Source organism: Brachycentrus maculatus, unplaced genomic scaffold, assembly GCF_059751285.1.
Source record: "Brachycentrus maculatus isolate JH-2025_06_01 unplaced genomic scaffold, ASM5975128v1 h1tg000057l, whole genome shotgun sequence".
Classification (NCBI taxonomy): domain Eukaryota; kingdom Metazoa; phylum Arthropoda; class Insecta; order Trichoptera; family Brachycentridae; genus Brachycentrus; species Brachycentrus maculatus.
In genome coordinates this window covers 746,792-868,687 of record NW_028280811.1, presented here as the reverse complement: position 1 = coordinate 868,687, position 121,896 = coordinate 746,792, and the positions used below count along the sequence as shown (strand labels likewise).

General features: G+C 31.2%; 2 protein-coding genes across 5 annotated transcripts; one reads left to right on the top strand and one right to left on the bottom strand.

Annotated features, from left to right (window-relative positions):
* Positions 1-368: 368 nt before the first annotated feature.
* Positions 369-69,588, bottom strand: LOC148311742 (A disintegrin and metalloproteinase with thrombospondin motifs adt-1-like). The gene is made up of 17 exons (XM_088278390.1): positions 69,180-69,588; positions 23,364-23,436; positions 12,226-12,476; positions 10,442-11,234; positions 10,248-10,353; positions 9,895-10,029; positions 9,702-9,808; positions 8,891-9,033; positions 6,563-6,759; positions 5,996-6,062; positions 5,802-5,916; positions 5,547-5,683; positions 3,603-3,857; positions 3,065-3,176; positions 2,818-2,966; positions 1,623-1,821; positions 369-663 (listed from the first exon to the last, which is right to left on the bottom strand). Exons 1-17 carry the CDS (start codon positions 69,261-69,263, stop codon positions 518-520), a joined length of 3,069 nt encoding a protein of 1,022 aa, XP_088134516.1. The 5' UTR covers positions 69,264-69,588; the 3' UTR covers positions 369-517.
* Positions 69,589-72,152: 2,564 nt separating this feature from the next.
* spag (RNA polymerase II-associated protein spaghetti) lies at positions 72,153-79,780 on the top strand. 4 transcript variants are annotated; one of them, XM_088278386.1, is made up of 9 exons: positions 72,153-72,337; positions 72,623-72,736; positions 73,414-73,533; positions 74,645-74,772; positions 75,213-75,423; positions 77,090-77,239; positions 77,693-78,022; positions 79,235-79,433; positions 79,519-79,780. In XM_088278386.1, exons 1-9 carry the CDS (start codon positions 72,200-72,202, stop codon positions 79,605-79,607), a joined length of 1,479 nt encoding a protein of 492 aa, XP_088134512.1. In that variant the 5' UTR covers positions 72,153-72,199; the 3' UTR covers positions 79,608-79,780. The 4 variants fall into 4 exon arrangements, with proteins under 4 accessions (XP_088134512.1, XP_088134513.1, XP_088134514.1 ...); XM_088278388.1 differs by having other exon boundaries at positions 72,310-72,488; XM_088278389.1 differs by lacking the exon at positions 72,153-72,337 and adding an exon at positions 72,480-72,514.
* The last annotated feature ends 42,116 nt before the right edge of the window (positions 79,781-121,896 follow it).

Here is a 121,896-nt window from a genome sequence, read left to right as displayed (position 1 = left end):
AGTGCGGGTATAAAAGTTACAATAAATAAAAACAAAAAACTTTTCAACATTGTATATTTTATTTGTTATAACTATAATAAAATATGTAAATGAAAATTTGTGAACTTTATAAGAATTATCACGATATAATTCATTTAAAAAAGTTTTTTTTAGTAATGATAGCACATAAACAATAACATTATAATAAAATAAAAACTATTCAATAACACAGATAGCTCTCATATTCAGTAAGTGTATCGGTATTTCACATATTTTTGAGAAGCAGAGAAAAACTAACAATGTATGTAACTATTTATTGTACAATGTATATTTTTACTACAAATAGGCATAAAATATTCATATCAATTAAATAAATAAAATAAATCTTATTTGTTAAAATCATAATGGTGTATTTTTTTTCTACAAATAAAATAAAATATCACTAGCATTTTATTCATAAAATTCAATAAAGAATTTACAAAATAAGAGAATACAAAATAATTTATCACATTTAAAGGCAACAATATTCTTATTACTATTAATAATCCCAGAGCATGTAATTTCTGCTAACCCGAGCCATGATTGATTCCTCCGGGGCCACAAATATTGGGTTGCCAAAGTCAACAATCAAATAATCAGGTTTGTCATTATTCACCATACCGTAATTTTGGGGTTCATATACTCCTGAAAAAAGTTATAATTACACTTATGATAAAGAAAACAGCTCTAATTTATATCACATAATATGAGGGGTGCAGAACGAAGAAGGCAAACTCCATCATGTTGCAGTGTTAGTGACCAATGCCTTTCATTATATTGTAATCAGTTACGGCATTAATTTGAAATATTTTAAGTCATTTTAAGAATTGTTTTATTTATTTATATTAATATAAAAGAATTCAATTCAATCCAATTCAATTTATTTATTTATAATTAACATACACATTACAAACTTAAAATTTAAAGCGTATTCATTAAAATTGAAAATATGCAAGAATACTACGTATTGCTAAAGCTGTAGAAGAATCTCGCTTCGGAAAACTCCTTCAGACACATGGAACAGATCAATATTCAATGAGATATTGTTCAACATAGCGCTAGCTCTTCCTACAGGATATACCATTGGCAGGTTGGTCCTGTGTATAGGAATGTGAAACAATCTATGCTGACGCTGTCTTAGGTAACTATCGGGAACATATAGACCAATGTTCCGGATAATTTCAGGATTATCGATCATACCGCACAACAATCGATAAAAATGCATAACCCGCAAAGCCTCTATTAGAGGCTTGTCTGTAGGTAGGATAGTAAGGATAGGGAAGGTGAATGTGAAAAATACACCACAAATACCCAGACCAATTGAAAATAAATCTTTCTTGAATTTATTTTGTATTTGGCGGGAATCGAACCTGCGTTGCCAGTTTCACAGTCGAGCGTCTACCCAACTACGGCACGGCGCTTTTCATCAAAAGACTTATTCCATTGTATGGCTATTAAAATATGCATTAAATTACATTAAATAACAAAGGTCATTCTATTATTTAAAAAAAATAGTTCGTGGTGTATGTTTGGTTAATTGAGGTTATTTCACTAAGGAAAATTATTATAGAATATAAAATAATATGTAATAGTAATGAATTTACCTGACAAATTCAGTGAGGATATAATTTCATCTAAATGTTCTTGGTCTAAAGAAACTTTAATTGTAACAGGGTTATCACGTTTATCCATACTCCTTTTAGTTCTTGTTCTATTTCTTAAATAAGCAGTTTTGTTATTCCGGGGTAACAATGGCAGAGTAAATTCTGACTCCGATAGAGGAGTGTTGTCAGAACCAAATTCCTAAAAATCATAAAAACAGTTTCATTTTCAGAGTTCACAAGATAATAATTATAATTCCCAGATATTTAAGTGCATAAAATTCACTTATTTGCATATGTCATTGATGAAAGAATGATGAGGGCATATGAAATATTAGATAAATGTGTGGAAAAAACAATTGACATATCACAGGGTTGTGAATTAGGGAGTAAATAAATCATAAGGTACATAAGGTTGAGATAGATATTATAGCTCTTAATGATGGTTCTGACTTCATTTTCAGACTGAAAGGTGCCCGAAAACATTGATCGGTCAAATAAACAAGTGAAGGCGAGTACAAAAATACAAATTAAAATTGGAACAAAATATCAAAGATATGTTTATCTATAATTTATATTTAAAGCAATAACTTTGAGATTTTCCACATTGTTTTAAAATCACAAACAAAGCTTAAATCAAAGTTATATTGTAATTATAAACTTTTATCTGTTTTTTCAAAAGATAAAATAGAGAAACATAAAATGATTGGAATACATTTACATTTTTTTACTACTTTATTTCAAATCAGATATTATTTCAAATTGTCCGCCTCCGTAGTGTAATGGTCAGCACGCTCGGCTACCGTATTGGACGTCCCAGGTTCGATTCCCAGGGGGAGGGGTCAAAATATTTTATAAGTTTTATAATAAGTGATTTGTTCACTCTAATGTTTATTCAATATGAGAGTGAATTTTACCCTGGACTGGTACCTGAAGCGGAGGGCTGATCACCTTTCCTTCATGTGTTAACAATTTAGATAACACTGCATTTATATGATGCAGTGCTTTGTGCACCATCGGATGCGGATGACGGTTATTTCAAATTATACTCATATTTGGCACGTGTTAAATAATCCCTCTAATGAACCAGAAATAAATACGTTTAAATGTACATATTTCGGAAAAAGGTCATGGGAAAATTGTTGGAAGAAGTCAAGATATTTTGTGTTTTTGTTAAAATTACTGTAAATAAATTTACCAAACATTTTCCGCTAATGCAGTAAGCAATTTTGGTTTTACTGCAAGATGTACCGAATGGAAACCATCCTTCTTGGCCATTCACTAAATAAAACCTGTGAGACACACTGTCGTCTTGGCAAGCTATTCGACACGGTCTATCAGGATCCTCTGTAATAAAAAATAAATACACAAGTAAATATTTCATTGCCCTATTTGTATAAAATCATGTTAAATACGACATGTGTAGATTTGTAAGTTAATCATACCAACTGCTGGTGATATTTGCATTCCGACACCTGATAATCTTCTTACACGCTCTTTGTACTTGGTACAGATATAGGTTGCATGCTCGTGAGGTGTTTTCAGCCGTCCACAGCCCTAAACATAATGATAATCTATTTTAATAATTCCTCCAATAAGTAATGTATGTGAAAGGAAGAATTAAAGGCACATATATTAGATAGGAAGATAAGTGTTAATAAGTTTGTTGTGAAATGAAATGAAATTTAGTGAATAATTCTACATAATTTATAGATAAGTATAAACAATAAGTATTTTAATACAACATTTTAAGCAAACAATACTTTTTTGTGAGCCAGACCCATGGTATTTCCAATGAGTTTGTAATTGGTGGAGAAAAATATGAAAGTTCACATTAAATGTTCAGTACATTTATTGAAAATGTCTTTCCCACTTTGTGAAAAGATCCAATTGATTTGATATGGATGAATTAACTATAAAGGTTACAGAACTAAAATGGTATTTTGTTACATTAGCTGTTTAATTCATTTTTAAAAGTCGTACAATTTCATCGGGCTTGCAAAGCTGGATACTATTTTTGGGTGCAGTTCCTTTCTGTTTGACTAGCCGTATCCCGGATCCCGGGGAGACACAGTGGTAATGGCATCCACTGGAAGGAAGCCACTGTGGCCCACTGGATCTTCTCCATGGACCGCTACTGACTGACGATGTGGAAGATGACGACTCCTCAATGTCCCGAGCACACTGACCCAGGCTGCTGGAGAACTCCAGATCTTCTGAATTGGAGCATTTGAATTCCTGTAATTGAATTTAACTGATTAAGTGTTGAGAGAGGATTCTTTGTCTTCATGATTGGAAACTCATCATATAATTTTTATAAAGTAAAAAATAAAATTTTGAAAAAAGTAACTCAGAATTTAATATTTTACATATGAGATTAAATATTTTAGATTATCTGTCCGTCGGATGATCTGTCTTTTAGCAACTTAGTATATGAAGACCAATATTATATTTATTGATTTGGCGTTTAATTTGTAAAACTCCATTTTGATTTATGTATTAATTTTAAATCAAACACAGATTTTTTGAGTCTACTTAGTTGTATTTTATTAACAAAAACACATAAAAAAATAATATTGTGACAATTGTTTCACCTTGTTAGGGCATTATCAAACGAATGGATAATGCCCTTACAAAGCGAAACAATTATAACAATATAAATTTTTTATGTGTTTTTGTTAATAAAATACAACTAAGCAGACTCAAAAAATTTGTGTTTGATTTAAAATTAATACATAAACCAATATTATATGTCATCCAGAGTTGTGAAAAATTCAGGTTTGTTTTTTACTACGGGACAAAATTATAAAATGATTATAACCAGAAGGTTGTAAAGACATTATCTGAAAATGCACCGAACTCTAATATAAAAATAAGGAATAAGGCTCTGTCTAGAAAGCAGAAGTATTGAATCTCTCTAGCTATAAATATAAAGACACAAATGATCCGCACACAGATTTCTCCATTTTACAAGAGCTGAGTAATACCTGAAGAACATTATCTTGATGGGATGTATCGAGGGTACAAGGACCGTTCCAGATGGAGGGAGAAAATCCTTAGGGGAGTTGTGACTAAGGTCATGATTACTATTTATTAATAAGAGATTGATAGAATCATTAGATATACCGTAATCATCGCTCGAAAGAGCATAGTGCACTGAAAACATAGTATTAATTTGATATTATTTATTGATTTGGCGTTTAAATTGTAGAACTCCATTTTAATTTATGTATTAATTTAAAATCAAACAGATTTTTTTTAGTCTACTAAGTTGTATTTTTTTAACAAAAACACATTAAAAATTAATATTGTGACAATTGTTTCGCCTTGTTAGGGCATTATCAAACAAATGTCACTCTTTTGATAATGCCCTAACAAGGCGAATCAAATGTCACATTATTAATTTTTTATGTGTTTTTGTTAATAAAATACAGCTTAGTAGACTCAAAAAAATCTGTGTTTGATTTTAAATTAATACATAATAAAGTTTTTCTTAGTAAATACCACTATTTCTTAAAAACTTCTGTGATACGTGTTTCGATACATTCCGCATATTTTCAAACACCGTACGGTATTTGAAAATGATGCGGAATGCATTGAAACACGTATGACAGTAGATTGAAAGAAATAGTGGTATTTACTAAGTAAAACTTTAATTGAAAATCGATACATTTTACCACAAAGTGACTGCAGAATCAATTAATGAAGTTAATTTGATAGTTTGAATAAATAAAAGCAAGGCGATCAGCCCTAAAGTAATGTAATGTAAAGTAAAAGTGGTAAAGGGCATTACTGCTATATGCGAAAGGAAACGGAATAAGTAAAAAAAAAGAAAACCGCAGCTACACATTGGGCACTCGGCATCGCTAAATTTGTATACAAGAAAAGATGACAGGTGTATAAATGAAGAAAACTGTTTATACTTACAACACACAAGCCACTTATACAGTGCATTGGTTTTTTTCCTTGTTTAGTCAGACACGTAGTACCATCAGGAAAGGTCCACCCTCGGCTCTTGAGACCTCCTCCTCTGGTATGACACCATACCGAGCAGGCATCGGCAGCTATATTTAATAATTCAATAGAATATCAAACATTCCATGTTTCTATTTAAATCTGGCGCTTTGGAATTTATTATGTTGCCAATTAACACACCGATAAAGTAATGTAGGTTTTTCTTACCATCTGAATTATATCGTTGGAAGCCAGTTCCAATCAAATCTGCATCCACTTCTCTGGCTCTTAAACAAATCTGATCGGAGAATTCGCTTATCGTCATTCGAGGAACATTCAAACACTAAAAAAAGGATTTATTGATTATATGTTTCTTGATGTGGATAAAAGTTGAATTATTAATAAGTTTTTTATTTATTTACTTGAGATGCAATGCAGGTTCTGTATTTTTTTGAGTAACCTTCGCAATATTCGCCTCCATTTTCTGGCCTGAAAGATAAATACAAGATAGAATAAGAAAGAGAAAGGTTAAAAAAATAAAAAAGTGAAATAACTAGAAATTCCCAATAACAGGCTTTTATAATATTTTATATTAAATTTAAAAGGATGTCTCTTTTACTATTTCAGATAGAGAAACCATCTTTATCTATGTCTAGTTTTCAAGTAATTTTTAATTAAAGTTACGATATGTGTCCATAGTTCCATTCTATTGGATGTTCCCTTATTGTAACAATTTGTAATATTAGGACCGACTGTTGATATGACATGTTGAAAGACAGAGCCCCACAAGGCGGACCGCTAAAATTTTAAGATGGAGACCTTAGGACAGTAAAAGAGGCGTCGTAAGACCTCAAAAAGATGGCCCATTGATACGGAAGAGGCCTATATCCAGTAGTGGAGTAGAGAAGGCCAAATAGGAAAGAAAGAAGAAAGTTGATATGCACAATATTATGAATAAGAGTAAGCAAGTCAGTACACAGTTACCCTACCTAGGTTGGTCACATCTTCTGCTGGCGACAGTGATACCGCTACTACCCTGCGCGAGGCGGCCCCCGTCTGAGTGCAGGCATCCCGAGGCGCAGTCCAGCCAGGGGCTCCATGGTGCCCATCCCCCCGCCAAGGGAGGCGCGGGCACTGCGCTTGATTCCCGTCCCCCGCGACCTACACATCTCCCGCCTCTGCACCACTGAAAACAAAACCGATTGTCAATTATTTGCATATTCTTGAAGGAAAAATGGCCGTAAAATTTAATTTCACACGCTCTGCACCCAACAGGACCTGGAACACTGCATTGCATTGATTTAGCGAATTGATGCATTCGGAATTCCGAAAGAGGGAAATGTCACCTGAAAACGCCGGCGGAAAACACTTGTTTGCTGTTACCCTATAAACTCACGTGCATCTACCTGCTTTAAAAGTTTTCTTCGATTTTGTAACTTATCCCGGTATATCGTTCCGTTGCGATTGGTTGTGATAGCGGACCTGTCAGTTGTCACGTTGGATCGGTAACAATAAATTCGGCTTCGAATTTTCTATCAACGAATGGTTAAAAATCTTCGTCCTGTAATACTTTCGTGCGGTAATACAAAAGAAAATTGGCCGAACAAAATATTTTTCCGTATTCCACGGAATCTCAAAATATTAAGTAAATAGTGCCGGGTATAAGTTCAAAATTGTATTAATTTAGAAGTAATATTTACTGCCGTGAGGATCATTTCAACGTATGTTGTAATTTTGTATATATCGTGTATTTACTCTATTATGGTATAAGAAATGTATTGTTTAAAAATCACTATTGTTTAGTGTCCCATTAAATAAAACAAGGCTATTTTTCATTATGTTTACATATTTGTTTTCGGTATGTTATTTTTTGCTTTACAACAAACGTAGGTAGGTAGTGATTTGTTTGTTGTTGAGTGAATAATATTAATCAAATTGAATGTACATTTATTTTACAGATTAAAGAAGACCTACAAAATTAGTTTACTTATTCTGTGATGGGTGGTTTACTTGTTTCGAAAAAATGTATTTTTAACAAAAACATTGAAAAATTAAAGTCGCATAATGACGCCTATGGAGGTAGGTAAATATATATTTATTTTGTTTTCCTCCAGTTTAATTTGCGCACTCTATAATCTCAGCGATATAGATATTGAAACAATAAATATGATTTGTTTTGTAAGTAAATAAGCGAGACATCACGGATGAAAAGAGGGATATTTTAAAATTTCACGACGTCAACTCGTTCGTTATCCCAGTGCTGGCCTTTGCCACCGTTTTTTGCGGGCGCCCACTAAACCTACCCGTACACGCAAGTTTTCCGCAGGCGTTTTCCTCATTCCGAATTCCGAATGGATGAATCCCATACAGAATTTTGTAAATATTGTATATTATCATATACAGAGTGGTACAAAATTAATCACCCTATCGGAAGATATTATAATTTTTGCAAATGGCATCGTACGTCAATCACTTTTTGTGAATTAAATAGCTGCAGTATACAAACAAATTTAGGCTGACGGAAAATTAATAATCAAATTTTGTTTTTAAATAACTTTTTTCCTAAATAAAAAAAGATTTTGAGTGATGGAAATCTTTATTTGGACCTTAATTTTTGTTTGTTTAGTGGAAAAGGTGATATCTGTCAAGTGGCTGCCACCAGTGTTACTACACATTAATGCCCGTTTTATCAATCTGTTTGTGTACTGCAGCTGTCTAGTTTACAAAAGTCAAATATGATTAACGTGCAACGTCATTTGCAAAAATTATAGCATCTTTCGATAGGGCGATTTATTTTGTGCCACCTGTATGTATATACGTATTAAAATTCTCATATTCATCGTTGATATACAATATTATTCATTTTTATTCAACTTTGTTGTGAGTTCGTTTGACTTGAAAAAGTACTATATCTCAGCAAAAGCGGCATGTTTTTAACTCAATATTTTCCCGTTACTGGGCAGAAAGTGTTGTTTTTGCATTTTGATGAAAAGGTATTGATTAATTATTTTTTTAAATATACTAAACATTTTTCAAATGGGAAAAAAACCTTCAGGTTTCACTTAAAAAGATCTGTTACACAGCAAAAAGTTTATTTTTAATACATTGTATTATATTTTTAAACATTAAAAACGATCTCCTGAAAAATCAAGTTTTTGATTTATGACGTTGTTGAAAGATGTGATCGATATTTTATATTTTTAATTCCTCTCTTGATTATTTTTTGTCAGCTGTTTTGTTTTCGCGTTTTGTCTTCTTTCTTTTGATTGTTGGGATTTCGGGTTGAAATTTAACATAAAAAATATCTTCTAAAATACCTTATGATCTCCACATCTGGTGCCTTCCAAGGCAGGGTGTGAAGTCCAGGTGTAGCGTTCCCTTCTGCAATGCAGGTCTCTGCACACTTCAGACAGTGGCTGTTGAGAAGCGTGACGGCTCTCTTTGCCATATTTCAGCATACCTGGAAAATATTGGCGAACTCATTGTAAGTTTTTCTGTGATCCTGAGTTATATCTCGGTATACGAGTATAAGTATTTTAACCCTAGATTACGGAAATTCGTATTATTTACGACGGACATTCAATATGTGTAGAGCACCGAGCCAACCCATGTAAAAAATGTAGTAAAAAATAGCGCGTACCTTAATTTTTTTACCGATATTTTATGTTCGTATTTTATATAAACTTCTCAAAAAACATGTTGCACTTATTTTTTTTAAATGTCTTAAGTAAACGTTTTTGTTAAATGTGGCTTTCTTATCGTCGTACATTTTACGATAGTCCTATTTTAAGGCACATTGAAACAAGTCCCGCAGTTTATGGAAGTTTTTTTTATTTTTTTTACGTAATGCTGTAATTGATTCGATTGAATTTTACGAGTAAAGTGAAAACAATTAACCATATTCAAATTGATAATCAAAATTCTCGGCAAGATACTTAACGTTAAGTTCTGTGGGTGGATATTTATTTTAAAGTATTATGATAAATCGGTGATTGTTTTGCTTTTTGATTTAGATAGTTTAATTTAATTTAGTTACGTACAGATTTATTACACTTTCACGATTGGTCATTAAAACTAATTAATACCATTGTAAAACTAGCGAAAATAATTATTTTAGAAAATGATTACATTGCTGGTCGGCACCAAATCGTTCTCCTGGCAAAAGGCCTTCGGCGCTGTGATCCAATTTTCCCGCCGAACTGCCGTGATCCAAGAGACATCTTGACTGTTGTGTGCTGAAATTGGAATAAAATAAAAATTCTAAATTAGAAAATTACAAATCTCAAATTGTCAGGGTAGGCGTAAATAGTTAGGTACTTACTCTAAGAAGTTTTGAAGATAACGTCTACTACAGGGTGACCAGGTAATCTTACCACTTCCAAGAGTTGGGGACATGATATAACTGCTGGGGTCACATTCGTTTTCTGCCAAGGGACCATCGTGTCGCATACCCAAGCTATAAAGAAATCGTCGTATTCACATTACAAAACCACAAGTATTTGGTACATTTCCATTGTGGACTTTATTCCAACATATTGTTAGTTAGGTTTTTAAAATATTTCAATTTTGATTTATTATTTTTGGTAAACGAATTAATTGAAGTAATAAGGAATAAATAAATCACTCGCACAAAAAACGACTCGGAAATAGAATATAATTATTTTGAAGGCTTACTTGTGTCCAATTTCATGCGCCACTACATATACGCTCTCGAAATGTCTTCCTTCATTCACAGTACAGCTACTGGTCACTGTACACATGCCTGCTACGGGTGCCAAGCCTGAGGAACAATGTTATTGTATTAAATAATCTACATAAGGATTAATGAAGGCTATGAGTTATAAAATAAGGACTGCTGACGAACTTACCAACAACTTGACTGCTTACTTTTCCATGTTTGCTGACGACGTATAGATCTAGACCAGTCAGAATAAGAGCATGATCCCAGTGCAATGGATCTGTGTCTCCCGTAGGATTTTCTAGTCTTTGCCAAGCGCAAAAATTACTCAGGAACCTGTCGATATCGTGCGGCCTCTTCAGACCAGCCGGGTCTTCGTGCAGAATTTCCAGTCTTTTCAATACGAAGTTTACAGTCTGCCCGAGCGTCGGATCGTGGTATAGAAGCTGAACGGCGTTGATCATTGCCAACACGAATCTCACAAGCTCTCGTTCAGTGTCCTTAGGGTAATTAAGCACCATGTGTTTGTGTAAATCTCTATCGACAAATACGGCAGTTTCTACAAAAATTGCTGGAACCAACGACCTCTTGCTTCTTTTGAGGAATGGAGGTTTCCGAGATCTTTTGATATTCGAATTACTTAAAAATAAATCATTTCTTATATTAGTTGTATTTGCTACTCTGTCTTCTAGTATTTGGTCAGCAGCGCTGTTGGTTTCTACAGGATCTGCTTGCGATTTCCGTCTATATTTACTCCATTTGTGAATCTTTCTTACATTTTCCTGCAGCAATTTGTTATTTTCTACTATGCGCAGTGAAGATTTACTATTGTTCCCGGAATTTGCATTATGCAAATCGGCATCATTATTTGTGTTTCTAGTTGACCTGCGAATGATGACGTGATGATGATCGCTTTGTGCGGAAAATCTTTTTGGCATTGGATGGACAGTATAAAAACTATTGTTATATGAAATGATTCCTCTCTGAAACAAAACGGTACGATCAGACACAAGCATAAAACAGATTTATTTGATTCAAATTGAGTCTGAAAGTAATGGTTATGTAACCAACTGAGATTCGACTAATTTATTTCACTTCCTCTTATAATATAAGACAATGAGTGTTTCTAGAATGCACGGCATAGATTTCAGTGTCTAAAATAATGAAAGATATCCAATTTTGCAATCTGGCAAAAATTAAATAGAAAAAAGTGAATGAACAAAGCAACATTTAAAAAAAAATTGCGTATTAAAATAAATTATCATAAACCAAAAGCCAACTGATTACATAAGAATAAAACAACAACCACTTAAATAGTTTTTTTTTTTACAGTTTAGTCCCTTACTTAATCACTTTACACACGTGCAACATTCACCATTCTACCCATGATTGACAACCACACTACTCAATTTTTGTGATCACTCAACAACCATCCTCTGACAGGTATATTCTTCTTCATCTATGCTGAGATGTCAAAAAAAGTAAAAATAACTCACTAATAAATTGAACGAAAAATAAAACCCATTTTGTGAATAAGTATGGACGAGGCCCCATTAGTACGATGCGCTGCGTTGCGTCGTCGCAGCGTCGACCCTATAACCTTTACGCCTTCTTAATTCCATTCCTAAATCCGAGAATCTGGAAATTTTGAGCTCCAGATTCTGATCACCTTGCAATTACATGATAATTAACCCTTCACTGCATAGTGTATCAAATTTGTTACATACCCAAAAGTTACTGTTAAAACGTCCATTATATCCCATTGAACGCCAAAATAATAACTTCACTTGTCTCTCGAAGACGAACTGTCAATGCAGTCATGCAAAAAAAAGTCATGCAGCGAAGGGTCAATCAAATTAACACCGCGTCGACCGTATGCGGTGGACGCTGCGACGAAGCAAGGCAGCGTCAACGCAGCGTCGACACACTCAAAATATGACTGAATCAATGGATGAAATGATGAAGAATGTTTACCACGCCCCCGCAGAAGGAGAGCGCCGCCGAGTCGCCCCGGTAGAGGCAGGCGCGCTCGGGCCGCGGGCCGCGCGCCGGTTCCGTGCGGTTGGCCCAGCGGCGCACGAGTAGGAAGTGCGGGTCCAGCGGGCTGCGCGCGCGCCGCAGCCGCAGGCCGAGCGGCGCGTGCAGGCCTGACCGCACCGTGGCTGTGTCGCGCCGCGCGCGCCCGCCGCCGTGCAGCCGGACCGTGCCGAGGGCGACGTGAGCGTCTGGAAAAGGTAGGACTATTTTATTTTACACATTGTAGCCGGTTGAGTCAGCGCGCAACCGGCTGCGCGAGAGGCCGGACGTGTTGTCTGTGCACAATTTTTTTTAGAATATATATTGGAATGTGACGAATAAATTATAAGTTTGCTATTTGTATAACTGTATAGATTTTTTTTAAAATTGTATTAAAAATGATGGTACATATAATATTTCTAAAAAAAAAAGATTTTTCAAATCATTTTCTTCATAAGTCTTTCTTTTCAAAGCCATATATTTATTTCGGAGAAAAACTTTTTACATATTTCAATAAAAAACGGCGTATTGATCCAAAATTGCAAAAACACTAAATTTTACCTGGGTAATTTAGTTGCGGGCTATTGACTATCGATAATTTTCTCTTAACTCGGGTAACATTTGACGTAGGTAATTGAATTTCATACTTAAAACACCGTTTTTTATTGAAATAATAAGTTATTCTTCGAAATAAATACGAGTATATAGTTTTGAAAAAAAAAATAGTTATTGAAAGGTAAGAAGGTAAGAAAGGCGATAAAAATATTTTTAAATATATATTCTATTCCTGTATCAAAAAAATCGGATAATCGGAAGCGCAATACTGATCACCTTGCCTTCATGTAATTAACGATAAGGTTGACACTGTGTCAATTCGGCGGTTTCTTATACTCCATTAGGTGCGGGTATGAGCTCACAAAATAAAGGATAAATTGATCGTTAACGCCCTTTTCTGTCCGCCTAGATCCTTAGGGAATCACTGATGCAGAGTACATATAGCTCACTCCTTTCAAGAACGTCATAAATCAAAAATCGTCAATTTTCAGCTGTGCATGTTTTCGGAATGCCCAGAAAATGTACTATATCCCAGCAAAAGAGGCATATTATTAACATAATATTTACCCGCTACAGGGCAGAAAGTGTCGTTTTTGCATTATGAAGAAAAGGTATTGTTTAATTATTTTTTTAAATATACTAAATATTTTTCAAATGGTGCAAAAACCTTCAGGTTTTACCTTATAAGATCTGTTGCACAGTAAAAAGTTCAGTAAGTAGCTTGATATTAATTTTTAATACATTGTATTATATTTTTAAACTTTAAAAACGTTCTCCTGAAAAATCAAGTTTTTTAATTTATGACGTTCTTGAAAGGAGTGATCGATATATTAACATCTATAATATTCGGCAGTGTTTTATTCCTATTCTCTTATACGGCTGTGAAACATGGCACCTTACAAGGGCCCAGAGCAGCCGTGTACTTAGCTTTGAGAATACGTATCTGCGAATAATTTTAGGCGTGCGGTGGTTTGACTTTGTGAGGAATGAAGAGATAAGGCGTAGGACACAGCAAATCTTGGTTTCAACTGTTGTCAAGAAAAAGCGATTCAGTTGGCTTGGCCATGCACTCCGCATGCCTCCCGAGAGCCGCCATCAAGCTTACCTCTTTTACAGGGTGACTTGGGAGGATGCCAGGGAGCTGGCAGCCGACAGAAATGCCTGGAGACAGTTTGTGAACTCCATATCCTTCACATAGGGGGCGGATATGGTTTAATAATAAGTGCTCAATTCAATTTATTTTAATGTGTTTTACTATTTAACGAACTCAGCAGAAAAAAACTGTTCAATATTGTGTCATTTCACGCGTTGAGATAAACGGTTTGGTACGGTGTAGTCCATTGTTTAAGAAAAAAATAGGATTGTCAACGTTAATCGCTTATCGTGATTTAAATGTTTTATTCTTAAAACAAAACTAGACATTGTGACATAATATAATAAATTACTCAACGATACATAACAAGATACCAAGTGTGTTACATGATTGTCATCTGTTATGAATTACATCTACTGTATCTACTTTAGATAAAATGTAACGTTATGTAACTTGAGAGTTCAGAGATGCGTCACGGATTGGGACTCCCTCTTTTGACATATTTTTAAAAAAAGAGTATCATTTGTATTCTCATTAAAAACATAATTATTTCATATAATTTATATTTGCACTAACTTTGTGATTTTCCATTTTATAATTAAAATGTAACTTTGTTTTAAAATCACTATAAATGTTTATAGTGATTTTAAAACAAAGTTACATTTTAATTATACAATTATTTCAATTTAATACTATTTATGTAAGCCTAAGCGGTCCGTTATTAAAAATAAGTATCACGGTGTGGTAAAGTGGGTTTGAACACAGAAATTCTGTCACAGAGTCGTGACACTAACCACAGGACTACTATAATGTATTTTGACAAGTAATTTGGCAAGCGACTTTATATTTTTGTTCCTAGTTAAACTCCAAACGAAGTCGTCATTTGACAGCTGTTAAAGAAAATTAAAGAAACGGGTTTACATTAAGTAAAAAGGTTTACCAAATTTGTTACGATTCTACAGTCTAAGTAAGAATTTTGCTTATAAATAGGGTATTTTCAAAAAAATATTATTTTATTTTTTATATATATATATTTTTATTGTTATTAGTTTCTTTGCCAAATATGTCATTATTATACAGATAATGTTTTGGTTAAAAAGGAAAAATTTTAGGAAAATGTGTTATTTTGTTAAAATTTGGTGAAATCAAATAAACAGCGAAAATATTGCTCGCGTTAAACATACGTAGAATAAGGTTATGCAAGTCCCTGCGATGTTAAAGTTCGCGTAAACGGAGGACAGTTTCGTCTCGATTGTTCCGTTATCTGTAGTTGGAATGATTACCCATTGCAGACGCGGAAGCGAGCATTGTGCCATCATGACACCCGTCAACCAGAAAGCTTTCACGCCGACTTGCTCTAGACTCTATGGAGCATTATAGGCCAGAGTCTAGAGACTGGAGATCAATCCAGGGTAACACGATTCAGCGAACTGCTACGAAAAGCCATGTCTGCGTGACCCATTGAAATAGCTCAAGTAACGGAATGGAGCAAATAATAATAATAATAAAAACTTAATTGTATGTTATATCAATTTGTACGATTCCTCGTTATATCGTTAAAACTATAACTGCTGTAGAACGGGGCTACTTGAACTTTGATGCCCAGTACAAAAAAATTACTTGAGCCTAGTACAAAAAAAATTAAATCTGTATTTGGTCGACAATAATGAACCTAGGTATAAGTGTCACCTGTCAGGGAAACAATGAATCATGTCGATACGTTCATTATTGTAGACCAAATAAAGATATAAATATTTTTTTGTATTGTGCTCAAGTAACACATCTAAGTAGCCCCGTTCTACGGTACGTAACTAAATAATTGTATTAGAAATTTCGATCTCCCCGATTGAATATAAGAATTTATACAAGTTACCGCTTTTTTCGTTTTATTTATATATACCATTAGAAGAGGATGTCCTAACTAAGTAACTAATTAGCAAATGCTGAGAAGTTCATGAGTGGTCCATACAAGATCATACCTCCGGTTTGGGAACAGGAGGGATGTAATTTGTGTTGGGACACAAATTTAAATACAACATATTTTTTTAGTAAGACGAAACAAAAGTGATTTATACGTAATAAGCAAGGTAAATAATAAATACAACTCCCATTTTAACAAAAACTAGAGAATAGAACGCCACACCAATCTGTTATATCGTTGATAAATAATCCGATTGGAAATTTCAATATACTCCATTAAATATAAGAATTTATACCAGTTACCGCTTTTTTCGTCTTATTTATACCTACCACTATAAGAGATGGTCCTAAATAACTAACCATAACGCCGCTATACGGCAGGGGCAGGGAGAGTGAATAGAAAGCCATACCAATCAGTCTTTGCAGATAATCTTCGCCTATTCCACATTCATGCATCTCCTAATACATTCCCGCCGATTATTCCGACTCCTAATCAAACCACTTTTGAGCATTTGAAATACTTGATCGTGACAAGTTTTCCTCGGTTTTCCTCTGCTTCTATTACCAACCACATTCGCCTTATAAGTTTGTTATACTATTCTTCATATTTTTAGATTGTCTTAATGAAGTTGAAAATTATTTTATAATATGCATAGTTATTATGTAGTTCTTCTAGTCATTATTACAGTAACCATACATTTCTCGAATTCTTAAGAGGTTAATGATATCATTATTATGTTCGTGTGGTCGTATCTTATTTTTCCATCAGTTTTTGCTTTTATTAATATTTTTTTACGCTTTGGGTGTTTCAGTTGAATTTGAGTACAGTAAAGCTTCGATATAACGAACTTATGGGAGGAGGGGTTGTCCTTTAACCACCCCCTACCTTCGGGTTATTTTCAGAAATATTTTTTATTAACAAGCGAAAAAATCCCAACGTTTGTTGTCACAAAATATTGTCAGGTATGAAACCTGACAAGAATTAATCAGTGTATCTGGTACGCATTAAATATTTTTGGAGCATATATCTTTTCTCGTGCGCGTAGGACATACGGGTTATGCGGAATGATGAAGAAAAACCGCGCTATCACGTACGTTCGTATGTCGTTTAAAGTCGGAAGTCCGTTATATAAAATATGTTTAAGTAAATACATTTTTATTTGTTGTAAATATAAACACTGTATTTAGATAAACTCCTAAATAAACAATACAAAACACAAACAAAATTATTTTTATTATCTTCGGACAATCATCGGGAAGTGAAATTACTGGTTGATATTGACGCGCTTGCTTTCGGGAACCCTGCTTTGAAAAAAACATAATAAATTTTCGTTTGCGCTTTTGATGTTTAGAGACATAAAATGAAATTAATACAAAAAAAAGATCTCACAAAGGCATTGCCTGAGTGTGGGTATACTTTTTTTTAGGTTTTAATAAACGGCACTGGAAAGAATACAATAGATAAATAAATACCGTAAAGTGGGTATACTTTGCACCATGGGTGATACTTTGCACCACCTTCTGTAAAGAAATTGTAGAGCTGGTCATCTCTGATTCATGTCATTTTTCATTCTACTTTCTATTGTTTCTGAAAGATGGCACTTCAATCTACTTTTTAGTTTACAGAAGTAACAGTCGGTCGCTATTGCTTCAATGCGTTTTTCCTGTCCGAACGTAAAGAAAGTTTTCTGTCTGAAAATTGTGTCCGAAAAAATCCAGTGGAATCAGTATACTGAAACTAGTTACAACAAGTGAGTGGTCTCTAAATCGTAGGTAGATAGGCCCTGCTTTTCTCAAATGCTGTATTTTTTAGTTACGTTGTAAAGTTTATGTAAAAATAATATTTTTTTAAGAACTGACTTGTATTGACCACATTTGGGGTAACATTGCACCAAGTGCAAAGTATCCACAAAAGGCCATAGTTAATTAATTTGATAAAAAGTCTTAAAACGGCTAATACAACTTGACATGTTTGCTAAATATCTATAGGTTTTGTGTACTTACTTAATTCCTGATGGTATATTTTTTTCAAAAATGTCAAGAACACACAAACAGCGGCCTTATGCCAGACGATACTGCGATTTTACACCGAAGAGAGTGAAGCAGTGTTTGGAGGCCATTCGAAATGGTACAATCAGTCAAAGAAAGGCTGAAGAAATTTTCAAAATCCCCAGAAGGACGATTAACTATAAGCTCAAAGGTCAGCACACAAAACCTGTGGGAAAACCTCCGATATGTGACAAGGGCGAAGAGCAATCCTTCGTAAACTGCATAGTAGACATGAGTGAGTACGGTTTCCCAGTGAGTGTTTTTAACATTCGCTACATTCTAATAGCCTATTTGGATAGATTTGGTAGAAGAGTACGAATATTAAAGAACAACGTACCAGGCTCTGAATGGATAAGATCATTTTTGCAAAGACATAAAACCTTGACTGTTGCTAAAACTAGTCAGTTGCTTAATCGATTGCCATTAAAAGCGTATGACGATGACGTGCGCCAGAGTTTTCAACAGTTTTTGGAAGAAAACAGATTCAACCCAAAGAATTCAGTCTTAAAACGCAGGAAAACGATACCGATAGAACCAGGTAAGAGCATTGCTCACGATCCAAATGTCGAAATGAACGTTGACGAGACAAAAATGCTACCTGAACCAACTACATCAATGATCCCACCTTCCGCATCGAAACTTCCAGCATATCTAGCATTAACTGATTATAGTTCACACGGAAGCTTTGAGGAAGAGGGAGAAGAACAAAAACGATGACTGAAACCAGTTATCGTATTTGTTCTTCCGTTTCATTAGGACCAGTAAAAAAGAAGGTGGGAGAATATGTCGTATTTCATTATGAAGGAGAAAAATTTCCGGGACAGATTTTGGAAATAAAGAATGACAGAGCTGTTAAATCCATGCAGGAGAGTCTCAAATCGTGGAAGTGGCAGATGAAGGATGACTTTCTTCAATATTCTTGGAAGAATGTAGCGGGTTCCATAAAAGAACCGAAAATGCAATCCAAAAGAGGTTTCTTTACCGTCCCGGAACTTGACCATATTTAGACCTAATTTAATTTTAATTCCTATTACCTATATAGTACGATATGTTTTAATATCCACCTTTTATTTTATAAAATTTTAAACCTTCAGTATTGAAAAAAAAAACATTTTTGTTAGATTTTTCAATATTTAAAAAAAAAAAATTCTATCAAGTGTCTTATTTTTCCATAATAATACAATATTGTAATCTGCATTTAGTGAACTGTGAGCCAAAACCCTTCATAAGGTGCAACAAAACTTGTAGGATAGCCTTTACTTTGCATAAATTTGGATTCAAGTACGAAAAGTGTAGAGAAAATATCATGGTGCAAAGTTGTACTTTACTCCGGGATACTTTGCACCAAAATATAAATATAAAAAAAAAATACAGGCAAAATAGATAAAAATTTAAAAACGTATCAGACATGTTACAGGTATATGTGTTATTACATTGCAATAGTTGAAACCTCAGAAAAAGTAAAAAACCTGATCTGAATAGACAATTTTTTGAAAAAATGTAGTATTTTGGTGCAATGTATACCCACTTTACGGTACATTAAAGTGCTTATATGAAATACAATTATTTTATACCATATATTTACTTCATATCCCAAATTAAAATCGTTCGTTGAATAGAAGTCCATTATATCGAGGCTTTACTGTACCTCATTTATTACGTGGTATTGCACTAAATATACCAGAAGCCCAATCCGGTTCGTTTGTAATCTGTAAAATGTACAAACTTGAACATCACTCGCAATGGTGATTTAGAATGTGAATTACCATGGATGGATAAGCATTGAGGATGAAGCGAAACTTGTAATTTGTAATTGGATGAAAAATCTTTCGGCAAGACACTAACGATGCTAGTGAAAAAACACATATATACCTACAACTTAAAAAAATTAATGCAATATGGATGTTCAGTAATAGGCAGAATGGTGAACGTGTCACAAGTGGGTGAAGTGATCACTTAAGCCAGCAAAATGCCAGGTCGTAATCCCTCAGACTTCCATCTTCTTTTCTATTAAAACGATAGGTGTTTCGTCTCGAGTTGAGACACCTGTAATATTGATATTGTTTATCATTCGTAGGATTATTAATTCATTGTCTGATAATAAAAGAATTAAAAGTAATAAATTGTTAAAAAAACTTTATAAAATAAAACTAAAAAACATTATTTTCAACTGGTTTTATTTTTGTTACTACTTTCCAACTGGTTTCGACAAGCACCTTCAAGAATGGATATGTACGTATCAATCCCTAAAGATAACAATGTATTTGTTAAAACCGGTTGAAAAAAGTACCAAAAATGAATACGGTTAAATACATTTTTTTTAAAAACAATGTGGTTAAAAACAATGTTTTTAACCACATTAATTTTTGGTACTTATTTTTTTTTAAATCGGTCAAAACAGTGCTGAGACAATTCGCGATGTTTTTGTTTTAGAGATTTAACCTTTAGATCTTTAAACGGTAAATTACATTGTAAAAAAATAGGTAGCCACATTTATTTGACGTTATCGTAATTAACAAGAGTTGGTGATTATTTGCAAATCACGTTATGTTGAAAAAAAAAACAAGTTTTTTAGCTAATGGTAGAAGATTTGATACATTAACGTCAAATTAATTTTAACATTCTTTGAGTTTGAGAGATTAAAGAGATCTCAAGATATATTAGGGGTAGACACTGTGAAGCAGGGGATGCTGGAACGACGCTTGGATTATTTTTTTTCCAGAAATCGACATTTTGCCGTCGTAATTTTTACGATATTTTAGTATTCTAGGGTTAATCTTCTTTCGATTGGCGTCATTGGCTAAAAAAACTTAACTTTTAACATAACGTGGTTTGCAAGTGGACTGCTCATTTGTTCCCTGGTGCCGCGAATAAAGTTGATTTTCTTGCAGTGACCTTTGAACATTCCCATACAACGGAGATACTGACTGGACTTCACAAGGGCAATACTCTGCACTCTATTGGTTTTGAAAATAGGAAACGGCGATCCGTTTTGCAACTTTAGCCATTCTATAATATCAATTCCAAAAATATTACGTTGACAATGGCTATTGTATTCAAATAATGTATTATTACATTGCGAAACAGTTCGCACGGTGGCGGTGTAACGCGAAAATTAAATACCAACATATGCGACGTCCGATTTGATTTTTTTGTCGGATGAATGACACCGGGTACGCTGTTTTGATTGAAATATGATGCGGATTTGGTACGGAACGACGCATGACGACGCTTTGACCACGAGGCGCTGAGTTTATTGTACACCGTGTGACAACACCGAGTCTGCAAGCTTGTGTGTTTATATTTTAAACTCTTTAAATATTTCAACGGTGTATAGAAAGTATTAGATAAAATAAATAAAAAATCATCGCACCTCATGATAATGATCGCTGTTAGCACCAAGACAGCTTTTAACTTTCATTAAGAACCAATATGCGATAAATCGCAACTTAATTTTCTCTGAATCCAGGTAACATTTTACGTAATTGATTTTTCATAAAACACCGTTTTTGCATTGAAAAAAAGAGTATTTCTTCGAAACAAATATATGGTTTTGAAAATAAAAGAGTTATCGAAAGGTAAAGAGTTAAAAAATATCATAAAAATATTATCAATATTATGTATGTATCTCAATAAAAGTCTAATTGAAATGTACATATTTTTTAAATTATGCGCAGAGATGACGACCGGTTTCTAGCGCTGCCTATCGCATACAGATTGAGAGCTGCCCCTTTGTAGTAATATCTATCCATTTTCAATTTTAAGTTTTACTTGGTTAATACCATTATTTCTAGTAATTGTAGAAATAGTGGTATTTAACAAGTAAAAATAAAAATAACTTTTTACTTATTTGACACACTGAACATCGATCTAACTCTATCAGAGTTGACAAGAAAACTTTCTCCATACTAAATTAGTGTATTATATTATCGTATTTTATTCGTCATATGTGTACGAGTATGTATATTAACGCTGAGTTATGTACCTAAATTCGTATATTATATGGAATTTATCTTTACAAGCTTGAAGAAAAATGTATTTTCACTACACTAGCGGTTCTCAAAGTGTGCTCCGCGGAGCCCTGGGACACCTCAAGCCCTTTGCGAAGGCCCGAAGTTAGAGAACCGCTGCACTATATTAATTCGATCGAACTTGGACTCCAGGTTTTGTGTATTGTTAGTCTGAACATCTTGTCTTCCCGTTATTTACAACCAAAATAACACTGCACCAATTGTACACATTTTGTTATAAATACGTGAATATATAAATAACTGCGAATAATGAGATTTTGTAGTCAGTTAAATAAAATGTAAATACATTTTTTGTCTTAAACTTTCTCTATGTATAATACTGTCAAATTGACCGCAAACTAAACATATTTATAGCTATTTGATCATTATTATCATTAGTTAATAAATCCATTAGGCAAAATTATATTGCAATAGATAGCATGAATTGGGGCAACATTTATAATGAAATTGGCTCGTATAGGCTCGTGGAGAAATCTGAGTGAAGGTCACAACAAATTTACGTTCCATATCCGCGAATTTAGCTCCGTAATACCGGCGTCACCAAATCACTGTAATTGCAGGTATTTTGACGGTTTTAACCACCGATGTGAAATTTGAAGTCATTCACTTGTAGGTATTTATAAAAATATAATTGAGTTAACCCATAAACATGTATTTTTAATACTTTTAACGAAAAAAATTGACGTTCATAACTATTTTTACCGCGAGGGAAAATATTTTTCAGCAAAAATGCACTACGCAATATCTATATTTGAGAACCATTAATTAATATTAAATGAATTGTTCCCTGTAAATGTCATCAATGAAATCTCGTTCATTTGCATAAAGTTGCCAAGTCTCTCATAATCAGATGATAATAATGAATCGTGAGGTTTAAATTGTCGTATCTTGTTCTCCATGAAAAATTGTATTTTCATAATTTTGTTTACGAGTATGCGATAAGGAATCCGAATATTCAGCTAGATGCATGTAACGTCAGCAATCATTTAAGAAATATATATGCGACAAAAACCTACCATTATGTACCTACCTAATAATATCTCAACTTCGTTAACCTCCCCTAACAACCGTGTATATAAATTAATATGTAAAATTCATAAAATTAATTATAATTTTAAATAACTAAAATAAGCTACTAATAAAACTAACAAAACTAACAAGTATATAAATATTATGATTTAAGTGTAATAAAGTGAAAATAAAAAAAAAACACTTATAAAAAGACACTGGCTAGAACACTCTTGAAGGGTATTGAAAAGAAATTTTTATTATTGTTAAAAAAATATAACACTTCAATTTATTTAGTAGACAATTCTACTTTCTTAAAAAATGTCTTATATTAGTTACGCTGTACCTCTCCAAAAAGAGATTAAGCTCTTGTGCTTGGAGGTATATGGAAAATATAAAAAAATAAAAACAAATACGTAAGATAAATAAATGTAAATTACCGTCACTGTCATCTCCGACGAAGTAGGACCATTCTGCTTCTGAAAGATGTTCTTTCAGGGAGGCTCGATCCAACTGAAAATGCAAACAAAAATAGTTTTAAATTACTGAAAATGATATTATCTAAGGGCATTTTAATGTTTGATGATAGGTTCTAATTTCTATGACATTTTGCAAAAAAAAGTATTTCATTTATTTATTTATTTTATTTGCCACCTTATGGATACAATCCACAAATTATCAAAGAGATCCTTGGAATAAATTAAGTAGACGCATTGAAAATATGACTTTTGATTTTTGTAAAACATAATCCGAAATATATTTTCACCAGTTATCTTGTCCACAATATTTTGAGTGTGTCCAAATCTGTGTTCACCTATTTACCTATCTTGCATGTAATTAAGTATCAAGTTAGTCCCTTGTGCATTGTTGGGGAGAAAAAAGTAAGAATAATGTTTTGAGATGTGGTAACTGTCAGATTTCTGCGTAGATATGAACAAACAATTTATGATTTGCGTAGCAAAAACACAACGAATAATTACCCACCAGATAATAATTAAAATTCTATGTGTTGTATGTTTTCAATGTTTAATTAGCGTGAAAACGGTAATGTTTTTTCACTATTTGAAGCGAAGTTAGTATTATGACACGCCTCTTTGCTGCTGCGACGTGATCTCTTCTTATCACTTATATATTTGTTTTATATTCAGTATTAGCATTACATAACTGAATTTACGTAATCTTCGTATGTAAGGTGTCATTTCATGTCTAAGGAAATCAGGAAATTTCAAGGATTTCAGGTACTAAAATGTGAAATTTTTGATGGATAGTGCATAGATCTTAAGTATTTGTTATTTTTATTCTTTGTTTGTTATGTCAAATCCCTCCTAGTCGACTATCACTTGAAAGTATGTGACCCTGTCTTGCATGGGCAGCTCTAAACAGCGCCCAACTGTTCTGATGTGTTTGTTGTACATATATTTAAATTAAAGTTTAACAAAATATAATTATTTTTTTCATTTAACTTGGTAAATATCTTGTCGTGCAGAAAAAAGACATTGAAGTCACAATACTATAGTAAAAACGTTAGTTTATTCATCAATATATACTAACATGTATATTTATACAAATGTGCTTTATCTTCCTTGAAAAAAAACGTAATTTTAGATTTTTGTACGGTGTTTGTGTTTTTACGGAAAAAAAACTTTATTTATATACTAGCTATGTACTAGCAAATATACTATACGCGTTGCTGTAGCTCAGTCTGGTTAAATGGAAAACAAATATAATAAAAAAGCACACAATTTTAATGTTTTATTTAACAATACTAGTGAAGAAATGAAAATATTGAAAATCCGTGTAACAACCATATCCAATGCAATAAAAAGATTTAAAATGCTGTCAAGAAGCATGCTTTGTTTACCATTCTACTGACTTATGTGAACACAAAATGCAGAATGGACAGACTTATGAACGTTACACAAGTGTATAAAGTGTTAAAAAAACATATTTTTTGGGGTTCAAATTAAATTGGATTGACGTTATTATCACATATTGAACATAAAGCGACTATATTATTTCACTTTCTAATAATGAAAAATGCATAATATTGCACAATGTAGGAAATAAATTGATACCTTGTTTTGTAAGCAGTACAATGATACAAGAAATCGGAGCAATAGGAATACTAACAAAGTATGGCGTTTAACAACATTACACATTTGGTATTACCTTGCACTTAGTAAAGTGGTTATCTAACAACGTGTTTGTATTTGCAACAACTTATCATTACAATGAATTGATTACAATTCATTCAATGATACAATTCATTGAATATTTAAATACATTTAATTTTAATACGATATTTTATATACGGTGCTTTATTTCATTTAGACTTTTAATACGTGATTTGTAATTAGAAAGCCTTAAGAATCAAACAACTTTTTCAGAGATTTTTTTTAAATCTTCGTTTTGATATCACATTTAATTCTAAACCCTTATCCGCATCCAATGGTGCATAGAGCGCCGCATCGTATTAACGCAATGTTATCTTGATCGTTACTTACATGAAGGCAAAGTGATCACTCCTGCACATCAGGGACCAGTCTAGGGTAGGGATGTTTAAATAAAAATAATGTGTAAAATTACTAATATTTATTTTCACCCCACCCCTGGGAATATAACCCGAGACCTCCAGCATGTTAGTTAAACACGCTAACCATTACACCACGGAGGCAGACAAAACATATTTTTACTCAACGAATAATTTATTTTCTTTTTTCATCGTTAATTTATAATAGGGTTTTTTGCATATTAAGTACTTTTTTTCTTAAATATAGAATGGCGTTGCATAAAGAATTTAATGCTTTTGCCAATATCATGTTAAATAATATTATTTTTATTATCAATCATGTTTAACTTATCATTTTACTATATATGTAAATTGATTCCGTCATTTAAAAAAAAAGTAAGTAAAACGTTGTATATAATTGGGTTCCTGCTCGCTAGGATAAGTTGAATATTTGTAGGGAGGGGCTAAAGTCTTGAAAAATGTTGACATTTTGTCAATTTTTGAGCAAACAATGTTAAGTACCAACTCATAGTAAAATATGTGTAGGTACTAAACGAGACTCCTAAATGTGCCTACCATTTTTTTCTCTAAAAAAATTTCTTTAATTTTGTAATAAAAATGTTGATATATGGGTGCTTAAAATCTTGTGATCGATTATGGATACAAGATACAAAGATAGTGTGATACTTAATAAAAAAAATGCTCTTGATTTTTTATCTAATGTTATGTAACTTAGTATGTGGATACAATAATGACATGTCAATGAATGGTGCACACCGCAATGACATGTAAAAGCATAGTAATCAGACGGCTAACAATAGTATCATTTGTTGGACGTGTGAAAATTAGTTCCAGTAGGGAGATTCTGTGCCACTATTCAGGGCTCCTCAAACTTCATTATTGGAGGTCCACATAAGGTCATTGAACGTACAATGCAGGCCAAAACGGATAAAAAATTATTGTAAATTTCTTGAATTATTGTATTTTCATATGGTGTACCGGAGTGCGTGGAAGTTTTTGGTAAGGGAAAGGTAATTAACTATGAGTATTTTAATGTTTTAAAATTTAGTACATAAATCCTGATGATGACAAGGTTCTTGTCGAAACCGGTTAGATAAAGTGTACCAATAAAAAGTGGTTAAAACAAAGTTGTTTTATTTTATTAAGTTCATTGCAAATTTGTTCTTCCTCACTGAGTGAAAAGTCGAAAGTATAAATATGGTGGCTTTAAGTTTTGTACTGACTTTTCGTGAAACTGTATTTTATGAAATAAAAATAATCATATAGATTTTTAATTTTTTTGAATTGAAACTTCTCTGTAGGCGGAGTAGGGCAAATTGACCTGGATAAGGCGAAAAAATTAAACGCCCTCTATTCTCATATATAACGCGCATGCGCCGCGTGTACTGTGATACGTAGTTAATACATGGCATAAGGAACTAATAGATGTTTACATATTATACTTAGGTATTAACAATTTCCAATGTATGACAAGTGCACCAATAGCCACTTATGGGATTGAGGCAAGAGCAGATACTTCTAGAGCAAAATCTCGACATCGAACCTTCGAGATGAAGACTGCGATCCATAACCGGAAACACATTGCGAGACCGAGTAAGAAATACCGACATCCGGAGCAAGTGTGAGACGGAGGATATCGTGAGGAGGGAACGACAACGAAGGCGATACTGGAATGATCATGTAAACAGAATGTCAGATAACAGACTTCCACGTATCACTCTTCAAGGAATCACTGAAGTACGCAGACCCCCAGACAGGAAAGACAGCTGGGAGTCAACATCCCAAGAGCTACAAGCGGAGGCACAAACAGATCCTTAGGATCTAGAAAAAGAAGAAGAAGAAGAAGACAAGTGAAATGGGAAAAAATACAAGTCCAGAAGGAATGCTAGCTTTTGGAGAGCAAAAAAAAACAAATTAACTACAAAACATTTGCAGTCTAAATTATTAGTACGCAATTACAGCTATCATATACCCATAATTTCCAAATGAATAAAATAAATATTTAATATTATTAAGGGAGATTTTCTACAATTCAATTCCACATAGCCATTTTTTAATCATGAAATAATAAAATCGCCAATTAATGCAACGAATAAAATCATCTGTTTCGACAAGTTAAAAAGTTTCACTCGTAATATATTTTTAAAAAAAGATCAGAGACTGGGTTTTGTCTTTGTCATTACCAACGTCATCAGAATGGCTATAATATCGGTAATGACGAAATTTGGACACTGGTCAAAAAAAAGCGGAAAAAGCTATTAGTACTAATTCATTTTACTATATGTACTGGCTCTTTTCTCAGCTCAAAACTCAAAAGACTAAAGCAAATGACACAGTATCTAATGTATGTATTATTATTTTTTGGTCCGCGGGCCGTAGTTTGGATATGACTTCTATGATGCACGGCGCCATGGCACTTTGAAAAAGAATTATGTTATGAATTTTAAATAACATACATTTTCAAATTCGAATAATAAAGGCTATTGATTTTTCTTCAACGTCCTACATTGATAACACATAACATGTATACATAATAGTGAAAATCAATAGAAAGACAGTGAAACTAGGGATTCCAAACCGATTTTTTTTTAAATTTAATTTTTATTTCATGAACAAAAGATATATAATTTTGACAGGCCTTTTTTCACTAAATCAAAAAAGTTTTCTTTAATATTAAAATAAAACTATTTCATTTGTTATTTTTTGACAATGAAAAATGTAGGTCTTTTGTATTCCATTTGCATTACTTAAAAAAATAAGTTAATTAAGTTTATATATATAAATAAATATATATATATATATATATATATATATATATATATATATATATATATATATATATATATATATATATATATATATATATATATATATATATATATATATATATATATATATATATATATATATATATATATATATATATATATATATATATATATATATATATATATATATATATATATATATATATATATATATATATATATATATATATATATATATATATATATATATATATATATATATATATATATATATATATATATATATATATATATATATATATATATATATTTATTTATATATATATATTTATATAAATATATATATAAATATATATATATATATATATATATATATATATATATATATATATATATATATATATATATATATATATATATATATATATATATATATATATATATATATATATATATATATATATATATATATATATATATATATATATATATATATATATATATATATATATATATATATATATATATATATATATATATATATATATATATATATATATATATATATATATATATATATATATATATATATATATATATATATATATATATATATATATATATATATATATATATATATATATATATATATATATATATATATATATATATATATATTTCTTAGTCTCGTTCTTAGCCGGAATATGATAATGTAGAAATAAATAAAAAAAGTAGATTTTAATCCAATGAACTAGATCTTCAAAAGTTTTGCCGTACAAAAAAATGCATTAAATATTCACCAACGCATTTTTAATTCTATAAATAATGATACTGGTTTGATCCGATGTATTATCGAGTTCATTAATCCCATTTTTTTTAACGAAAATGAAATTGATTCATTAAAGTAATAAAAAAAAACAGGTATTGAAACCGGTTTGTATAATATATTTATAAAATGTTTAACTATTCATTTAAAGAGTCCTATTGAAATAAACATTGAATATCCCAATATATCTAACACGTCAATGTAATACAATATGTATTTCAATGCACGTTTATAGATATTATTATTCTTCTTCATGAGCCCTCTGTCCTCCACTGCAGGATAAAGGCCTCTTCCTCTTTTTTTCCATTTCCTGTGGTTGGTTGCTGCTTGCAGCCAGTTTCTACCCCCCACAGCGACTATGTCGTCGGACCATCTCTTTTGGGGCCTCCGACACCTCTTTTGTTCTTCCAAGGTATACATCGTAAAAATTTTGGGGTCCATCTGGTCTTGCAATATGACTTGCTTATTACCATTCGAGTTTTGCCACGCGATCTATGATATCCTCTACATTGATATATTTCCTTGTATCTTCATATACAATATATTATATAGGTTTTATATGATTATCAATGAAACATAGTTATACAATGCAGACACAACAGAATTTGCTTGTTATCTCAACTCTGATGGGTATTTAGGAATTCTTAAGGCTCTAACAATATTTCAAAACGTTTCTCAACGAATTGGTGCTTACGAAGTTCTACTCAAAAGGCTTGAGTAAATCTACACTGTACAATTACATAATACGCAAACTGCGAGTATGGAATTCGATTATATTTTTTTAAGAAGGTACTTAGTCCTTAAAAAAGATTAGCCAATGTCGTATTTTTATAAACATATAATGAAATGAATCCCTCTTTACATAAACGTTTTAAAATTTTTACATCTCAAGATAGATGAAGAAAAATATGGTAGACTGAGTATAGGACATTTGACTTGTCATAGGTAAGTGTCATGGTCAAGTGATCACTTTACACGCGCGCAACATTCACCATTCTACCCATGATTGACAACCACGCTACTCAAAGTTTTGAAACTCCTACATAAGTATACCATAAATCTCATAAATTTTTATATGTGAGTCTACTGGAGCCATCTATAGTTGGTTAAAGAAAGCATTTATTTGGCAGAGACATTTTTATTTAGATATATGCAAGATACTAACCAGATTTACTGGGAGACACCTGAAAACATGGTTTAAATTTTTTTATCCAACTTATAATTTGACCACATTATTTTATTTGCAACAAGGATTTGAAAATACCCAAAAATGTAGCAAATAAATTCCTGTAAACGATTTATTAATAACTTCAATTAAGACGTTAATATTTTCACTCCGGAAAGTAGATCGGCGTTAAATTCATAATGACCTGGCCTCGTAGAGAAAATCTATCTATCACTGCAGTGATAGTATTGTGTGCGAAGAAAAGTAGGTTAAGATGAGAGAGCCAAGTTGAAGGACTAGAGCAAAAAGTGTGTAAGATGTCGGCAAACGAAAGTTAAACGGAGGAAATCAACTGTTCACATTAGAAACTTATAAACGTACAATAATCTGTGAAGTTATATTGAGTAATTTTTGTTTTATCTGATGTTTTAAATATTTTTTTTATTCACTCACTCATTCGATTCACATGCCAAAACCATCTCAATTCAATTAAATTCAATTTATTCAATAATTAATATATACATTACAAACAAACATTTAAGGCGTATACATTAAAAAAAAAAAACAAATTAAAAATTACGCAAGACGACTCTTGTTAAATGTGTAGAAGAATCTCGCTTCGGAAAACTCCTTCGGACACATGGAACAGATCAATATCCAATGTGATATTGTTCAACATAGCGGTAGCTCTTCCTACAGGCATAACCATCGGAAGGTTGGTCCTGTGTATAGGAATGTGAAACAATCTATGCCGACGCTGTCTTAGGTAACTATCGGGAACATACAGACCAATGCTCTGGATAATTTCAGGATTATCGATCATACCGCGCAACAATCGATAAAAATGCATAATCAAATACACAAAATTTATTATATTATTGATTTCATCGTCATGAATCGGACATGATCGAAGCTCGGATTGGTCATTTAATTGTATGTTAAATTAGCCTTATTTATTAAAAATCATGATCAATAGTTGCATAAATTTATATAAATATGTATTACACTGGTCAACATAAATCTAGAGATTTGAAATATTACATGAAAAAAGTTATTTTATTATATTATGAATATCTTTGTCATGAACATTGTAACATCGAATATGATCAAATATCGGATTGGTCATCTAATTGTATGTTAAATTAGTCTTATTTATTGAATTTTAATGTCAATAAATGCATAAATTGATGTAAATATGTAAAATATTGCACTGGATGACATGAATATAGACATTTGAAATATTTTATAACAAAAATATTTTGTTATATTATTGATTTCATTGTCATGAATACTGTAACATCGAACATGATCGAAAATCGGATTGGTCATCTAATTGTTTGTTAAATTAGTCTTATTTATTGAATATCAATGCCAATACTTGCATAAATTGGTGTAAATATGTATGTTTAATATTGCACTGGTTGACATGAATCTAGAGATTTGAAATATTATATCATAAAGAATATATTTCTTTATTTATTGATTTGGCGTTTAATTTGTAGAACTCCATTTTAATTTATGTATTAATTTTAAATCAAACACAGATTTTTGAGTTTACTAACTTAGTAGACTCAAAAAATCTGTGTTTGATTTAAAATTAATACACAAAAAAGAATGTTTGATTATATTACTGATTGATTCATTGCCACGAACGTTGTAGAACTAAACATGATCGAAACTCGTATTGGTCGTCAACTATAAATGTGTGTCATATTAGTCTTATTTATTGAATATCAATATCAATAGTTCCACCTAAATATATATTACACTTGTCGGCATGAATCTAGAGATTTGAAATATTATACAATATTATAAAAGTTGTTTTAATATATTAATACCTTCCAAATGGTGAAATATATAGGTATGATATTTAGTTATCATGTACATAGTACTTCCTGAAAAAGTTTGTTACCACAGTTTGTCAAGAGAGTAACTATTTGAACGCATTGGATGTGGTTCACAAATTGCATTAGTATCCAAGGTCGGTGTTGTGCGTTGTCATTTTAGACTAAAGTATGTACCTAAATGCTAACCGCACTACAGTTTGTACTGTGATGTTCCATAGATAATTTCATGACTACTAATTCGACAAATAATTTATATATATGTATATATATATATATATATATATATATATATATATATATATATATATATATATATATATATATATATATATATATATATATATATATATATATATATATATATATATATTAGTATGGTTACGCGTTGCTGTAGTTCAATCTGGTTAAATGAGAAATAAAGGAAATATAATGCATATGTTTCAAATGTGTATTATTTCACAAAGCTATTTAGCTCGCTATAAATTATTGCTTCATAAAATGAAAAAAACCTCGTCAAGGCGAAATGACATCAGATGTCTAGAAGCACGCTGTCCACCATGGCTCATATTTAGAATTGCGTGTGTTGTTATTATTTTCAATAGATGGCGGTACCATTTCGGTCAAAAAAGGTGTTGAAAAAAAGGTATCTCAGTTAAAAATACCTGGTATATGAAAACATCAAAAGGTGGGTATTCAGATGTAAACAAACATTGTCCGCCTCCGTAGTGTAATGGTCAGCACGCTCGGCTACCGTTCTGGAGGTCCCGGGTTCGATTCCCAAGGGGGGTAAAAATAAATAAAAGTGATTTCTTCACTGTAGTATTTATTCAATATTACCATGGACTGGTACCTGAAGCGGAAGGTTGATCACCTTTCCTTCATGTGTAAAACGATCATGATAACACTGCGTGTATAAGGCACAGTGCCCTATGCACCATTGGGGTGCGGATAAGGGTTTATATATATATATATATATATATATATATATATATATATATATATATATATATATATATATATATATATATATATATATATATATATATAAATATATATATTGTAAATAAATATATGTAATGTAATTAACAATTCTGTATAATTCTGTATAACAAGCAAAAGATTCATCGAAATGAACTGATTCGGTCTTAGTGAACTGAATACTTGCATTACAGATCCACAGATTTTTTGAATAACCGAATCTCACCCATGTCTTATCTAGTGTGAGTAGGATCTGAGACGTACATATTATGTTTTAAGCATACGTTTAATTATTTAATTGTAATATCAATAATAGTGAGCGATGTGCATTAAACGGCCAGTCACTATACGCTTTACTCTAGTTGAACCAATCTATTTGTTACGGATAGTCTATCCAGACCCGGGTGCATAATGAATGCAATTCATGTACTGCTTTGTTCGGTACTCGCCACTTAATTAATTATTCAACGCCACAGTTGACTGCACTGTCATTTTCACAACTATAAACCAATATGCATGTTACTACATACATACTAAATAGCCGGCAAATGCAATTATAACCTGCACTTTTATTAATAGCAAATGTTTGAACAAGAAATACCGGCTTTATGTAACCAGGTTTTGGCGTTCTATACATTTTTTTAGTTATCATTTTATGCACTGAGTAACATCCATTATTCTAACCATGCATGGCCTTCCATACGAGTGATGAAACCGTAGATGTAAGTCTTGTAAATGTCCAGACTTCCATATTCTCTTCTAAGGAAAATTGTGCATCTCTGTTGACATATCTTTAGAAAAGATTTTGACGTTTATCCTAATGAATGTATTGAAATGCTCAAAATATTGTTGGAACATGTATTTTAAAAAAGAACGAAGGAAAAATAGAAGAAAGGCAAAAATATTCGCGTTTACAAATTTCATCGTTTGCTAAATTTTCCCAATGCTGATATATATGTACGTGCTAATACGAAGTGACAATTTTTCCCATTCGGTATTTGAGTATTTTTTAAGAACAAATCATTCTCTTTTTGCATGCAAATGTTTCGCACTATTTCTATGTATTATATTTATGAATATAAATGAGACATAATAGTGTAACGTGCTTGCTTTTATAAACATATCTGACCTGAAAGTGAAAATATCTTCCAAACAAAGAAAATTATATTATTTACAAATTATTGCAAAAATTACTTTTACTTTTAAAATTGTGTTTGTCTACCTTTGAGGTGCAGTAATTAGAGCATTTGGTTATTATGTTTGAGGTATTGGGGTCGATTTAAGGCAGAATAAAAAAGTTTTACTGGTGTTTTTTTATCATATTTCAACTCCTGCCAGATATGCTTCTTAAAGTCTTCATTTCTACTTATTATTTTTTTTACAAAAATGTTAATAAAATTAGTGTTTAACCACTCACCGAGATTTTTACGTCTACCGGTTTCGAGACGTACCCATCTCTTCGTCAGGACAATCACTAACACAGCATGCAAACAAAAATCTCGGTGAGTGGTTATACACTGATTTTATTAACATTTTTGTAAAAAAATTAATAAGCAAAAATGACTAACCACAAAGCAAATGCTTTAAATATTAATAATATTGATAATGTCTTCATTTCTGACACTCTTACCACATTTTTTGTTGCTGCGGTGTTCGCTCTGCATTCGATCCCATGTGTCATGATGGGTCGCACACAGGTTTTTTTATTTTAATTTTGCTGCCGTGTCAGGGTTTTTACAAATATAATTTTTCAGGCATCTTGACATGCTTTTTTTTTATTTATGTTTGTTAGTAAAATTCTTTCTTGTGTTTTTTTAAATAAAGAATTTTAAGGGGTTAATATTAGTATGGTATAAAAAAAGTGTATCGAAAATAGGCAAATGGCAAAAATTCAATAAAATTCAGAAATGTATTTTTAATGTTTGACTTAAATTTTTGTTACACCTTTACAAAAGCTATAAATCTTTGAAAAACAATGTGCCTCGATTTCTAGAATTAATATTTTTCACAATTATCAATTATATAAATAACAAATTCAGTTCCCAGGTCAAGAAAATGTAAATTTCAATTGTATAACACGAGCGAGATTACGATCTCATATTTTTATTTATTAACAAATAATTGAATGCTTCCAAGGATCGTATTCAAATGTTGTGTAACATCGAGAATACGCAGATACAAAGATAATAAAAAATATTATGATTACTGTGGAACTTACACAGTATACAGCAAATTTCCTAACTCGTTGACCTTCAGTCGAATTTTCAATTTTGTTAGAAAATTCTTGATAGCTTCTAGATGTTATCTCCTTCCTCCGTACTGTGGTAAGCGAGCGCATTATCATTTACTTTTACATTTTCAATATTACCACTTTTCGAGGACATAATTTTCCTACTTATCCATACAACAATATGATACATTGGCATACAAATAAAATTACTGAAGAATTAAATTTTCAGATTTTGTCACTTTGTGGCAAATTAAAAAAATATTGAATAAAATATTTTAGTGTTTAATTAATAGGATAAGATATGTAATAAAATTCATAATATCACATGTTGACCTAAAAACCACTAAAATATGAAAAGTATCAGAAATAATATTTAATTTAATATTAATTTTGTGTCGGGTTGTAGTCCCGTGGTTAGTGTCGTAGACTTTTGAGTCAGAGTTTCAGGGTTCGAAACCTCTCTACCATAATTTGATACCTATTTTTAATAAGTTGCTTAGGTTCACAGAAATATTATAAAATTGAAGTATTTTTGTAAATAAGAAAAACACAAATATTTTATATAATAAAAAAATGCGTTCTCTAATATCAAATAGTATAAAAGATATGCCAGAGACCGTTGAGAAGTTAGACTAATAATTACTGACGTGACCATTGTTGTAATACATATTAATATTTCTGACGAGGACATACCACCCATCACAAAACAGAAGAATAGAAAAGAAAAACATATTTTTCCCATCTTAGTTGTTAAACACAATTAAAACACTCGCAAAATGGGTTAGCATTCATAACCTACATACGAGTATGTGATATTTTTTATCGGGCCAATCTTTTGTGTAGTTGAGACGTTGTTCTTAATGACCCTGTACTTGCTGTTTGCTGCAGAGGTCAGTCTGTGGTTAGGAAAATGAACTGACCTGACCTAGTGTAGTGTAGTGATCACCTACTACTCTATTCTCACACTTGTCAAAACAATCATAATAAACCATTCAACAGTCCATCATCTCAGTCATTATGAGAACTTAGAGAAAATTAATACTTTATTATGTTAATTGTATAATTTAATACAATGTGGCATTAACATAGCCGGATCTCAGAGGGGTATTGAAGTCCCTCGTATATGAAATTTAATTTGATAACTTTAGTATTATAAGAGCTACTTACTCCATATTTTTTGTAATCTTAAAAAAAATGTTTCTATAATTTCAAATCTTTAAATGTTTCAAAATATTGTTTTTGATAAAAAGCACAATATCGCGATATCACTCGATTTTAATTCCTTCATTTTAAATTCTTTTGCATTTCACAACAAATTACATTGTAATTACAAGTACAAAAAATATATTATTACAAAAAAAGATCCCACAAAGGCATGGCATGTGTGTGGGTATACATTTTATTTTAGGTTATAATAAAATACACTGGTAAGAATACAATAGATATAAGAAATAAAAATAGATTAAAAGTACTAATATAAACTACAAATATTTGATTTTAACAGAAAACAAAAAAAAATCAAAAAGAAGAAAATGGAAAAAGTTACCAAATATGTACTTTATGAGTTATAGGTTTAAAAGAAGAGGGTACTATGATCTGTTTTATTATTGATATTACTATAACTTATATTGATAATACTCTCCATGTTTATTTTTTGTCTGCTAGCGACATGTAAATCTTTCCTTCTAGTAAATGTGGCATTTCCATAAGGAGAGAGCGAGACAACTAGACTACTCCGCATTCGTTTGATCCGATTTCCGGTCTCTCGTTTATCGGATGGCCGCATCGAGTCGGCGATTGATGGCGCGTCGTAACGGACGTGGCACCTATGACTTAGTATAAGCTGCGAGCTGCGTACTGCGATTTCCAGACAAATATGAACTGGGGTCTTTGGGTACCCCCCGTTGGATCACGAGTAAGATTTGGATAATCAGTACGGAAAAGGTTAATATCTGCGTGCATGAAATTAGAATGCATGTACCAATAAAACATTATTGCAAATCCTAGAAAAAATTACAACGGAGTAAATGCAGTTTTAATTTTGAAGAGCTGTAATACTTTAACTTACAAAAATATACTAGTACTAATGACTGTTATCTTAACTCAACTGTACATAGGCCACTGAATAAAATGAATGCAATATAATTTTGATCGTTTATTATTTGAAAGTAAGGCGATTAGTCCTACGCTTCAGGTGCCAGTCCAGTGTAATATCATGTAAATATTATAGTAAAAAATCACTTATTTTAATTTTAAAAATCCCTTGGTACTGAACCCGGGATCTCCAGAATGTTGTCTAATTACCAAAAATTTTTATATATATTTTTTTCGACAGTTTCCGCAACCCGATGTAGAGTGTTGACCCGTGTGACAGGTGTGAAAAGCCTTTTGTATCTATCATAATGGGCAGCTTAATGCTACGTTGGGTATTGATGTCAGACGGCCATAACTCGGCGACAAGTCGGGCCATTGAAGGAGACGAGCTGTCTTCGGGTCAACAATAGCCCAGAGACGCGAGCTCCGGCCGGACCTTATTCGACCCGCTTTCAGCGACCCTGACCCATATCCGAACTTTTTAATTACTCGACCAAATCTTGGGAAAATTATGATTCGTGTTTATTTGTTAGAAACAAGGTGACCAGATCAATTAATTCTGCCAAGTAATTTGTGGAATAGGTACCTCATTGTGTTTTTTGGGGGCAAAATGTATTGAGTGAAATGAAAATATAGCACACAATGGATTGATTTAAAACTACGAGTAGTTTTTCATTCTTTAAATGTATTTATTCATTTATATATTCTTCATATTTTTTTAGACGGGATTTACAAGAATTATTTACTTTGCTTATTATGTACAAGATTTATATAGATCATTAATTGGATTTTTGGTTCTTCTAACTAAAAAATGTTTTATTTTCATCTGTGTTGGACAGGAACAGAAGGAATAATCTAGTGTGGGCCAGTCAGGAACTTCTAGGCATTTGCTCATTACTGGGAGGAAACTATGTTAAACGCCTCACAAGAAGCCGGATTGTTGACTGTCGTCAACAGACCTTCCGTTCCACTAGAAAAAGGTTCGGCATTTTGTGTCCTACCTTGGTTTATGGTACCAATGTCCTTCACTATTTTTTATCATGTATCATATATCTTCTTTATTTTTACCCTTGTTCGTATCCAAGTGCACAAGGCACTGCATTTTATCGCCACAGTTTTATCTTGATCGTTAAATGTATGATGACACCTGTCCAGAGTGATGTCAAATTAATATTTGAGTGAAAAATCACCAACATTATTTTTCACTCCCCCCAGAGAGTCAAACCCAGAAATTCCAGCCCAAAAGGCAAACACGATAATAGAGACAAATAATTTATTATAATTTTTTAAATTCACTAAAACCTGTCATTATCTATTTTTGGTAATCACTTTAAACACTGTTCAACGAATTTTGTTTATTTTTAAACATTTTCTTCTAACCTTATCCAACACTTATTTGCAACCAATGGTGCAAAGGGTGTTTTATCATATTGATGGGCTGTTATCTTGATTGTCACTTCCATGAAGACAAAGTGATCACTCCTGCGCTTTAGGTACATGGTAATCTTTAATAAATATGAACGTGAAAAATCACAAAAATTGCATTTTCATAACATTTTTTTATCTCAAAACTTGTAACTAGAATCTTTTCATGTGTGAATTCATTACAGTCAATTTATAAATGTATTAGTAAGTAAATTCATCTATTAAGTCAGATATTTATACAAATTTTCATGAAAACTCCTCTTATGAGTAAATCCAGACACATTCAAAATGTTACATTTTTTACTTATCACATCTTTTGCATGAATTATTTATGCTTTAATAATCAGTAATCAAAAAGTTATGCGATAAGACTGTGTGAGCGAGTACCCATTTAAGATTTTAAGTGCAAAAAGTAACGACTTTTTCTCAGATAATATTAATTTCATGCACTACAGTTCGTATAATGTATAATATTATCTTTAATAAGCAACTCTTATGTATTTTTATTATTAGTAGTTATTTGAATTGCAAATTATAGCCATCCGACAGCAAAATGTGGTATCCCGCAATTTGAAAAATGGTTTTGGGAAAATGAATTATTTATTTATGTTATAAATTTAAATTTTTTTTTTTCTTAAAACACTAATATTTTGTACGAGTACGTGTCCTGTTTAAACATTTGTTTTAAAATATTAATCCATATATCAGAAGTATCAATTGTGCGATGATTTCTAATACTATTTATGGAATTTAAATTTTGGAATTAAATTTTGCCCGCCTCCGTAGTGTAATGGTCAGCGTGTTTAGCTACCGTGCTGAAGATCCCAGGTTTGATTCCCAGGGGGGTGAAAATAAATATAAGTGATTTTACAAGCTAAAATTTATTTAATATTACCGTGGACGGTCCCTGAAGCGCAGGAGTCATCACCTTGCCTTCATGTAAGTAACGATCAAGAAAATAATACTTTTATATAATGCAGTGCCCTATGCACCATTGGGTTCGTATAAGGGTAAGAAGAAAAATGAAGCCTTTTTTCTTGATGTAATAAATTAGACATAATTTTACAATTTATAAACACTAAAAGTAATTTGATGATTGGATATCGGATAGATGGATCGGTGTCTTTTTGTAAATTGATCTTCGTATTGCAAATGAAGAGAACTTGATGTATTCGCATCCATATAATTTGTATTTTTTATTATCATTATTAACCATATCCTGTTTTGTCTGATGTAAATATAACTCCCGATTGAAGAAAACCCATATTTGTAAACAAGTATTTAGATATACTCAAAATGTTGTGAATAAGCACTAAATGATTCAAAAGGTTTTGAATCAACGCACCATCGCAGTTGTTTGAAGAACTGTTTATTCTCAATAAATCTTGCAGCAAAATGGAAACATAAAACTGACAGGAATATCATTGTCAGAATGAAAGAGACTTGTTACTCTCTGACCTTAGTTCTTGAACGGTAAGCAGACAAATATAATGGTGTTTTGGTGGCTGAACTCGGGATCAACCACCGTAAAGGCATTCTTTGTGATTGGGATTCAAACTATGGTAAAGTACGAACTGCAGATCAATTTTATAACTAGTTTTTGCAAAAACTAACATATGAAGATCGTTTTGTTTTATTTGCATGGATAAAAAAAGACGCCTTAGTTTTTCATTTATGTTTTTAATTTTTTTTATATTTAATTTACATAGTTACATTTTATACAATTTCTATACATTTCTACTTAATCAATCTTATAATTTGAGTAGCGCTGAGCCTCTCCAGAGAAGAGACTGAGCTCTTGTGCTTGGAGAGGGACTTTTGTTGTTGATAGTATCATATTGTACATTTAAAAAATATATATTACTGGAGAATATATATTTTTATGCGATACGAGGGTGTAATCTTGTTTAGTTTTCTATTGTATAGTCTGTATATGCTTGTAGTGTTCGTAAAGTTTACTTTTTGGATTGTTTATTGTCTTTTATATTTTTTAATTTCTAAAGTTAGGCCGTTCTGAAGGTCTTGGGTTCAATTCCCAGGGGGGGGTAAAATAAATATAAGTGATTTTTTCACTGTAATGTTTATTTAATATTACCCTGGACTGGTACCTGAAGCGGAGGGCTGATTACCTTTCCTTCATGTGTAAACGATCAAGATAACACTGCGTTTATATGAAGCAGTGCCCTATGCACCATTTGGTGCGGATAAGGGTTTTTATTATTTTTATTATTAAAGATAGGTCGTTGATTTTTTTTCCTAAGTATATGTAATTTTGTTGGTACTGTTTCGTGTTGCATTTGGGTATTTAAAATTTTTTTTTTATCAATATACCTATAAATATCATGGATCAAGTGGCAAAACTCAAATGACAGTGATGTACAAAGATGTACCCAAAGAATTCTACAATGGAGACCTTGGGAGAACAAAAGAGGTATCGGAAGACCTTAAAAGAGATGGTCTGACGATATTGTCGCTGTGGGGGGTAAAAACTGGCTGCAAGCAGCAACCAATCGGAGGAAATGAAAAGGAGAAGAGGCCTGTAACCAGCAGTGAAGTTTAGAGGGCTCATAAAGAAGAAGAAGAAGAAGAAACATACAAATGTATATGTATAAATCGGTTATTTAATCTGTGCTCTTCGGTGTGGAAAGTAGAGCTTTACTTTGTGTGTAGTTAATTTAAAATGGAGGATAAAAAACACACCATAAATAATCGTGATGATAGATAAGTACTTTGAAGTCTTAGATCCTATTCTTCGTGAAGGCAATTTAGCATTCAGTGGATTAGTAAATTATCCCATACGTGTTATGTCCTCCGAATTATCATGCGCACAACAGAATTACAGTCGTGAATAATATATTATAAATTAAAATAGTATTTTGATGCAGATTGCAAAATACAAAAAAAGAGTCATTGACCTTATTAAGTACGTTTATTTTTATTTGTTCACATTTGCGTCATAAAATTACCAGATATTTTGTCAAAACTTTTGTTTGTTTTCAACGCTTTCAATAATCCAATTTGTTAAAAAAATACCAGATTAGGGTCATTTAGCGCTGTGGTTACGTGGTTCGTTTCCCAGACTCCAATTTAGAATTTCTGAACCCACTCTGCCACAAATTCAGTCCTTTATACCGCTTTGACGATTTATTAATTACGCTGAACTTATTTCTACCATAAAATTATATTAATACTAAAAGTATAATAAATAAACACAATATACAATTCTATCAATCTGTTGATATTATTAATAATATTCTTTATTAATTATATTTGAAAACAGTATTAACAGTATATCGATGGACATCTAGAGGAAGACCAAAAAATTAATGGATGGTGCAAAGAGAAAATATGATACGAAGGCATGGCCTAGGTGGCGTTCAAGACAGAAGGCCTGAGGACGAGGAGATTTGTGCCCAACAGTCTACAAATAGAATAATTTGGGATGGAGCTAGGGAAAAGAAAAGTATTCACGAATGTGATGTATTCACACGGTTACTTTTCCACTGCTTTGATATTAAAATGAAAACTGTATTTTTCTCTAAAACGTGCTTCCCCAGACCTGGTCACTGTGCTTTGAAAAATGAGTTTAAAAATAACAATACTAGATCTCACTAAATCAGTATAATCGTTCATATAATTATGATTTATTATTTCGGCATTTACTTTGTGGATATGATATTTTGCATATGATGATATTATTAATGAAAACACTTGTTATTTTACTACTTGAGTTTATTTTATGACGACTAGTTTCAGAAGCTATGCTCAACTTTAGGTCTAAGTATAAACTTATAACAATTTATATTTAGACCTGAAGATGGAAGCTTAGCTTCCGAAACTACTCGTCATAAAATAAACTCAAGTGGTAAAAAACAAGTGGTTTATTTAATAATACGAAAGAGTTCGTTTAAGCTGTATTTACTTCATCGAAAGTCCATAATTTTAACAACTAATTCCTTTGTATTTTCTTGTATTAATTTGAGACAAACCATCTTATTTTTAAAGGAAAGAAAGTGGAGGGCGAAGCGTCTCAGTACTTATAACCTGACATTTGGCTGGCCTAAATGGTAGTATTATGTTCTTGTGTAACGTTCTCCACTCTCCTCGTTTTTTAATTTCCATTTTGCATTCGTTTTTTAATGTTATGTATGTTGTACAATACAATATTGTTGTTGGATTGTTTTTGTATGTTGATAGTAATTTTGAGAGATATCGCTCACTCCTTTCAACAACGTCAGATATCAAAAATCGTCAATTTTCAGTTGTGCATGTTTTCGAAATGCAGAGAAAATGTACTTTATCCCAGCAGCATATTTTTAACTTAATATTTACCCGCTACAGGGCAAAAGTGTTGTTTTTGCATTTTGAAGAAAAGGTATTGTTTAAATATTTAAAAAAAAAACAAATGGAGAAAAAACAATCAGGTTTTACCTAAAAAGATCTGTTGTACAGTAAAAAGTTCAATAAGTAGCTTGATATTTATTTTTAATACATAACGTAATATTTTTAAACTTTAAAAACGATCTCCTAAAAAATCAAGTTTTTGATATATGTATGTCGTTGTTGAAAGGATATGACTGACTGCGGTGCCCCTCGTTGAAAATTATTCGCAGGGTGAATAATCCAGTGTAAGTAAATAAATAATAAAACGGCTAATTAATTCATAACTTAAAAGCAATTATCACTAATTATTTTGTTCGGCTTATATACGTTTATATTTACGATATTTTTTGCAATACCATACCTTTCGTGCTTAATACTAGGAACACGAACTGACGTGTCACGTTTCGCTTTTGTATTCAATGCATACGTATTTTAAATTTAAATCAAATAATGAATGGACAGAAGTTAATAATGTATCCTTAGACTAACAATGACTAACAGAATCGAGGCTTACGAAATGTGGTACATAACGAAACCAGACTTCATAAAATGTATTGTAAATTTGATAGATATTGATATACGAGAACGGGTTTGTATTGAAGTCTTATCTTTGTATTTAAAAATTAGGGTGATAGTTTATTTTGTAATACCTGTGAAGATGTAGGTATGATAAATCTTTGTCGTTGTTTTTCAAAATGTTTCTTTATGTAGTTAAATATTTCAAAATTGATACAGATTTCTTGCAAGGTTAATCAATAAAACAAATCATGATCTTAACTGTAGAGCTTTTAATGATTTTAATCCCGTCGGAATTCTGCTTTATATTTATACTCATTCAACGTTGTAAATTATTAACTTTAATCACCTTGATGTATGTTTTAATTAATTTCGTCAAGATAAATTGTGCGTTATGGAAATTGTATAGAATTGAATAAGAAGACTGTTTTTAATGTTTTTTATTTGAATAAGGTATCGAAATTTTATAAGTTATGTATAAACCATTCTATTTTAATATATTTGATGATTTTAATTAAAAACTTAAAATTGTATGGAAATACAGGCAGAGATAAACCGAAGGAAACTTGATGTGTTCAAATAATTAAAAATTTTGAATGTGCTCGGTCAGGAGTCGGAACAATCGGCGGGTATGCATAAATGTGGAAAAGGCGAAAATTATTTGCAAAGACAGGTTGGCTTGGCGTTCTATTCTCTCTAATTACTTCGGGAAAGTGGCGAATGGTTAGTTAATTTAGTTAAATAATTTTTATAACGAAATTCTGAATTTTTCTCTCATAAAAAAAATCATTTAAAATTGAATGAATTGTAATTTTCTTTTTTTTCTATTCACGAGAAGCCTTGCTTTAAGTAGACTTGTTCCTCAAGAGAACCTAGATGGAAGAAGACCACCTGGAAGACCTCCAAGGCGATGGCGTGACAGCTAGAAGTCCACATCACAAGAGAAGAATAACGGAACAAACAGATCCTAGGATCTACATATAAGAAGGAAGAAGACGAAGAGCAAGAAGAAAATTACATCCATAATATGTAATACACTGCAGTAAATCGTTTGTAAGGGTTTTTATTAATGTATTGTTATTTTAATAATAAATATCGTAATTGATCAAAATATTTTATGAATATTTTAGCATCATCATCACATTAATCGTTTTTAAGGTATTGTGTTTTCCCAGATTATACGAGCGCAAAAAATACATAATTGCATTGCATTAAATGAAAATAGTCGATTCTTTACGAGTAATTGAAGTGTTTTTGCCAGTATAAGCAATTTATTAGCGCGTTCACTGTATTTATGTCTGTATTTGAGAAATAAGTTTTTTATTGCTCTTAAAACACGATAAATGTGACGTAGATATATTTTTATTTCTGTTATTAATATAAATATTTAATGGCTTACTTTCCTTTTCGGAATATAAACAACTATATGCATTACCATAATTTATTTGTAAATTGTATTATTTCAATTACTGATCACCATTTATTTAGAAAATACCTCGTCTTAGAGGTGGATACTATAGTTTTATAATCGAATCAATTTATACAGCGTATGCCTTGAAATCTCTAGGAAGAAGCGTGACTATAAGTCGGCTAATACCATTGATTACATTCGTTACTGATTCACTTTCGATGGGAAAATTGTATGGCTGAAGACATGAAAATATCTTGTAGTTAGGTAGGTGCTCGTTTCTGCTCTATGGAAAGTAACCATCATTTTCACTAAATAATTTTTAAATCGTTACGCATGTATCTTAATAGATTAAATAAATCAATCAAGTTTATTACAGCGAGGTCTCGCATTACGAACGCTGTGCACAACGAACTATCTGCCCGTCTATTACGTGACTCACACAACGAACTTCGCGTCACACAACGGACTATATAGTATTTCATCTTTGATATGAGATGATTTTCATATTGTTGGAAAAATAAAAGCTCGGCTTAGGTGTCGAAGAACTTCCGAGTTCCAAGTAAATACCAATATTTTAACATTTTGACATCGCAATATAGAAGAAGAGGAATATGGAAGTCTAGATATTTACAGGGCTTAAATACCTGTCATGGCTGGTTAAGTGATAACTTTTCACACGTGCAACGTTCACCATTCTACCCATGACAACACTACTTAAATTTTTCGAACTTCTATATATATATTATATTGATCAATCTCGTGACATAGTATATACCTACTCGTACATATGGGTTCACAACAGCCATATATGCTGGATTGAAAAAGCTTTTATTTAGCAGAGACGTGGTTACTTTGCATGCAAAATCTGAACCCCGGATTATTTTTACTGGGAAACGCCTATAAAACTTTTTTTGTAGCTTATAATTTCACCAATTTTTTTATTCACAACATTTTCAGTGTCTACAATACTTGTTCATGAATAAAGGTTTTCTCCGCTAAGGATTTTTTTTAAATATTGTAATTCCTATGTTGAAAAAACCTGATTTGTGAACAAGTTTACTCACTTAAAATTTTGTGAATCAATATTTTTTATTGGAAAAGTTTTCAGCAATAGTCAAAAAGAAGTAAGGAAATATGTAGGTATATTGGTATATAGATATGTGTGTACTTTACACGCATAAGGTAACCAATGACCACAAGCGCAATAAGTAATACGAACTGTAAAAATGAACCGTTTAAATTTCATAACTTTTTATTCATTACGCTTTACAAAAACTTATTGAAAATATAGAATTAACTCATTCATGTCGAAACCGTTGGAAAGTAAGTATGTTTTTGCTATAGTTTCCAACTTGAAAAGTTTCACTAGTTATCATTTCGTTGTGCAGTCATTAAGTGCGGTGGTCAGCCGTGGCAGCCTTAAATCCACTCATTGCGTATCGTGTTTAAATTAACTGTCAGTTAACGACGTATAAATTCTATACATTTACACATGGTTTACAATTAACCGTTCATTATTTTCTTGTGTATATTTTGATCGTTGAAATTGGATTAATAATAACGGTCGCGTTTTGGTGTAAGAGTTTTGTTATTTTTACGGTGGTTTGGGATTAAGCTCGACACGATAAAATGAGTTATGCTTTTTATATTTGCTATCGGTCTAATCAGTCGGCCTAGATTCAACATGTCTGTACGATCATTATGATATTATAATGGTAATTATTACACAATTTTATTGAAACTCACGTGGAGTTATATGTACTCGTATGTAGTGACCAATATTTCCTTCAGGGGTAATGAAAAAAGTAGACCGCTTTCGATGTCGTATAATCTGGCATTGAAAACGATTTCAAGATCACGGAACTTATGGAAATCAATATAAAATATCTGTAATGAATGATCCGCTTCCGCAGTGTAGTGGTTTGTGCATTTTACTACCATACGTGATGTTCCGGGCGGGATTTCTGGGTTGTCAAAACTATATGAAATCCTTGTTGGAAATTCATGTCTTATTAAGTATAATTTAACACTTTTCGCCCACACCATTTGTCTGCTAGTATTTTTTCTAACCTTTATCCGTACTCAATGGTGCATAGGGCACTAGATCGTATAGAAGCAGGGTTATCTTGATATTTTAATACACGAACGAAGGGTGATAAGCTGTGCGCTACACGTCAATTTAATTTATTTGCCCATCATACAATGACAAATCCTGGTCATTGGTCGAATAAAAAAACTTCTATCTGTAAATATCAGCTTTCATGATGTAGTGGTAAGTGCATTTGACTGCCGTACACGAGATACTGGGTTCGATTCTCACGAGAGTCTTAATATGTAAATGTTTGTGATTTTTTATGTAATATTTAAAGGGATTCGCAACGGCATATTTTCAGACAATGTTATTTTACCATTAAGTCTTTTCGAATGAATGACATATTTATAAAATAATTTTTAAACGTGATATAATACTATAGAAAAATTATTACAATAATTAGTACTGAATAAATTAGTAGAATAATTAATATTATAGAAAAATAGTCCTTGGGTGAAAATACGGGACATTAGAAAAGTTCTTGGCCTTTTTCCGCTTATATATCCATATTCTGTTTGTATAAAATTATACAACCTATTTGTAAGACAAAGGCATTTTTCGGTAGCCTTAATAATTGAGGTAGTGAAAGGGTTAATACAATACAGAAATTCATGTTGTAAGCATTTTATGCAACATTTTATAGGCCGGGTATAGAACCTAAACCTGAAATCGACCAATGGCCGAGACACTACATTAGTTGCAGATAAACGCTGGGTAGATTTGTTTTGTACATACGTTCATAACGTATAGAGTTTAATGGTTGAAAATAATATAGTTCTAAATGGTTGAATGGTGCTGTATCATACTCAAAACTAAAAAAAATGTGATAAATATGAAAAAAAATTACTGAAAAATAGTCAAATTTTGTGAAAAATTCTGCACATAGAGTTATAAAATATTCAATTTGTGACAAATTAAATTTTGTTAAAAGGACTTTGCTGATAAAAAATAATGCAATTCAGTCGAAAATCACTGTTTTCTAATTCGAACGTAGAAAAATTAGGAGTACAGTGGCACCCCAGAAATTTTAACAAGATTTTGAAGGAAAACATTAAAAAAATATACAATGACTGAAGGACAAATTTATTATTGCATAAAAATATAATATAAAACCTAATTTTTTATCAAAATTATTGAAAAGTTAATATGCAGTATACAATACTGTACCTGTATTGCTACTCAATTACTGTAATATTAGATTGAAATGTAAAAGTTGGAAATAACGTACAAACATAGTTGCCAATAATATACATAGATAGGGCGGCGCGTACAACGTAACTACTGTAGCGTAAAATACTTTGTATGTATGTACTGTATTAAAAATTTCTCGGCTAATCCGAACTTTCCCAAATCCGAACAGATCACAGCCTCAATTAGTTCGGATTTCCGGGGTTCCACTTTAATACATTTTGCAGGGATTTTAAAAGAATTGTATGTTTCAATTCCTAGTGTAAGTGTTAGCACTAAGAATGATATTTTGGCTTCAATTCTCGGCTAGGTTAACATACATAAAAACATTTTTATTATTTCTTGCCAACTTGATAAAAACATATGTTAAATTTAAATTATGACCAAGATAATACTGCATTGATCCTATGTAGTGGTTTATGCTCGATTAGGTGTGAACAAGGAGAATAAAATAGATTTTTTTGTATTTAAAACGCAGAATTTAAACTTAAAATCAAAGTTTTAATCGACATCGTCTGTATTCTTTTATGAACAGTGTACAATCGAAAATTGCATTTCCTGTGATTTCGCTGAGGTCTGCGATTAACTATTATTTTAAGGATGCCTTTATGTCTTAATTTTTTTTTATCTGAATGTATGTACTATGTACAGTATTAAAAAAAAAGTCTTATCATACAGGTAATAAATAGACAATAGAATTCAATGCCGGAAGATATTAAATGTGTATAAAATATTTATCGGTTTATGAACAAATAATCAACGTTTCAAGGTTGCCTCGATATTTCAATATAAGGCCACCAAATTTGTTGACCCTTCAAATTATTCGGTATTCGTTTCAGTCGAAACTAATTTTAATAGAGTAGAGAAATCGTTGAAGAATGAGGGCGTCGGATATTAAAACAAAAGTCTCCTATTTTATGCGTGAATGAGCTATAAACAAGTACATATTTAGATTGAGAACTTCATAATGATTAACTAATTTGAGTTTTACGGTCAAATAATGGTAACTGCAAAATTGATCATTTTGTCCTAAGCGTTGGCATGTATCGATGTTCTATTTTTTATATTATTTTTTGACATCTCATCAAAGATGAAGAAGAATATGGAAGTCTGGGCATTTACGGGGCTTACGACCGTCATAGGCTGGTTTAAGTGATCACTTTACACACGTGTAACATTCACCAATTCTACCCATTATTGACAACCACACTACTCAAATTCTTGGAAGTTCTATATATATGAACCAATTTAGAAACCTTGTTCATGAATCACTAGAACTTCACTAGAGACATCTATTGGTGAGATGTAAAGAAGCTTTTTATCAAGCAGAAACTCTTATATTAGTATGTGAGATCCGAATCCTGGATTATAATCACACACATGAGAAACGCCAGAAAATACCATTTTCATTTTTATTATTAAGCTTATAATTTGACAAAAAATAATGTGAAAATAACTCCTGTAATTGGAGATAATCCAGATTTTGTGAACAAGTATTTGGACACACTCAAAATGTTGTAAATAAATTATCTGGTCAAATTATAAGCTTAATAATAAAAATGAAAATGGTATTTTCTGGCGTTTCTCATGTGTGTGATTATAATCCAGGATTCGGATCTCACATACTAATATAAGAGTTTCTGCTTAATAAAAAGCTTCTTTACATCTCACCAATAGATGTCTCTAGTGAAGTTCTAGTGATTCATGAACAAGGTTTCTAAATTGGTTCATATATATAGAACTTCCAAGAATTTGAGTAGTGTGGTTGTCAATAATGGGTAGAATTGGTGAATGTTACACGTGTTAAACCAGCCTATGACGGTCGTAAGCCCCGTAAATGCCCAGACTTCCATATTCTTCTTCATCTTTGATGAGATGTCAAAAAATAATATGAAAATAACTCCTGTAATTGGAGATAATCCAGATTTTGTGAACAAGTATTTGGACACACTGAAAATGTTCTATTTTTTAATTTCGATTCTGACATTTCACTTAAAATATCGAAATTCAGTGAAATACGCTTTTTTTTAAATATTGCTCACTGCAAAAGGATTTGGACACACCTAAAAATGTTGTGTAATAAAAAATTGTTTTTTAAAAAAAAATCATGAACTCTTTCGGAAACAAAATAACACAAGGTCCAATAACTTAAGGAAATAAACATTTTAAACTAAAAAAAAAACAGAAAATGTAGTGAAGTTATTTTTTATATATTTACTTATAGTGTCATTAATAACATACCCGGATCGATTCATGAAGTACGTGCGTACGAATATGATTTGAAATATCACAAAATCATAATTGAGATATTTATTTTTAAGGTGATTTATATCAAAACTTTTGCTATGTAACAAATTAGATACGTATGTACATCGTGTAATAACAGATCTTTTAAATTCAAAAAAATTGTAAATTTTAGCATTTCATAGCCCTCTGTTTGCTTCCCAGGGCTTTCCTACTCCCCAAGAGCAAGATTTACCCCCTCAGCTCTCTCCAGGGCATGTTGGGGGAGACAGGGAGCCCACTTTGGGAACCTATGATTTAAGGCTTATCACGCCAATCAGTGCACGTTTTTGTTTGTGAATTAAATATTTCTTGCTGCTTTTATGGTAAATTTGACAATTGGACATCCACAAACTTAAGATGGGAAGAAATGCGAGCCGAGAAAACGAAACGAATACCATCCCAAGCGGGTAACCGAATAAGTAACAGTTACCCATTAGTCACATCTCTAATTTATTCTGTTAAATTTCAAAAAGAGGAAAAACAATTCTTATTTGTTGAGATAAGACGTTTAAACGAATAATTTCTAGTAAAATTAATTGACCGTACGTACGAACATCTTATTTTAGGTAAATTATTTATAAGCATGTACCAACCATACAATCTTTGTCATATTTATGATGCATAAACATTATTCTAATGTATTAAAGTGAATTTCTTTTATTTTCACAGCACTTTCATTGGGAACATTTGCATAGTAATTATTATAACTCTCGGAAGTAGAACAAATCACACATACACTTTTAGACAATAGAGATTTTAAAAAATTACGTTCTATATTAAAATTATTTTCATATGTATTTAATCGTTCTAAGGTAATAATGTTTTTTTTTCTTTGTACTAAATAACTAAAAAAAAACTCGTTTTCAAGTGGATATTCAAATGGAAATTCAGAAGTGTTATAAATACCCAAATGATTTAAACAAATTCTTTAAAAAGATCAACCATTTACCATCTAATAAAATTTTAAGAAATTGAAGATATTTTTCTCTTATTAAATTTAATTCTCTACAATATACCTATTATTTTTCTTATCAAGATTTTTTATAAAGTATGATAATACAATCGCTGAGTTCCTTGTACATAATAATAATAATAATAAACTTTTTTTTTAATTTCCCTTTTAAAATTTCGTGAAATTTTGTATTTATGCATTAGTACGAATTCTTCTCCGTCTTAATCCTCATTGCTGAGGGTTGTGACCCTTGCAGAAGCAATGACTCTTCTCCAGTTATCCCTTGACTGCGCTGCACGTAGCGCTCCAACCACTGAGGTGCCTGCTGCTGCCTTAATTTGATCGGTCCATCGTGTGGGGGATCTTCCTCTCCCTCTCTTTCCCTCCAGGCTACCGATCACAACTAGGCGTTCCAGGCTATCCTCGTTGCCACGCGCAACGTGTCCAAAGAACTGGAGAATCCGTCGGGTACAGATATTGGCCAGAGACAAGCCATCCAAGCGTAGTTCCTGGCGAATGGACTCATTGGTGCGTCTAGCTGTCCATGGAATTCGGAGCATGCGCCTCCAACACCACATTTCGAAGGCATCAATTTTTCTCCTTTCTGCTGCTTTTATAGTCTATGTTTCAGCAGCATAGAGAAAAATGGAGTGGACCAAGCTCCTGACAAGCTTCATCTTGGTGTTGTTACTCACACTCCGGTCTTTCCAAATTTTGTCTAGCTTAGACATGGCACTTTTGGCGATGGCGATACGACGTCTAATCTCTCCTTCACAAGTTCCTTCATTGCTGATTTGAGATCCAAGGAACTGGAACTCGTTTATTATCTCTAAACCTTCCAGTGAGTTCCCGAGATCACCAAACTTCTTAGATCGATCTATGATCATGATCTTGGTCTTGCTTTGGTTAATCTCTAGTCCCAGTGCCTTGCTCTCAATCTCTACTCGTTTAAGGAGATCTACCATCTCTTTTGGGTCTTTCGCCAGAAGTGTTGTGTCGTCCGCATATCGTATATTGGACAGCTTTACGCCACCAATGGACACTCCTCCATTCCATTCGTAGAGAGCCCTGCGCATGATGTATTCCCCATAGATGTTAAACAGGTCAGGGGAGAGTATGCATCCCTGTCTTACACCTTTCTCAGTGGGGAAGCTTGCAGTGTTTATGCCATTGATTCTTACGATTGCCTTACTTTGGGCATAAAGTCCATGGATGAGTTTTATCAAATGGGATGGGACTCCCATCTCCATGAGTACTTTCCACAGATGTTCCCACTTCACGCAGTCGAAAGCTTTTTTGTAATCGATAAAGCATAAAACTGTTGGCGTCAGGAACTCTCGGCTTTTTTCGATCACTTGGCGGATGTTGAGGATCTGCTCTCTTGTTCCTCTTCCTTTCACAAAACCAGCTTGTTCCTTTGGTATTTGCCATCCAATGTAACTGTGTAATCGTGCTTTTAGAACATATAGCATTATCTTGCTGGTGTGAGAGATAAGTGCTATTGTCCTATAGTTTTCACACTTTTTGGATGAGCCTTTTTTGTGAAGAGGAATGAAAACAGATTCAGCCCATTCCTGAGGCCATGTTCCCGTTCTCCATATGAGGTTGCAGAGATCCAGCACTGTTTTTATGCCCTTATCCCCTAGTTCTTTTAGAAGCTCGGCCTGTATGCAGTCATTGCCGGGGGACTTGTTGCATTTTAGTTTTTTCAGTGCATTTCGAATCTCTTCTTCCAAAATGTCGGGTTCCATGGTTTGATTCTCAAAGGAAGGACTTCCTGCTGTTGAGGTCTCGGCATATAGTCCGGAGCAGTAACCTCGCCATCTCTCCAAGACGCTGCCAATGTCCGTCAGAACGCTTCCATTTTGGTCCTCTATTGCCCATGTCTGAGGTTTGAAGGCACGGGTTAAGAGTTTAACCTTTTGGAAAAGATCCTTTGTAGTGACGCTATTCGCTTTATCTTCTATCTCAGCACAGATATCCGAAATTTGTTTATTTTTGTCTCGTCGGCAATGTCTTTGTATATCTTTATTGAGCCTAGAGTATTCTTGTTTTGCTTCTGCAGATGAGGTTCCTTTTACTCTCATCGCTTTTCGCTTTGATATCATATCCCATGTGGGGTCTGATATCCAAGATTTCCTCTTTTCATTTCTCGGCTCCTGATATTTCATTGCAGTCTTGACAATTTTCTCTTTGAGACTGTTCCAACGCTGTTCGACATTTTCTGAGGAGTTTACGTTGAAATCAGCGTCTTGTTTCCTGATATCTGTGCCAAAACATTTAATTGCTGGCTCATTGAGGTTTAAAGTTTTAAACTTATCCCTTTTTATAATTTTGAACTTGGCTCTGATTTGTGCAATCAGCAGATTATGATCAGAGCCGCAATCTGCCCCAGGATAAGTTTTAACATTACTTACCGATGACCTCCAGCGGCTATTTATCATGATGTAATCAATCTGGTTGCGACATCTATCACCCGGTGATATCCATGTGTATAGGCGTCTGATGTGCTGTTTAAACCAAGTATTCATGATTGTCATTTTTTCTTCAATAGCAAATTGGATCAAACGTTCACCTCTATCATTTTGGGTGCCAATTCCATAATGGCCAACTGCACCTTCGAGGTAACTGTTTGATCCAACTTTTGCATTGAGATCACCAATAACCATTGTTATTTCTTTATTGGGTATTTGAGCCAGCGTTTCTTTGAGAGCAGAATAGAAAAGATCAATAACTTCATCTGGAGCATCGGCAGTCGGTGCATACACTTGTACAATATTCATTTTGCAGGGTTGAGTGTTCAGTTTGATGTGGATCATTCTGTCATTAATGGGGTTATATCCAATGACAGACTTACTTAACTGAGATGTTAAAATTACCGCTACCCCACTAAATGTTGCATTTGCATTTAGTACGAATAAATAATGTAAAAAAACGAAAAGGTTTAAAAAGACCATTGATTTCGTACATAATAAGTTTTTGTTTTCAATAATAATTCATAATAAATTAAAACACAGTATTTTTATAAGTTTAGGTTCTACAATAGTTAGGGTGATTCGTTTTTTTAAATGTTTTAAGACATCTTTTGAGTTTAAAAAAATCCTCGCATTCATTTAATTCATCGCTTATAATATATAGCGTAATGAATTGTGTATTCCGTATTAAATGTTGCAATACAACATATATAATGCGTATTGTATTGCTACATTTTTCAATTATTTTCGTTTATAAATAAATATGTGAAAAGATGTGAAAAGAGTATTGTGAAAATATTTGTATGTGAAAAGAGTGCGTACCTCTGAAAAAAAGGGTTTAATGAATGATCATATTTACACCAGAAAGATATAATCATTTCATGAATTATGTGATAATATCTTTCTAGTGCAAAATTGCAAACAAGAAGTTTCACTACGTCATAAAATGAACCTAACGTACGACACCTTCTTTGTGCAAGTATTTCACACAAAGTTTTCACAGCCATTGAAAGTTGGCCCATTTCACTTTGAACAAATCATTCAACGCAATAATGTCACAGCGATACGTCACGAAAGTAATGACAGAGCTTGCGAGTGCACCAGATTACACGTGGGAAGCGGTGCAACCATTCCACGGGACAATTCATTATGAAAACGAAGAAATAATTATCATTGAGGTATACACAATCATAATTGTTAACTTTCAGTTTAAGATTATCGCATATTTGGCTGCTGGAAGATATTGCTTCTTATGCCGGCACCAGAGTTAGCATTGAATACTCAAAAACAGTAGAACCTCGATATAACGGACTTATTGAGGGGAGAGGGTGTCCGTTAAAACCGAAAATCCATTATATAATTTTTTTTAAACAAACCAAAATAAAAAAAATGTACACTGTATTTAGATTTTTGAATAGGAGGGCATGTATGACTAGATTAATAGATTAAGAAAGCTGGGAGTGTAAGTCATGACATACGAGTGGTGTTCCATCCTCTTTGCCTACTCCTGCAGTGAAACGGCGTGATGGTAGTAGTTGTTATTTGTGTTCATATTTATTTTACCTCTGATTTGTACTTAGCCAACATAACAACTAGAGGTTAAATAACTGTAGATTCAGTGTAAAACACACACACTTTACAAACAAAGCTTACGGATACTAATATTAACTTTAAGGTATTTCCTCTCATTGAACTTATTGAAGTTAATTGAACCAGTACTACAGTTGATCACAAAGATCAAAAATTTTGTACCTTTGAAATAAAATGTTATTTTGTTAGGTATTGTGCGGATACAGTCACTTAATTTTCATTATTAATTTGTTATAAATGGCCTTGTGAAAGATAACTGCTTTTTTCGATTTTATTGTAAAAGGTACAGCTCTAGGCAGCCATAATAATACGAAATCTTTCCAGCTCTCCTAAATACAATATTACAATATTTATACTGTGAATTTATTTTATTTTATATATTTATCGTACATGTTTATTATATAAAGACATAATCAAGTAATCAGCATTATACTCAGGTGTTGTAGCACAGGTGTTGTAACATATTATATTATCATCATAGAAACATGTTTTTAATATTAATTTATTGTTTGGGCGGATTCATAAATTGTACATTCGACTATTTAAAAGAAAGGAAGTCCATATTTGAAAAGGAATATGAAACAGTTATCTCATTTAAAACGAAATCATAATTAAATTCCACCTTAAACAATAGTTTTTAAATTTAATGCTTAAGATAAATTACATTAAACAATTTATTGTAGTGAGAACTAAAATCTTATTACTACTAATTAAGGTCTTGATTTGTTCCGGGTATATATTACTTAGGTATAAATAAGATAATTTTTAAACGTCTCTAAAAGAACTTTTTCTTTAAAAACACTTAATCTTTGTTAAACAATTAATTTGAAGTGTCACGATTGCTAATATTCACAACTCAATTACTAATTAAACGAATTCGAGGACATTTGAATGTACAAGCAATTGAATATCTATTGTTATACTTTGAAACTTTCAAACGTCACCTTCCTTTCAACATTCAAACATACCTTACCCACTTTATCAAGTTTTATTCAGATAATATGTGTACTCGTAATTTGCTATTATCCCTTTCAGTACCTACTTTACATATTTGTTATATGTAGAACGCAAAGGAACAGGATTTTTCGAGTTTTTAAACTCAACGTTTGAAAATTTCATGGGCTGAAGATTTGTCGGACGATAATTGAACAATTTTTTGGATTTACTCTGACAATTTAATCCTTTGAACACGTAAAGCAACAAAATAAATGTTGATTTGAAAAAAAAACAAAATTTACAATAAAAATAAAGTATTGTGTAAAATTCTTTTTATATCCTTTTCTTTGATTACTTTAGTCCATGGCTTTTACAAGCCACGGATTATACTTGATTTAAAGGCACAGAGCTGAAAAAAAATTGGGTGAATTTCTTTCTCTTAATAATTTAATAACGAGTACTCAAGTTTCCGAAGAATGATGAATTAAGTCAATAATTGATGATTAATATGAAACTTTTAGTTTTCATTTTTCTTACATCTTACAAAAAAATAATTTACTACTGTTCATTGTAAATGGACTAAAAGAAATAATTTACAACATTTTAAGTGTGTCCAAATACTATAGTATTTGGACACACTCAAAATGTTGTAAATAAATTATCTGGTCAAATTATAAGCTTAAATAATAAAAATGAAAATTATAATTTATGGCGTTTCTCATGTGTGTGATTATAATAAGGATTCGGACCTCACATACTAATATAAGAGTTTCTGCTTAGTAAAAAAGCTTCTTTACATCTCACCAATAGATGTCTCTAGTGAAGTTCTAGTGATTCAAGAACAAGGTTTCTAAATTGGTTCATATATATAGAACTTCCAAGAATTTGAGTAGTGTAGTTGTCAATTATGGGTAGAATTGGTGAATGTTACACGTGTATAAAGTGATCACTTAAACCAGCCGATGACGGTCGTCAGCCCCGTAAATGCCCAGACTTCCATATTCTTCTTCATCTTTGATGAGATGTCCAAAAATAATTTGAAAAGAAATAATAACTAGAAATAGTAAATATATTTTTGTGCATTGTTTCGTTTAGGTACTGTAGTTGGCATTCTCATATTTTTTTTCCTTCAGAAAAATCATCGTCTTTATATGTTTTTGTATTTGTTTTTTTTTTTGCTTTTTAAAAATTATTTTTACATAAATGAGTACCATTTAGGCTATAAACTATACAAAAATAGTACATTTGTTTATCTGCCATCCTTACAGAACAACTAATAGAAGATTCACATTTTCTTAATTTTTGTATTGTTAATTAAATGAATGTGGCCAATTATTTTATTTCAAAGTTTGATGGTTAAAGGTAAAATAAGAAACCCCTCAAAACATTGATTTGTTCTCTAAATACTATTTCATGTAATGTTATTCAAGTACATAAATATACCTAAAAACTGTATTAATACAAAGCCCAGAAATATTACGGCAATTAAAAAAATTATCATATAGATAATATCAAGTTTTAATAATAATTACAAATTAATTGCTTGATTTTTTAAATCCACACGTGAGACGCCATGAAATAAAAATCATTGTTTTCAATTGAATTGCATATGAGAACACTTTCGATGTTTTTTCGCTCATCTCAGATTTCTATCGGTATGCATATTCATATGTTTGTTATATTATGAGAATAATATTTTTTGTAAGCAATGTCATATTATAATGCGCACTGAATTAGGTTAAGTATTTGTATAAAAAGGATTTCTAATTATGTTTACTTTCATTTTGTGTGCTTTATTGTTAACTGCGATTTGGACTGACATTAATTTCTTTGTAGACGGAATGTAATGGAAGTGAGATTTATTGAGAAGAAAGAATGTATTAATTTAATAAAGATATATGATTTGGTGAGAGTATGATTCGTGACATTTATTCACACTGCATTTATGGCAATATCTAACCTTAAGTATTTCGAAATATTAAAAGTAGGTACTATCGAATAATATATTACTTAAAAAAAATACTAACTAGAATTTTTTTTACCATTGTTTAAATAAAAAAAAAATTTAACTGCTTGTGTATAAACAAAAAATATCGCTTCTGTGTATATTAATACCACTTTACAACTTTCCTATGTACCACCTTTAGATTTCTACTAGTTTGTCGTACAATTTGAATGAGACAAAATAGTTGAATTAGTTGAAAATAAATATCTATATTTTAAAAAAAATGTATTGAAAATAATCCAGTAATTTCTTATATAAAATTACTTTTTATTACTGGGTCATTTATGAGGTATATTTATTACAAAACGCTTAAAAGATATACACATTTTTAACAGTGAAAACATACTTATTTGAATATGTGCAAAAACAGCGCCATCTGTAAAACGTAACAGCCCGCAGTACCAAACATTGCCATTAAAAATGCTGACACTAAGCATTTTCAATGTTTTCAAATGTATTGTTTCATAGTTTTTTTTAATATTTCATTGCTTCACTAGCATTGTCAAATGAAATATATGCTTTCCATTTTCTTTGTTTTCTATTTGACCAGACTGAGCCACTGAACGCATGTCCGGGTACAGCTTGTTTTACAATACAGAAAAATATATTATTCCCCATTGAACATACCATATATATTTTTTATTAAAAGATCAATATTTGTGTTTTTATTATTTACAAAAATACTTCAATTTCATACAATTTCTGTTAGCCGAAGCGGCTCATTATCAGAAATAGGTATCAAATTGTGGTAGAGTGGGATCGAACCGAGAAACTCTGACGCAAGAGTCCGCGACAGTAACCACGGGACTACAACCCGACACGTATGCAATCCAAAGGTATTGATGTATATAATCCAAAAGTTGACAGTTTAATATATATTTATATTAAATTAAGGTAACATAAGTTGGTATAACAAAAAACCACTGCCAACGTAGGATAGTACAATAATATATCATGTCAGAAAGATAAAAACGTATCCGTTGTAAAATCGGATTGTCTCACCAACTGGAATAGGTAACAACTCTCTTCCGACTATCCACATCCTCGAGTATAAATCTTAACTTTCATGGCGGATGCTCTTATCAAATACACCTATACGTATCTTGTATGTACGTATAACGACGTACATAGCAGCTTAACGCTAGGTAAAGTAAGCAGCTTACGTACCGAATATCGGGCTAACACCCGAAGATATTTACCATTAAAAGAGGCTTTCAATTTAACCAAAAATATTTGTAAACTTTGAAATTAGAAGGTGATATACTCGTATGTTACATGATTTATTTTTTCTGAATATAATTTATAAAAATAGTTGTGTTCTTTAGACAATTCTTCTTCTCCTTGTTCTTCCCCTGATCCGCACCCAATAGTGCAAAAGGCACTGCATCGTATGGATGCAGTGTTATTTTATTTTTATTTTTAATTGCACGAAGGCATGATGATCAGTTCTGTGCTTCTCGCACTGGTCCAGGGTGATAATAAATAAATATGATAGTGAAAATAACATGTTGAATTATGTGACCTCCTGGAAATCGAACCCAGGATCTTCAGCACAGTACCCAAATAATTCACAAAAAAACTTAAACAACGTGATAATTAAAATAAACAGTCATTTTCATTGTTACCAGACAGCAGTCTGATGATGTCGGTAGCAACGAAACTAAAGATTAAGTTTAAAGTTCATTAAATAAATAAACCGGCCTTTTTCTCAGCTCGAAATGAAAAGAAAACTTAAATACATTTATTTCTTTTTTAAAACGACAAAAGATCATAGTACAGCAAATCAATACAGTTCAGAAGAAATCTTGAAAAATGTGAAATACTAACAATTAATTATTGCTGATTTTCGCCGTGGGCTTAAACAAAATTTCAATTACTTAAGGACTTTACTTATTTTCATAATTTATTGTTTAATTTTTCATTTGAAATAATTGTCTAATTTACTCCAATATTATTTCTTAAGAAAATAAGTATATTCAGTAACTTAAATTTATGTTATTACATGGCTTTAATTTCTTAGAAATTTCGAAGTTTTTCGGCTCATCCAAATGGGTTTTGGTGAAGTGATCATCATTAAGGTTGATGCTAGAACAATTTCGCGATCTATTTAATGGTCGCTGACAGTTAACTACTTTTTTTTGTTGCGTTTGATGAAATCAGCGGAAACTGCAAACTACGAAGTGAGGTTATGAACTCGGTGCTATTGACCATACAAATCACGGGGATTCCGTGGGCAAAAAGTGGACTTGATAATTTGAACAATTGGTCAATAAAAGCTGGCCTTCCATTATAATATATTGTGTGTGTACATGGGTAGCGTATCCCACGCCGTCTTTGAGAACTCTGTTCACGTTTCCTCAAGTTTACTATCTGTAAATCAATTTATTGTTCTTATGTTTCCGTCCTTCAATCACTGCTCTGACTTCTTGATAATTCACATATCATATTAACTGCCGTAAAGCCCTTACAGTGTAGGAAGCTCATATCGCTCACTCCTTTCAAGAACGTCATAAATAAAAAAAAATGACAATTTTGAGTTGTGCATGTTTTCGAAATGCCCAGAAAATGTACTATATCCCAGCAAAAGAGGCATATTTTTAACTTAATATTTACCCGCTACAGGGCAGAAAGTGTTGTTTTTTTCATTTTGAAGAAAAGGTATTGTTTAATAATTTTTTTAAATATACTAAATATTTTTCAAATGGTGAAAAAACCATCAGGTTTTACCTAAAAAGATCGCTTGCACAGTATAAAGTTCAATAAGTAGTTTGATATTTATTTTTAATGTAATACACTGTATTACATTTTTTAACTTTAAAAACGTTCTTCTGAAAAAAACAAGTTTTTTGATTTATGACGTTCTTGAAAGGAGTGAGCGATATGCTAGGTATATTACAGAGGAACGCAAAGGAGAATGGAAGAATTAAAAAATAATTGTCAACTTAATTGCGTTAATCTTTTTTTTAGGACCTTTATATTTTTTATTCCTTCTATATACCTAGATATGCTTTTACTGCGTTTTGGGTTTCAAATGGTAGCACAGGTGAAATCCGCATTGTACTTTAAACATTCTCTTTATCAAAATATTAAAAAATATAAAATGAATGTGATATAAATTTTTAACATAATTATATTTTTGTCTGCCTTTGTACACGTTTATAACATTGTATAAATAATCCAGGAGATTGTATAAAAAAACCCTATTTTATCCGATTGATGTTTAGCGTATTGTAATAAATTGTGATTTTTATGTAAATTAAATATTTAAATATAAATCTTTTATTTCAGAAACCACTTTGAACAAAAATATTAATGTTTTCCAACTATTGGCAACCCTGGTTTTCTTAGTAAAGACAAAATAACTTACGCTTTTTGATTAATCGATTATTTAATTAAATTATTTGAAATTTATTTAAACAGTTAATAATCAAACTTGATTATGAAGTAAAACGTCAACGTTATAGCCTTTTCCACTTTTATTTTATTTGATCAGTAACAATTGTATAAAGGCAGTACAAAATTTTAATCTCATAGATTGTTTTTATTTTTTTTTTTGTATTTTTCTATTTATTTATAATTCGCAAACAATGAAAATCACATAACATGAAATGAAATGCAGTACCATTCGATTAAATCAGATAATAACACAACAACATTGCAGAAATAAGTAAAAGCACAGGCCAAATATATATTTTTTCAAAGAAAAAATAAAAAAGTGGTCTTCAAAAAAAGAGAAACTACACTAAAAAGTTATGAAAAACAAAAAAGGAGTAAAAATTTTAATCGAAATTATATTCGTACTAGATTGTTATAATTCCAATTATTTGGATTTTGTCTAAATTGACAGATCTATAAAAAACTGTTTACAGGCTAGTACCCAAACATAACCTACAAAAAACCACCAACATATAATTAAGTAATTATCTTCGTTATTCCTTATTCTCTTAATGCATCGATGCCTACAAGTTCCCCTCGATAAATTGCAATTTACTGTTTTTTAACTGTATAAAAAATACGCAAGGAAAACCATTATATTATTGTCTAATAAGGAATTAACATGACATATCGCTCACTCCTTTCAACAACATCATGTTTAAAAATCGTAGATTTTCAGTTGTGCATGTTTTCGAAATGCCCAGAAAATGTACTATATCCCAGCAAAAGCGGCTTATTTTTAACCTAATATTTACTCGCTACAGGGCAGAAAGTGTTGTTTTTGCATTTTGAAGAAAAGGTATTGTTTGATTGTTTTTTTAAGTATGCTAAATATTTTTCAAATGGAGAAAAAACCTTCAGGTTTTACCTAAAAAGATCTGTTGCACAGTAAAAAGTTTAATAAGTGGCTTGATATTTATTTTTAATACATTGACATTACAATGATTATATTTTCAAACTTAAAAAACGATCTCCTGGAAAATGAAGTTTATTGATATGTGGCGTTGTTGAAAGGAGTGAGCAATATGAGACAACAATTAACGTTATTAAGGTACTAGCAAGAATCAGAAAAAAAATGTATAGAAAGTGTTCAATTTTAAGTTTTTATTTTATTTTTATCAACGACCGAAATCTGTAATTCTGGATTTGTAATTCTCTGTTGAGTAAACCGGAGCTGTAGTGGCTGAGTAATTTATTTCATTACGTTTTTTGTAGTTAATTGGCCGTGCAGGAATATGAACATCTTCTTAAATATGAATAAAAAATTAATAAGACAATAATAATTATCATCAAATTAATTTATCATGTGTACATCATATATGGTAAGTGATTCATTATTTAGATTTTTTAGAGAGGAATTTCTTTTATTTTCGTAGTACTTTCATTGCCAGTTTTGCATAATTTCTTGTAATAAAAGAGATGTCACGAATATTGTAATTAAAAAAAAAGCTTTTATTTTACCACAAGCAGCCTTGTTAAATCCCTTGAAGCAAAAGTATTTGGTTACATACAGAGAGCACAAAATTAATGACCCTATCGGAAGATGTTAAAGTTTTTACAAATGGCGTCGTACGTCAATCATATTTGACATTTGTATATTAGACAGATGCAGTATATAAACAGATTGATAAAACAGATATAAATATGCATCAATACTGGCGGCAGCCACTTGACGGATATCATCTTTTCACTTTACAAAATAAAATTATTCAGGTCCAAATAAAGATTTCCATCACTCAATTTTCTTTTTATTAAGAAATTTTTTTATTAAAAAATGAAATTGGATGATCAATTTTTTGCCATTCTAAATATGTATACCTACTACAGCTGTCTAGTTCACAAATCGCTCACTCCTTTAAAGAACGTCATAAATCAAAAATCGACAATTTTCAAATGTGCATGTTTTCGAAATGCCCAGAAAATGTACTGTATCCCAGCAAAAGAGGCATATTTTTAACTTAATATTGACCCGCTACAGGGCAGAAAGTGTTGTTTTTGAATTTTGAAGAAAAGGTATTGTTTGATTATTTTTTAAAAATATACTAGATATTTTTTAAATGGAGAAAAAACCTTCAGGTTTACCTAAAAAGATCTGTTGCACAGTAAAAGTTCTAAAAGTGGCTTGATATTTATTTTTAATACATTGTATTATATTTTTAAACATTAAAACCGTTCTCCTGAAAAATCAAGTTTTTTTATTAATGACGTTCTTGAAAGGAGTGAGCGAAATGTCAAACATGATTGACGTAGGACGCCATTTGCAAAAATTAAAACATTTTCTGATAGAGTGATTAGTTTTGTGCCACCCCGTACATATTTAGATTTATCGTAAATCGGGGATATCGTTTTATACTAACTATAATTGGATCATTTGAAAACTTAATTAATTATCATGCATTCTATAAGATAAATATATATTTTTTGTCATTAAAAGGTTAGGCAAAGCTGAACTCTCGATTGACGATAGTAAAATGATTAACTTTCAAGTCAACAGTGAAGATTAAAGATAATATTTTTTTTTAAATTCTAAATTAACTTGGTAAATGCCACTAATGATTAAACAATATTGTGACATGTTTCTTTGCACACATTAGCAAATAGTGCATTTGAAACTTGCCTACGTAATTGGTTGTATTTACCAAGCAAATGTTAAATTTTAAAATGGACAGATATTGCCACAAAATGACTGCCTAATTGATTAATGAAATTCTTTATTTTTAGTCTAAAGTCTAAGATGTATCGGTCGTCAAAAATCTAAACCCAAATCTGGATTTAGATTTTTGATGACCCCTTTTAACTGCAAAAAATATATAAAATATAAAATAATGTATAAAAAAAAGCCCTATTCAATTAAGGTCCAGTAGTCCTAACTCAATTTTCTCTAAATTCAGGTAACATTTGACGTAATTGATTTTTTCTTTAAACTTCGTTTTCGTATTAAAAAGTAAGATTTTCTTCGAAATAAACATATAGTTTTGAAAAGAAAACAGTTATTAAAAGGTAAGGAGTTTAAAAAATATATAAAAATATTTTCGTTATGTTTATTCTAAAAAAACAACAAAATATTTAATATGTGTTGAAAAAATACAATTGGACATGAAATGACATGCGGCTAATAACGTCGCCGAACTCAGAATGAGATTTGTTATTGCGAGTGTGGGCTTGATGAAATTTCCTTTTTTTTCTGTTTATCTGAGCTATCTTGGTGTTCGCGGCCCACGTTAAACCGTTGATAAAGTTGGTTCAATGGAGTTTATCTACATAAATGGGTAAATATCAAGCATCATAAATTCACACTCGCTCTCTATGTAGACGCAGAAGTATCTACGCGGGTTTAGTTTAGAAAACGCAGATCACGAGAGAGAGTTCCGCGTACTTTTCCATTTATTTTGCATAATAAATTAGACACCAAAGTATATTAAGACGGGCAGTTAATCTCGCTGCGGTCGGATGAGTTCTTTCTCCCAACTTGTACCTATACATAATACGCGATGATCTCATTATTTTCAAGTGCATTAAAACATATACCAATATTATTATGTCCGCGTCCACACTGCAGTGGTTAGGACATTTGATTACCTTGTAAGAGCTCCCTGGTTCGATTCCCGGCGGAGTAACTTAAGTTTGTTGTTGTTAACCTTTAAAAAAACTTTTTTCAATTAACTATGCTTTTATCATATTTTTACACTATACTTTTAAACTCATGCCTGTAGTAAAAGTGTTACTCCTGGACATAGGATTGATTCATAACTGTGACAAAAATGTTTTTTTTTTCAACTGTCACATTTCTTCGTTAATACTTACATAAGTTGAGCCAAGCCGTAAGATCGATGGATAATTGTGCCAAAAATACTCCATATTTTTAAATGACACATTCAGTTATTCATGATTTAGTTTAAAATCAGGTTGAAGCAAAAGTGCTACTCCTGACAGTAGCACTTTTACTATTCATAACATTACCAAAAATGCTCCATATTTTTATCCCCTTATGTTTAAAAAAATGCATTTCACAATAAATTACACGTACAGAAAATGTTAATACAAAAAAATGATCCTACAAAGGCATGGCCTGTGTGTGGATAAACATTTTATTTTATGTTTAAATAAAGGGCACTGGAAATAATAAAGTTAATAATAAAATATAAATAGATTAAACTTGCTAATATAAACTACAAATATTCGATTTTAGCAGAAAACAAAAAGATGAAAATGAAAAAAATTAACAAATAAATCTGTACTGTATGACATTTCTTATATAGTTTAAAATTTTCAACAAAAAGAAACAATGATTGTCTCATGTATCATTAAAACGAAGAAAGAATACATGAATGAAAAATGATTTTGCAGAATTGTAGTCGTTAATGGTTGAGTGATTGTGAATGGAGAATGTGGAATACGTGTGCATCAAAAATGACATAACACGGACATAATAACTCGGTTTACCATAAAGTGAAATATATACTGACATGATTTTTTTGCGACAAATAATGATTGTTGCGACCATAATTTTTTCTATTTTTTTTCTCTATTACTTATATAACGTGGAATTCAGAAAGCGAACTATATACATATATTTTTTGATTCGATAATATTTTAAGTTGACATGGATGTAATGTCAACCGCATTCAGGTAGCATTGACACTTTTCAGAAGACGCAAAAATATCGGTATAGATTTCATTAAAATTTGGAAAACTTTCATGAAATTTTAAGCTGTATAGTATCAATAGTATATAACTTATTCATCTTTTGTTCTTTTAAAGACTGCGATGCGTTAATTTATTTTTACATTAAGTATATAAAAGTAAATAACTTTAAAAAAATATATTTGTACTATTTTTTTTGGAGGAGGTATCGAAATATCTTACCCCTAACGTAGTATTCTTCATCTTTTCCACATTCATGCATCTCCTCATACATACCCGCCGATTATTTCGACAAACCTGACAGTGCCAAATTTTACTCGGCTTCCTCTGCTTCTTTTCCAACTATATTCGTCTCATAATTTATTTTTACCATTCTTACCTCACTCATTAGTTCGACATGTCCAGATCATCTCGACACACTTTTCTTAATTTTTTCTATAATGCTTATCTCAGCCTTCCATTATTTCCTTATTTCATTCGAACCTCTATCATACATCATTTTGCCGCACATTCGTATGAGAGATCGCATTTCGACTGCATTCAGCCTACTTTCATCCTTCTCTTGCCAACTCCATGCTTCGCTTCCATAAATTTTAACATGTATTTATTTATCTGCTGAATCTGATGTATGGCTCGGTACAGGAAAATGGCGTGATGCCATTCACAAAGGCATCTAATTGCACACCCAACGGAACCATAATGGACGTAAAAGTAAAATAAATCCAATGCAGACGGAGTAGATGAATATCTGCAGTCGGTACATTTACCGTTGGAGCCGGCGAGCAAAAGGAAATGAAAAGTTACACTTCTCTACCATAGAGTCAGGTGGTAATTCGCCTAAAGTATCGAGACGCCGACTTTCGTTTTCGGCAGCTGAAATAATTTAATTAATAATAGCAATATTTCAGTGTTAATCTGACCGCGACGAGTGTATTCAATTTTTAATTAAAATATTTTTAAACTTCATAAAATGAAATATCGTTGTTATAACCACTTTTTTATTAATACAATTTAACCGGTTTTAACAAGAACCTTGTCATCAGCAGGGTTTATATTAATCCAAAAACATTAAAAACATTATAATACCAAAAAACCTCCACACGCTCCGTAAAAATCCTAAAAACCTTGTCATCATTAAGGATGATGACAATGTTCTTGTTAAAACCGGTAGGTTAAATTATATTAATAAAAAAGTGGTTATGACAACGTTATTTCATTTTATAAAGTTTATAAAATGTGCCACAAAGTATCTGCGGAAAACATTCAAGAAAAAAAATTATATCACCAACTAGCTAAAAACTATATTATTTATTGATTTGACATTAACTTCGTGGTATGACATTTTGATCGTATAAATACCCTGATTTCCATTTTTTTCTTCATCTATATGGAGATATCGTTATGTTGTTGAGATACATATTTAAAAAATGTTATTTTGTATTATTAAAAATATTAAAAAAAAAACACCTTTATGATACCAGTTAATTAGTTTTATTTCATTACACACGACTAGTTACTAAAATTACAGATGTTTTCATCTACAGGTGAGAACATCTGTAGTTTTCGAAACTAGTCGTGTGTAATAAAATAATACTTATTAAGTGGTATATACCTGCAAGAGGTTTAAAAAAAAATCGACCAAAGACTAATCAACTAACCATGTGCTTCTCGCAGGGGTAAGAAGAGAGAATAAAAGTAATTTGCTCACAATCTTCGCTTTTTGCATATTCATACATCTTTTCATACGATTATTCAGACAGTCCACTTTTAAGTATTTTTTTATATTTTATTAATAGTCATTTCACAGGATGATAAATATTTACTTTTCAAAAAATCCACATAAGCAGATAAAAAAATTGTGCGTGTGATTTTATTGTGTCAATTTAAGAAATGTCCTATAAAATTAATAAAAAAGGTAGCTTTAGAAATAATAATTTCAATCGAATTCACTGAAAAATAAAATTTTAAGTAATTGATTAAATCTCTTACTTTCAAATTAAAGTTTTTTTTTACTTTTCTGTAATTTAAAATGTTAAATGTAATTTCTTGATTCCAGAAAATTAATTTGAGATTCTGAAATTGATTTTAATTCTAGTAGTAGCTGTATCGCCTTGTAAAAAATAAAACACCATCAAATAATATCTAATAGATTTATATTATCCACTGACACTTCGTGATGGAATTGCATTTTTAATTTATTATTAGATTAAAAACAATATTTTTAGCTTTTCCACTTTTTTATTTGACCAGCGACCGGGTTTCGTCGTTACCGACATCATCAGTCTGATGATGTCGGTAACGACGAAACCCGGTCGCTGGTCAAATAAAAAAGTGGAAAAGCTAAAAATATTGGTTTTAATCTAATAATAAATTAAATAATATCTACATTTTATAAAAATCAGTGAAAGAAAAGGTGAACTTATTATCCGATAGTAATCCTTTCAGTCCCTTACTATAAGTACTAGTCCGCCAACGACTCACCTTCGCTTTTGACAGATCTGCAGAAAAGCATCCCGCCAAAACTTGCAAGACAGCGGCGCAGGCGCACCACGCTTGCGCGCGCATCTCTACCCTGTCACCTCAGGCTTGCCACATCCATTGAATTTCCCGGCTTTTCTTGGGGTCGAGTCGCCTACCTACCCCGAAAGCATCACTCCGCACAAAACCGGCATCAAATTCACTTTTGATTTTTAAAATCACTTTCAAATTGAGCACAACGAAATAGTCAATGGACCGCAAATGCGTTTTATATTTGTATAAAAGTTAAGCCTAAGTAATTTTAATTCGATGTAAAATATCGTTATTTTATCGTATTTGCTATGTGCAGGGTAGGTGGTATTGCGTGCCCTTTGATATCGCGTTCGCATTCGCCGAATGCTGCCACGACAGTGAGAGGAAGTATGGTTTTGTTATTTGCTGTGCTTTTTGCTCTCCCACTTCGCATGTCGGAGTATCGAATGAAAACGCAACAATCGCACAATGATTTTTATTGCCAGTCAAATACTTAAATCGTTTTCATGAAGCGTGCAGCTTAGTACCTTGGGAAATAGGTTAATTTTTTGGTTAAAATAAAGAATATGAATATTAAAATTATAAACTATTTTCTTCTCGATTAACTACTGCAGTAGCGCTTTTAGGGAAAATATTTTCGTTCAATACCGTTCCCATCATCTGCTACTAGTGATGATTTTACTACGCATGCTTAATCCTGTTTAATTTTATCCAGGGTAACTTATTCATAGGATATTATCATAGATTTTTATACCTATAGTTTATAGAATCTGGAATATTATCGGCGGTAGCAAGATGGAAAAATTTAATGCACATGTTAAATTCATAAATCTTTATAAATTTATCGAGTCTCATAGATTTTATGAAAAAATCGTATAGTCGAGTTTTCTTTTTTGATTTTCACATACAACGTGACTCGTTTATTTCTTAGTATCTTTTTCATAAATGTTTTGACTTATGTGGTAACATTTTAATCAGTATTGGAAATGAAGATTGTTTTATGACAAAAAATTACAAGTATATATTCGCGAAAAAATTGCATTCATGTACAATAGATTAAACATCATTTTATGCTTTCATAAATGTAGATCGGTGCTAAATCATACGCAAATGAAGATAAAGAAGATTGTTTTTGGCGTGGGAAATGTTTGGAAAGTAGCATTATCTTTCTAATTTATTCAAAAAGAAGAGCATTTTATGTACAAAAAAGCGGACGAGAGAAGAACTCAGAGTTTTTGTAATGATGAAGGCACAATGTAAAATCTTGACAACCTACTTCGTGTACATTCGTATATTAGGTACACTGTGGATTAACAGTTCCCAACGATGATGCCAGTAGTAAGGCAATTGAATTGATTCTGATTAAATTGATTTATTAAAATTTTTAAGACAATTAAAATAAATCTTTCACCGTTTAAAATGGAATCCCGGAAGACTTTTCTCACCAAAATAACTACCTAGCACATTTCTTGTGTAATAAAACAACCATGTTTTTTTTCAAACCACTGTGACCAGTGACCGGGTCTTGTTTGCAATATCATACCTGTAAACGAGGACCAGTTTGATGATGTCGGTAATGAGAAATCACGGTAACCGGTCAACTAAAATAAAAGGTGGAAAAACTAAATAATTGTTGTATCAATTATATCGCTTTTCCACTTTTATCATCATAAGTCATCAGGTTCTGAAATATAAATTTTGGAATTAAACTCTTAATTTATAACCAAAATATTTTTCAAATATATTATAAAGGTACTTACATGTAGTGTCATAGATACCTACGATACCTACGTAGTATTATGAAGAATACAATCTGACTAGTAGTTTCGTAGCATTAAAAAAAATGATTAATACTTAAAAACTGCTATTTATACTCATTTCATATCTGGATTCAGTACGCCGAACCAGGTAAAATGAATTAAATTCAAAGTATAGATAGATTTCTCTGGAACGTTTAATAGAGAATAAATATAACTTCAGTATTTTGTATATATTTATTTGTATTGAAATAATTTTCTACAAAAAGTACCAAAAGGGGAATAAAATATTTACAAAATAAACCAGAACAATTGAAGACCAATCAGAGGAGAAATTTCAGTTACATTAAGAGCAATTTATTTTCTGTTTTCAGATCATAATATTTTTTCAGAATATTACTACCTTCGCCTAGATGCTAGCGCCGGCGCCGTATATTACGTTTAATTCTGAACACTCCATGGCATACTTGTCTTATTTTTTTTTCTTCATTTTACGTATGTTATTACGAATAAATATTTTGGCTTCTTAGATAGTCATGGCCTGTATTACGCCAAAATACTTAGTTTTCGCACGAAACAAATGTAAAAAAAAGTACAAAAAACTTTACAAGTAAATTATCGACGTACGGACTACCATCAACAAATGTGTTCAATTTTTGTGATTTACAAGTTGTTTGGAAATACTTGTAAGAATTTAGCGTTCTTATAGAAACGTGAAAATAAATGCCAGTGGATACCAGTATTTCTTTTAATGAAAAGTGAAAACAATATATATGGATCGAATGAATAGCGAGAGAATGACTAAGAAAATGTATATGGAGAATGTGAGCAGGAGAACAGAACGAGGACGGCCGAAAAATACTTGACACGATTAGATCAATCAGAACTTAAAATCTGGTGGTGTGAAAAATCTGCGTAATCGGACGGCACGTATGACTAGATGTATGGATGTAAAGGAAGCGAGAAGCGTATATCAGGACAGAAGAGTGGGGCATTCCATCCTCTCTGTTTACCACTGCTGGGAAACAGCGCGTTGGTAGTAGCAGTAGTAGTACAAAATAAATACCAGTGTGCCAGTACTTTAAGGCGTCACACTTTTTATGCGTATAAAGATAGGTTTTTTTAACGCTAGCAACACTGGTTGGCAATGACAACGTTATTTGTTTGACAATTCGATGAAAAAATTGCACTTTCTAGATATTTCTTTGTCAGTTCTTGGCTTTGTTTTGAAAAATGGATAAATCAATCCTATTACAAAAACAAATCAGGGATAATGCTCAAGATTTGCATTCTTATATGAGTGACTTAAGCCGTTGGGAGAAGGATATGAAGAGAAAAGAAGCAGAACTAGCCGGAGTCCCGATCGAGCAGGTCGTCTGAATTATTCTCAGATTGATAATTACCACGCATTTTAAAAATAAGTTGACTGGGCCACTTCTTACATAATTTCTGTTTTGCCCCATCCTTTGTCAGAAGTTTCGAATAAAAATATTATTGTCAACCTTTGTCCGCCGGAGGAGGGGTAAAGTTTCGTCTGATCATTGTTGTGTCTGTCATAATCTTTCTAAAATACGTGAAATGCTCGTCGGTTTTATATATAAATGAAAGTGTTTGTAAAGTTAGCTGATTTTTACGTTATTCTATCTTCAATTACAGGAATATCCTCCCGTGAGAAGTAAAATAAAGAAAAATAAGCCTGTCATTCCTCTACCGAAATCAGAAAAAAAGATTTCAGGGTTTGATTATTCAGGTTGGGATAAATTTGACGTGGTTCGTATATAATTTATATTTCAAATATATTTTCAATAGTGTAAGCTAAAGTTATGGCAGTATTTTGGTGAAGGGTGACTGGTAGATTTTTTTTGAGGTTATGTTTTTAGCATGTAGAAATTCTCGTTAAATTCGTAACAGAATTTTGAGTAAAATATCTTAATAGTTTTAGGTATTCTAATATCTCTCGATTGCTAATAGTTAAGTATTTATTTCAGAAATTAACTAATGAAATCGTATAAATTACATTTCCTAATATTTTGTTTGGTGACAAATCTTATCTTTTCTATAATAAGTAAATCGCATATTGTTTCTTTATTATGTCTAAAAGTATTGTAAAATTTAAAACATTCTTAATTTTTATATATTTGTGACTGTTTTACTTGGTTTTCAAATAAGATTTTTAAATTCTGTGGAAAATTATTATTTTTATTTTATTTATGAATTAACTTGATCTAGAAAAAAACTATGCACTAGCTTGAGTTTCGAATACACCTTTGACAATCAGATTTTTGTGTTACCAGATATAAAAATAATTCATTTCCGATGTTCTATAAACTAATTAATTACCTTGAGGGCCTGTCCTCGAAACAGTCTTATTCCGTTTCGAGGGCAGGTAGAATTGAAAAATCAAGTTTATTACATAAGTGAGTCAAAGTTTTTGTTTTGTGTTTCAGGATAAGGCTTGTGAGATGGTAGATGAAGAGGATATAGAACCAACCTCTCTTGACAGTAAAATGAGTGAAGAACAAAAATTAGAAAAATTAAAAGAAGAGGCGCAAATTGAGAAAGAGAAGGTATTTTTTGTTATTAATTAATAAAGAGAGTTGGTGTAGGAATTCATAGAAAAAATGAAATGAAACCTATGAATTTATGTTATCCAGGGCAAGTTACAGTAAAGTTGAAAGACAAAACCGGAAATTTGAATAAGTTTTGCTTTTTTAGATTTGTTGTCTATGATGATGATGATGACACAATTGTAGAAATGATGTGTTTAAAAAAAGCTATTTTTTGTCCTTTTGGAATATGGAATATATATACCTATGGAAAATATGCTGCTCTTTGTTATGTTTTCCAAAAATATTTGATTTGTATAATCTCCTAATAAGAAACAGTTGTACACCATATTTGGTTTTTGTCATAATATCCGTACCTGTAGACAAGACTCTATTTTAGAGGCTTGTCTGCAGGTAGGAATCCCTAATAATAAGACAGTTTAAAAATAAATATTCTTTCCTGGTACACTGTGACGCCTTAGAATTCGAAATGAATGAAATACAATTATGACAATATATTATTTATTGTTTCGGCATTTACTTTGTGGTAAGATATGTTAAAATTATTAAAGAAAACACTTGTTTTAAACTCAAGAGTTTATTTACGACGACCACTTTCGGAAGCTAAGCTTCCATCTTCAGATCTAAATGTAAATGTAAACATTTTCATTTTTCAAATGGTAAAAAAACAAGTGTTTTCTTTAAAAATTTTTATGACACTAAAATTATAATTTTCTTTATGATAATATAGTTATTATTACTACACTTAAAAAACATTAAAATATTCATGATTTATGTTATACACGTAAATAAGATGTATCTTACGACTTTATACTCAGTATAATCATTATATAAGTATTTAATGCAAAAAATTGTAATAGCAACTTTGATATTTTTCCATATTATAGGTGCCTCAACTTGAGACGAAACATGTATCGCTTATTTAAATGAAGATGGAAGTCTGAGCATCCCAAGGCTTACGACCTGGTATTTGGCTGGCTTAAGTGATCCATACGTCTATCTTCTTTTATATAAACGATACACCTCTAATATTGATCATCCGTAGGGTGAATAATCTAGTGACCGATAGAATGAATTATAATAAATTGATTTTTTTCATTTCATTTTACAGGGAAATCAATTTGTAAAATTGCAAAAGTGGGACGATGCCATAGGGTGCTATACCCGGGCAATAAACCTTAACAAACATGATGCTATATATTACGCAAACAGAGGTTTATGTTACCTGAAAAAGGAAAAGTGAGTATCTCTGCAACCAGTGTTCCTTCTAAGTTGTGTACTTGCTTGCTTTTTTAAAACAGGAAAAAATTTTAAACAGAAAAAAATTTTAAACAGGAAAAAATTGATTGCGACACGTATCTCCATTATGCAAAATGATAATTTTTGTTAAAAAAACAAGTTGCTGAATTAAGTTGCTGTAGTATGGTTGTCAATAATGGGTAGAATTGGTGAATGTTACATGTGTGTAAAGTGATCACTTAAACTTCTTCTTCTTCTTCTTTGATGAGATGTCAAAAAATAATATGTAAAACCGTGTTATACGAGGCCCAAGTGTATTTAAAAAAATTGTTTCTCAATACATAGAATATACATTTAGAATTTAAACAAATTTTCTGCATCATTTTTTCCATTCTTGTTATGCCTTGGCACAGCCTCATAAAAACTGATAATGTTTTTAGTTTGCACGCTGCGGAAGCCGACTGCACTAAGGCTCTGGATTTGGATCCCAAGTACGTGAAGGCGCTGCAACGCCGGAGCTGTGCTCGGGAGGCGCTGGGATCCCTCCGCAGGGCAGCATCAGACCTGAGGGAGATCCTGCAGATAGAGCCGACAAATGTGGCCATCAAAAAGCAATTGGTCACGCTGACTCAGCGAATGGGAACCAAAGGGGTAAGTGTGGTTATACTTAACCAATAATCATAATTTTTTTTCACTATAACTCTGTTACTATGGTGTAGGAATTATTTTGGATTCCTTTTAAAGTAAATGAACTAAATTTGATTTGTATTCTTCTTCTAACCCTTATCCGCACCCAATGGTGCATAGGGCACTGCATCATTTTGTCACAAGTGTTATTTTGATTTTTACTTACATGAAGGCAAGGTGATATTAAATAAATATTAGAGTGTAAAATCACTAATATTTATTTTCACCCCTCCCTGGGAATCGAACCTGGGACCTCCAGCATGGTAGCTTAACACGCTCGCCATTATTACACCACGGAGGCGAGCAGGAACTTGATTTGTGAATACATTATTATAAAAAAAAAACTTAATTTGACATACATGGTTTTAGGTTTGTGTTTATTTGAAATTTATATTATTTAATTTTTTATTGTTGGAATAACCTGCAAAGCAAAGATAGTTAGGATAGAGAAGGTAGATATAGTAAATAACCAGACCAATTTAAAAAAAATCTCTCTATAATTAACGCTCATTGAAGTTTCGCAGTCAAGCATCTACATAACTATGCCATGGTGCCAGTGTATATGTGTATTGATTTTGATAACAACATAATTCATGTATTTAGAATTTTATGCAGTGAAAATTTAAATTTATGTATACTACTCCCATTCAGTTCAAATTTATAAAACTATATCTAATTTGAATTTATTTGGGTGTAAATATTAAAAAGCTTTTATTTTAATTTTTATTTATTTTTAATTTTAAATTTCTTCAGTTAACTTATATTACATTTAATACAAACTTATACTTAATTTAACATCACTTATACTTACACATATATTTACATTTTCTTACAATAAACGTAACATTTACGAATAAAATTCTCTCTTTTCATTATTTTCCATTCAGGCAATCTCTTCATACATTTTAAAACCCTTATACATAATACATACAAATTTGCGATTCTGATTTCTAGTTACATTATAATAATATAATTTTTTAAACATAATTCAGATCGCAAAAATAATAATTAAGCAAACATGCTTATAAATATTAAATGAAGTCCTTCTGAAAAATACTAATTTAGCCTCTAAGAGGGCTTGTGCACTGCACGGAATTTTACCGTCCGGCAGTCCGGTTTTGAAAAATAAAAGCGACCACGACAGTAACTGTCGATTTGATCACGCCAAATTTAATCACGTCGATTTAATTTGATCACGCCAAACTGTTTGGCGTGATCAAATTTACGCGCAACGTGTTCACGCACCGATCAAGAGCGCCGATCCGAAGAAAGATGGACAAAAGCACAAGCCAATCGTTTTATCACACTAACTGAAGTACCGGACGGTAAAATTAAGGGCGTTTGTCCACTACACGTAATTACACGGAATTTTACCGTCTGGCACGTCAGTCAGTGTTTTAAAATGATGATTGGTTTGGATTGACTTGTGCTTTTGTCCATCTTTTTTCGGATCGGTGCTCTTATCACTCTCTCTGATCACGCTAAACTGTCGTGGTCGCTTTCATTTTTCAAAACCGGACTGCCGGACGGTCAAATTCCGGGTAGTGGACAAGCGCCCTAATACTTTCATTTATCTTCGCCATCTACATGATTTTCTTATTTTATCATAATATTTTTTCTTTCCTTCTAGCCGAAATCAAAGTCTTCTCCAGTTACAACTCCTTTAGTTGAAGAACGCTCTATAAATGGATTCTTAGACAACAAGGCCCGATCTGAAGAGACTAAACCCACCAGCGACACAGTGTCCCCGATAAACAAAGCGCCTCACCTCAGATCTAATGTAATAGATTGGTTTTTAAGGCATTTACTGTATTGATCCTTTCCTGGCAAAATATTGTAAACTCCAGTTAGATTAAGACTGTTTTGTTTTAGTAAATTTACTCAAAACTAATATTCTCACTATCTGGAAAAACATAGACTAATAAAAAAAAATAAAAAAATTCTGGATTAAATTTTAGATTAGATTTACGGAAAAAACTACGATAACTTAGGTTGTAAATACGACCTTAGTTGTATTTACCTAAGTTACATTTTCATTGTCACAATAGATTTTTTAAAAAAAGTGGTTATTACCAAGTGAAATTTAAATTAATAATCTTAGACTTTTAATTTGTTAGTCAAAATGCCAAATTTTTAGTATTTTGGTGTAAAATTGGGGATTAAACATCTTATTTTCAATCTCGTAATGAAGCATAATTTTATGATTCCGTGAACAAAATGTTTTCTTTTTTAGAAACCACTTATAAGGATACCGATACAGGAAATTCCACTGGGAGGGTCGATCCCCGAATCTCCCATGGAAGAATCATCTGCAGATACAAGACTAAAAAACAATGCTACCATTAAAGAAATAAAATCACCACATAACCTGCCCAATGGTGAAATTGGGACCAAAGGCGATAAAATGGTGAATGGGGTCCAGAACATCAAAATTGCCGAAATGAACAGTCTGCAGCTAGGTGACTTGCCGGAATGTTGGCAAGTCCCTAAATCTTCAGTGCAGTTCCTGACGCAGTGGAGACTTCTGAGGGGAAGAGACAAAGAAAGAAGCAAATATTTGAAGGTCAGTTGCAGCTAATGTTTATTTTGATCTCACTTACATTTTGTAGGAGTGTTCAATTAATTTCAAGTTATTTCTTGATATGTTTTGAATATTGAAAACATTAACTTTGTGGATCATATTGATATGTTATTTCGAGAAATAAAAAGACTTTGAGTTTTGATCCACTCACATTTTTATTAACCAACTAGTTTCGGCAACAACCTGTTGCCCTCTTCAGGGTTTAATTTATGACTAATACTAATGACTAATACAGGGTTTAATTTATGACTAATACTAATACTAATACTATGTTTAGTCATAAATTAAACCCCGAAGAGGGCAACAGGTTGTTGCCGAAACTAGTTGGTTAATAAAAATGTGAGTGGATCAACAAAACACAGTCTTTTTATTTCTCGAAATAATATATTTCTTGATATTTGTGGGTTGTTTAAAAAGCATTAATTTGTCATGAAAGTGTGTAATTTTTTCTTTAAATAGAGGATATGCAGATATCAAGAATACTTAACAATTAAGTAACTCTTTTGCTAGCGGATAATCCATGAATTTTTAAAATGTTTTAATAGAAAATAGCATTAATTAGCATATTGCTTTTGTTTTTTGTCTTATATGTTTTGGAATACTATGTCGCTTATTTGGTGCAACAATGACGTAATTATACTTTTAAAAAAAAGTTAAATATTTCAAAATGTGCGGAAAGACTGTATCGGGAGAAAAATCGACAGAATTGATTTTGTAGTGAAATGCTCCGAGATGATGCAAGTGTCATTGTAGAATTGAGTAAAATGGCGCCATTTCTGTTGCTACAACATCTGAATGGCATCTCTTGAAATATTTCTAAAAGTGTAATTATGCCATTGTTGCACCAAATAAGCGATAAATTATCAATGAAAAATTATTAAATGATGTTATGCAGAATCGTGAATCATTATAAATTTTGTCACAAGATCTTTTTTGTAATAAATACCAAAATTTACATGAATAACAATTTTTATTTAATTTTTTTTGTATTTATCGTTAATATATTTTTTGCATAAATATAATTTAATTTAAAAGAAAAGTGCACTGTAGGGTTATTCTATGTATTTAATTTATTAATTATGTATGTATTGTAAAATAGTAACTTGTCTCAACATTTTTTTTTAAACATTTATCATTTTTTCTTATCTATGTCGGATGAATTAATTTATGTATTTTTTTTCATATTCATTACAGGCTATACCACCTGCCCAGTTCCCTCAAATCTTTCAAAACTTTCTCGAAAGCGATGTTCTTTCGGAGATATTGGAAATACTTCATAACGGTGAAGATTTCATCGGAGCAGACTCTACTCCGCTACCTTACTTGTTGAATTTAACTAAGGTTAAAAGATTTAGTGCCCTGGCCATGTTCCTTACCGAGAATGAAAAAAAGAGTAAGTTCTTCGAACCCGCAACTCTTTAATTTCTAATTTCAGATGTTACATCATTACAATAAATTGTTTTTTCTTCTCTTTGTAGATATTTTGAGCCTACTTGTTCGCTGCCAGGAAACTGAGATGTGTTCGGAGGAAGAATTTGCCGAAATCAAAAACAAATTCGAACTGTAATTTCACATTGTATTGTATTTTATTACATTCATGCTTTTGTAATAATTGAACCTGTATTCTATTTTAGTTTCTAAATTTTACTTACTTAAACTAAGTCACTTAATATATGTTTATTTTCTAATGATTAGATGTGCATTGATCATTATCAAATAAATGACTATTAAATCTTACAATTTCTTTGAATTGGTTCCCCTGTACATATAATCTTATTTAATTTATTTTTATTGGTTATTTTTTACAACATTTTGAGTATGTCCAAATACTTCTGGATCACAAATCTGGATTACATATCTCCAATTATAGGAGTTATTTTTCTTATTATTTTTTGATATCTCAACATAGATGAAAAAGAATATGGAAGTCTGGACAATAACGGGGCTTACGAACATCACAGGCTGGTTTAAGAATTCACTTTACATATCGCTCACTCCTTTCAAGAACGTCATAAATCAAAAATCTTAAATTTTCAGTTGTGTATGTTTTCGAAATGCTCAGAAAATGTACTATATCCCAGCAAAAGAGGCATATTTTTAACTTAATATTTACCCGCTACAGGGCAGAAAGTGTTGTTTTTGCATTTTGAAGAAAAGGTATTGTTTAATTATTTTTTTAAATATACTAAATATTTTTCAAATGGAGAAATATCCTTCATGTTTTACCTTAAAAGATCTGTTGCACAGTAAAAAGTTCAATAAGTGGCTTGATATTTATTTTTAATACATTGTATTATATTTTAAAACTTTAAAAACGTTCTCCTGAAAAATCAAGTTTTTTGATTTATTACGTTCTTGAAAGGAGTGAGCGATATGTGTAACATTTTAGAATTCTACCCACCTACTACATATTTTATATATATATGATCCAATTTCGAAACATTGTGCTTGAATCACGAGAACTTCACTGGAGACATCTGTTATGACATTGTTATGTGAATTTGGTTTCTATCAAAATTATCATATGAATACAATTTGATTCTTCAACTAGCTAAAACAAAATCCCGTTAAAGTTGTCACATATATTAGGGGGTTGAATTAGTTCTTGCCGTTTATAAAAATTTAATATTTCTCTGTGATTTAAATAGATTCCTTTCGTTTTTTTTTTGTTTTCCTGTCCCCCGCTGCCTCGAACACCCACGTGGCACTTTCAACCGCCTCAAACCGCCTCAAAATTAAGGCTATGGGCCTTGTTCATCGGCAGGGAAACTGGGTCCCGTATGCTCTGAAGGAGAGAGGTATGGAAAGGCGACTTTGCATGTGTGATTCACTCTTGCAACGGCATCACAGAAAAGGTTTTTTGCATCGCGTCATCACCGAGCACAGGCACGAGTCGATTCTCATTCTGCACTACAACGCGCGCCCGCATGTTGCCAAAGTGGTAAAAGAACAGATAAACTCCTTCGGCTGGGAGGTTCTGTCACACCCGCCCTACTTCCCTGACGTCGCACCATCCGATTATCATCTGTTTCGGTCCATGCAGCATGGATTATCGGGAGAAATTTTCAAAAGTTATTGAGAAGTCGAGTTATGGGTTGAAAATTGGATTGCCTCAAAAGACAAGGTTCTCTTTTATAGGGGAATACGACTTCTTCCTGAAAGATGGGCCAAAGTAGTCGAGAAAGAAGGGCAATACTTTGAATAAATTCTTACTTTAAAAAAAATATATTTTTCCTATTCAAAATACTACAAAAAACGGCGAGAATTAATTGAACCCCCTAATATATACAATACTTCGGCACCATAACAACATTGCCTCAAGTTGTTCCACTTTCTTTATAATAAATTACAAAGCTATGTAATTTACGAAGGTAAGGGAAGGGATTTTATATAACATAACATAACAAAGGCTTATATGTATAACATTTAAAACATCACAGTAATATGAAAAATCGGATTGTGGTTCCATCGAGGGTCTGTTAAGAGGCCTAGATCCGGGAATGTGGTGGGAATGGGACCACATTCAAAGTGGTCTAGTGTCGCAGACTCTTGAGTCAGAATCCATTGGTTTGATTCCCTCTATTACAAGTTGATTTCTTATTTTAATAATGGACCGCTAATATCTGCAAAAATGCATGAAATTTAAATATTTATGAATGTAATAAAAACAAATCTCAATCTTAAATTTTTTTTATTTATGTTTACTCTACTGGGAATCAAGCTTGGTATATCAAGTGACATAGCCAAATGATGTGGCAAAAAGAGTGGCAGATAATTTAATTTTATTTGTCTAATTATGCAAATATTACGAATTATTTCTTACTTGTCTTGCTGGTTGTAGAGCGTTTTGGTTTTTTGATCTGCTTCTACACCACTCCTGTCTGTCTCCACACCTCGTAATCTTAGCATTGTTTTACATGTTGTTTCTGTTTTGTAGTCTGGTCATGCCTCTGACTTGGTCGGCCTTGTTAGACTTTGACCTCTTGCCATCCATCAGCATCAAAATCCCCGTTATCCAAGTTATCAAGTTATCTAGTTGTCCAATTTATCTTCTCTTAGAGCAACATGTCCGAGTAAGACAATTATTTCACTTTTATATGGAGTTCCTGAAAAATAGAGATACATACTAGTTAGTTTTGGAGTCCATGGTATGTGAGGCATATCGCTCACTCCTTTCAACAATGTCATATATCAAAAATTGACAATTTTCAGTTGTGCATGTTTTCGGAATGCCCAGAAAATGTTCTATATCCCAGCAAAAGCGGCATATTTTTAACATAATATTTACCTGCGTACAGGGCAGAATGTGTTGTTTTTGCATTTTGAAGAAAAGGTATTGTTTAATTTTTTTTTTAATAAACGAAATATTTTTCAAATGGAGAAAATACATTCAGGTTTTACCTAAAAAGATCTGTTGCACAGTAAAAAGTTCAATAAGTGGCTTGATATTTATTTTTAATACATTGTATTATATTTTTAAACATTAAAAACGATCTCCTGAAAAATCAAGTTTTTTGATACATGACGTTGTTGAAAGGGGTGAGCGATATGATGTATGATGTCATATTGTAACAAGATAATTGATAATTCTCCTAACCCTTATCTAATGGTGCATAGGGCACTACTACTATTTTTAATACTATTTTTTCTTTTATTATTAGATTAAAACCAATATTTTTAGCTTTTCCACTTTTTTATTTGACCAGCCACCGGGTTTCGTCGTTACCGACATCATCAGACTGGTAACGACGAAACCCGGTGGCTGGTCAAATAAAAAAGTGGAAAAGCTAAAAATATTGGTTTTAATCTAATAATAAATTAAAAATGCAATTCCATCACGAAGTGTCAGTGGATAATATAAATCTACTATTTTTTCTGTCTTTACTTCTGTATTCTTTCTTTTTAAATAGGCATAGGGATCCTGTGGGGTGTTGGCCTTTGCCCATACATCCTCCTCCCCCCTCATTAATCTGCATAAAGTTTTTATTCCTTAATGATGAATTAAAATTATTCCTCTATGCGCAGCTGACAATGAGTCCCCCAGGACTTTATAATCGCTGCGGGTGGATGGTAAGTTAAGCTAAAAAAAAAATCGATACATTGCAATATTTATAAAAACATATTATAGGTGTCTCAACTTGAGACGTAGCATCTATCGTTTTTATACGAAAGAAAATAAAAATAAAGTTTATACGTCCTAGGGCTTATGACCTGGCATTTGGCTGCCTCAAGTGATCACCTTATACACTTGTGTAACGTTTGCCATTCTGATCATTATTTTCATTTCATTTAATTTTCAATATCGAATTAATTTTCGAAAGGTATGTATATATATCGTGGGTATACTGGCAAAAACGTTAACTCTAAAATCCCTGTTTAAATAATCCCTGTTATTCAAAACTTTAAGCCTGAATGAAATTCACGATATTAAACATTAACTTGAATTTACTTTAAAAACCACATAAATATGACATTTCAAACTGCTAAGTGTATTTTGCTACTTTATAGAACGTTGAAAACTTATAATTTGCATCATTAAGTAAAAATTGCATATTTTCGAGTTAAATTTTTTTGCCACTACACCTACGATATATAATATACATATATTCACTGTTGTTGGATTCCATTCGTATGTTAGTTGTTATATTGATAGATTTGAAATTTTGTCTACCGATGGATGGCGCCCTCAGTTGAAAATGTGTGAAGTACTCGTACTCGTATATAGCATGTTCAGACTTAAGTCTTTTTTTCTAAATTCGTTCGCTGAAAAGATATATCACTTTATTCACCATTCTGCCTATTGAAAATCCATATTACATTAATTTTTTAAAGTTGTATATATGCAATGCCCGCCTCCGTAGTGTAATGGTCAGCACGCTCGGCTTCCGTTCTGGATGTTCCGAAATCGATTCTCAGGGGGGTCAAATAAATAGTAGTGATTTTTTCACTCTTAATATTTATTCAACATTATCCTGGACTGGTACCTGAAACGAAGGGGTTATCACCTTTCCTTCATGTGCCAACGATCAAGATAGCACTGCGATTGTATGATGCAGTGCCCTATGCACCATTGGGGTACGGATAAGGGTTTGAAGATGAAGATATTTGCAATGCTGGTGGATTCCTTTCTTGGATTGGTGGAATGGTAAACGTTTCTTTAGTTTTAGTGTATAAAACGATTACCTAAGTCAACCAAACGCCAGCCAGTTCGTGAACCCTACAATGCTCTGACTTCCATCTTCTTTCAAATAAAATGATAGATGCTTTATATTAAGTTGAGAAACATATCGCTCACTCCTTGTAACAACGTCATATATAAAAAATTACAATTTTCAGTTTTGGATGTTTTCGGAATGCCTAGAAAATGTGCTATATTTCAGCAAAAGCTGCATACTTTAAACTTAATATTTACCCGCTACAGGGCAGAAAGTGTTGTTTTTGCATTTTGAAGAAGAGGTATTGTTTAATTATTTTTTTAAATAAAACAAATTATTTTTCAAATGGAGAAAAAACTCTCAGGTTTTACCTAAAAAGATCAATAAGTGAATAAGTTGCACAGTAAAAACTTCATTAAGTGGCTTGATATTTATTTTTAATACATTTTATTATATTCTTAAACTTTAAAAACCTTTTCCTAAACAATCAAGTTTTTGATATATGGCGTTGTTGAAAGGAGTGAGCGATATAATATATTATATATAACCAGTAGGGTGAATAAGTCCAGTGTCTGAAATAAATTAATATTTAAAAAAAATTTATTACGTAGTGTTCCTACGGATTTATACGGTATTCCTTTGTTTATCCCCTATTTCCCATTTATTTCCATATAAATTTTACGCAATTCTCAATTCGAATAGCATGCACAAATAATTTGTTTTATATTTAGGAGCTGTTTTTTCTAGATATAGATCCCGTATTTAGAGGAAAAGATAGGGCAATGACAACGGCAGATTCTATAACGGATGAAATACTCGGAAAGAGTTATAAAGGATCTCTAAAGGCTTTATCCTTCTGCTTCTATTATCGGGAGGAACTTAGCAGAAAATTTTCAAATGGGTGAGTTTGCAATTTTTTGTAAACATATTTTCTATTATAAGAAGACATCAAAAGGAGGAAAGAATATAATGAACATTTTTTGTAAAGAATAAATATATTTAATAAATATCACGTGGTGTATCGATATATTAAATTTTTCTTGATAAATCGCTTCAAATTATTGTCATATATTTATATATGTATTTACTAATTGTACTCCGCTACGCATTTCTGTGGCTCAGTCTGGTTAAATGGGAATAAAGAAAAGAGATAGCACATATTTATAATATATTTAATTTCATAACACTTGTAGGTATACCTAAAATATTTTAGCAACTGTCAAGAAACACGCTGTCCGCCATAAGCAATGTTTAGTGTCGCGTCATATCTGGCCCCCGGTTTTTGGAGGAGTCAAACGTCTGTATATAATTAGTAGTCTGTGCAACACTAAACGAACCGATGGAAAAGCTTAAGGCGGGTAAATCAATAATAGCCCACAACTTATTTTCTTTAAACCCAGGTAACATTTAACGTATTTGCATTTTATTGCTTAAGACAGCGTTTTTGTATTGAAAAATGAAGTTTTCTTTCGAAATAAATATATGATTTTGAAAATAATGTTATTACAAGGTAAGGATTTAAAAAAATTATAAAAAAATTTATTCGCCAACTTTCAATATGTATTAAAAAAAACGTGCACGGATAACACGTGCGCAGACGGTCGCGTATTCACTTTGTATATTTAAGAGTATACTCTTAAAGAAACCTATCGACCCTTTTTCAGGATCAACTGATTTCGATTAATTTTGTGCGCAGTAAAGATACGCCTTAGTCTTTTTTCCTTAATTTTTTCGCCAAAAGGATGAATACCATAAAACCTTGTAGGAAAAAAAGAAAAAAAATATGTTGCGGACGCCAATGTAATCGTATCCCAGGTCACCTTTCCTTCATATAATTTGCGATTGAGTTAACGATCCTTTAACCGTGTCCGCCTCCATAGTGCAGTGGTTAGCGCGCTAGGCTATTTCCAAGAGGGTCAAAATAAATATAAGTAATTTTTCAGTCTGATATTTATTTAATATGACCCTAGACTGGTACCTGAATCGGAAGGCTGATCACTTTTCCTTCGTGTATTTAACGATCAAGATAACACTGCTTGTATACGATGCAGTGCCCTATGCACCATTAGGGTGCGGATAAGGGTTAGAAGAAGAAATGATGCGGTGACCTTTACACCATCTGGGTGCAAAAGCTACCAGGAGGTCATAGGAGAAGATGTAAAAGAAGTTAATTCATTTTTGTTATTGAAACATATTCAATTTTTCACTACTCTCTGGGTACCACTTACCAGGATATTATGAGGTACCTGCTAGTGTAAGAGTTTGATACAGATACATGAACTCCGCCGAGACCCTCGTTATTTCCCGTACCCGGAAGCTTTCGATCGTAATCGTTTTCTGTCTACAAATTCTGAGAAGGAGGCATCACTATATACCATTTTCGGCAGGATCAAGAAACTGCCTGGGTAAAATAACCATTTTTTTTATCAAATTATAGAGAAAAATGATGTCATTAAAACGTCAAACCTTTAACCATACAAAAAATGTAAATCTCGATCGCAGTTATTTGTATGTCTAAAAAAAATATTTTCAAATGTAGCAAAATAGAAGATTAAAAAAAACGTTATGGGGTCTATTTTTAAATCCTTACAAGGGTGTCCTATTTGAGAAAATTAAATATATCAAAACAATTAAAAAAAAAAAGACTTATTCATAATATTTTGAGTATGTCCAATTTTTTGCTTCGAAACTGAGCCGTACTCCATAAAGAGGTTTGTTTTAATTTTTATATTTCACCGAAATTTTATTGATTGACATTTCAATTATTTCAACATAGACGAAGAAACGTATTACAGTAAGAATATGAGAATTTACGGTTTAACAAGGCTTACTACCTTTCATAGGCTATTTTTAAGTCTTTACTTCAATGAAGTTTTTGCTAACTTACTTATTTAAAAAATAATTGTCATATATGAAGTTTTTTCTGAACAATAAAAATGTGTATTGCCATTTGACACATACATGCAACCTTTTGAAATCTGAGTGTGCGGTTGTCAACTATAAGAAGATTGGTAAATGTTTCACAGTGTATAAAGAAATCATTTATACCATCAAATGACATGTCATAAGTCATGTAAATTCCCGGACTTGTGAATTGTCACCTAATAAAAAAACTCAGCTATTATTTATTGATTTGGCTTTAACTTTGTAGAATAACAAGATTATTTGCATATAAAAAATAGTACAATTGTTAAAAACCGCTTTTGAGTTATTAATGTAATCACGACTAGTTTCGAGAACATCTATAGATCTGGAAAAAAAAGCCGTCTTAACATTAATAAACATAAATATGGTCTTGTTTCGAGAACATCTATAGTTCTCAAAACAAGTCGTGTTAACATCAATAAACTCAAAAGTGGCCTTTTTTATATTTAAATTCTTCATTTATGTAAAGATAAAAAATCATCTGATAAAATATTTTGTACAATACGACATATTTCTAAACAATTGTGCTGAAAAAGGTTTATAATTACCTTTATAATTCATGACAATCATTGTCGTATTTTCACCGCCATGAAACATGAAATGATACAGCAAATTTTACAGAGCGATATAAAAAATAAATGGCCATATACCGGAAATTGCAAAAGTTGTTTAAAACATTCTCATATCAAGTTTTATTGCAGGACCATAACACCTTTAGGGCTAGATGTAATGTTATTTTATTGTTGTTTCAGGTCAAAGGTTTGCAATGCCGGAACCAAAGGTTATCCTGGCGAATATTTTGAGGAAATTTAAAGTGGGCTCACTTGACAGGACCTAGTCCTGAGTTGTGACGTTGTTCTCAGGCCATTTCACGGGTCAATATTTTACTGAGGTCAAGGACCTTTTCCTAATTGGAAAAGTTGGTGAGGTTCACGTAGAAATATCAACCGCAAATGAGAAATGAAAATCAAATTTGTCAACAATATTTAATGCTTTAAAAAAAAGCTCAGTTAAACAATCAATATATGTATATATATAAATATATATATATATATATATATATATATATATATATATATATATATATATATATATATATATATATATATATATATATATATATATATATATATATGTATATATATATATATATATATATATATATATATATATATATATATATATATATATATATATATATATAAATATATATATATATATATATAAATATATATATATATATATATATATATATATATATATATATATATATATATATATATATATATATATATATATATATATATATATATATATATTTGAAAATATTAAATAATATTTAAAGCATTTGCTTTGTATTTTTGACATCTCAACAAAGTAGAAGAATCTGGAAATCTAGGTATCTACAGGGCTAATGACCTGTAATAGGCTGGTTACGTGATCACTTTACACGTGTGTAACATTCACCATTCCACTCATGATTGACAATCACATTACTCAAATGTTTGGAACTCCTACATTTATCATTAATCACATGACAATGTACTCGTACATGTGAGTTCACCGGACACATCTAGTATACAAGATCCTAAACGGATTATTTTACGTGCTGGAAAACGCCTGAAAACATGTTTTTTTTCGTTTCGCCTTATGAAAGCATTTCGTAATTTTGCAGACGAAACAGCTACTACTTTAATATGCTTTGTTAAGAATCAGTTTTTGATTTTGATAATAAATTATAAGATTCTGCAAAGTGATTGTCAATAAAGAGAAATTATGAGAAGGTCGTAAATTGTAGGTCGAAAATGTAGATTTGTAATTATTCTTAGTTAAGTACATATATACTTTGTATATTAAAAGGATTGTTAACATTGGTATGGTAATATAACATTCTCCTTATCATTCATCGTTCATTTTAAGCGGTATTACACAAAGTGAACGATGAATTATAAGGAGTCTTCAGTACATATACATATAGCTATGTGGGTAAGATATTTATGTAATACCACATTCTCACTGAGTAATTGTGTAACCGTAACCAAATATATAATGTACGTTAATGTTTAAAAACTCGTTCGCGAGCGCGCTTTACGGGAAAGTTGGTTACACCAACCGTACGTTACGCTTACGGTTAGTTAAGTGAGTACTCGGCTTAAGAAGTTGTAAGTAGGAATTAGTACGTCTAATAGAGTTATCCATTCCGCGAAATGTGCGCATGGAAACACTTGCGGAAAAGCTCATTAGTCAATCATACGAACTGGACTTGCACACTTTGTATGCTCGGATTACAGTGTCGACGTTACAATTTCAGTAAAACCTCGATATAACGGACCCCTATTTACCGAATATAACGAACGAGAATTCAGTCTAGTGTAAAAAAAAATTAAAACGTCTTTTAAGGTCCAGCATACCTTAATTCGCATCTTGATTTTCTCTATATCCTGGTATCATTTTATGTAATTGATTTTTTTTCTTAAAACACCGTTTTGCATTGGAAAATAAGTTTTTCTTTAAAATATTCATATGGTTTTAAAAACAAAAGAGTTATTGATAGGCAAAGAGTCAAAAAAATGTATAAAAATATTCAATATTCATTAAAAAAACATCGGGCGTGAACAGACATGTGACCTCTTTTGTGGTTGCTGGGCGAATGAAGCTACTTAACGAATACTGGGCCTTTATATTATACATGCCTAAAAACAATTTTTAGCTGCCATGATCACAAATTATGTTTCAAACTTGAAAAGTGCAAAAAAACTTGGTTTCTTTTTCAAAGCAGAAATACTGAAAGCAAGCGCGTCAATATCGAAGAGCAACGTCACTTCATGGCGAGTGTCCGACGACAATAATTTGAATTTGGATTGTGTTTTGTATTGTATATTTATATCTATTATAAATACAGTGTTCATATTTTCACTTTTTTTAAAATATTTATTTTAAACCTATTTTGTACATAACGGACTTTCGGCTTTGACGGACATCCTCCTCCCCATTTCGTTTATATCGAGGCTTTACTGTATTATTTTTTGTGTTTTGTATTATTTATTTATATCTAAATACAGTGATCATATTTTTTTAAAAAAGTTTTCGTTTTATTTAAAACATATTTTTATATAACGTACTTTCGGGTTTAACAGACACCCTCTCCCTCCAATTAGTCCGTTATATCGAGGCCTTGCTGTATTATAATACCTTCGCCTGTTCGTATCGCCGATATAATGTAGGACCTAAATAAATAATATGACAGCTGACGGACTCAGCACCTACATTAATTAAGCTGATTTGCTCGTTACTATGTATTACTCTCGCCGGTCTATTCTGCCTAGCGGAACAGCGCTGAACACGCAGGATAAGCGATTCCGAACGCGCTATCAAATCCCGCTAATTAATAGTCCGTTTGAAACAAACTAAACGCTTAAATTCCACGCAAATTAAGGTGGGCATTCACGATAATCGAGATAAACGAAATGGTCACCACCCGGTATAATATACACCACTACGAGGGTTGATTGATCCACCCCTGACCTCTTTCAGAGTGGATGAGGAAAAAAATTGTACTACATTTTTCGGCTTTGTCATCTTGTGTTTAGTGTGCACTTCATCCAGCAATATTCTTATATATTTTTTAAAAAGAGAAATATTTGTGTTTTTATTATTTACAAAAATTATTCGATTTCTTACTATTTCTGTGAGCCTAAGCGGCTCATTATTAAAATAGGTATCAAATTGTGTTAGAGTGGGTTCGAACCGAGAAACTCTGACTCAAGAGTCCGCGACACTAACCACGGAACCACAATCCGACACATGATTTGTATAGCTTCCTGATAAAACATTTGTCTGACTACTGTAAATAAATTCTCTTTTAATAAGTTATTTTAATTTTAGTTTTTATATTTTATTTCAACTCAGGATGAATATTTGTAACTAAACCGTTGCAGGTTTCAATTTGTCGCTCGGTCTTTTACACATACATGTAGGTATATTAGGCCACATAATGCATAAGCTTGACTGGTCAACTCGAAGATATTCAGTGATGGAGCATATCAACTAAATTTCTTTCACCGTTTGGTATTTTGAGAACTATCCGAATATTTTATTATGCTTGAATATGAGCAATGCGATTTGTACAATATTGATATTTATTTTTTTTAATTAAGCTTTTTAGTTAAATGTCTAGAATTGTACGTTTTAGCGGTAAATACTCTTATCAAAAGCTTTTCTTCTTAAAAGTACAATAATAATAAATAGTAGCAAAGAAAAATAATACTTAAAATATAATAATCGACGGGTATTACAACTTTTACGTAATAATGAGGAGATACATGGAAGGGATATGTGGAAGAAGCAAAGATTATTTGCAAAGACACATTGGTGTCGAGTTCTATTCTCTCTGGCTGCCCCTGCGAGGAAGCGGCTTGGTTTCTTAGTTAGTTAATAAAAAAAAAATAGATTTATAAAATGAATTCGTAAGATTGGAAGGTTAACGACACCATTTATTTCATTTTAAGATATTTTAACCAAAGGTTATTTTTTAATTTAAGTTTTATTTGGTAAATACCACTATTTCTTAAAATGTGATGTGACACGTGTTTCGATACGTTGCGCATCATTTTCAAACACAGTATAACACGTGTCATATTTTTTTACTTTATTTTCATTTCAAAAGACTCGTTCAAGAGTGATTTTGGCTCTAACAATCAAAGTACATTGTAATAACATTAAATAACGGATATTAGGGAGATGGAGAAAGGAGAAAGGAGAAAAAAATCAATAACAATAATTATTTGACAAGTAAAATATAAATTACACTATTCGATCTACATGAATTAAATTAGATTTAAAGAAAAAGTGGTATTTACCGAGTAAAAATTAAAAAAAAGTGGACGGATATTACCACAAAGTGACTGCCGATTCAAATAATGAAATTAAAGGTTAGTTACCTACATATTTCAGCACTCCAGTTAACATTATTTATATTTCATTCAAAATTACACTAATTTTAAGTTAGTACAATACATTTATTTGGACGATTTACTAATTATACCCGGAGGTAGTGTATTCAGAGCACTGAAAATACGTAGCTCAAATTTAATTAGCAATGGAGAGAATATTCGAAATATATATTTATCACAATCAAACAATTTACGTCAATTGCAGGACCATTAAAATATCAATTCAAAAATAGTACCTACATGTTTAATAATATTAATTTTATTCATTATTTTCTCATGATAAATACAAAACTGGTATGGTAATTTTTAGGGTGTAAGTGCAATGGTTTTGAAATTGAAAATTGGTTCTGGAAAATTGTTTAAATATATGCTAATTTGCTTTTAAAAAAGATTATTATATTAAAAACAGCAAATAATTTTATTTTATTCATGTAAAAAAATACGTAAAAAGTCCATATTAATACATTTATACGACTTTCTCACTTAATAAAATAATGAATAAAATTTTATTTATTAATTCATATAACCAGATATTATTACTTTTTTCCCTGAGAATTGCGAATCATAGGGTGTGATAATAAAGCTTTTATCAATGTCGATAAGTAAAATACCGCTTAATTTAAGTTCACTCCTGAATTTCAGTTTTCAGCGATTTGAACCCGATTGTCGATTCGTGTTTTCAGGAAAGAAATGCTACCGAGATAAAATGAGTATTTTTTTCTGAATGGTAGGCAAGATAAATGGAAATGGGAAAATCAGTACGAAGAGTGTTGCTTTTGATATTTTTTATACGGCCACCAATAGAATCTCGATTAGCGTTTGGAGAACGTTTTAAAAAGCGTAATTTCTATGTTCACGCCTCCAAAGTTAGAGATGATATGTAAACAAAGTCTTGAAGTTACGCAAGAGTTTATTTCATCTTTCGTCATCTAACTTCAAACTGTAAATGACATTTTTTCAGATTGAAGACTGAACTTTTTTAAAATCAAAATGTAATATTTGATATTTTAACATGGATGATGAAAAATATTCTTCTTTTAATTCTTTCTTGGGATTCTTTTAAAGTTTTTTTTTTGCGTTTGCGTGCGTGTGGGGGTAAATAAGTGCATGAGTGTGTGTGTATGTGCGTGGAATGAACGTGGATGTGTATGTGAGTTTGTGTGTATCTGCACTAATGTGCAAAGGCAACTAGCCGTAACTCAAGTTGCGGCTGTTTAGCGTAACACGCATTCTTATAACTCAAAGCATTCTTATAACTAGCCCCTATCATTGACAATCGCAGATTTTGATCTATCTCTTTCCTTTACCGAGATATTCATTATCCAAATAGCCGCAAAATTGTATTAATTTGATACATGTGTTAGCAAAACGCATCATTTTAAGTTAGCTGTAAACTCGGTTATCTCAAAACAACTGTTTTTAACTTGTGGCCATTTGCCTTCGCACATTAGTGCAGATAGATAATGAGTAGATTTACATCCTTTGGGCGTTTGTCCACTACACGGAATTTACGGAATGTTACCGTCTGGCACGTCAGTTAGCGTTTTAAAACGACGATTGGCTTGGATTGGCATGTGCTTTTGTCCATATTTTTTCAGATCGGCGCATTTGATCGGTGCGTGAACACGTTGCGCGTAAATTCGATCACGCTAAGCTGTCGTAGTCGCTTTCATTTTTCATAACCGGACTGCCGGACGGTCAAATTCTGGGTAGTGGACAATCGCCCTTTCGCGGATGGTGTTCGTAGATGCGAGGGCAAGGGGTGAGGTTTCGCATTGGGTTCAATTTTACAAACGGAGTGAGCTCGAATCATCATCGATATACAATATAACAGTCAGTGAAATATCACTGGGAAAACAACGGCTAGTGATAAGCCTAGACAGACCTATCGAGTCCAGTTTCCCCGGACTGTTTGCTTAGGGAACTATTGCTGAATATTAACCGCAGCAGATCGTGGCGATTAATTTTGTTTGCGTAATTAAACTAGTTCGCTGAAAACGGAATTATACGTATCAAACTAGTCGTAAATATTCGTACGTATGTATGTTTGAACAAACAAAGGTTGTAGGACCTGCAACCTGAGAATGAGGAGAGCTGACCCTAACAGTCTACAAAGAGGATAAGTTGGAATGGACCCAGGAAGAAGAAGCTGGTCACAAATATTACTCACAAATTTTGATTGTATCCAATTCTCTGTTTACGTCTTCAATTCTTCTTCTTGGTGGTACCTTGTGGCCTGTTTAAGTAGGGATTAGCTTCCTGAGATGTCGACTCCCAGCTGTCAATCCATCTCTTTGGTGGTCTGCTCGGGAGTCGTCTACCTTGGGGTCGGCCTTGCATTGCAATATCGGGGAGTCTAAATGTATCCGTTCTCCTCACTTTGCTATATGTCAAGGGTGCCACCATGGCCGAAGAAGAACATGAAATCTGGGTATTTATAGTTCTTACGAACTGTGATAAGCTGGTATAAGTGATCACTTTTTTCACGTTTAAAATTCACTATGCTATCCACAACCACACTACTTAAATTTCTGAAGTCGTATTCATCTTTCAATTGACACCATACTTCGCATTCGAGTTCTCGACACCATCTATGGTTGGGTTGAGTTATATTTTATTCAGCAGAGTTCTTTATGAAATGTATGTAAGATTTTTCCTCAATAATTTTATAAACTAGGAGAAAAAATATAACACGATTTTAAATATTCTTTTTTTTCTTCATATATTCAGGTATCTCATCATACAAGAACATTTTCAAACCCCTATATATTATATAATACAATTTTGCTACTCTGTTTTTTTTTTAATGGCAGTCTTATTTTATCCTTATTTCTAGTACACATGTTCATGAACATTTTTCTTTATAACTATTTTATCCTTAAAATATTTGGTTAATTTATCGTTAAAAAAAATATGTTTAAAAAAATAAGAAAATTAAATATTATTTTTCTTTTTTGATTTGTTAGCAAAGATTACACACTCAAAATATTGTGTTCTTTTTAATTATGTAGATGAAAAACAGCAAGAGCTAGGGCACTCTAAATTGAATTATCGTATTGTGCAACCTTTTAAGTTTTTATTAAGTAAACATTAATTTTTGATTTATACGTTTAGGTTAAATTTGAATCTCATAGGTGGTATGGTGAACTCATGTCCATTTCGACCAAAATGAGGGTTGACACTATCTTCCCTCTAGCCTTTTAGAAAGTCACTAGAGAGTCAGTAAACGAGATAATGAGTAGACTTGGTAGATGGAAAATAATAATTATTACTATAGGGTGTACTGGATAGTGAATGATTTATTTACTGAACAACTAATTTACTTCATAAAATCGCGTTTGATATATTTTATCGTAGGGCTCATTATTATATTATTTATTTAAACTTCGTGTACAGAAAATAAATAAGTACATTGGCGGGCTTATTGCTAAAAATCAATATCTTCCAACCAATCAAAAACAGACTAGTGATATTGATCAAAACGTTTGATACCGTATGATATGGCTGTTCCGTTGTACCTCTTGCAATAAGAGGGTAGATAGTACTTGAACATATTGAAAAAACATATATTACTAATTGATGATACTAACTCGTTAAGCTTAGGTTATAAAAAGTACTAAAGGTGTCTCACAACTTGAAATGAAACATCAATCGTTTTCATGTTGAGACACCTATCATATTGACATATAATCCGAAGAGTGAAATATCCAGTGTCTTAGATATACATATATATTTTTTTAATAAAGAAAAATATTTGTATCTTTATTATTTACACAAATATTTCAATTTCATACTTTTCCTGTGAGCCTAAGCGTCTCATTATTAGAAATAGGTATCAAACTATGATAGAGTGGGTTCGAACCGGGAAACAATGATTTAATAGTTCGCGACACTTACCACGGACTACAACCCAACAATTCAATTATTACTATTGAATTTTTATTTCTGGCTTTCTCTTCTTAACATATATGTAATGACGAATTGGGAATGAATCTCACCTATGATCAAATGGAGTAATCTGTTTATAAATATACTTCACAAATTTCTCAACTGATGGCGCCACAATCACTCATAATTCCTAAAGCTATTGAAGTGATATTAGTAGTATACAAGTTTAAAAAAATGTAATATGAATTAATTTTTTTTAAAACTTAAGCCAGTTAAAAACCAGGTCGTAAGCCGTGGGTGGGATGTTCGGGATTCCATATGCTTTCATATAATAATAAAAAAACGATACACACATGTTTCACTTCAAGTTGTGAGACACATATAATATTGACATATCATACGTAGAGTGAAAAATCCAGTTCTGATAAAGATGTCTGTTAAATCACCATCTTTGGCATCAATCCAAATTTTACTGTAACTCTTATTTTAAAAAGTTATAAGACATTGTGTAGTGTTTATTTAACATAAACAACGTTATTTTTTATATTGAAATTAAGAAATGCTAGTTTTCAGTCGAAAGACTGTGGGATATTGATTAACCCTTGTTAGGTTAGGTTAGGTCTAGTGGTATCGAATTGGGCCATCTGGGTCGCCATATGATATACCCGGATTTTGAGATGACACATACATATATGTAAAATGGTTATAAAACAATTGGTTTATTTTTTCCCTTTTTGGCGTATTTTCTTTCTCTATACAAATGGGACATATGTATCTACATGTCTGAATTTTGGAGAATATCATATTGGATAGAAAATCATGAATAAATAATAAAATGGCGCTACGTTTTGATCGTTTACTAAACTACGGCTCATCCTGTATAAGATTTCATTTCCTGTAACTAATTCCACAGTCAAGTATTATAGTTATTTTATCGTAATAACACCAAGTGCTCGAAAGGTCCGAACGCCTCGCTAAATGGCAATTTCCAGTACGATTTCTATAAAATCCCTCCGTTATATTCCGCGCATTAAGATTAAATATTCCATTGAAAATATTTATTCACTCGATGTTAGAACCAAAAAGCTTTCATCCCTTGTAACGCCATTTTTTTAAACGATGTAAATATTTGTAACGTTTAAAAAGACGATATTGTATAAGTTATGTAAAAATTATACTTATATCTGATAAGTAAGTACAATGATGATATTATGGTCCAGACGTACACAAGTAACTAAGTATTTTAGATAGATAGTATTTGGATGGCGGCGGTTTTGATGAAAAAAAAGTACCAAAGTTATTTATTAACTTAAGGGCATCGCAACATATTATTTACATACAAAATTATTTTGCCATACTTATGAAAGATATACTTTTCATATTATTTTTTAATCATTGAAGTATCTATTACTTTCATTAATTTCCTCGGCAGTCACTGTGTGGTAGTATTTATTCATTTTTATTAAAATTTTTGCTTCATAAAAACCACTATTTCTTCAAATATATTGAAACACGGTGTTTAAAAATGATATCGTATGTTTCTAAACACGTTTCGCAATTGAATAAAAAAGAAGTGTTATTAAGAAAAGTTTTAAAAAATTGCTAAAATATGTACTTACACAATCCGTAAACCATAACGCGTCTTTTTAATGTTATTGATATTTACAGAGTGAAGAAATTTGACAATGAAAATTATTGCTTCTTCATTCAAATACGTGAATATTTTTTTTTATAATCTCTTAAATCTTATTTTTTAAATTATTATATATTATATTTGTTTTTCACTTAAAGTAATTTATATTGAAATAAATATCAACGAAAATATTATATTGCAATGAGCATTAAAGCTCTCATGAAAGGTCTGGTAATAATTAGAGAGTCTACGTAGTTAATTAGTAAAAGTTCATGTAATTCATGAACCTTAACTGCTTCGTGTGCGTCCTCGATGTCTCACCCCGTGACTGATGGCTGTGAGGGATGATGATGTATCACATTCACCTCCAACCCCCGCGCTGATAACTGTTCACCCTCGATGTGAGAGCAGTTACACCCTCAGGGAATTTATTGACTCACTCCCTTTTCGAAGTTTGGAGTCACGGTCAAATATAACGTGAATGAAAAATAAACCGTATAAAAATACTATGAAATAATATTTACTTGGCTTATTGGAAGTTTTGTCAACACAATTTCCCGAAACCGACCGATAAAAATAATGCGATTAAGGTAGGAGGCGCTGTATGAGTTACAACCGAGAAGATAAAAAATAAATTAATCTCCTGAAAGAGAAAAAACGGATGAATCGAAAAGGTTTATTATTAAAGAAAATTCAGAATTCTGATATTTTACATAAATAAGAGCGTATATACAAATCGGGTTAATATGATGTTTATAGAATATTATTAAATATATTTTTTTAAGATCTAGAGTCAATAGCCAGTGATTAAATTTTTGCCAACGTTCATTTTACTGTTTGGAGTCAGGCGATCAACAAATTCGACCGTAAAATCTTGATTTTTTTCAGAGAGATTTACGTCAACCTGTTCGAGCATTTGCTAGATATGTCTTGTAATGCCATAAAAGAGAGACGTATTGTTTTCGCTCAGGGTTAAAATATTTACGATAAATTTTATTTCTTATACCCTTGCAATAGATTAAACATAAGTTTGTTTCGTAAGTTATTTATTATTATTTTTATATGCAAAACCCTTCTTTGTCCTTTACAAATATCTGATTACGAGAGGTTCAATAAACTAGTACTAAAATATCTAATTCGATTATTATTTTTTTAAACTACGAATTGAAAAACGTTGATAAATTAATTTTTGTATAAAATTCAATACAATAAATGTAAATTACCCTATTTTCGGTAAGTGATTATTAAATAATGCGTATTTTCCGCAGCACGTATTGTATTCCAGTATTTTTTTAAGATTGATATTATATGTCCATTTCGTTTTTATTAAAACGGGTTTAAATGATATTAAAAGGTGCAAACTTTGTAATTGTTCTCCCGCAAATTATTAGTTAAGTAATTTAATATAAACCTGTACCAATGTTCCAATACTTTGTGTAGCAGACAAATAATATTACTTTATTGTGAAATAAAACTTATTGTTTTTACATTCAATATGTAGTCAATGTTAGATTTTTTTTTTGCATTAAAATCTCTTTTCTTTCACATAATGAACTATATTTTGTGAGATAAATTATAGTATTTTACAATTAATAAAATGATATAATTATTCTGCTGTTAATTACTTATACCCATGTTTTAAAAATGAACATAAGATTATACTTTCTTGTTAATAAATTTTATCGGAAAATATTTTCATATCATTTTGAGTTATTATTTGTTTTTGATAGATCTTTGCTTTCAAAGGTTTAAGCCCTATAAATCTTTCCACTTCATCAATATTTAGTCTTAAACATGAATTTCAATAAATATACACTTCTTTTATATTCTTATTTGATGGCTTTTCGCTCCTCAGGAGACTTCTAGTCAATAAAATTGGATCGAAAATTTGAAATTTTGTACGTTGTAGTAAAACTCAAGTGAATTTAGTGCATATGATTAAATCCTGTTTTTAAGATATGTCTTCTTGTTGTGAGTTATTTACGATGTGTTGTGAATTCTTAAAAAAAATATTTAAAAAAAAAAACAAATAAATAATTTGATATAGTATGATCAGTCCTAGGGTTTAGGTACTTTTAGTTATATTATTAATACTTGTAAGTTAAAAAAATAATATTATATCTTTAAACCCTTATCCGCACCCGATGGTGCATCATATAAACGCAGTGTTATCTTGATCGTTAACACATGAAGGAAAGGCGATCAGCCCTCCACCTCAGGCCACATTAGAGCGGAAAATCACTTATATTTATTTTACCCCCCCCCACTAGGTATCGAACCCGAGACCTCTAGTGCGGTAGACTGAAGTGCTGACCAAAATACTGCGGAGGTGGACAGATACTACTACATTTTCAATAAAAGGGATAATATTTAATAAAGATTTGAATGAAAAAATAGTTGTATTTATTTAAAACCCTCATAGAAATCGAACCCAGGACCTTTAGCAGAGTAGCACAAATGTGATTATCACTGCACTATGGAGGCAGATCTAAATACCAGGGCCTTAAAAGTTTAATTATAAAACTGATATGAATTTTTAAATGATTGAAATTGAATTTTCACCACATTTGATTAGATTTAGTTTCATCTCACCAATAGATGTCTATAGTAAAAATTGTAGTGATTCAATTACAATGTTTCGAAATTGGACCATATATATTGAATTTGAGTAGTGTGGTTGTGAATCATGAGTGGAATTGGTGAATGTTACACGTGTGTAAAGTGATCACTTAAACTAGCCTATGGCTGTTGTAAGCCCCGTAAATGCCGAACTTCCATAAAACTTTCATCTATGTTGAGATGTCAAAAAAAAATGTTTCAGTCAGTGTCGAACTTTGTCGTTGCAAATGTGTTTCGAAAAAAGTCGTCTATGGCGAAATGTCAAAAAAAAAACCTAGTTTCAGTCGGTGTCGAACTGTGTCACCGTTGCAATTGTGTGTTTGAAAAAAGCTTGCGAAATTGTGACGCGCCTATTGCGGCCCTGCGCCAGGTAGCGAGCGATAGCGGTGAGTCGAGATGAAATTGTAATTAAAATTTCACTCAGCCGACCGTCGCATCATTATGGAAATGCGCCCACCGCGCTGTGTGTCGCGCCGGGAGGCTGTCGTGCGGCCGCGCGGGTGTGCCATTATACACACAACATTACAATTTGTACACTGCCCTCCCCTATCGAGCAGGGGGAGTCCCCGCTCTTGACTCTCCGCCGACACCATTTTATTTTCACGGGTTTGCGCACATGTCAGATGCATTTCTGCACTTTTGCAGTCTCATGCTGACAACGCGGTCTTTGGTTTACGGCCATAGCAAAATATCCACCCTTTTTTCATAACATTTTAAATTGTTTAGTGCTACGGATTAAGCCTGTGGAAGATTATCAGTAAAACATTACGAGTTCTTTGACTTTGGTTTATTTTTATCAACATCGTGGTCTTTGGTTTACAGTCATTCCAAAATATTCACCCTTATCTTTCATAACATTTTTAATTGCTATGAATTAAGGCTGTGGAAGACTTTCAGTAAAAGATCGATAGTTCCTTGACTTTGGTTTATTATATATCGACATCGTGGTCTTTGGTTTACAGTCATTCCAAAATATTCACCCTTTGTTTTCATAACATTTTTAATTTTTAAGCGCTATGAATTGAAGCTGTAGAAGATTATCAGTAAAACATTGATAGTTCCTTGACTTTGGTTAATTCTATATCGACATCGTGGTTTTTGGTTTACGGTCATTCCAAAATATCCACCCTTATTTTTAATAACCTTTTTAATTTGCTATGAATTAAAGCTGTGGAAGATTATCAGTAAAAGATTGATAGTTCCTTGACTTTGGTTTATTTTATATCGATATCGCGGTTTTAGTTAACAGCCATTCCAAAATATCCACCCTTTTGTTCATAACATTTTGAATTTTTAAGTGCTATGACTTGAGGCTGTGGAAGATTATCAGTAAAAGATTGAGAATTTTTTGACTTCTTCTTTGGTTTCTTCTATATCACTTCGTAGTCTTTAGTTTACAGCCATTTGAAAATAACCACACTTTTCTTCATAACATTATAAATTATTTTGTTTTTTGAATTAAGGCTGTGGAAGATTACCAGTAAAAAAATGATAGTTCCTTGATTTTAGTTTATAAATTTCTCAATAAATAAATAAATCACGCAGTTTTGTATAAAACGAGTTAGTTGATCACAAAGTTCAAGTTAATTTGATTAAGCATTACGTCTAAAAGTAATCTAAGAAAAAAGCTGTCAGTTAAGTTAAATTAAGGAGATGAAGTAAATAATATATTAACTTGAGATTCTAGAGTTTCGTTAAAAATGAAGTAGGAGAGATGTCTCGCCACTGAATAAAATATCAACTTTTTAAGATTTTAGGGCAAACGGACGTTAATGTTACAAGTAACGTACAACTTGCCAGATTTTAAACAAATCTCTCTGCACAATATGCTCACATATTTCTTTAAACGTGCATTTGTATTTTATTTTAAATTTATTCTGTAATTCTGTGTAATGTAAACTGAGTGGTTGTCAAAAGAAACTCAAGGGGCTCGTATAAGTATAGTAAGTCTACTTTAAACAAGCTTGTACGAGTACGGGTATGCGACCCCGAGTACCCTAGCCATTGCTACTATACTCCTTTTCTTCTATAAACTACTGTTCTTCCTCTATTTCTTTTCCTATTTAGCAGTAATGTCCTTCAACCTATGTTCCTTCACTCACCAACTTTTCTTCTAACCTTTATCCGCACCTGATGGTGCATAGGGCACTGCGTCGTATAGAAGCAGTGTTATCTTGATCGTTAAATACACGAAGAAAAGGTGATCTGCCTTCCGCTTCAGGTACCAGTCCAGGGTCATATTGAATAAATATTAGACTGGAAAATCACTAATATTTATTTTGACTCTTTTGGGAATCTCCAGCATACTAGCCTAGCGCCACCACTATACTATGGAGGCGAATAAATTTAGGTTTTACTTGGTAAATAAGCGGTATTTACAAAGTAAAACATAAATAAACATAAAAGAAACATTGTTTGTTTGTTTGTGTTCGTCTTAAAGTGTATTTTTTTTGCAAACATTGTTATTTTTTTTGTTTTTTTGTTTGTTTTCTTATTGTTTTATTTTATTAAAATTAAAAGAGGTAATGAGGGGATCCCGAGGGGTGAGGACGAAGTGTCGGCCTCTGTCCGTACATCCTCCTCCCCCCTCATTAATTGAATAGAGCATTATTTATAGATTTTCCTCTATGTGCAGCTGAAAGAGAGTCCCTCAGGACTCTACAACTGCTGCGGGTGGATGGCGGGCTCAGATTCCAAAAAAAAAGAAACATAGTTTATCCCAAAGTGACCGCCCAGTTGAAATAATAATAATATTCAGATATGAAATTTTATTCCGTAAAGTAATGTATTAGATTATGGTTTCATTTTATTTATATTCTCCCTTTTAATATAAATAACGAGATTTTTAATTCATACCCGCATGAACACGGAAAAATACTTTAAAATGCTAAAAATAGACACGTTGCTTTTTCATTCCCCGAAGCGATTTTCACTTGACATTTTATTGTGGGAATTGAAAGAGGAGGCGCGGGAAAAAATAAACAAAAGTTGACGTATTCTTTGGAGGGAGATGGGGCTTGGCAAACAAGAATATTGTATACACGGGTAATGCGCTTCTCTTCAAGCTGAATAGTGCTACAATGTGAAATAATGCTGCTAACATTCAGAAATAGTACTTGTAATAGTACATGCGTTCCTGACAAATATTACAATTCGTTGGAAAACTGCACTTCGCTATAATATTATGTATTTATTCTCATATTGGTAATGTTCGGTAATGAAAAGTGGTGGTTTATACATAATAAAAACATCTATATATCGTATCAGAAATGGTACTCAAAATAATACACGCGTTACGGAGAAATATTACAATTTGTTGGAAAACTGCACTTCGCTATAATGTGTTGTATTTATTCTCATATTGGTAATGCTCGGTAATGAAAAACAGCGGTTGATACAATATAAAACATTTATTTATCGTATCAGAAATAGTACTCAAAATAATACACGCGTTACGTAAAAATATAAAAAAATGTTGAAAAACTGCCCTTCGCCATATGATTATTTTCATATTGGTTATGTTCAGTAATGAATAACTATAAAAATAAAAATGTTCATGTTCGTATGTTCAAAATCTTCTATCCTAAAGAAATTAACCGATTACGTAAAAATTTTTACACAAGGTTGCATTCGAATACGCGTGTATTTATGTATTTCTTCCTGTGACAGGGAAACAAAACTGCCTTTTTATGCAATTGCAGCGCCGTCTATTAAATGCAATGGCAACACTTGCAACATTTAAAACAGATCATGGTGTAAAGCGTATTTGTTGACAGCTGTTTTCACATTGCATTTTCAGTGTTTTTGTTTCGTCACTGAAAGTTGCGATTGTCAATTTTAATTGAAAATATTATCTTCATTTTTCAAGTAAAACGTCGTCTCCAACATCTTTGGTTAAAATTAGTAATTTAGCAGCAGATTTTTTCCCGAATTATTTTACAAACCAGAAGACGCCTTAAAATAATGTTGAAATTTATAATACCGGTTTATATTGTCGAAATTTTGAGTATGTCCAGATTATTATGACGAGCGTGTTATATTAGTTTGTATTGCGGTTACGTAAGACAGCGCCAGCATGGATTGTTTCACATTCCAATAAACGGGACCAACCTACCGATGCTTATGCCTGTTGGAACAACTAACGCTATGTTGAACATATATTGCACTGGATATTAGCAAGTCCATGTCTCCAATGAGGCAGGATCCTTTTACTATTTCGACAACAGTCTCTCTTTGAAATAAACATGGTGTATATTATATATATGTATATATATATATATATATATATATATATATATATATATATATATATATATATATATATATATATATATATATATATATATATATATATATATATATATATATATATCTATCTATCTATCTATATTTATATTTATAAATGTATAAATATCAATATACAGTATTTCAATGAAATCTACCCCTTGATTTTAAGATTGTTCAGTCTGTTTTATTTACCGAATAAAACAATGTGAATTAGAACGAGTACACATTTATTCAAAGCTAAATTCATAATCAATTATGATTTTTGAAAGACCAACAAAATTCTCTTAATGATTTATTTGAATGAAGAAGTTCATATTTATTGAGGAAAATATTCAAATAATTGATGATACAGAAAACATTATTATCTATAGCAAGCAATCCTTTGATTAGTAATCAATTTCTAAAGAAAGTGTTTTGAAATTCGAGTAAAAGAAGGGGTAGCGTATAAATCAAAATAAAAGCAATTTCACAAATTAATTTCTATAAGCTGTCTTATGCTGAATCGTTCGCGAGATCCTTGATTACAGTTTGTGAAACGTTCACTGAATTCGTGGAATTTATTGATTGAACAGGCTAAATGAATCCATAAAAAGAGATGTTGAAAGTACTGGTATCTCAAACGAATTTTACTGAACGAAAAAAGCGATTTAGTTTTATTTTCATGTACTTTGGTCTTACAACAAAATTATATAAAAATCCGAATTTAACGTCAGATTTTTCTGATTTAAAAAAAAGGTCATTACAATACACATTAAGTAAAGATATCAAAATGTTGGTATGGAATTATGATCCATTATCACTATCAAAAAGGACTTTTCACATTAATAATTTTGTTGTTTTGTCGTACGTTCGCTATGCGTCTCTTTATCAAATTTTAATAATATTCAGCTGGGCAGATCAAGAGATTAAATGAAATATTAGCATTTATGTAAAGTATCAAAATCGTCGAAACAAAAAATAAAAATTGGGTCTACTTTCAAAAACAAAAGACGAAATATAATATGTACAATAAAATATTAAATACGTTCCTATGTACATATTTAATTAATTTTTGTTTAACAGTTGACCATACTAAGAATAACACGGAGATAGATGATGAAACAAATGTATTTATTTAAATGTTTATTTTAAGTGAAAAATACAAAAAACACATTTTAGATATTTTGCCATTTAAAAAAAATTAGGTTTTTTTTGAAATAGAGATTTACATTTTTCATGAAATAATTGGTATTAAATTACACTGTCCTAAATAATTTCATCGGTGTGTTTAGTACATAAAATTTTGTATCGATATTCGTCACATTAGGAATAATTTATAATAATTCGTCACAGGAATAATTGTACCTTTTAGAGAGAATTCTGTTTATACTTTGAGTCGTGTGTATTAAAATAAATCTCAATAGGTGGTATTAAACATGTGTTTAATTTATTTAAAGATTAAACGTTTAATTTCTAGAACTCCATTTTAATTTATGTATCAAATGTTTAATCAAATATTGAAAACATTAATGGTCTCACAATACCGTTCATAAAATGTGCCACAAAGTATCCGCGAAAATCATTCAAGAAATACAACTTAGAAGACTTAAAAAATCCACAAAGTTAATGCCGTATCAATAAATAATATATTTCTGAAACCGTTAAATCCTTGGCTATTAAAAAATCTAGCAGACTTAATAGTCTGTTCAGAATAAACCCCGCAGTAGGTACTGAGACTTTGTAAGTCGGTTGTATTGGTTGATGTACAAAATGTAATCGCGCCACAAAAAAATCTATATAACGGTTAGTTTCGTTTTACGAACAACATTTACCGATATAGGGGTAACGGCATAGTTTACGTTCGCTCCTGTTTTACGATGGGGGCGGGGTAGGGCAATGTTAGGGGCTGTCTTGTGGGAAAATCCCGGAGTTGAGAGCAACTCTCTCCATAAAGCCGGTGATTGAAGAGAATGGATGATGTTATTGAAAAACACGCTTGTGTTTCCCTTAAAAACCAAAATTAAGAACTTCAAGAGAAAAATTAAGGGAGATTCGTATTTCATATTTTGTCGTTAATACCATATATCACTCACTCCTTTCAACAACGTCATTTATCAAAATACTTGATTTTTCAGGAGATCGTTTTTAAAGTTTAAACATAAAATGAAATGTATTTAAAATAAATAATAAGCCACTTATTGAAGTTTTTACAGTGAAACTAATTCACTTATTGATCTTTTTAGGTAAAATCTGAATGTTTTTTCTCCATTTGAAAAATATTTAGTATAAAAAAATAATAGAACAATACATTTTCTTCAAAATGCAAAAACAACACTTTCTGCCCTGTAGTGGATAAATATTAATTAATAAATATGCCGTTTTTGCTGGGATATAAGTACATTTTCTGGGCATTCCAAAAACATGCATAACTGAAAATTGACGATTTTTGATATATGACATTGTTGAAAGTAGTTAGCGATATTACGGGTATATTATATCTTTAGATGAATAAATTGATTGATCACAGTTAGGAAAGTTAGTAAAAAGAAATGTGTGTCAATATTCTAAAACCGTCCGCCTCCCTAGTGTAATGGTCAGCACGCTCGGCTACCGTTCTGGAGGTCCCAGGTTCGATTCCCAGGGAGGGGGGTTAAATAAATCAAAGTGATTTTTTCACTGTGATATTTATTTAATAATATGTGCTGATCACCTTGCCTTCATGTGTTAACTGCCAATATAACACTGTGATTTATATGATGCAGTGCCCTATGCACCACTGCGGTGCGGATTAGTGTTTGAAGAAGATGAAGATATTCTAAAACAATAATACAGTTCTCTACTTTTCAATAACATTAAAATTTTCTAACTGCAAAATGAATAAATGATGACATGAATTTTATTGTAACATTTTTAGGTCCTAGTCATCACTTGTTCTAGTAAATATGAAAGTTTGTTTGTAAAGTAGATACTTTAAAATATTTATATTTTTACTGTATAGGGCATAAAAAACCTCACAGTGCATGATTTTGTACCAGCTTAACATAAATAGATAATTAATAATGATAAATAACTAATAATTATCATAATAATAAATACAAAAGAAGATTTTATAAAGTATTGGAGAAACAATAAATTTAAAAAAAAATACCTCAGTGAACTGGTGAATTGGCGAGACGATTGATTCTTTAATCAGTTATCGTATCGATTTACCACATGACGGTTTCAAGGAACAGGTTATTGTCATTTGTTCAATGAGTAGTCCGGTGTATGAACGAATTTCTGGAATAAAATAAAATTCATGTTTATTTGATATATGATTTCATAAAATGGATTTTCTTACTTTTGTTAAACATTAAAAAAACCCGTTTCTTATTTTATTTTTTTCCTTAATATTTATTCTTTTTATTTTGCTATTTTCGTTTTAAATACATATCCATGAATTAATAAATTCATGTGCTATGAAATGATGATAAAATTAATGTTAATAAAAAATATTGTGCAAATAAATAAATGTAAGTATGATAGCAAAATATAAACAAGACTAGATTGCTTGTTAAATAAACTTTTGTATAATAATAATTTAATCAAATATTAACAAAAAATTCTTGGTGGAACCCATTTTAGATAATATTTGACAAGGTCAACAATAAAAGTCCTCAAAAATTATGAGTACATGATATCAGAAATAAAATAATACTAAATATCACATTCTTACAGGTTTAACATTTAAAATCAAATATATTTGTAGAATAAAATAACAACTATGTCATTTTGGTTATTTTATTTCCGGATTTCGTCGTTACCGACATCATTAGACTGGTGATGTCGGTTACGACGAAACCCGGTTGCTAGTCAAATAAAATTAATGTGAAAAAAATTATGTACAAAGTTGTTATTTTATTCCGTAAAATGCAGTTCCACCAAGAAATTTCAGTACAAAACTTAAATCTAATTAAATCTAATTTAATAAACTTAAATATAAAAACAAATAATTGAAAAAAAAACAAAGTAGGATCATAAAACTAATGGAAAAATGCGTCATTTTTATCGTAAGGAAATCTTATCATATTTAGTTTTAATCCAGCAGTTAAATTCACACATAAAATGTTACTTAGAGAATCAAAGCTTGACTACATAGACAACTTCGGTTTAACTATTTCTCTGCCTAAAGACGAACGTTATAAAGTGAATGAGCTTTTCAGTTAACTTGAATAAGAATTCAGGACAAAGCTTATGCAAACTTGCTAATAAATTCTCGTCAAAGCAATAGCTGAAATCTTTGGTTTACAGAAGCCAAACAATATTTCAATACAGCTAACTTTTCCAACCGCGCACATTGAGTTAATTTCGCATTTCAGTTTCAACGTGACTGCTATGAAACGTGAATAGTATCAAACACGTGTAGTGAATGAATCTGAACAAATGTCTACTACTACCATCACGCCGTTTCCCCGCAGGGGTAGGCAGAGAGGATGGAACGCCACACTCTTCTGTCCTGACATACACTCCTCGCCTCCTTCACATCCATACATCTAGTCATACATGCCCTCCGATTACGCAGACTTTTGACACCGCCAGATTTTAGGTTCTGATTGATCTGATCGTGCCAAGTCTTTTTCGGTCGTCCACGTTCTGTTTTCCCTCTCACATTCGCCACATATATTTTCTTAGTCATTCTCTCGCTATCCATTCGCTCCACATGTCCATACCACCGCAAAGAGCTCTTTCTAATCTTTTCAATTATTCCTCGTTCAGCCTTACATTCCTTTCTTATATCTTCGTTTTTAATTCTGTCATACAATGATTTTCCACACATTCGTCTGAGGGAGCGCATTTCAACAGCATTCACTCTGCTTTCATCCTTCCTTTGCCAGTTCCATGTTTCATTTTTTGAACAAATGTCAATAATATGAAAACACTCCTCACCACACAAAGCATGGGTAATGTTATTATAATAATAAATGTAACCTAAACGAATTTAAATAAATGTTTCAAATGTTTATTTTTTTGACTAACATAAAAATTCTAATTTATTAAAAAAAAATGACCACAAAATAGAGATAAATGGAAACCCTTCTTATTCATGAACAAAAAAGAGTGAAGTTAATGTTGTCAGGCGTACAATAATTAATGTCACACATTTTCAGGGGAGTGGTCTTTTTTTTACATTAAATGTGTATTTTTTTCAATAAAATCTTTGTGTTATGAAGATAGAAATTATGTAAAAATAATTTATGTGAAAAAATTAAGCTCATCATCTCTAGGTTTTATTTTATGACAAAGTTAAATACAAATATCCACAGATGTCATTACTATTCAAATAATATCACACTAACTGACAGACTTCGACGTTCATTAACGTCGATACTCCTTTGAGGAAAATTCACACCGACGCGTCATTTACGTCCATACTTAATTATGTACATAGTATTACTTTTGTCCGCCTCCTTAATGTAATGGTCAGCACGCTCGGCTACCGTTCTGGAGGTCCCGGGTTCAATTCCCAAGGGGGGTAAAATAAATACAAGTGATTTTTTCACTATAATATTTATACAATATTACCCTGGACTGGTATCTGAAGTAGAGGGCTGATCACCTTTCCTTCATGCATAAACGATCAAGATAACACTTCGTTTATATAACGCAGTGCCCTATGCACCATTGGGGTGCGGATAATGGTTTTATTTTTATTATTATTATTACTAAGCAAAAAAGAGTCAAATTATGTACCAAAAAAGAGTCAAATTCATTGCATAAAAGTTATCAAATTAAGAACATTTTTGGTTTTTAATTTTTTTCTTCACTTACATATGAATTTAAAAGGATGGTTTGAACGTTTACTATTGTTAAATATTTTCTAAAGATATCTTACTAGAGAGGATGATTTCGTTGAGATAAAAAATTGTTCTTAGCATTTGAAGCTTTCATAAAAATACTTTTGCTTGTTAAAATGATCCGCCTTGAAAAAAAATTTTATCCGCCTCCGTAGTGTAATGGTCAGCATGCTCGGCTACCGTTCCGGAGGTCCCGGGTTCGATTCCAGGGGGGTTTAATAAATATAAGTGATTTTTTCACTCTAATATTTATTCAATATTACACTGGACTGGTCACTGGACTGGAGTGGAGGGCTGATCACCTTTCCTTCATGTGTAATCGATCGAGATAACACTGCGTTTATATGAAGCAGTGCCCTATGCACCATTGGGGTGGGGTAAGGGATTTATTATTTATTATTAAAATGATCACTTTTTACCCTCACTGTGCAACATTCACCACAATATACATACTTAATCAAATATTGATATCACTTAATTTTCGAAAAATGTGAAAAAATTTCAGTAGAAAATATATATTTTTAAATACCTGTATATAAACACTTCATTATGATTTTGTTTTTCTTTCTGATAAATAAAATTGAGTTGTATTTTGAATTAAGGAATGCCTTCTTTGTTTTCTGTCGTTATTTAAAAATACTTTTTTTATTATAAAAAGTTCTTGTATGTAATGCCTGGAATTTGATGTTGCCTCATCTCGCAGTGTTTTATTTTCCCTAGAGGAGAAAATTCGATGCTAATGAGTGCAGTTCATTACTCGGGCGCAAAACACTCGAAAGTCTTCATACCTGCAGAGAATATTAGTAATTGGAAACACTAATGAACTATCCAAAGGGAGAACAAAGGTTCAGTCTGCTGTGTAAAGTGACACCAAACCGAAGTTAGTTGAATTAGCGGTTTTATGGAAATTGAAATACGCATTTGCTAGTATTTCATATGCGCTTAAAACAAACGAGTGAATTGAAATTAAAAACTTTTTAGATTAATTCTGAAATACACATACATAACCTACTATACAAACAAAATATTAATGAATTTACTTTATATTCGTTTCCCGAAATTTGTTTAAATGTTGAATAAGTGTAAGAGTTTGAAACATATATTTTAATAGCTAATAAATATTCATGAACTACACATTCCTTTTTTCGGAAGGCTACTTATACAGAATCAAATTGTAACTTAGGTTTTTGTCATATGTTTAACCTGAAATCAATAAGATAAATGAGTTTATTTCATATTCCTTCCTCAAATTTTGCTCAAAAGCTGTAATAATTCAAAACATATGTGTATTTTTATACCTTATAAATATTCACACACTAATGTGCCCTTTTTAAGTAGACTATTAACATAATTAGATTCTAACTTAGGTTTTTGTAATTTTTATAACCTAAAATACAAAATAAATATAAATGAATTAGCTTCATACTCGACTATCGGAATATTGTTTAAACGTTAAATATGTAAGTGTACCATAAGAATTCCAAACACATATTTTTTATACCTAATAAGTATTTATAAACTACATAGTCCTTTTTCCTACATAGTCGTTTATATGACGCAGTGCCCTATGCACCATTGGGGTGCGGATAAGGGTTTTATTTTATTATTATAGTCCTTTTTCAGGAGACAACTCATAACGAATTAAAATCTAACTTAGGTTTTTTATTACCTAAAAATTTTTTTTAATGAATTAATTCATATTCACCTCTAGAAATATTGCTTAAGCGTTAAATAAGTGTATACTTTTATACCTAATAAATATTAATGAACCAGTTAGTCCCTTTTAAGTAGACTACTCAAATCATTTTTAATTCTATCTCAGGTTTTTATCATTTTTATTTGTTCACTAAAATATGCTAATTCCAAAATCCAAGATAAATAATTTTTATTTTACCAATAAACATTCATGGACTTGTCCTTTATAAGATAATATTTATAAAGTATTGAATTAAAACAAAGATTTTAGTGTTTTTTATAGTTACTAAAATTTGATAATCCTTGAGTCTCTGATACACTTTTTTTAACCTGATAATCATTCATAAACTGGTCCTTTTTAAGGAGACTACTCAGATAGAATTGAATTTTAACACACTTTTTTGTTGTAATTTTAACATCTTAACAAAGATGAAGAAGAATAGAAGGAAGTCTGGGCATTTACAGGGCTTACTACCTGTCATAGGCTGGTTAAGTAATCACTTTAAACACTACAAACATTTACCAATTCTACCCAATCTCATTGTTTTTTTTGACAATTTTTTGAATTTTTTTTTCGAATACGAAAGATAGACATATTTTTTTTACCTAATAAACATTAATGAGTTTAAAGGTGATGTAAAACTTTGTGTGGAGATGAACGTTTGTAAAATATGCTTCGTATGTTCATCAAAATAAGACGAAGTTCTAGCGCTTCATCTTAGTTCGTACTATGATTAAAATATACCAACATGCATATTTTAATAATTATTAACAAAACCACAACTCATTAAAACTACAGAAGTTATACCCAAAACTTATTTTTGACGAAACTCGACAATATTCGGTAAATGATTTTCCAAGATTGAACCAATTTACGAAAAAGGCTTTAAAAGTTTGAAGCTTGCAGTCTCTGATTAAACATCTGTCAAGATTCACAAGGTGGAATTTCAAACCTTTTATGGATCTTCTCGATAAAGGATTTATGGTGAAGTTCCGAAAATATGTAGGAGCGCTATGCAAAGCTCTGGACAAAGGGACGAACCGGGAGGAAGTCGGGTGGATCGGGAAGTGGGTGGTGGGGAGAGGTGCTCAATAGATAGTGTCAGAGAATTGTGGGGATGTTGGGGCTAGTCAGCGAACAGATTCGCCCACCATTTTTATGAATAATGTATGAAACGCCGCTCAATTTTATAACGAAATCGACTACTTTGTCGTAGGTCAGTGCAAATAATTGGTTGAAGCTTTGAAAGCTTTAGTCTTACACAAAATGGGAACTACCACTACATTTCGTTTATTTGAAGAAAAAATTTTTTTTTTCATATTTTTTCATATTTTATCGTAAAGTGTAATTTTTTTGGAATATTTAACTAAAAAAATATAATCAAAAACGAAAGAAAACTATCCGGAGCATTTGTCTGTATGTTCCCGATAGTTACCTAAGGCAGCGTCGGCATAGATTGTTTTACATTCCTACATACAGGACCAACCTAACGATGGTTTTGCCTGTAGGAAGAGCTACCGGTATGTTGAACAATATTTCATTGGATATTGATCTGTTCCATGTGTCTGAAGAAGTTTTCCGAAACGAGATTCTTCGTCACCTTTAGCAATAGTATTCTAGTTTATTTTCGATTTTAATGTATGTGCTTTAAATTTTATGTTTGTAATGTGTATGTTAATTATAAATAAATAAAATGAATTGAATTAAATTGAAAACTAACCGATCATAACAAAAACATAAATTATTATCATGAATGTTTTTTGCTGATACTTTGTGATATATTTTATAAACTTTATGTAATAATAAAATACAAAACTCATACTTACCGATTTCGATGTGAACTTTGCCATCTTCAATATTTTTATGTAAATTTTTTGTACTAGACATTTTTAAAATCTATTCCTTGATATAACGATAAAACTACACGCCTCCAGCCCCTCTCACTTCAAACCTTACTTAATTACCCACTCCTTTAACCCTCCTACTCTCCTTACTATGAAATATAATAAAATAACAACTTTGTAATTTTTTCCACATGAATTTTATTTGACCAGCAACTGGGTTCTGTCTTAACTGACATCATCAGACATTGTGTTTATAACATAGAATATTGTCTAGCCTTACAAATTAAATTAATGTGGAAAAAATTATAAAGTTGTTATTTTATTCTATAAAATGCGGTTCCACCAAAAAGCGTCAAAAGTACAAAACTTAAATCTAACTATGATATGTTTCTCCGTTTTAAGTTTAGTTCGTATCCGTCCCTGAAGATGACAATAGGCTTGTCGAAATAAGTTGGAAAAAGTACCAATAAGAAAAGTGGTAAGCAATAATGTTTGATATTTATTTATTTTGTAAAATTTAAACTTTTTAATTCATATCTATTTGAAGAATTGATTTCGTGTACTTGAGTTTTTACTCCAACAAAAAATTAGCAGAGGAAGAAATTGAACTCCAATAGTTCTTCGGTATGTCTTGATAAGAATGTTCTAAACCTCTACTTTCATAGGCTTGTAGGATAGGATAGTAAGGATAGGGAAAGTAACTGAAAAAAATACATCTCATACACGTTAACCAATTGAAAATAAATCTTTCTTGAATTTATATTGCAATTGGAGGTAATCGAACCGCGAGGCCAGTTTCGCAGTCGAGCGTTTACCCAAGTACACCACGGCGTCTGTTAAAAAGTGTAAAAAAATGTGTTCAAGATGTACTCGTATATGTAGAGCGGTTCTCGTTTTAAAAATCCAAACCCGCCTGAGGCTCGCCTTATTGCTTTCTTGTAAAAATTATGCAAAGGTACATAAAAGGTTTAGAATCTCCGGTCTTTATGTAAGTGTCCTAAATAAATATTATTTGTTTGAAAAAAATAGAATAAATGGATTTTTTAACCGAAAAGCTGTCGTAGGTAGGTGTATTTTTTCCAATTAAAAATAAAACCTTTCTTGGCCCTTCGAACACAAAGCTCCTTTTCATTATATTTGCATTCTCAACCCTCAGCCAACCAAGTTATGATCTCGTTTATGCAGAACTAAGTTCTCGAAACACAATAGCGTGTTCTTGTCGACAAGCGAGGGTTAATTCATTTACAAATTCTAAGAAAATGTGTTTTTCAACGTTCAACTTTGAATGGAGGATGCTGTTTTAAAGCTCTGTGTTGTTGTGCAATCGTACGAGCGTTTAATACAAGACATCTTGTTTTGTCTTGAAACAAAAACCCGTTTAGTTTTTAAAATCGTTGTTAGAAAAACAGTTTTAATTATTGTCAAAAATATTTAGATTTAAATACAGTTTCATGTAGAAAATATTTGGCGTTTTTATGTGATAAAATATGCTACTTATACGAATATGTTATATGTTTTTAAAGATTTAAATTTTTATAGTTACATGATAAAGAGATATTTAAAAGCCCAAAACTACGTCAAATAGCGTTGATAAAAATATTACATTCGTTCTGAAAGGTGTGCTCGCAAATATACAATTCAGTAAGTGACCGGCTGCACAATGAACGAAAAGTGTGTCCAACATTTAAAAAAAATAATAATTTCAATAAGATTATTTAAAATACGTATAAGGAAAAAATTAAAATTTTTGTTTTTACGTCTTACCTTTTAATAACTCTTTTGTTTTTCAAAAGCATTTATTTATTTCGAAGGAAAATTGTTTCAGTACAAAAACGGTGTAAAGCGAAAAAATCAGTTACGTTAAATGTTAACTGGGTTTATAAAAAACAAGTTACGGGTTTATTTTTTTACTTTAAAATAATCTAGGTAATTTATATTTTTTTGAACCAATTTGTCCTTTCAAATAATTGGAAATTTCAAAATTTATTGCTCATAAAAAATGAAGACAATATAGGAGTAATAAAATTAGTCTCTGAATTTCAGGCTTTTGATTATTCGTCCTCAGTTCTTATTTGCTGATTTATCTGTATTGTTTTTACCGGGAACCAGTCGTTGAAGTAATAATGACTTTATGAAAATTCAAAAGCAAACAAAAACTTCCTTTGAATGCTTGGCTCCGCGGGCTTAGACCAAACGAACAAAACACGTGGAATTTAAATTCGAGCTCCTTTTATTAAATAATGCTGCGAAATTTTCTCAAAACATACCCTCAATAATGAAAGAATAGATTTTCATTATTATATTACTTTGCGCTTCAAGAAAAGATATTACTCAAGGGATGAATTTAATTTTGTCATCTGGAGACGTAATGTTTCCCTTGTAATAGAAAGATATTTGGAGCTCAGGTTCTTGTGAATTTTATTTAAAATTTTCGATAAGGGAGCTGGTAGTTTTACGTTACGTTAAGGCTTTTAACGTTGCTTTATATATATATATATATATATATATATATATATATATATATATATATATTTATATATATATATATATATATATATATATATATGTTTATAAATATATATATATATATATATATATATATATATATATATATATATATATATATATATATATGTTTATAAATATATATATATATATATATATATATATATATATATATATATATATATATATATATATATATATATATATATATATATATATATATATATATAAATATATATATATATATATATATATATATATATATATATATATATATATATATATATATATAAATATATATATATATATATATATATATATATATATATATATATATATATATATATATATATATATATATATATATATATATATATATATATATATATATATATATATATATATATATATATATATATATATATATATATATATATATACATAGATATATAAATTGTTAAACAAGTCAAGATATCATGTACAAATTTCGGATACGCATTTAAAACACATGGTGATTTAAACGAAATATTAAAGATTAAAAACACATTTATATCTAATAACATAATATAAAATTTAAACACAACATTTTTTTTGTGTAGGCACTTTAAATTGAAATATTCGTACATTTGTTATTATAATTTTATTTGGAGTATTATTATTACTTCTAAAAATATATTTTTTTCTTTTTTATTTATTAACGATATTTTTTGCAAGAAATCAATAAATTAACCATTAGTATTATATTATGTAGATATATCACAGTCGATAAAAAGAGCTTCAAAGGGACCAGTTTGTGTAAAGATTTGTCGACAGTAAGATTACACAATCAATTTTAAACAAAAGTGACGCATAGCCAGACAAATTATATACTTGCATATCGAATGGGAGCAATTTTTCTTGATGACAGGCGTTTTCACTTCATTAGTTCCACGTTCCCAGGGCTGTCGCAAGATTAACCTTCTGAGGGAAATGTGTTCTCTTTGTATTCAGCGGACAGCTCGTAATAAATGCCGACAATTTCCTTAGCGGACCTGCTTCTAAGCAAACCTGATAGTGTATTGTATCCATAAGTGTGTGACAGGGCTGGCAAATGGAGAAAATCATTAGTTATTTGTTTTGCCTTTAACGAAAATACTATAAAATCCCCGAAAGAGCTAGACATTTAAGAATATCGTGTTTGCAAAATTTTGTAGCTTCAAAACAAAATAAAAGAGAAATTGTAAAAGAAAACACATGTTTTTTTTGCCATTTGACTTTATTTTATTATGACCACTAGTTACGTAAGCTATGCTTTCATCTTTAGGTCTAAATAATGGTTAATATTTAGACCTGAAGATGTAAGCTTAGATTTCAAAACTAGTCGTCATAGTAAAATTAACTCAAGTGGTAAAAAAACAAGGGTTTTTCTTTTACAATTTCATCATGTCTTACCACAAAGTGTATGCCGAAACAATAAATAAAAACTAAAAGAGATTGTATGGTGTTTTTCAACTAGTTCAAGTACCTAGTACATTTCTTTAAAAAAACATTTACCTCGTAATTTTTTTTTTAAATTTGAGTGTTACTTGATTATTACCACTTTTTCTTAGTTACTACTTTTCTTATTGTGACACTTTCTTATTGTGACACTTTTTCTTATTGTGACACTTGTTTAATAATTTTTCAAACACCGTTCAAAGACGGTTCTAAATAATTGACCACCTTACGAGAGTGATTTTACAAAAATTAAAAGTCCCAACTTTAGATTAAATATGTTCATCACAAAAAAAAACTTTTTTTGCTGATACGTAAACAAACAAATGAATATAAAAGAAGTAACCAGCCAAGATTATGGGGTAGGTACCATAATTATAGAAAGAAACAAGAACAATAAAAACACAACAAAACAGAGCTACAACAATACAAGTTTGTAGGAAGAACGAAATTCAATTCTTTACCAGAAAAATAGATTTAAATAAATTTAACAAGGAAGTTAAAAAGAATCCTTTTATAAAAATACTTGTAATTGATAAAGATAATTGTTCATTGATTATTTAAATAATTTCGCTTTTTCATTTGAAAATTTTAAAAAACATTTATGGTTAATGAGTATTTTGATTCTTTTTAAAATTTAATATGGCATTTTAAATTTTCTTTTCGTTTTACCTTAAAAACAAAAATAATAATTTTAGATAAAAATGTATTTTTGTGGTACTTACTGCCTTCCTAAACCCGAGCGATATGCGGTACCAATTGTAAAGGTCACTCGTAACTTAAGTATTGTATTACCAATAATTATTTGTACGATGACTTATGTTATCCTTTTCCTCAGTGGTGCATAAGGCACTGTATCGAACTGATGCAATGTCAAGTATATCGTTCATTATATAAAGGTACGATTACGTTTTAAGTATAAGTTCAAAACAATGTTATTAATATTAGAGTGAAAAAAACACATATTTATTCTGACTCTCCTGTGATTCGAGCCCACGACTTCCAGTATAGTAGTCATGCGCGGTAAACACTACACTATGAAGGTGGATATGGCTTAATTGTATATAACGTGAGGTGGGGACGATAACGAAGGCGATACTGGAATGAATATATAAACAGAATGTCAGTAGACAGACTTCCACGTATCTCTCTCCAAGGAAACCTTGAAGGACGCAGACCCCCAGGCAAACCTCCGAAAAGGTGGAAAGACAGCTGGGAGTCAACATCCTAAGAGCGACACGTGGAGGCACAAACAGATCCCTAGGATCTAGAAAAAGAAGAAGAAGAAAAAGAAGTATATAACTTAGTAAATTTGTTGAAGAAGAATATGGGATTTTGGGTATTTACAGAGCTCATAACCTGGCATAGGCTAGTTGTGCGATTACTTTACACACGTGCAACATTCACCATTCTACCCACGATCAACAACCATACGACTCAACATTTTGGAACTCCTGCAAATATTAATTATCTCATGACTGTTAAAAAATAACGCAAAGAAAACAAAAACGAAATATAACTCTAAGTGGAGAAACCCAGATTCATGAACAAGTATTCGGACACACTCAAAATGTTGTAAGAAAATTATATTTCTTTACCATTTTTACATTGGCCCGCGTGCGCTAATTTGCCATTCCTAGTGTTACAAGGAGAGTATGCATAATAGTGTACATGTGTATGATTTTATGACACATTATGTATGTTACATATTCAGGAGGGTGGTAGCATAAAGCAAGCTGACAATACTATCCTCGTATATTGATGTCTTTTGACACTAGGGGTGTCTTCCGTTGTAATTCTTATCTCAAGGGTTGCCACTCTATCAACCTTTAAAAGTTCTCTCAAGGTCAAAAATAAACATCATTTTATGCAATATATGAAATAAAGATTGAGTGCGTCCAAATACTTGTTCACAAATCTGTATTATCTCCAATGAGGAGTAATTTTTATATTATTTTTTGACATCTCAACACAGATGAAGAAGAATATGGAAGTCTGGGCAATAATGGGGCTGGGTATTTACGGGGCTTACGACCGTCAGAGGCTGGTTCAATTTGAAAATCCAGATTTGCGAACAAATATTTAGATACACTCAAAATGTTGTAAATAAATTAACTTGTCAAATTCAGAGCTTAAATAAAATATGATAAAATAATACATTCCAGCGTTTCTCATGTATTTGAATATAATCCAGGATTCGGACCTCACATACAAATGAAAGAGTTTCTGCTCAAAAAAGCTTCTTTTATCCTACCATAGATGTCTCTAGTGAAAATCTAGTGAATTTAAACATTATAAATGTAGAAGAAGCGAAAATTGTTTGCAAAGACAGATTGGTGTGGCTTTCTATTTTGTCTGCCTACCGCTGCGGGAAGCAGCATAGTGGTTAGTTAGTGAGTTTATATTTTGTTTTAAAAAGTTAACACATTTTTTTTGTAATTAATATGTCATTACTTTTGCAAAAGTTTTGTACAGACTTCCTTAAAATAACATACTGGACTAAATATTTTATTTTTAAGTAAGTATTCTGTATTCAAAATGTGTTTCACATTTGATAATTAATACGTTTGTTTAATACGTTTACATGACAAGAATGATGGAATTTATGTATTAATATAACATCGTATTGAGTTCTCGTTAAATTGTATTTTTATTCCGCTAGTATTGAAAGCGTTTCCTCAGTTCAGCACGCGATATCACCATGACTGATAACAACTTATTCAAATCTCCTGTCAGTGCAGGGAGCTCAATAACATCTGTCTTCGTCAACTTATCTGATTTTAGTTTTAGTTCCACAAGCTATGAATTATTATTATTATTATAACTATACAGATAAACCTAGTTTTACGCCGGGGTTATATATATATATATATATATATATATATATATATATATATATATATATATATATATATATATATATATATATATATATATATATATATATATATATATATATATATATATATATATATATATATATATATATATATATATATATATATATATATATGTATATATATATATATATATATATATACATATATATATATATATATATATATATATATATATGTATGTATATATATATATATATATATATAAATATATATATATATATATATATATATATATATATATATATATATATATATATATATATATATATATATATATATATATATATATATATATATATATATGTATATTGAAAGCGTTTCCTCAGTTCAGCACGCGATATCACCATGACTGATAACAACTTATTCAAATCTCCTGTCAGTGCAGGGAGCTCAATAACATCTGTCTTCGTCAACTTATCTGATTTTAGTTTTAGTTCCACAAGCTATGAATTATTATTATTATTATAACTATACAGATAAACCTAGTTTTACGCCGGGGTTATATATATATATATATATATATATATATATATATATATATATATATATATATATATATATATATATATATATATATATATATATATATATATATGTATATATATATATATATATATATATATAAATATATATATATGTATATATATATATATATATATATATATACATATATATATATATATATATATATATATATATATATATATATATATATATGTATGTATATATATATATATATATATAATATATATATATATATATATATATATATATATATATATATATATATATATATATATATATATATATATATATATATATATATATATATATATATATATATATATATATATATATATATATATATATATATATATATATATATATATATATATATATATATATATATATAAATGTAAGCCTCATTAGCTTTTATTATATCCATTTCTTGATATGGAACGCAAGACGAAACGGTGCCCTATCCGCCATCAGGGTATAGATACAAATAAAAAGTAAAATAATTATAATTTTTTATTCATTTCCTTTTTATTTATTAAATATATTGTTAACTTGTTTCTACTCTTGGTGTTTTTAAACGTCGACCTATTGTTTTGTGTTGTATTGTTTATCATGATATGTAGTATTTGATTATAAATGAACCAAAA

Bases quoted from the DNA above. Each gene is read 5' to 3' on its own strand.
- spag (XM_088278386.1), top strand. From the start codon at position 72,200: ATGGATAAATCAATCCTATTACAAAAACAAATCAGGGATAATGCTCAA. The intron at 72,737-73,413 runs GTTCGTATATAA...TTTGTGTTTCAG, and splicing joins GTTGGGATAAATTTGACGTG to GATAAGGCTTGTGAGATGGT. The intron at 79,434-79,518 runs GTAAGTTCTTCG...TTCTCTTTGTAG, and splicing joins TACCGAGAATGAAAAAAAGA to ATATTTTGAGCCTACTTGTT.
- LOC148311742 (XM_088278390.1), bottom strand. From the start codon at position 69,263: ATGCGCGCGCAAGCGTGGTGCGCCTGCGCCGCTGTCTTGCAAGTTTTG. The intron at 6,063-6,562 runs GTAGGGTAACTG...TTTATCTTTCAG, and splicing joins AGAAGATGTGACCAACCTAG to GCCAGAAAATGGAGGCGAAT. The intron at 5,917-5,995 runs GTAAATAAATAA...TCCTTTTTTTAG, and splicing joins GAACCTGCATTGCATCTCAA to TGTTTGAATGTTCCTCGAAT.